Source organism: Emys orbicularis, chromosome 2 (genome assembly GCF_028017835.1).
Source record: "Emys orbicularis isolate rEmyOrb1 chromosome 2, rEmyOrb1.hap1, whole genome shotgun sequence".
Lineage (NCBI taxonomy): Eukaryota > Metazoa > Chordata > Testudines > Emydidae > Emys > Emys orbicularis.
In genome coordinates, this window is record NC_088684.1 from 238643368 (window position 1) to 238787546 (window position 144179).

Consider the following 144179-nt stretch of genomic DNA (forward strand, 5'->3'; position numbering starts at 1 on the left):
TATATTTCATATTATAGCAGTTTCGGATGATGACCCAGCACATGTTCGTTTTAAGAACATTTTCACAGCAGATTTGACAAAATGCAAAGAAGGTACCAATGTGAGATTTCTAAAAATAGCTACAGCTCTCGACCCAAGGTTTAAGAATCTGAAGTGCCGTCCAAAATTTGAAAGGGACGAGGTGTGGAGGATGGTTTAGAAGTTTTTAAAAGAGCAACACTCTGATGCGGAAACCATAGAACCCAAACCACCAAAAAAAGAAAATGAACCTTCTGCTGGTGGCATATGACTCAGATGATGAAAATGAACATGCATCAGTCCACACTGCTTTGGATTGTTATTGAGCAGAACCCTTCATCAGCATGGACGCGTGTCCTCTGGAATGGTGGTTGAAGCATGCAGGGACATGTGAATCTTTAGCGCATCTGTCACGTAAATATCTTGCAACGCCAGCTACAATAGTGCCATGTGAACACCTGTTCTCACTTTCAGGTGACATTGTAAACAAGAAGCAGGCAGCATTATCTCTGACAAATTGTAAAACCAACCTTGTTTGTCTGAGTGATTAGCTGACCAAGAAGTAGGACTGAGTGGACTTGTAGGCTCTAAAATTTTACATTGATTTATTTTCAAATGTAGGTTTTTTGTACATAATTCTACATTTGTAAGTTCAACTTTCATGATAAAGAGATTGCACTACAGTACTTGTATGAGGTGAATTGAAAAATACATTTTTTTTGTTTTTTACAGTGCAAATATTTGTAATCAAAATAAATATAAAGTGAGAACTGTACACGTTGTATTCAGCGTTGTAACTGAAATTAATATATTTGAAAATGTAGTGAACATCCAAAAATATTTAAAATAAATGGTATTCTATTGTTGTTTAACAGAGCGATTAACCACGATTAATTTTATAAATTGCGTGATTAATTCCGATTAATTCCATTTCTGCAGCTTCACGTTGGAGTCCATTTTTGAAGTGAAGCTGCAGAATTGGAATTGATTTGCAAATTGGATACCATCAGATTAGGCCTGAATTAAGACTGGGAGTTGTTGGGTCATTACAAAACCTAAATTTAATTTCCCCAATACTAAATTCTCCCTACTGTTACTCACACCTTCTTGTCAACTGTCTGTAATAGGCCACTCTCTTACCACTTCAAAAGTTATTTTTCCACCCTTGGTATCCTGCTGTTAATTGAAGTATCTCTTTAGACTGACCTCACACTTGGTAAAGCAACCCCCATCCTTTCATGTATTTATACCTGCTCCTGTATTTTTCACTCCATGCATCTGATGAAGTGGGTTCTAGCCCACGAAAGCTTATGCCCAAATAAATCTGTTAGTCTCCAAGGTGCCACAAGGACTCCTTGTTGTTTTTGCTGATACAGACTAACACAGCTACCACCCTGAAACCAGTTCATATTTGTCTTTACTCATACTATATTGAGTAGTAAGGACTTTATTTAAATCTAATCTGATTAAATAGCATATCAAAAACTATGACAATAAGAGATTACGCTGAGCCAAAAACTACCTTAAGATGGAGTTAAGGTTAAGAATTCATAGCAGTAATTTAGGGTAAAATACTTCACAGGGATGTTGTAATTATCCTCAAAACAAGCAATAGAAACTCAAGAAAGTCATAGTTAAAGTTCCATTTTAAAAAAATCAAAACCTGTTAAAAGTGTGGAAATCCTCAGGTAAGGCACTCAAGCAATCTTACTTTGTCCTGTAGCAGGCAATAACCACATCATTATGGCTAAGAAATTGTGGTTTGGTATCTGTGGTCCTATATTAGATTAAACTGATTAGTAAAGATATTAGAGTTTTCTTTATTTTGAACTCATGGGATATGGTGATCCTAAGCTGCTCCTGCAGAGGGAGAATTCTCCCATAGCCAGTTGTGGTTCCTTTATGTCCCCTATGTGCCACTAGCGTGGCGTACAGGAGCTGGGATCAGAATTGGGCTTCATGTTTTTGTTGAGTACTTTATAGGTGCTATGTGTTTGTGGGATGGCTGAGTGGAGAAAGAAAATATGCGACTTTCTAGGCAAAGCTGTATTTTTTTTGGAAGAAGGAATGTCTGTGGGCAAAGAAATGAGACCACACGAGGGGCTCTGATTTTGTGGCCGGAAACGCTTTCTGAAGATTTAGGGTTGAATTCTGCAGCCTTTTATTATGCAATTTCCCATTAAAGCCAAGGGACAAATTCTGGGCTCCTTACATTTCCTCCATCCCCATCATGAAATGATCTAGCTTGGCTATTTAAGTGCAGGGAATAGGACCTTTTCCCAGGAGGGCTGGTCATTAGGGCTTACATACAAGAGGTAGCATTGGTTTAACTAATTGTACAATCCCATCCAACCCCCTGGGTACATACTCAGGCAGCTGCCCTGACCATACTGTTATTTTTAGGAGCTAGCTCAAGCACAGCTAGCATGTGTACATCTACCCGAGCTGGGAATCACCCCTCGCAGCTGCTGTATAGATGTGCTCTGTATGGGTAACTAACATCACGTTGGCACGTGTTCACATGACATCTGTGTGTGATGGTTTACGCGACTGTCCAGACTGAATAGACAACTTGTAATAACAAAGGTTAATTATTTTCTTAAGATCCTATCCATGATTAAAAGAATCCACTGAAAAAATGTAGGAATTTCCTATGATTCATCAAACCGTTTGCTCCCTTCCCACCTGCTCATCACTAGCCAACTTTTGTTTATTTACAAAACTTTTTCAATGTGTATACCTCTGCAAAAGCGATTATGTCTGCTTCACAAGGATGTATCAGACATTTGCTTGTAACAAGCAAGCTCATGAATACATTTATATAGTAGGAACATTTAAAATGATTACTAAAATGTAATTAATTACTATGGATGCAGAAAGATTTTATTAGTGTCAGGTCACACTGCCATGTCATGAAACTGAATGCATGAATGAAAAACAATTGCAAATGTTATTTAAAAGGTGGTGGTGGGAAAATGGAAAACATAACAGTGGAAACCCCCCAAAAGGATTGCCACAAAGGCATGGAAAAAGTTGCTTCAGGTCTCAAAGTATGTGTGAAATAAGAAAGTGGGGGGAAAAAATAGGAATGTGAGTCATAACAGGGAACCCTGTTTATTTCAACTAAAACTACTTTACCAAGTATTAAAAGTAAATCACATTACAGATGTCTCTTCACTTCACTCTTGCATCATAAAAGTGACCCATTAAATTTTTGTTTTCATGCTCACTATTGCCAATGTGATATGCACTTCATTTATAGTAAATAAAACACTAAGCCCATTAATGCTGCATAAAGTGGTAGTGGTTTGATCCAGTTTCCTCTGAAGCAACAAATAAACTAAATTGCCAGGTGTGTTCATATGAATAGCAGATAAGTAGAATTCTCATTTTCATATCTCCTGAGGGGAAGGTTCATAAGAGCAGGCAAGGTGTGGGTAAGAATTGTCAAAGAAGCCGTTTGTTTTAAACAAAAGTTTTACTTAAAATTGTTCAAAGATCAAAATAATGTCCCACCACCACACCCAAGAGAAAAAAGAAAATCTGTATCCCAGGTTCTCTGGTAATTCACTCAGTCATTCTTGTAAAATGTTCTGGGCGCTACTGCTGCTGTAACCTACAAATAACTTTCCCATTTTATATACTCAGTAAAAATAACTCTGCTTTTCAGAGCTCCTGCATCTACTCCTCCAAAAACCAGGGAACTGATTTCTCCTCATCCCAGAAATACTCACCAACAGCATGCCTGTAAAATGTGTGAAACCATTTATTCCCTATTGTGTTTGGGGTCTGAGTCCCATTTTTTTTTTTGGTGCCAAGGTGGACCCCAAAGACTATTTCTAGGGGCTGGTACTCTGACCCCGCAATACCAGACATTCAACACCTGCTCCCCTTTTAACGTACTGCTTCCTCCCATAATTACAGACAGGTACAAAACTTTGTCACCTCACAATTTACCCTCTTTTCCAAATCATTTATGAATATGTTGAACTGCACTGGTACCAGTAGAGATCTTTGGGGGACCCTGCTATTTACCTCTCTCCATTGTGAAAACTGACCATTTTTTCCTAAACTTTGCTTCCTATCTTTGAACTGATCCATGAGAGGACCATCTTTCTTATCCAACGACTGCCTATTTTGCTTAAAACCCTTTGCTGAGGGACCTCGTCAAAGGCTTTCTGAAAGTCCAAGTATGCTATATCCACTGGATCAACCTTATTCACATGTTAGTTGACCCCCTCAAAGAATTCTAATAGATCGGTGAGACGTGATTACATTTTAAAATGCTGTGTTGACTCTTCCCCAACAAATCATGTTCATCTAGGTGTCTGATACTTCTGTTCTTTACTATAATTTCAACTAATTTGCATGGTACTGAAGTTAAGCTTACTGGCCTGTAATTGCTAGGATCATCTCTGGAGCCTTAAAAAAAAAAAAAAAAAAAAAAAAGTCAGCGTTACATTAGCTGTACTGTCACCGAGTACAGAGACTGATTTAAGTGATAGGTTACATACCACAGATAGGAGGTCTGCAACATCATATTTGAGTTCCTTCAGGACTTTTAGGTGAATACCATCTGGCCCTGGTGACTTTTATTAATTTATCAATTTCTTCCTAAACCTCCTCTACTGATACCTCAATGTGGGACAGTTCCTCACATCTGTCACCTAAAAAGAACAGCTCAGGTGTGGGAATCTCCCGCACATCCTCTGCACAGAAGATCGGTGCAAAGAATTCATTTAGTTTCTTTGCAATGACTTGGTCTTCCATGAGTGCTCCTTTAGCATCTCAATCATCCAGTGGCCCCACTGATTGTCTGGCAGGCTTCCGTCTTCTGGAATACTTAAAAAAAATTGCTGTTAGTTTTTGTGTCTTTTGCTAATGGTGCTTCAAATTCTTTTTTGGCCTCCTAGTTACACTTTTATACCTAGTGTCAAGTATCAGGGGGTAGCCGTGTTAGTCTGTATCTACAAAAACAACAAGGAGTCTGGTGGCACCTTAAAGACTAACAGATTTATTTTGGCATAAGCTTTCGTGAGTAAAAACCTCACTTCTTCGGATGCATAGAGTGAAAGTTATAGATGCAGGCATTATATACTGACACATGGAGAGCAGGGAGTTACTTGGCAAGTGGAGAACCAGTGTTGACAGGGCCAATTCAATCAGGGTGGATGTAGTCCACTCCCAATAATAGATGAGGAGGTGTCAATTCCAGGAGAGGAAAAGCTGCTTCTGTAATGAGCCAGCCACTCCCAGTCCCTATTCAAACCCAGATTAATGGTGTTGAATTTGCAAATGAATTTACCTTATACCTTCAAGTCAGTGGCACTGCTATGGGTACCCGCATGGCCCCACAGTATGCCAACATTTTTATGGCTGACTTAGAACGCTTCCTCAGCTCTCGTCCCCTAGTACCCCTCCTCTACTTGCGCTACATTGACGACATCTTCATCATATGGACCCACGGAAAGGAGGCCCTTGAAGAATTCCACCTGGACTTCAACAATTTCCACCCCACCATCAACCTCAGCCTGGACCAGTCCACACAAGAGATCCACTTCCTGGACACTACAGTGCAAATAAGTGATGGCCACATAAACACCACCCTATACCGGAAACCTACTGACCGCTATATGTACCTACATGCCTCCAGCTTCCATCCAAGACACATCACACGATCCATTGTCTACAGCCAAGCCCTAAGATACAACCAAATTTGCTCCAACCCCTCAGACAGAGACAAACACCTACAAGATCTTTATCAAGCTTTCGTAAAACTACAATACCCACCTGGGGAAGTGAGGAAACAGATTGACAGAGCAAGACGGGTACCCAGAAATCACCTACTACAGGACAGGCCCAACAAGGACAATAACAGAACAACACTGGCCATCACATACAGCCCCCAGCTAAAACCTCTCCAGCGCATTATCCACGATCTACAACCTATCCTGGAAAATGATCCCTCACTCTCACAGATCTTGGGAGGCAGGCCAGTCCTCGCTTACAGACAACCCCCCAACCTGAAGCAAATACTCACCAGCAACTACACACCACACCACAGAAACACCAACCCAGGAACCAATCCCTGTAGCAAACCTCGTTGCCTACTCTGTCCCCATATCTACTCTGGCGACACCATCAGAGGACCCAACCACATCAGCCACACCATCAAGGGCTCATTCACCTGCACATCCACTAATGTTATATATGCCATCATGTGCCAGCAATGCCCCTCTGCCATGTACATTGGCCAAACCGGACAGTCCCTCCGCAAAAGAATAAATGGACACAAATCGGACATCAGGAATGGTAACATACATAAGCCAGTAAGTGAACACTTCGATCTCCCTGGTCATTCTATTACAGATTTAAAAATCACTATCATTGAACAAAAAAACTTCAGAAACAGACTTCAAAGAGAAACAGCAGAACTAAAATTCATTTGCAAATTCAACACCATTAATCTGGGCTTGAATAGGGACTGGGAGTGGCTGGCTCATTACAGAAGCAGCTTTTCCTCTCCTGGAATTGACACCTCCTCATCTATTATTGGGAGTGGACTACATCCACCCTGATTGAATTGGCACTGTCAACACTGGTTCTCCACTTGCTAAGTAACTCCCTGCTCTCCATGTGTCAGTATATAATGCCTGCATCTGTAACTTTCACTCTATGCATCCGAAGAAGTGAGGTTTTTACTCACGAAAGCTTATGCCCAAATAAATCTGTTAGTCTTTAAGGTGCCACCAGTCTCTTTGTTGTTACTTTTATACTTGACTTGCCAGATTTTATGCTCCGTTCTATTTTCCTCAGTAGGTGTTGACTTCCATTTTTTAAAAGATGTTTTTTTGTCTCTAACTGCCCCTTTTACTCTGTTGGTTAGCCATGGTGGCATGTTTTTGGTCCTCTTACTGGTTTTTTTTATTATTATTTGGGAGTTGTGATAAAATTCCTCCTCTACCTTGGTGGGTTCTGCACTTTCTGGCAGATTTGTTCGCCTCAGAGGTTTTTGGCAGTCCTCGGTTTGGCTCCTTTTGTTAGTGGCACAAACCTTCTGTTCACATGGCTAACCTCATCACTGGCCAGCATGGGGAAAAGGAGGAGAACAATCCCTCACAGTCTCTGCTGGCCCACCTAATGGGTCGGGGAACAGGCCAGAGACCTTCCCCTCTGGTGAAACCCACAGTCCAGATCAACTCCTCGAATATCAAATAGGGAGTTGGGGGGTTGGGGGGAACCCAGGCCCGCCCTCTACTCCGGGTTCCAGCCCAGGGCCCTGTGGATTGCAGCGGTCTTTAGTGTCTCCTGTAACAGCTGCGTGACAGCTACAACTCCCTGGGCTACTTCCCCATGGCCTCCTCCCAACACCTTCTTTGTCCTCACCAACGGACATTCCTTCTGATGTCGGATAACACTTGTACTTCTCAGTCCTCCAGCAGTACGCCTACTCACTCTCAGCTTCTTGCTTCCAGCTCCTCACACACACTTCACTAACTGGAGTGAGAGCCTTTTTAAACCAGGTGTCCTGATTAGCCTTAATTAATTCTAGCAGCTTCCCGATTGGCTACAGGAGTCCTAATTAGCCTGCCTGCCTTAATTAGTTCTAGAAAGTTCCTGAGTGTTCTGGAATAGTCTCTGTTATCTTACTGAGGGAAAAGGGACCTGCTTAACCTGGAACTAATGTATCTACCTTCGACCACCCTCTTGTAGCCATCTGGCCTGACCCTGTCACAGAGTACACATGTAGTTTGAGTCTCTATTATGATGTTTTAAAGTTTTCATGAAGCTTGCAGGCATTTCATTCTTGTGATTGTTCCTTTTAATTTCCATTTAACTAGCCTCCTCATATTTGTATAGTCCCCTTTTTTAACTTAAATGCTACTGTGGTCGGTTTCTTTGGTATTTCTCCCTCTACGAGGATGTTCAATTTAATTATATTATGGTCGCTATTAATTGAGCAGTTCAGCTATATTCACCTTTTGGACCAGATTCTGTATTCTATTTAGGATTAAACCAAGAATTGCCTCTCCTCTTGTGGGTTCCAGGACTAATTGCTCCAAGAAGCTGTCATTAATGGTGTCTAGACATTTTATTTCTGCATCCCATCCTGAGGTGACATGTACCCAGTCAATATGGGGATAGTTGAAATCCCCCATTATAGTTATTGAGTTTTCTGTTTCTGTAGCCTCTCTAAGCTCCCTAAGCATTTCACAATCACCATCAAGGTCAGGTGCTCGATAGTATATTCCTACTGCTATACTCTTATTCAAGCATGAAATTTCTATCCATAGAGATTCTATGGTAGTTTGATTCATTTAAGATTTTTACTATCATAGAATCATAGAACTGAAAGGGACCTCGAGAGGTCATCTAGTCCAGTCCCCTGCACTCAAGGCAGGACTAAGTATTATCTAAACCATCCCTGACAGGTGTTTATCTTACCTGTTCTTAAAAATCCCCAATGATGGAGATTCCACCACATCCCTAAGCAATTTATTCCAGTGCTTAACCACCATGACAATTAGGAAGTTTTTCCTAATTTCCAACCTAAACCACCCTTGCTGCAATTTAAGCCCATTGCTTCTTGTCCTATCCTCAGAGGTTAAGAAGAACAATTTTTCTCCCTCCTCCTTGTAACAACCTTTTATGTACTTGAAAACTGTTATGTCCCCTCTCAGTCTTCTCTTTTCCAGACTAAACAAACCCAATTTTTTCAATCTTCCCTCATAGGTCATGTTTTCTAGACCTTTAATCATTTTTGTTGCTCTTCTCTGGACTTTCTCCAATTTGTCCACATCCTTCCTGAAATGTGGCGCCCAGAACTGGATACTCCAGTTGAGGCCTAATCAGCATGGAGTAGAGGGGAAGAATTACTTCTCGTGTCTTGCTTACAACACTCCTGCTAATACATCCCAGAATGATATTCGCTTTTTTGGCAACAGTGTTACACTGTTGACCGGGGCGGCTCTATGTATTTTGCTGCCCCAAGCACGGCAGTCAGGCAGCCTTCGGCGGCGTGCCTGCGGGAGATCCGCTGCTAACGCAGATTCGACGGCATGCCTGTGGGAGGTCCACAGGTCCCGCGGCTTCAGCATACCCGCTGCTGAATTGCCGCCAAAGCCGCGGGACCGGCGGACCTCCTGCAGGCAAGCCGCCGAAGGCTCCCTGACTGCCACCCCCACAGTGACCGGCAGGCCGCCTCCCATGGCTTGCCGTCCCAGGCACGCGCTTGCTGCACTGGTGCCTGGAGCCGCCCCTGCTCTTGACTCATATTTAGCTTGTGGTCCACTATGACCCCCAGATCCCTTTCCACAGTACTCCTTCCTAGGAAGTCATTTCCCATTTTGCATGTTTGCAACTGATTGTTTCTTCCTAAATGGAGTACTTTGCATTTGTCCTTATTGAATTTCATTCTATTTATTTCAGACCATTTCTCCAGGTTGTCCAGATCATTTTGAATCCTATCCTCCAAAGCACTTGCAACCCCTCCCAGCTTGGTATCGTCCGCAAACTTTATAAGTCTACTCTCTATGCCATTATCTAAATCATTGATGAAGATATTGAATAGAACTGGACCCAGAACTGTTCCCTGCGGGACCCCACTTCTTATGCTCATCCAGCATGACTATGAACCACTGATAACTACTCTCTGGGAATGGTTTTCCAACCAGTTATGCACCCACCTTGTAGTAGCTCCATCTAGGTTGTATTTCCCTAGTTTGTTTATGAGAAGTTCATGTGAGACAGTATCAAAAGCTTTACTAAAGTCAAGATATACCATGTCTACCACTTCCCCCCATCCACAAGGCTTGTTACCCTGTCAAAGAAAGCTAGGTTTGACACGATTTGTTGGTTGGTTTGACATGATTTGTTCTTGACAAATCCATGCTGACTGTTACTTATCACCATATTGTCGTCTAGACATTTGATTGCTTTATTATTTGCTCCATTATCTTTTGAGGGAGTATCCCTGGCTCACTGTCTCTCTGACCCATTTGTCTATGGTCGATGAAAACCATTCCTCCAGGAAATGGGGAATCCTGCCCCCTAGCTTCAGTTCTGGGCAGATGTCTACAAGATCTTTCTCAAAGTAAATTTTGGGGGAGGAGAAAGGGCTGAGGTCCCTCCAGACTATCCCCTGGGCCTCTATTCCACCGTGTTCCTTTGGGGAATCTGTCATACCTTTGCTGGTACCTCTGTGAGGATGAGGCATGAAAGAAGCATCTCTGTCTGAAGGCTGGTCTATACGCTCTCCAGTGGGCACTTAGTGGGGCAGGGAGAGACTGTTTGGTTTGTGCCACATTGTCAGCCAGCAGCTTCTCCAGCTTTTCTCCAAAAAGGAGGAAGCCTGTAAACTCGGCCAAGCATAGGACCTGCTTAGAGTTAGCGTCCATCTTCTAGGGTCGGAGCCATAGCTGGCAGCTGGCTACATGGCTTGGGTAGAGAAAAGTATTGCATCCATTGAAGCGTTAGGTACAAATGCTGTTGCTAAGGAGACTTTTGTTAAAGTGGAGCCAGAGTCAGGGTGTTCTTTGTCCTTTAGGCTTGGAGCCCTTCCAGCCAGGAAAGGAGCTGCTCTTACAAAGCGGGTAGCTGCCAGGGACACTCAGAGGGTGGCCTCCATCTTTCTATCCTTGGGATCCTTAGGGTAGAACTCCCTTCTGAGGGAATAACCATATCGCTGGCGAGGGATGCTACAGTGGCGCCAACCTAGGGTATTTTGTAGCTGTTTTTCAGCACCATTGCATCTATTATCCATGACGTAAGTTCTAATGTAGATCAAGAACAGGCATTTTTGTGACACAAGGGTAGTTATTTTCGTAGTGTAGACAAGGTCTTTGAGAGAGATAAGATGAGTGAGATAATCGCTCTTATTGGACCATTTTCTGGTGGTGAAAGGGACAAGCTTTCGAGGTTACACAAACGTTACACAGAGATCTTCTTCCTCCTGAAGAAGAGCCCTGTCAAAGCTTGAAAGCTTGTCTCTCTCACCAAGAGAAGTTGGTCCAATAAGAGAGATTTTCTCGTCCCCCTTGCGTCTCTAACGCTATGTCTCCACAGCAACTAGACACCCTCGGCTGGCCCATGCCAGCCAACTCAGGCTTGCAGGACACGGGCTTCGGGGCTGTTTCATTGCTGTGTGGACTGTGCTGAAGCCTGAGCTCTGGGACCTTCCCATCTCACAGGGTCCTAGAGCCCGAGCTCCAGCCCAAGCCCAGAAGTCTACACGGCAATGAAACATCTCCGCAGCCTGAGCCCTGCGATCCTGAGTCGGCTGACATGGGCCAGCTGAGGGTGTCTAGTTGCTGTGTAGACATATCCTAATATCCTGGGACCAACAGGGCTACAACAACACGGCTTACAAGGTCTTTGAGAGCACTTTCACTTCAAACCCTCCAGCAATGTCAGGTGAATAGACCTTAACAATTCTGCAGAGTATTTTCATGGTTCCCCTAATTGGGAAAAGTCATATCCCATTAACATTTAAACAGGCCAGCTCTTGAGTGACAGTAATTTTCCTAACTACTGGTATGTCATAAGACCGAAAAGCTCTCCATTAGTCAGACATATTCACAATTATAAACACATAAGTAAAAAAGTCATTGGTACAATATATGTCTATTACAGCCAGGAATAGACAGATTATTTATCGCCTGTCATGGATTGTGTCACAGAATTTCATAAACTCGCTCAGAATTTAAATTGGACTCATAAAGCTAATCCCTGGAAAATAAAGACACACTGATTTAGCATTTCAGCTGAATTGAATAAACTCTTGTTATATTTTCATTTCCCTAAATTATAGCAAATCTGTTTTTAACAGGGAGAACGTTTCTAAGGATCTGAGGGTTGCAAATGGTGATTCCAATGAAATTCTTTCTTATCCCCATAAGGCCGTCACAAAGTAGCTTCTTTATGGAGTTATACAATCCTCTGCAGTTTTGAGATTGGTGTGAATAGGAGTTTTATAGACTGTAGAGGAGGTGAAACATTTGGGAAGGAAATGATGCTAAATGTTAAACTCAGCTACCACTCTGGAAATTGTTTGGCTGACAACCTGGTGACAGGTAATCCAAAAGTATAGCTATCAGGGGAATGGGGAACTTCAGCACCCATTGGGACTGTCCTAAACTAATGCAAATAAGAATACAAGGACATTTATCTCCTAAACACCAGCAGAATTAGAATCTCCTACTATCAGTTTGTCTAAGTATTTATACTATGCTCCTCACCATGGCTGCAGTTTGAATTAGCATGTATCAGTGTAAATTTGATTCCTGACCCCAAAGAGCTAATCAAATTTGACAGCAATTTATGTTGAATTTACAGGTGAGTTGAATGGTTAATTATGTTATGGCTGCTCTCCAAAATCTTGGCGCACATTTGCTCTCTCAGGACTTCATACTTTAGCAATAACCCAGCATGCTTAGATAAGCACTGACCAGATGTCCCGATTTTATAGGGACAGTCCCGATTTGTGGGTCTTTTTCTTATATAGGCTCCTATTACCCCCCACCCCCTGTCCCACTTTTTCACATTTGCTGTCTGGTCATCCTAGCACTAATATAACATAGATTGTGACATACATGTTTTATGCCCCTCCCCCTTCTTCAAGGGGTTTGAGACGCCATTAGAGTCAGTGAGTAGATGTGGGCTGATGTTTTTTCCAGAATGCTGGTGACAACCAGCATCGTGGGCCAGGCTCATGGCCACACTGGTGCAAACTGGCCACATTGGGCAGGGGAGGAATCCTCTTAAGTAGGGAAACCCTCTGGCCATGCAGCCCAGACAGCCTGCAAACTGGCCAAGATATGATCTAGTGCTGCAGAGCGGCAAAGATGCTGCCCAGTGTAGCAGCTGTGGCCAGGCAGAAGCGGGTGGGGTTAAAATGCCATTTTAGCCTACAGGTCCTCCGGCGTGGCTCCTCTGTCTTGTACCAGGTTGTTGCCTGTTGGTTCCAGAATTTGGCAGCTGCAAAGGTGGCTTAATACCACATTTGCCTCTTCACTGCTGGCCAGTATCTCGACCAGTTTGCAGGCTGTCTGGGCCTGTCTCTCCAGCTGATCTGGACTGGAAAATGCAAGTGGGTCCTTCAGTGGTGGGGTAAGACTGGAGTAAAAATGAGAGCAGGCTGGTGGGGGGTGATTATGGTGCATTGGGAGAAGCTATCAGAGAATATGGCTGATTATGGGACCCCCGAAATGAGTGGGAGTGTTTGGCCATTTGTTAGCAAAGCTTGCAACACAGAGATCTGGTTAGATTTATGCAGTACAGCCCACATACTTGAACAGGCATTTGATTGTGTGGGGTTTCTTTTGGAAATCTGAAGAGGTAAAGAGTTTGTTCTGTTTTCTTGGTCACTGGCTGTTTTATGTCGTCTGGGATTTGCTTTTGTTGTGTTGTGTTTTATTGTGCTGGATTGTAATTATAATGGGAGACTGATATTAGTGTGTTTTATTATGTTTACACTGAAAATAAATAAATATTGGTTCTTTTAAGTAGTGGGGGGTGTAGAATTGTGGAAGACAAAGTAAACCGACCCATGTTACCTTCATCGTATTTGCCATTTTCCTGTTAAATTTCGTCGTTCGTAATACAAGTGAAGAGGCCAGAGGTATACAGTGGGAGTGTAACAGGGTGCTGGCTAGGAGAAACAAGCCAGCCCCCTGTTAGCCCTGTTCCAGAGGAAGAAGGGTATTAGTTGGGCTGGCTGAGGGGCCACACCTTAATTACCAGAGTGGATCCACCTGCAGGCCTGGGTAGCCAGACTGCCCTATAAAGCTGGCTAAGAGACAGGAAGCAGGGGAAGACAGGAAAGGGAGGAGTGTGGGCTCTATATCCCTGCTGGCTGGGAAGTTAGTAGTCTCCCAGAGTGTTGGTCTCTGTAAATACCTGTAAATAATAGGTGGTGGGAATGGACACAAACAATAAAAGGACATGGGTGGCTGCACTTCCGTTGGTCTCTGACTGCATTTGTGGAGGGGCCGGTACTTTATCAGGGAGCAGACCAACACCCAAGCAGAGCTCCTACAGTGGGTGGTGAGTCTTGCGGCGAGTGAGGGCACCCGGGCTCCGGACTGGGGACTATGCAAGATGAGCCCAGCAGATGACCCAGATGCATTCTTGGGGTCATTTGAGTGGGTAGCCACGGGCGCCAGGTGGGAAAGGACAGCTTGGGCCCTCCGGCTTGTGCCATACCTGGTGGGAGAGGCTCAAGCCACCTGTATGGTGCTGGGTGAAGAAAACGTCTGGGATTATGGGACAGTACGGGCCGCTATTCTAGTCTGGGCGGGCCTATCAGCTGAACGCTACCGGCAGAAGCTGTGGGCTGCTCACTGGACGGCAGCCGTGAGGCCCCACGCCTTTACCCAGAGGTTAATGGACTGGGCGATCCATTGGTTACGGCCCGAGACACGAACCACGGCGGAGATTATGGACAGTGTGGTCATGGAACAGTTGTTACAAAGCCTCCCAGAGACAATACGGGTCTGGGTGAGGCGGCACCAGCCGGAGACTGTAGAGGCTGTGGTCAGGTTAACCGAAGAGTATATAGAGGCCAAGGGACCCCGGAGGGAGGACCGGTCCTGGAGGGATAGGGAGCCGGGGAGGAGACTACCCGACCCGTCCTCCGGGGCGGCCCCAGGAAATAGGGGCGAGCCCCGAGGGACACCCGACCGAACGGCCAGGCTTACCTGCTGGCAATGAGGCAAACCGGGACATACAAAATGGGACTGTCCAGAGATGGAGTGCGGGTGGGCCGAGTTTTGTGGGTGGACGCAGATAGCGGGGCAGAAGGGACGGAACCTGACCACTGTCCCTGTGAAAGTGGGAAGAAAACCCCATGCTGGCTTGCTGGATACAGCATCCGGCTGTACGCTTGTACAGCAGGCGTTGATAAAACCGCATTGGCTGGTCCGGGGGTCAAGAATGGCCCTGGGGTGTATACATGGGGACAAAAAGTTTTGCCAGGTGGCCCAGGTACCCGTGGAAGTGAAGGGCCGCTTCAGGTGGAAGCGAGTGGGAGTCCTGGAGCGGTTACTGTATCCAGTGGTGGTGGGCAGGGACTGAGGCTCACTACCAAGAAGGAAGAAAGGGGGTACCGCCAAAAGGGGGGCATGCCGCCCGAGCCAGGGCGCTGTTGGAATTGGGGACGGACCTAGATCCGTCGAGGCAAATGAAACTCCTAGACAACCGAGCCCAGAGCGGGCGGGTCCATGGGAGGCCTGCCTGGGGGAACTCACGGGCTTAGGCCCCTCAGGGGAAGGGCCGGGCCCTGCCAAGGGCCCCGGGGAAACTGCACCTGCGGATGAGGTCCTGAACCCACATGAAGATGTGGGGGCAACTGAGGCAAGGAAGACCCCGCCAGATGAGGGGACAACTTTCTAACTCGTCCCTCAGGTATAGTAGCAGGGGTTGGGGCCCCTGCCGCCGTGTGATTGGTGTGATGATCTGCGGGCAGAGGCAGAATTAGGGGGCCGCCGTTACCTCCGCAGTGTACCTTCTGTGGGAAGAGGATAGAGTGAATGTTGGTGGAGGGGGCTGGGGCTCAACTGGTTCCGGGGGAAACCTTCCCCGCGGCAAGCCCCACCCCAAGTAAAAATAAAAAGCGAAAGGGCCGAAAGGCAGGTGGTCCAAGGGCAGCTGGACCATATACCGCTTAAGGGGGGAGGGGTATAACAGGGTGTTGGCTAGGAGAAACAAGCCAGGCCCCTGTTAGCCCTGTTCCAGAGGAAGAAGGGTATTAGTTGGACTGGCTGAGGGGCCCATGCCCTAATTACCAGAGTGGATCCACCTGCAGGCCTGGGTAGCCAGCCTGCCCTATAAAGCTGGCTAAGAGACAGGAAGCAGGGGGAGACAGGAAAGGGAGGAGGGTGGGCTCTAGATCCCTGCTGGCTGGGAAGTTAGTAGTCTCCCAGAATGTTGTAAATACCTGTAAATAATAGGTGGTGGGAATGGACACAAACAATAAAAGGACACAGGTGCTGCACTTCAGTTGGTCTCTGACTGTTTGGGGAGGGGCCGGGAGCAGGCACTGCTACAGGGAGGTTTTCCAGATTCATTTTTTAAGAAGTGAGGTGCAGCCACAGAGTCATGTCCTTTCTCCACACATAAGATCAGCATCATCACTGAATGCACACTCCAAGCATAGACTAAAATACACTAACTAGCAAGAGCTGGTTGTTCTGGCCCCAGAAACTTCTAATCCCACAATATTTTAAAGAATGATCTGATACTTGACACTTCCAGGCCTTTTAGGTCAAAACAATTTTTCCAGCAATACAGACTTGATTGAATTTGGCTGGCTATTGCCACAGAAGAATGCACTGATGAACAACATTAAGCAACATGCCAAGAATGATGTACGTACAATCATCTTCCTGTATGTCATATGTAATGCTGATACCTTTCTCTAAGATGGCAAAATGATAGGACCACATGTCTAATGGATGTGGCAGCTCATATGTACTGTCGGTTGACCAAAGCAGAGCCCTTTTCTAAACCTTTAATGTCCAATTGTGCATGTCTCCTCAAATGTTTTGCCCAGCTCTATTCAAACAAGTTCAAAATTAACAGATTGGAAGCAGATTGAGCAGTGAAGCATTTTGGCCTCTACTCTACATTATCTGTGTTGATGTGACTATGAGATCCCATTAACTAGCTACAGATGTTCTATTGTTCATATATTACATGGTCTTAAAATAAACTAAGTTTGGCAATCCTCTCTGTGTAATATTTGAATGATTTTCCACATTATTTATTATATGCTTCACCTTTACAGTAAACAGACTTAACAATTGGTTCCAGTGTAAAAACAAAGCCAGACAAACTGATCCCAGTTTGGATAATGGGGAAATACTGTGAGAACAGCCATTGATTTCTCTATGACCAGAAGTGGAAAGTCACTTTCCTGCACACGTCACGGTGGTGCCAGCAGAAACTGACCAGCCCTTCCCAATGTGTCTACAGAGGCTCAATGCTCCATAGTGGGAGTAGCCCTTCCTGATAGCTGCTGAGAAAAGCTGATTGGGGATGAGGATGAATGGGGAAGAGTGATCACATGTATTTTGGCGAGGTTGAGAGCAAAGTTTAAATGTTTTTATATTTTGTTTCCCTCATAGACCTAGAAGGAGGGAAACAAAGGAGCAAAAGACATTATAATTTTTAATTTCGGTCTGTCACAAGTAAGCAGAAGCATCTGAAAGTGTGAAATATTCCAAGCTCCTGTAAGGTGTAAATACTAAACAAAAACCAAAGGTGGTTTTGATTTTGTCCTTGGCAAACCAAAAGGTGAGTTTGCCAGAAGCAAACCCAAAACAGGGCTGCCCGAGTCTGTCTGTCTGTCTCTCTCATGACATATGTTCCTCAACTGTTGTTTTAAGCATGATGGTTGACTATATTAAGGGAAAAAAACTCTGATAATAAAATATTATAACAGAGCTGTGTAAACCACTATGACTATAGAAGGTTCGATCAACATTTCTAAAACTCCATTTAAAAAGCTGAAAAAAATGTTTAAATCTAACTTCATATGGTAACCCCACCCCAGTTTTTTGTTTAATGTCAATCATGTAAATAGTTATTTATCAGCTCCAAAAGGAGCCATCATGGTCACTGGGCCAATAATAATAATTTTTAAGTCTTTTTGAAATAGCCTTAATGATTTCAAAAGAACCAGTAAGTTCCGTTAGGTCAATAATACAGGTTTTAACAATAATTTATAAACAAACAGTTTGTGATCTATTTTGTCAATATATATTTCCATGAAAGGCTTGTAATCATTAATATAAAAGCAGTTTAAAATTAACCAACACGCCCCAAAGGATTTTACCAATAGGATTAAGTAATACTAAAGCTGTGACAAAAGGAAAAAATAAATGTCTCTTCTCTGTTTTTTACTACGTGCCTGTGTTTTGAACCTGCAGACATCTCAGTAATGAGGTGCATCCTTAATATTACTTAGCTGTGGGTTGTGTGTGTATTTATATAAATAGATTAGTTTGTAACATTAATGTTAATGAGAAACTTGTGCATTTACAAGTGCATAGTAATGTCCTTCCTTTGCCAGCAGCTGGCTGTGAGTCCCTTGTTCCACTACTTTTCCATTATGAATCACTGCTATGACATCAGCGTTCTGGACGGTCGTCAAGCGGTGAGCAATAATAATGCAGGTTCGACCCTTCCTGGCATCGTCCAAGGCTTTCTGGACAATCTGCAGACAGATGCAGTGAAAAACTTATTACTTGGAGAATCTTCCCGTTCACCTTTGCCTTTATAGTTCACATTATCACTTCGGTGTTCCTCACTGGGGTTTAGGAGTCAGTACTTCCCATGCATGAAGGAGGCCTCAAACACAGGGGCCTGATATTCCAATCTTTATTTGTGTGAGTAATTCCACTGAAGTCATTGAGACTACTCTCATGAACAAAGGCTAGCAGAATGAGCTCCATAAGGATCTAGTTTGGACCAACATAAAACGTAGATTAACATGCAACACAACTAATTTGCAGAGGTGTAATGAATTGTCTGTGATATTGGCTGCTTACCAAATGTGTGTGTTATATTTGACATTGCATGCTGTCTGTTTCCAACTACATGCCAAATTTAGAGAAACTAACAACCTCTGACCTCCCTGCCATATGCACTTGTCCACGTGTTTGTCAGTCAGACATGCACAATACTTAGATCAGTTTGGAGAAAGCAGACCAGCCAAATATATAGACATGACTAAAACTTGCGTGTTCATTGATAGTACCAGCAATGCCAGACACTTCTTGTTGTCCATAAAAATCCAAAATTCAGGATCCTGACATCTGGCTCACAACTGGATGGCGGTTTGCATGGTGGCATTTTTCACTTCTACTGCACCCCCATCCAAATGAACAGTTTATTCGTCCCTATGGAGTCTCCCCCCTCTCCTGGAGATGGTGGATGCAGTGAGGAAGCTCAGCCAGCTCAGCAGCAGAGGATAGCTTAATTACTCTCTCTTCACTGCACAACATCTCGTGAGAGGTAGGAGGTGTTGCTGAAGCCTTTTTTCCAAGCCAGCTGCTCCTGCATGTCACCTCTTACCCTCTGAACGCAGGTGGATAAAAGGACTAGGAAGCGGACAGAGGCAGGACAACATTAAACTTCTTCATTGTTCCATTCTGTCCTGACAGCCAGCAGTTCTACTGGCAGAGTGGATCCCTCTCGGTCTCTGTAGCAACACCTGTTCACCCAGACAGAGCAGGAAATAGTGCAGAAAGAGACCCACTTTGCTGCTAGTGCTGCTGGCTGAAGGGAAGAGGACGGAGCTGGTGACTTGCCTTACAAGGCCTCCTCTAGTAGATCACAGTGTACTGTTTGAAGACACCTGTCTCAAACTCAAAGCTGCTAATTATCAATGGGATTTTCCAAAGTGCTCAGCATTGGCCTAACTGTGAACCCATTAAAAGTCCCATTGATTTCATAACTGACTTTGAAGGAACTGAGGCAGGCCCAAACTGAGGAGTTCTGAGTTTTGAAAATCCCACTTTGTCTCCAGCCCCAAGTGTTGCTGACTACCATCAACTCCCAATTTAGACACCAGGAGTTGAAGGCACTCTACACCTTGCAAAAGCAGGCCGTAGACAGAGAGTGAGCTAAGGATTGTTCTGTGAAACTTTCAAAATTGTATTGTAGATGGAGCGCCTGTGCTCTTGCAGTGAAGCGTTCAAACCCCGTAATTTTGTGTATATTATAAATGGTAGAATGCATATTACTAACCTTTTCACTTTCCATGTCAAGAGCAGATGTGGCTTCATCCAGAAGCAGAACTGCTGGCTTACGAACTAGAGCACGAGCAATTGCTATTCTTTGTTTCTGACCTCCAGAAAGTTGTGCTCCTTTGTCACCCACTCGGGTATTATACTTCTGTATAAGTAAATATTCATTGTGAAGGAAAGTTAGAAACAGAAAGTTATATTTTTAATAGCAGATAATGTACTATATTAAGCATTTCCACCACGAAAGAAAAAAGAATAATGTAATGGTTTTTAATAAAAAATAAAATTTTATAAGATCTTATTAACTGTTTGAATCAAAACGCATATCTACAGCTACACGTATTGATAACTGCTCTGTAATGAAAATTCATTTCAGCATTAGAAAAAGACTAACTCCTAAGTGGTGCAACCACTGATGTGTCTAGTCAAAGACACCTGTACTTAAACATATAGATCTCAAGAGACTTTTATAATTTCAAGGCCCTAGAGACCCACACTCAGGAGGTGACCGTTTATTTCTTACACATCCAAAACTTTCTTCTAAGTACATTTTCAAAAACTAGGTGGTCATGAAAAAGAAATATTGTTTTTTTCAATTCCATGCAACTCTACAGGAAGCCTGATTTCTCTGGGCTTTTCCAAGGTCTTTCTCCACTTTGAGAACTAAGTCCGTGGCAAACATGAAGGTTAAGAGGTACTTGAAACATTTTACCTTTCAGATAAGACTAAAACTACAGAAAGTTTCAGCCAAAAAAGGAAAAAGAATTGGCAAAGTTTATGAAGAAATGAAAATAAAGGTTTAGAATCGAATGTCTCTTTTATAGTTGTTATATAACATCACTGTGGTAGAGGAAAACAAGAAAACTGGAGCGCAGATTTTGCATTTGAATTAGCTAATTATGACTGCGTATGTGTTAATACATATTGCAAGTTACATTTTTAAACATCAGCTTCCTATTTTCCTCTTTGAGAATTGTAAACACAAAAAAATAAGCTTTTTTAAAAAAACCAAAAAGCATATTGTTCTGCATTAATGGGAATTGCTTAGATAAGTCACAGTGAGTATTTACCCCACACTGAGACTGGAAAGACTTTTTCATTTACCTCTGGGAGATTTTCTATGAAGGTGTGAATATTTGCTGCTTTAGCGGCCTCTTCAACTTCCTCCTGACTGACAACCCTACTGTTGTCTCCGTACTGGATATTTTCAGCAATGCTGCAGTCAAACAAAATAGGCTCCTGTGACACAATACCCAATTTGGACCTTAACCATTGCAAATGCAAAGACTTGGTATCGAACCCGTCTGCAAACTAGAAACAGAAAAAGGGAAAAATCATTCCCTGCAGAATGCAATACTCCTCCTCAGGTGTACAATGTAAATGTGAAACACCAATCTGTAAAAATCCTCTGACCTGTGTTAGAGTTACAGTAAAAGTAAAGTGGTTAGTGAACCACTTCTGATGAAATAATAGATGATCAGATCTTTCATCCAAACTTGAACTGAACCAAAACTCTGAAAATTCAAAAGAAGATCAGATAACCTTTTCTTCTCAGAAGTATTTTTTTGTGCACGTCTGCTCTGCTAGCTTCCGTAATAGATGTGGAATTGCCAATCTATAATGAGATGTGCCCACAGAATTTCCATCTTTACTGATGATGGCAGGTACCAGAGATCTCATGAGAAAGTCTGTTCATGAGCTTCTTAGACCTAGACGGTTGAAGAGCTCCAATAAGAATCCACATCTTTGGGCATTTATTCAAACGTCCTTTGACTCACCATCTCTAGGCTATTCTTCTTGGAGCTCTCATCATCATTAATAGGACTTGCATCAAAAGTCTCATCAAGTGATGAATTAGACCTCAAATTGTGTCATGTTAACATGACTACAGGACTAGTGGCAAGGGTTACATTATGGGAAGTATATTCTAATGTCCCCTCCAATATATCAAGTAAATCAACCAAGAGATGCCTTCCAGTGATCTAAAGCCAGGATGGGGAGTCAGAAGATCCAAAGTTCTACTCCCGGCTCTACCTTAAGGAAGTCCCAAGTCTTCTCTGCAGTACCCGGACCTGTAACAACACTTATCCACCTCAAAAGAGGTGTTGTGCGGATGATATATAATGTTTGTAAAATACTTTGAAGAACAGTTCTATAATCTCTTAGCGTTAACAGCTTCACAAATCTTTTCTTACCACTTGTCCTGCCATAGGGTCATAAAATCTCTCCAGCAGCTGAATGGATGTGCTTTTGCCACAACCACTGCTCCCCACCAAGGCTAGCGTCTGTCCTTTATTAACCTTCACGCTGAGTCCTTGCAAAACTTGAGCTTCTGGTCTTGTAGGGTATATAAAATGGATGTCCCTGAATTCAATGTTGCCATCAAACTGACTCTGGAAATGGTAGAAAATACAAATGTATGACAGAAGACCTGTCTATCTTGTACAGAAGCATCAAACACAACTCATTATGGTCATTTAAATGAAGGCGTGACAAGTCAGTTTATTATTGCTTAAATATGCAGTGCGATTGGATTGGTATCTTCTGTGTACGGGACCTCCTTCTTGAGTGGTTCTTTTCTGCATCTCTCTCTCATTTATATCATTCCTTTTCAGCCTGGTTCACAAGGACTATCATTACTTTAGGTAAGTAAACAACCCTAATACCTCTCTTTTATGTCATCATTGCATATAATCCAGACACTATCATTGTGTGTGGAAAACATAGTTCCTGCCCCTGGGAGTTCACTCTCTAAATAGTGTCATTTAAACACATAGTACGCAGGATGAACATAGTACAAGGCGGACATCAGATCTCAGATTGGGTTAAACATTTTTACTTTGGTGGATTATTCATAGTTTTCAAGGACAACTATGTTTTAAGTGTAGGTTTGAATAAGGAAAGGGTAGCTGATTGTCTCTTTTATGTAGGAAGGGAGCTCTGAGTATAAGAGGTAGCAAGGAAGAAGACATGAAGACAAGGGTGAGTGAAGGAGATGTTAGGAGAGACTGTGGAAGCCTCCTCTGATGCCTGGGGGATGGGACAGCTCTAGGACCACAATACCAGCACTGCGAGTACAATGGGCTCTTACAGCATCTAGAGAACTGGACTTTCAAGGTTTAAACTCTTTGGGCCAAATCTTAGCTTCATTGAAGTCAAAGGCAGCTGCTTCACTGGCATCAGGATTTGGCCCAGAATGGTTTCACTTTCAATTAACATCTTTATCCGCAAGAAGATATTTCCCCTGGAGCATTAATAGTCTGGGCATGTGGAGCTGATTCAGGAAAGTAGTCAAGCACATGTGTGACTTAAAGTTGTGCACATGAGTTACTGGCATGCTTACAGTATGTGCCTGAGTCCTTTTCTGAATCGAGGCCACTATCCAAAAGCTAGAATTCTAAAGCAATTTCAAGTTTCCGAAAGGCTGGTTCAGCTTGTAAAAGCATTTATGAAAAGCACTGAGAGACAATATGAAATGTATTCAGTTAACAAATACAAAGATGAGTTTCTAACTGTCAACACTGGACTTTGAGAGACAAGCTGGGTTCTTTCCATCTCACGTATAATCACCAGGAACAAAAGGTTCTGCAGGCCAAGTTACGTCCTCATTAATACTTGTGCAACCCCTTTGACTTGAATGAGGTTACTCAAATGTTGTATGCAGTGTTCTTATAGCCGTGTCAGTCCCAGGATATTAGAGAGTCAACGTGGGTGAAGTAATATCTTTTATTGGACCAACTTCTGTTGGTGAGAGAGACAAGCTTTTGAGCTTATACAGAACTGAAGAAGAGCTCTGTGTAAGCTTGACAGCTTGTCTCTCTCACCAACAGAATTTGGTTCAATGAAAGATATTAACTCACCTACCTTGACTCTCTGTTACACAGATGTAACCGACTGGAACTTAGCAAACAAGTCTGCTGATAATGCACAAGAAGGAATAGACTCTAACTCACTCTCCCCCACAGCTGCATAGTTTACAGGCCTAAAAAGCAGCGAAAACATACTTGTATTACTAAAGAAAGCAGTTATAACTCTGGGCTTGTCTTCACTACCAGGGGATGGACACTACTGCAATTGATTCAGCGGGTGTCGATAGCGGAGTGCTCTCTGATCGAGTCTGGTACTCCACCGGAACGAGAAGAGTAAGGTAAGTCGATGGGAGAGCATCTCCCGTCAACGCAGCACAATGAAGACACCGCGGTAAGTCGACCTCAGCTACATCAAACTCAATTACATTATTCACATAGCTGGAGTAGCGTAACTTAGGTCGACTTACCCCGGTAGTGTAGACAAGGCCTCAGAATACATCCAACGGACAGAACAGGTGAATGAAATGTCATTCTTCCAGTCATTTTTCAAAACAGAACCGCACTTAAAAGTATTCTATTAATTTCTCAAGCAAAAAGGTATTAAATGGCACTGGGCAAATATAAAATTATTAAGTTATTGCTGTTAAATTTTACCCTACCTATCTGGTCCTGTCTTCTGTGACATTGCAAAAGGCAATTTAATAAGATTAATACAATTAAGGACAATACAGTACCACCAGGTTTGTTAGTTTCAAGGACTTTCTGAATGGCCTTACCAGTTTTGTACCCTCTTCACTATAGCTGTCAATTAAGGGTTTCCGATCCAAAAGCTGAAAGATTCGTTGGGAAGAAACTTTAGCTTTGCCAAAATCTGGTGCCAAAGAAGTGGACTGCCCAACATTTTTAACACCGTATAGAACTGAGAAGGCGGCTCTGAAAACCAAACACAAAACATCTTTCAGTTCATCTAAAGAGAGACTTTTTTATTATTGTTCATAAATTACAAATATTGTTTTCCTTATTTAACACTATCTATAAATCTGAGAACTGTGACATTTTTACAACTTTATGGTTTAGAAAAATTACACACAAAGAATTAGAAACAGAGGTTTACAGCTACAAACATTTTTAGGGGTGACTTAGGCCTGGTCCACACTACGAGTTTAGGTCGACTTTAGCAGCATTAAATCGAATTAAGCCTGGACACGTCCACACGACGAAGCCCTTTTTTCCGACTTAAAGGGCCCTTTAAACCGGTTTCTTTACTCCACCTCCGACAAGGGGATTAGTGCTAAAATCAGCCTTTGCGGGTCGGATTTGGGGTAGTGTGGACGGAATTGGACGTTATTGGCCTCCGGGAGCTATCCCACAGTGCTTCATTGTGACCGCTCTGGACAGCGTTCTCAACTCAGATGCACTGACCAGGTAGACAGGAAAAGCCCCGCGAACTTTTGAATTTCATTTCCTGTTTGCCCAGCGCGGAGAGCACAGGTGACCACGCAGAGCTCATCAGCACAGGTAACCATGATGGAGTCCCAGGATCGCAAAAGAACTCCAGCATGGACCAAACGGGAGGTACGGGATCTGCTCGCCATATGGGGAGACGAATCAGTGCTAGCTGAACTCCGTAGCAGTAAACGAAATGGCAAAATATTAGAAAAAGTCTCAAAGGCCATGAAGGACAGAGGCCATAACAGGGACGCACAGCAGTGCCGCGTGAAAATTAAGGAGCTAAGGCAAGCCTACCACAAAGCCAGAGAGGCAAACGGAAGGTCTGGGGCAGAGCCGCAAACATGCCGCTTCTACGCGGAGCTGCATGCCATTCTAGGGGGTGCAGCCACCACTACCCCAACCGTGTGCTTTGACTCCATCAATGAAGAATCACGCAACAGGGAAGCGGGCTCGGGGTACGCGGAAGACGATGATGATGAAGACAATGAAGATAGCTCACAGCAAGGAAGCGGAGAAACCGGTTTCCCCAACAGCCAGGATATGTTTATCACCCTGGACCTGGAACCAGTAACCCCCGAACTCACCCAAGGCGTGCTCCCAGACCCTGAGGGCACACAAGGGACCTCTGGTGAGTGTACCTTTGTAAATATTCCACATGGTTTAAAAGCAAGCGTGTTTAATGATTAATGATTAATTTGCCCTGGCAATCGCGGCCAGTACAGCTACTGGAAAAGTCTGTTAACGTGTATGGGGATGGAGCGGAAATCCTCCAGGGACATCTCCAGAAAGCTCTACTGCATGTACTCCCAAAGCCTTTGCAAAAGGTTTCTGGGGAGGGCTGCCTTATCCCGTCCACCATGGTAGGACACTTTACCACGCCAGGCCAGTAGCACGTAGTCTGGAATCATTGCATAACAAAGCATGGCAGTGTATGGTCCCGGTGTTTGCTGGCATGCAGACAACATCCATTCCTTATCTCTCTTTATTATCCTCAGGAGAGTGATATCATTCACGGTCACCTGGTTGAAATGGGGTGATTTTATTAAGGGGACATTCAGAGGTGCCCGTTCCTGCTCGGCTGAACAGAAATGTTCCCCGCTGTTAGCCACGCGGTGGGGGGGAGGGGTGAAGTGATCATCCCAGAGAATTGGGTGTGTGTGTGTGGGGGTGGGTAGTTGGGTTTGTGCTGCATGTTAACTCGGAAACCGCAGCCCCTCCTTTTACATTGCAAACCCATTTTAAATGGCCAACCCAATGGGTCCTTGGTATGGGAAATGAGGGCGCTGCTGTTTGAAGGTTAAAAAAGCCAAAAGACTGTGGCTTACCATGGCTGCCTGCAAGCCGAATTCTGTTGCCTGGCACTGCGTGAGTGATCTCTCACACCAAACTGGCAGGCCCCCAATATAAGAGGAAAAATGCGACCTTGTAACGAAAGCACATGTGCTGTGTAATGTGAACAGCAAAATTTAATGTGAAAGAGTGTACCCATTGTTCTCTAAAATGTGTCTTTTTTAACTACCTCTCCCTTCTCCTCCACCAGCTGCAAATGTTTCTCCTTCGCAGAGGCTAGTGAAGATTAGAAGGAGAAAATGGCGGACTCGAGATGATATGTTCTCGGAGCTCCAGATGTCCTCCCACGCTGACAGAGCACAGCAGAATGCATGGAGGCAGTCAATGTCAGAGTGCAAAAAAGCACAATATGAATGAGAGGAGAGGTCGCGGGCTGAAGAGAGCAAGTGGTGGGCTGAAGAGGATAGGTGGCATCAGCTTGCTGACAGAAGGCAAGAGTCGATGCTCCGGCTGCTGGAGCATCAAACTGAAATGCTGCAGCGTAGGGTTGAGCTGCAGGAAAGTCAGCAGGAGCAGAGACTGCCACTACAGCCCCTGTGTAACCAACAGCCCTCCTCCCCAAGTTCCATAGCCTCCTCACCCAGACGCCCAAGAACACGGTGGGGGGGCCTCCGGCCACCCAGCCACTCCACCCCCGATGGCTGGCCTTCAATAAGAGTTAAAGTTTTAAAGTTTTAAACTGCAGTGTATCCTTGTCCTTCCCTCCTCCCCCACCCCACCCAGCGCTTCCCTCCTCCCCCACCCTTCCTGGGCTACCTTGGCAGTTATCCCCGTAGTTGTGTGATGAATTAATAAAGAATGCATGAATGTGAAGTAACAATGACTTTATTGCCTCTGCAAGCGGTGCTCGAAGGGGGGAGGGGAGGGTGGTTAGCTTACAGGGAAGTAGAGTGAACCGGGGGTGGGGGTGGGAGGGTTCATCAAGGAGAAACAAACAGAAGTTTCACACTGTAGCCTGGCCAGTCACAAAACTCGTGTTCAATGCTTCTCTGATGCGCACCGCGCCCTGCTGTACTCTTCTAACCGCCCTGGTGTCTGGCTGCGCGTAATCAGCGGCCAGGCGATTTGCCTCAACCTCCCACCCCACCATAAATTTCTCCCCCTTACTCTCACAGATATTGTGGAGCGCACAGCAAGCAGCAATAACAATTGGAATATTGGCTTCGCTGAGGTCTATTCGAGTCAGTAAACTGCGCCAGCGCACTTTTAAACGTCCAAATGCACATTCCACCACCATTCGGCACTTGCTCAGCCTATAGTTGAACAGGTCCTGACTCCTGTCCAGGCTGCCTGTGTACAGCTTCATGAGCCATGGCATTAAGGGGTAGGCTGGGTCCCCAAGGATCACAATAGGCATTTCAACATCCCCAACGGTTATTTTCTGGTCCGGGAAGAAAGTCCCTTCCTCCAGCTTTTGAAACAGACCAGAGTTCCTGAAGACGCGAACATCATGTACCTTTCCCGGCCATCCCACGTTGATGTTAGTGAAATGTCCCTTGTGATCCACCAGGGCTTGCAGCAGCATTGAAAAGTACCCCTTGCGGTTTATGTACTCGGTGGCTTGGTGCTTCGGTGACAAGATAGGGATATGGGTTCCGTCTATCGCCCCACCACAGTTTGGGAATCCCATTGCAGCAAAGCCATCCACTATGACCTGCATGTTTCCCAGAGTCACTACCCTTGATATCAGCAGGTCTTTAATTGCATTGGCTACTTGGATCACAGCAGCCCCCACAGTAGATTTGCCCACTCCAAATTGATTCCCGACTGACCGGTAGCTGTCTGGCGTTGCAAGCTTCCACAGGGCTATCGCCACTCGCTTCTCAACTGTGAGGGCTGCTCTCATCCTGGTATTCTGGCGCTTCAGGGCAGGGGAAAGCAAGTCACAAAGTTCCATGAAAGTGCCCTTACGCATGCGAAAGTTTCGCAGCCACTGGAAATCATCCCACACCTGCAACACGATGCGGCCAACCAGTCTGTGCTTGTTTCCCAGGCCCAGAATCGGCATTCCACACCATGAACCTGCCCCAGTAACACCATGATTTGCACATTGCTGGGGCCTGTACTTTGTGAGAGGTCTATGTCCATGTCAATTTCCTCATCACTCTCGTCGCCGCGCTGCAATCGCCTCCTCGCCTGGTTTTGCTTTGGCATGTTCTGGCTCTGCATATACTCCAGGACAATGCACGTGGTGTTCATAGTGCTCATAATTGCCGCAGTGATCTGAGGGGGCTCCATGATCCCAGTGCTATGGCGTCTGTGCTGAAAAAAGGCGCGAAACTATTGTCTGACCGAGGGAGGGAGGGGCGAGTGACGACATGGCTTACAGGTACAGGGAATTAAAATCAACAAAGGTGGCTGTGCATCAGGGAGAAACACAAACAACTGTCACACAGAATGGCCCCCCCAAAGATTGAACTCAAAACCCTGGGTTTAGCAGGCCATTGATTTCACGGAGGGAGGGGGAAGCAAATGAATACAGAACAAATCTGGTCCATCTAGTTTTTACATCTTAAGCTGGCAGCAGACGTTGCAGCATGACTGATAGCCATCGGCATCTTCTGGATGCTTGGCAGAAAATGATGTACTACGACTGCTAGCCATCATCGTCAAGACGGTTCAATAGGCCAGGAGACAAAACATGTCTGCCCAGGTGCCTCTGATTGAACTCACTGAGGAATACGACGATGACGGATACCAGTCGTAATACACCATCCACTGCCAAAAGGCAAGGAGCTGCTGCTGTGTAGCAATGCAACCCCACGTCTGCCAGCACCCAGATAGCCGATGACGGCTACCAGTCATACTGCACCGTCTACTGCCAAAAGGCAATTAGCTGCTGCTGTGTAGCAATGCAGTACCACGTCTGCTGGCACCCAGATGACATGGTGATGGTGAGCTGAGCTGAGCTGAGTGGGCTCCATGCTTGCCGTGGTATGTTGTCTGCACAGGTAACCCAGGTAAAAAGGTGTGAATCGATTGTCTGCCGTTGCTCTGATGGAGGGAGAGGGGCCTGACAACATGTACCCAGAACCACCCACGACACTGTTTTTGCATCATCAGGCATTGGGATCTCAACCCAGAATTCCAATGGGCAGCGGAGACTGCGGGAACTGTGGGATAGCTACGCACAGTGCAATGCTCCAGAAGTCGACGCTAGACTCAGTACTGTGGACGCGGTCCGCTGACTTAATGCACTTAGAGCATTTAATGTGGGGACACACACAATTGACTGTATAAAACCGATTTCTATAAAACCGGCTTCTATAAATTCAACCTAATTTCGTAGTGTAGACATACCCTAATGGTATGTAATTTTTCCACGCAGAAGCATTTCACAAAGCCCGTTGTCTGCAATGAAGTGTCAACAGTAAAAGTTTCTCCATAGTAAATAAACTGAGCCAGGCTCTATACATGCCAACACACCTGTTTCAAGCTTCCTCTCCCAGAAATAACCCTTCTGCCTGAATTAAACTCCTGACCAGATTCTAAACTGTTGGACCTCTTGCACTATTGCCTTAGTAACTAGACTTATACACAACTACCATGTGTTGAAATCACTGTCTTTGGACTGATGTGTACTCACATAAATACATTTTCAAAGTTTGTATAACAATTAGCAATGAGCCATGCCCCGAATCTGAAGATTGCTGCATTGAGAAAGTAGTTTGCACATTGGGCTATTCCATAAGTAAGTCCATATAGGGGGGCTTTTGTTAGAGAGTCCCTGATAAAAAAAAAAGATTTATGTTAAAGGAAAAAATTGTCATGAAATGCCAAGAACAGAGACTGGCCGGGAGAAGGTCAGACCTTTGGATTAGGGGTGGCAAACCCTATACCTCACTCACACAAATAATAAATAATAATTAATAAAGCTGCATGCTAGGGGCTCCATGAAGGTGCCTCTGGAGAGAACTTATGGCAAATGAGACCCCTTCATCCCAACCAGCTGTTTGTTGGATAGGACCTTATGATAAAATTCCCTTTAATAGTCATAACATTTTAACACTTGAATGCTGGTTTCCAGAATAAATGTTTATGGATGGCCAAGGATCTGACACAAAGCAAATTGATAATTTCGATAAGTCTCTTATGATCTTTGAATGCTTGAATTTTTGGACAATTTGGATAAATGTAGTGGTCACCATAGAACAGTCAATGTGTACAACACAGCATAACTGAAGCACTGCAGATATTGCCTGTTCTGAGTACAGGAGGGGAAAAAGTAGCAACTCAGACACCCTGTACAGTGGTGACTTTTAAATGGTGACCAATGTTGTTGTGTGGGATGGTAAAACTGGATCACCTTAATTATGTGCAGACCTTGCTGTGACAAAGAAACTGGCAAAATGATTTTTCAACAGAAAACGCAATTTCTGCATATTTGAAAATTTCCATTGGGAAAAAGGTAACAAAATATTTTATTCTGGGTTGGTTTGACCTGAATTGAAATATTTCTGCTTTGCACCCATAGCCATGTGACTCTGATAATGCATTATGCTAGTCAGTCAGAGGGGAGACCACACTGCATCATGGGAGATATACTCCAACCAGGGAGCCTGGCCCATAAGAGAGGCAATGTTCCAAAACAGGGAAATGCAGTTTGATGTTGAACTAGATAGAAACAAAAAGTTTCAGGTCAGTTAAACAAAAGAAAATTAAATATTTCAATTATTTGGGAATATAAAAATATTTTGTTTGGAGAAACAATGCAAAAATGGAATGATTTGCCATTTCTAAATTGAAATTTTTCTAAAAAACTTTTCTTTCCGTGAAAAAAAATTGATATATTTTCACATTTTGTCCCACTTCAGAGCAAAACATAGGTTGAAATATTAGAATTTCCCACAGGATAGAAATTCAGATTTTCACTCATCTCTAGTGCTCATATATTTTTAAAATGTTTTTCAAAATAGTTTCTCTAAAAATCATAATATTGTGATACAATGATCTGAGAGGACTAGAGACAAGTGCTAAAGCTGAGAATCCCATTTCTCCAATGAAATATAGATTTTTTTTTCTCATACTGATGGTTTATAGAATATTGAATCATAAAACTGTCATTGGCAGAGGACTATCATTTTCAATCCCTACTTTTACTTAAAGCATATTTAAGGGGAAAGAAACAAAATGGATGGTAGATCATTTCATTTAAATAAAATGGAGACTAGGAAAATGTCTGACATATTTGGATATTAGAAGTTAGCCCCTGCAGTGGTTAGCTTGTAGAGTGTGAATGAAAAAGCCAAAGGGGGAAAAGAAATGCACCTTATTTCAAGACCTGCAAGTCCTTACTTGTAGTTAAAGTCATAATATATGGTGACGTTATGTAGTAGAAAGTCTTTGCCACTTGACCCATGAAGCTCATTCTGCTGCAGTACTTGTGAAGCAAGTAAATATCCCATATTCATGTTAATAAAAACTTTATACCAGGTCATTACATTCTCTCTCACACACAAATATTACATCACACACAATAGCATCTAAGAACGTATTTTAAAGAAACAGAGTAAATACATTTTACCCTGCCAAAATCTTTTCAAATCATTTATATGTTTAATATTTTCAGTCTGAAAATGAATGTAATATGAATAAATCTTGAGTTGTTTTAAATTAAGAAAATATGTATTCATTGCTTTTAAAAAACAGCATTGTCTGAGAGCAAATCCTACCTGTATGGACCATTCAAACTTGCATTATATCTCTCATAGAATGCATCTTCACTAGTTAATGAAGCCACAGTTCTTATATTTTCAACTGCTTCCATTGAAATCTAAATCGGGAGACAAGACAGCTATGAAGTATTCTCTTATGTTTGAGTCTCCTCCTACCACTACGTAGTTAGCACATCTGTAGCACTTTTCATCTTTCGCTCTCCAAGTGTTTTTCTTTTAAAAAAAGGAGATTAAGTATCATTCACAGGGAAACTGAGGCACAACCATTAAATTATTTTCCTAAGGTCACAGTGGTCTTTCTACTAAGTCAACAAGACTGCTATGTGATTCCTAAGTACTCCTCCCCCACCTGTCCATTTTGTTGCACAGCAGCATTAGCTGGCACTATAGAAGCCATTAAAAGGTAAGAAGTTGCTCCTTGCTCTGAGTACACATATCCCAGGCAGCAGCTCACTGGAGGGCTGCATGCTACCTTGGTTATGCAGCCTGAGCGGCACATTGAGCTGGGTGAGCCCCACACTCCTACTACCCACCCCCAGTGGGGACTCCTGCTCCTGCTTCTGCTAGGCTTCCCCAGCCATGTGCCAGACCCACCCAGTCCACCCCTCCTCCAAAGCAGGCCCTTCCCCCACACACTTTGGCCAGCACTCCCACAGGGGTGACGTGTATCTTCACTTTTCATTTTCTGGATTTCAGATGTTTAAATTTGCATATTCTTTAGCCCCCCTGATCCTGGCTTCATTGAGGGGCAAGGTGAGAGGCTCAGAAACTCCAAGAAGAGCAGGGACCCTAGATCCCAGCTCACATGGAGGAGCAGGGCTCCCCTAGATCCAACCACACACAGAAGGGGAGAATTCAGGGCTGACAGCCCACCCCCAAATCCTCAACTTCCTCTGCCACCCCGCACATTCCCCATCCTCTCCCCTCACACTCTCCCAATCCCCACCCTCCCCCTTATTTGAGCCCCTAACCCTTCTTCCCTCCCCCACCACCCATCCTCATTAATCCCCCTCCTCATGTGCCGGCTTCCTCCTTTCCCCAGGGGTGCTCAAACCCCCGCTCAGCTCCAGGCCCCACCCCCACTCCACCCAGTCCCCCAAAGCCCCACCCCCATCCCGCCTCTTCCCACCCTGCTTATTCCCACCCAGTTCCTCCCCCCTCCCCCGAGCGGACCTCATCCCCACTGCTTTCCCTTTCCCCACAGCATACCGCGGAACAGCAGATTGTGGTGGGCAGGAAGCGCTGGGAGGGAGAGGGAAGGAGTTGATCAGAGGGGCCACCGGTGGGTGGGAGGCACTGGGGGGGAAGGGATGGAGCTGGCTGCCAGTGGGTGCTAAGCATCCACCAATTTTTTTCCACCCACAGAGTCAGCACCTATGCCCCCATCCCTTGCTCTAGACCCCAAACAGCCCCTTCTTCCCACTTACTCTTACACGGCAATCACCCCTTGTAATTAATTTTCTTTTCAAACATAGTTTGAGAGCCTTCTTAATTATTGGCTGTGCTCAGACTCCATTTCTCCAAATTAAAACAAAAGTTTACATTTCATTTTCAGATTTCTGCTCAGGGTGAGCTTACAACTTCAAAGTTGCTAAAATCTGTGAACTTAATTTTTCCCCCCTGGAGGCTGTGGGGAACCCCATACTCAAATGACCCATCTTTGGATCACTCACCCTACCCTATGCTTTCATGACACATAGCAAATTTCAAGACAATCTGTGTAAACACACAGATTTTAGCATACTTAGTAGTCATCCTTTAAACAGGAAGGGCTTCCCCACCTTAGCTAGAGCAGAGCTGGTGCTCAGTTGTAATGCTGTATAAAATTAGAAGGCCAGTGGAGCAGAGGTGCTCCACACATCCATCAGCATCATAATAGTCTCAGAGAGCTGTGAAATGGCCCATTCATTTCAATGAGATGTTCTCAGCTGAAAGTGAACACCCAGCCTGAATTCAGCCAGAATCTAGCTCTGAGTAGGGTGACCAGACAGCAAGTGTGAAAAATCGGGACGGGATGGGGAGTAATAGGCACCTATATAAGACAAAGCCCCGAATATCAGGACAGTCCCTCTAAAATTGAGACACCTGGTCACCTAGCTCTGAGACATATGAACTGCTCCATTCATGCCAGTGGATTTTTCCATTCCCCCTCCCCAAGACTGTAGAGTTTCTGACATGCCCATTCTCAGTTCCTCACCCCTCTCTCAGCAGTGTATTCTTGGGGCATACTCTGAGCATGCCTGTTCTAAGCTTCCCACTCAGTGCACCCGGATTTCCCTGAGCCAAGCTCACATGGGGAGAGGTAGAGAGAGGGGGCCAGACTCCCTTAGAGGGACAAAGCACCCCAGATTCCAATTCATGTGAGGAGGTAGGGAGGGGGGCTTAGATGTCTCCAGAAAGCAATGCCTACTGCAGACCCTGGCTCACATGAGAGGGGGCATGGAAGGCAGATAGATCCCCACGGCTGGGCAAGGTAGCTTCAGAGCCTGGCAAACAGAGGGGGGTCAGGTGCAGGGCTCAGACACCCCCAGAGAGGCAAGCCCCCCCCCATTTCCACCTCACATGCAGGGGGTGGATAGAGAAGCTAAGACTCCCCTAGAGAGCTAGGGGGTCCCCGAGATTCAAGCACACACACAAAAGGGACAGACGGGGAGAATGTGGAGCTGCCCCTATTCCCCCCAGACCCTCTGCAACAAACCCTCATGTCTGCTTCCCAGTATCCATTCCCCAAACCCAACCTCCTCTACCACCCGTTCCCATTTATCTCCCTCCCCATAATCCCCCCTCTTCTCCGTGCAGCCCCAAACCCCTCTCACCCTATTCCCTTAACTCCTCCATCCCCTAAAATGCTCCTCTCTTGCCAGCAAGCATTTGCACGCCTATATTTTAAAACAAAAATACTTTGATGACATTACACCCTCCTCCAAAATAAAAGCCTGATAATAACAGATTTTAGCAACATTCCAGCCAAGCTTTCCCAGGTTTTCAGCAAAGGGGGGCCGTGAACTGTCACTAGCTGGGGGAGTTCAGGAACAAACACTTACTGTGCATCTCTTCAGTCTATCCAGCTGCTTTGACCATATTCTACCTGAAAATCCTTTGGGGTTCGCTTTACATACGTGCTCAGTGTAACTTGTGGAGTGCTTGACCTTTACTCAAGAGCCTAAGTGGATGGCCAAACTCTTTTGCTGATAATGTTCTGAATCTTGCTTCCCCCAAAGGGCTAATGGATGCCATGCATTCTCTGGAGGTCACCCTCAAGTGAGTGAGACCCTTGTGCCAGGATTAGACCCGTGGTCTGATCTCTAGATGTGGGCAAAAAAACATTTCTAGAACGAACCTTTAGAGAAGCTGATTATTTGGTGGGAAATAACATCTTGTAAACCCCTTGGTCAAATGACCCCAAATTTGGATCACTACACGTATCTTGCACCCCCATAAGGTTCACCAATTTATAGTGGTGCACCTCAGGAGACGGCAGGGTAGGGTTAGTGACCCAAACTTGATATCTGTTGAGCCAGACGTTCTGGAGATATAAGCCCTAAAAACAGCCATTTAAAAAAAAAAAAGTTTCTAGGTGGTGGGTGTTTAAAAAAACCCAAAAATTTAGAGCTAGAACTCTAGATCTAGAATTCATAGGTAGATACTAAGGACTGGAAGATGAATCACAGACCACTGGATGGCTGTGAACTCACCCTTCAATTAACACTGCTAAAGATAAGTTAATTACAACACCCACCTAAGACAAAAGGAATTTTGAACTGAGTGGCTGGAGATTGCTACAATGTGAGAGTCATAGGAGGTAATTTCATTTTGGGAGAAATGCAATCAAAGCATTTGGGTGGAAAATTGGATGTGTAAACTTTCTTGGAATGAGGGTTGCCAAACCTCCAGGATTGTCCTGGAGTTTCCCGGAATTAAAGTATCAGAGGAGTAGCCGTGTTAGTCTGTATCCACAAAGCCACCAGACTCCTCGTTGTTTTTCAGGAATTAAAGATTAATCTTTAAAGATTGTGTCATGTGAGGAAACCTCCAGGAATAGGTTCAACCAGAATTGGCAACCCTGCTGGGAGGGTGGATTGGGGTAACTAGGAATAGGTGGTAGGGGAGATAAGCGGTTCAGGTGATGGAGGCACGTGACCCCCCAGCTCTGCCAGTGCACCCCAGCCGTGCACTGCAACCCATGTGCCCCCTTTGCCAATAAACTCAAGCCATCCTGCACCTCAACCTTCCTGCACCCCAACCCCCAGCTTGGTCTTGGCATCCTAACCCCCTGCATCCCACAGCTGTCTTTGCACCCCAACCCCTCATGCACCCCAACTTTCCTGCAGCCCCAGCCCTTCCAGTGTACCCCAACCTTCCTATACCCCACCTCTACCAGTGCACCTGACCCATTGGACCTCCCAGCTCTGTCAGTGCACCCCAACACTACAGGAAACCTACTGGACGCACATTAATTGGAGGGTTCGTGGCCTACCAGAAACCATTACAAGCTCTGACATTGCACTGTTCTTGGAGATGGGGCACATCTATCGGAAAGGGGTCAGAGGATTTTTCTCTCAAACATAAAATTGTCAGTGTTTTGGAACACAAACCCTATCTGTGATTTCTCCTACCAGCCTGCTACAAACCCCACCCTCTAGCCATTCTGAAACACGACCAGGAACACTATGGCACTGGAACACAGCTGTCCTTCACCCCAGGCACTGCATGTGAGTCAGATTAGAGGAGGGAGGAAGTGACAGCAATAGAAAAGTTAGTACACAGGGAGTGAAAACTTCAGGGAGAGGTGTTCCCTGCTTGCAATAGGGAGCCTCTGTATGGTAGTGGGGATGGGGGAATGCAGTGACTGGGTCAGAGGTATGGCAGGGGAGGTGTGCTGAAGCAGGGCTGGTGAGGCACAGCTGATGAATGTGTGTGTCAGGGGGTGCAGCTGGCTCAGTATGCTAATTGTGGAACACTAGATGTACAACTGTCTATATGGCCACTACCTCCTAACACCACCAGAGCTTTTCCTGTTTAAAAAAAAAAAAACAACACAAAAAACTTTGGACATTCCATGGCAAAGAACGCCGTTAAATGCAGAGTTAAGGTTGCTTGTGGGTATGTCGTACCCCTTAGAATGCTGTGTGGAACAAAACTCAAACTACTGAAAACCAGGAGATGCACAAGTAAGGTTGTGCATGCAGGTTACCTCTGCCCTCTTTCCGCAGTGCCCAGTTAACACACATACCTTTGCTCTGCCAACCCCGCAGCTGCTGACATGTACAAGCTCTTCACGTCCTTTTACAGCCTATTCACTGTCACCCACAGGATTCCATCTAACAATATTACAGGACAAGAAAGAAAAAAAAAAAAAAAAGAAAGGCTGCCCACCCCATGTTCCATCTGTTCCATGGAGCTGGCAGTAGTCAATGTGAATTATTTGCATATACTCCAGTTGCAATCAGGATGCTAGATGTACCCACACTAAATGGTGGAGACGGTAGTTGGGCCTGCTTGGTAAGTGTGTTGGTGATGTGAGGACATGTGGATCACTCTGAGGTACGTGAGAGAGCAGAGCAGAGCTTCGGACAGGAGGAACTCTGTGTTTTCCACCCTCCGATGTCCGAACAAAGGGAGGAGCTAGGTATGTACCTTCAGCATCCTGCGTGCATCAGTACAGTGCAGAATCATTAGCAGGGCACAGGGGCTGTATTAGAAAGGGTATTTTCAGTAGCGAGCTGGCATATGAGCAATCTAAGCATTTATTATCTATGCACACTCCAGGCAAAGTGAGTGTGCTCAGTGGCAGATGGAGCTGTACTGAAGAGCGGAGGAAGTAGTTAGCTCTGCTTGGTAGGTGTGTTAGCGAGATCTATGGATGACTTGGAGGTGTCTGACAGAGCTGTGACTGAGATATGAGGAGATCTGTGTGTGTGTGGAAAGGCAGGAGGTGCATGTGTACCTTCAGGATGAAGTATGTCTCAGTTCTATGTGGAATTGTGTAGGTTATGTCAGTAACAGGGCACGGGGCTTTAATTACAAAGGATATTGTCAGCTGTGAGGTGGAATTTGAAAGGATTCTAATGCTTTCAGGATGGCTAAGTGAAAGTCTAGGTTGAGATGGTATCCTGTATGTAACAGTCGCCCTACACTTAAGCTGGGAGGTGCGAGTCCCAGCTCGCATAGATGTACCCATTGTGCATAGCGAGGGTGGCACGAGCAGTGGCTTGAGCTACCCGCATGAGTACAAACCCACCCAGACCCCTTGGGCACATACTACTTGTGAGGCTCGCCCAAGCCACCGTCCTGGCTCCACTGCTCTTTTTAGTGCACTAGCTCAAGCAGAGCTAGCATGGGTATGTCTATGAGACCTGGGAATCACCTCCCAGCTGAGATGTACCATCAGGGCACGGGAGCTGTAAAAGGCTGTAAAGCAGTTCTCACATTGTACATGTATGATATTCTTTCTGGGGAGTTCGCTAAGTGTGACAGTGAAGTGGAACCTTCTGAATCTTTATAGTGCCACGGGCCAGTGAGAGTACATGCACAGTGAGGCATAGCTGAAAGAGGCTAGAGGGAAGCTAGCATGGTCAACCTTCCCCTACCCGTTTTTGTCCTTTCATAGTGTTAGATGGAATCCTGGGGGTGACATTGAATGGACTAGAGAAGAAAGTGAAGAGCTTGAATATTTCAGCAACTGTGGGGTCGGCAGAGTAAAGGTACGTGTGTTAACAGGGAGCACTGGGGAATTACTGAAAGAGGGCAGAGTTAAGGTTGCATCAGCAACCTTAACTGTGCAATTCCTGATGTTCACAAGTTTGAGTTTTGCTCAACTCAAGGTTCTCCAAGGGGACGACATACCACCAAGCAACCTTAACTTTGTGTTAAAATTCAATGGCAAAAAAAATGATGTTAAGGCAATATGAGTAACTGTGGATTTTAAAGCGGTAAGAAAAGTCATCCTCAAACTTAACTAGAGTGGAGCTAACATCCCACTATAATAGAATGTCTCTCTTTATCACTGTTTTATTTAATATATTTTCAGAGTAATTTCTGTAGAAAATCACCACTGACAATGTTGTCCTTAAAACAATATAACATTATACCCATTTAGTTTATATTGGAGATCTTACTCGTCCGGCCTCTTCCAAAGCTTTTTGATCTTTTGATGCCTGACCAGCTACAGAGCTCAGTCGAATAGCACTTGCAGCAATAACGAAAGGAATGCAGGCCAGGATAAGCAAAGTTAATCGCCAGTCATATACAAAAGCAATAATGAGGGCGGTCAGAAGGGTAGAGGCAGTCTTAGTGAACAAGCCAAGTTGGCTTCCAGTAGCCTATTAAAAGCAAAAGAGTCCAAAGTTAATTCCTGACACACAAAACAGAGATCAAATGTATGAAATCATTGTTCACTCAGGATCAAATATTCAGAGGGAGAAGAATCGTAAATGTTGTGCATTTAAAATGGACAATTGTATATGCAAAAACCCATCTGGACAATTACGTATGCAAATACCCCTAGGTGTGGGTGAGGTTCAGGAAGCCTGATGAAAATGTGGCCACATGGGCTCGATTCAACAAAAAATATCAGGGTCCTCCTGTGCCACAACAAGGCACAGAAATCATGAAGAGCCAACAGCCTCTAATTTGGGGCATGTCAGTTATTGGGTGCCCAGCTTAAGGCACCTAGGGCCTGATTTTCATAGGTGCTGTACATCAGCTGGAGATAATGGAAGCTGCAGGTTCCTTTAATTAGGCACTTTGTTTTCAGCAGTGTTAGCAGCAGGAAATGAGCGTTCACACCAAAGAGCTCTTCTCTCCCTGAGGATCTGCACATCCATGTCATCAAGAAATGTAAAAGTGATAATTGGCACAAGGGATCTATGTAAAATGTGACAATACTCATGGCTCAGCTGAGAAAATAGTGGATTTTCCAGCTGGGGACCAAAGTGGAAAATTGCGGGGGGGGGGGGGGGGGGAGGGAAATGATTTGATTAGATCTGAAACAATAAAAAAAATTCTTTGGTCGAATAAAAAATAGTAATTTCAAATTGACCAAAACATTTTGGTTGACTAAAAATTCCTCCCGCCACACATACAATTTTTTTTATATTGATTTGGCCATTTTGCGGTATTTTTCTTCTCTTTTTTATTTGGTCAAATTTGAAAACGAAATGTCATTTCAAAACAAAAGTAGAAATGGCATATGTTTAAATGGTCAAAATGAAACATTTAGACTTAAATCAAATCTCCCTTCCTATCTCTTTTGACTATTAGTCACATTTTACCTGAATTCATTAATAGATTTGGGATCCCTAAAAATACATATTTCAGCAAAAATACCATTCACTGAAAACATGTTGGTCAGCTCTACTCATGCCTGCAGACGAAATGGAAAGTTTTGTGGAAACAATCCATCTTTCAAATATCGCACTGTGGACAAACCAAGAAAACCTTGGGTAGGAAGTATGAGTCTTTCTTTGCTAGCCAGAGGCTTTCCTGCCCTCAAGAGACTTTTGTGTTCAATAAAATTATAAAACCAAACCAATGCCAAGATGAATTATTGCCATGCACTCTATGGGCTTATACATAAAGATCACTTTGAGACTTCAGCTAGCACAACATACTTAGTTACTTAGCAGTAGCCGTGTTGGTTCCAGGCGATTAGAGAGACAAGGTAGGTGAGGTAATATCTTTTATTGGCCCAGCTTCTCTTGGTGAAGAAGACCTAAAGAGCCCTGTGTAAGCTCGAACGCTTGCCTCTCTCACCAACAGAAGTTTGTCCAATACAAGATATTACCTTACCCACCTTGTCTCTCACTCACTGATATTTCTTTGTTCTCCAGAGCAGGGGTTCTCACCCTTTTCCTTTCTGAGGTCCCCCCACCCAACATGCTATAAAAACTTAATTGCCCACAATAACTGGTTTTCTGCATATAAAAGCCAGGGCCAGCATTATGGGGTAGCAAGCAGGGCAATTACTGGGGCTCCATGTCACAGGGCCCCCCACGAAGCTACATTGTTCAGGCTTTGGCTTCATCCCCATGTGGTGCGGCTCAGGGCCTTGGGCTTCAGCCCCATGAGGTGGGGCTTTGGCTTTCTGCCCTTGGCCCCAGCGACTCTAATGCTGGCCCTGCTTTGCGGACCCCCTGAAACCTGCTCGCAGCCGATTGAGAACCACTGCTCCGGAGAATGCAATGTTCTGATGTTCATTTTGATCTATTAAGCTTTTTTATAGTTTGGATCCCATGCACCTGTTTTACCTTGACAGCTGGGATGATGGACCTTATCCTCAAGAATTAAGTTGCAGTTTTTAAAGATTCAAGTAATTGTACGTTTGGTCAAATATTTGATTGATTCCCACCCTGTGCTGGCCAGTAAAGAGGAGATGGGAGGGAGTATGAAATCTAGTGAGTCTGAGGATCTAGTGAGTCTAGTGAATCCGGGAGTCGAGGAAGCATTTTTTTTATTTTGTTAAGACAAGTGAAGTAGAAATTTAATTTTATTTTAAACTATTGAAAAAATAAGGAAACTTATTACTCTTTGCTCATCAGTGAATTTATTTTTAAAAGTATGGCTGATGCGTCAGAATTTTTTTGATGGAGTCGTGGTGGGGAGGAAAGGGGAGATTGGCAAATTCTGCAGAATTTGCCACTGACCTGCAGCATTTTCAGTGGCTCGTATCCTACACCACTCCCCCAAGTCACACAGTCCCTCGTGCTTCTGCCATCACTGATACTCTGTATTAATGACAACTCACTTCACCCCATAAAGCCCACATAAACCGTCTTTCTGTGTATGAAATGCAGTGGACAGAGCTGGGAAGAAGAAATGTACCCATGTCAACATGAGGCCAGGGCATTGGCTGCAATGCAATTCTCCCACACTACAGCCCCTCCAAGCAACTGAAGTGGGGCTTTAGGGCCACTTCATACACTGAAGACTTTGCTCCATCATGCAGTTTAAGTGGAGCAGAAGTGCTTACACTGGCCCTTGGACATGGCTAACTTTTAGAGTTACTAAGGTGTTTACTTAGCCGCTTACAGCAAGGAAATGGAAGGTGTACGAACATCTGCCGAAGCTTTATAATCGTCATAAATTGGGACTAGTGAAACTGTTTCCGAGACGTTGATAGTGTGGTATTTAAATGTGTCAGCCAGTCTCTAGAGTAGATTTACTAACTCGTTTTCCAAAATAACTTCATCATCCCTTGCCAACACTGCAATTCACATTTGTAAGCAAAACATACAAACAAAAACAAACATACCCCTTTGACTTGTGAAGCATCTGTAGCTAGTCTGGTTAACAAAAACCCTATGGCATTTTTAGGATCGTCGTACCACCCAATCTCCTGCAAAGGAATAGATGGTTCAGTTATTTTTGCTTTTGCAAATGAAATGTTCTTATCGTAACTCAGACTTGTCAGGGTCATTAGTACAATGTATGGACATTTAAAGCTTGACTAGCACGTGAGTGTGGGGAAGAGACAGAGCCAACATAAGCACTAAGATACTCACTCTTCTTTTGTGATGAATAACATTTGTCAGATAAACTGAAAACAATCTTGACATAAACTATTCTTACCCTCAGAACATTAAACTGTTAACAATCCAGGTGCTAACAACTTCAAAGATTTTAGAATTTAGAGTCAAGTACGTGTCATGCACCATAATGACAGGTTTCAGCAAAAAGAACAAGGAGTACTTGTGGCACATGTACTCCTCGTTCTTTTTGCACCATAATGAGAGTCCCTTCCACGCCCATACCAACATCTGATAGGCACAGTGCTCCTCTCCTACACGTTTTATATTACACTGACTTCTGTAGAGCTATTCCTGATCGATATGGGTGCATGTGGGAGGAGAATCAGCTTTATTATCCTTAAAGGTAGTGGAAAAGAAGGAGAGGTTTGGGTTTTTTTGTAATTTTCCCTCTCCTCCCCTATCCTCTTAGAATGCTCCTGTGCATATGTAGAACCCTGTGATACCAAGTGCTACCAATGGGTGTGCAGGGTGCCTAATCGTTCACCCACAGAGAATCCTCTGCAAGGAACAAATAGAGGAGTGTCATTCCCAGGGATCCATCAGCAGGGAGTATACAAGGGCAGTCATGTTGCAACAGTATTATTGTAAATCATTCCTGATCCAGCTGGTCATCTTGACAAGAGAAACCACTCTAGAGAGCAAAGATAATGCTTTGAGAACATATACCTGTTATGATATGGTCCGTTTGCTATGGAGTTTGATGCAAACAGACCTAAGCCTATTTATCTAAACATTTATATCATGACCATCAGGGTGAGATAGAGATTTAACTTCTGTTTTGTTAATCTTTGCAAATATACCAATGCATTCAGATACATGCATGTTTTATACACTCTTCAGTATGGTCGATATTGAAAGAGATGGCATCAAAATTAGACAGCTCTCCTAGCAGCACTGAGTTAATCTGTACATGCTTTTGCTTTATTTTGTTTCGCATGTGTGCTCAGAGACTTGCCGCTTGTGCATTGTTAAAGTTTCACTAAAAGGATGGGTTCTCTTGAAGCTGTATTGGAGGGAGGCTCTACACAGGCTGCAGGGAACCAGGAATTTTGATGGTGTTATACAAACATCAGCCCACAAAAGCCATCTGGCTCACTTGGCAGGAGTGCTGCATATTTGCTCTGACCCAGAAACGTGGCCCATACCTGCTGAAGCAATGCTTTGAATGACAAAGATCGCAATCTCTTGGTCAGAACTTCTCCAGAATTTCCAAACATGAATCCCTGAGAAGGCAGAGTGGGAAATAAAACAGTTGAACTGTATGTGCTGGGCTGTACAGTCATATTTAGAACAACCTGCTGTAAATGTGATGGTATTTCAACCATTCAGCCACACATTTTACAGAACCTACACAGTGTTTTGGGATATGGTTTCAGATGTTAGTTTAAAGCTGGTGAAAGGTACCACACACATTCCTGGAAACTGAAGTTTCCTCATACTGCCCCCCCCCCCCCCCACATGCTTCCACAGCCAGCTGCAGAGGTCAGCAGTGGAGTCACCTTCCCTGCTTACTCATTCCTTAGCCTCACTACTCACTCTGCTATCTAACAGTGCCGACTGGGCCGGTGTTTTTTGTAACGTACACACCAATGTAGTGGAACTGGGCTGTGCCCAAACGCATTCCCCCAAGGACACAGAACGGTCAGCAGCACCTTTCAGACATTGCTGCCCTGGGCTGCTTTGTAACTGGCAATCAGGAAGGGTATGGCTCTGTATTCCATACCAGCCACTTGAGTCATTCAGTGGCTTGGCTCTGGAACAATTTTTAAGAAACATAGTGAATTCAAAGTTGCATTATGTCCCCAACATAGCCTCTCAACGAGATCTGAAAATCTTGACCATAATGTATGTGACCAGATACTCAGCTTTGACTTTTTAATGTAGTGAAGTTTACCTGGATTATGTGTGTTACTAAGCTGATCACTGCCAGTACAAGACACATTAGAGAAAGCAATGTGGTGTTTTTGCTCCTTTTTTCAGGATCTGTTTCTTGAAAAGCCTATGTAAGAAAAGCACAAAGTGACCACCAGTTACAATAGCTCAGGAAACACTGTAGAAACTATTGAACTTCACCTTCTCTCAGCTCTTCCCCAGCACCTGAACTCTGCCACCTCTCAGCTTTCTGCTGCTGGCCAGGAGGTCACTCCACCTCTCCCAGCTGACCTGCCTCTCATCAGCTGCTCCTTCTCCAACCCTCCACCAGACCCTCTCCACATTTGCCTGGGAGCTGCAGTTCCACTAAACCCTGCCTCCAGGCTGCCACTTCACCAGCTCTTATCTGCCTTCCACTGAATGTTGTCACTCCGTCAGACCATCCACCTCCCCTCCAGCTGACTACAATACCCCTCTTCTCTTGCCTGAAGATAAAAGATTCGCTCAACATCTTGCTCCAACCATTCCCCCTGGCTGCTGCTCCAACTCCCAGCAGCTTCCAACAATCATATACTGGAATCCAAAGGAAGACTCCATTTCTTTCCTGCAATGATTCAGGAATTAAGGGGTTAATTATTCAGACGGTCCCGTGGACGTCCCTGGTACTTACAACCATGTTGGAATGCAAAGTACCTTGAAGGAGCTTACTGTCTGAAGAGAATGGGTACAATGCAAAGAGTAGGGTCGGGTACAAGGCAGGGAATGTGCACAACAGTGGAGAGTGGTAAACGAAAACTGAGTTTGATAAGGGAACGTGATTTGCTTCACTGGAAAGGTGAAGTCATTCCAAATACGGGGCTGGAAAATAGGCAAGAAATCTCAAGTGGGGAGAGGAGATCAAGGGCTTGATCAAGTTCCTACTAAAGTCAATGGAAAGACTTGTAGAGTTCATTGACGGTGGGAGTAGAAGGAGGCTCTAAGGCATCACTAGAGAGGACTAGCTGGAGGGTCGAGCAGGATTTAAAGTTCTGCATTTGTGCCTGTTTCGTTAGTTTACCATACAGTTCTGAACTTACCCAAATGATTTTTCCATATAGAACAGAAAATGCAGGGTAGATGCCACCAGAGAAGGCAGCAGCAATCACGCCAAAGAATATATGCAGCCACTCAGGTTTGTTCAGAGCCAGAATTCTGGAATAAGGCACAGCCGGGAGATTTTCCTCCTATATAAGAGATAAAATTCAACTGTTCCCTGAAAGTTGTGAAACATGACAATTTCCTCAGCTAGGGGGTAAATCAGTAAACTGTCCTAGCAACTGTTCACAGATAATTCGCCCCAGCCTCCAACATACACACTGAATGAGCAAACATATTGAAGATTTGCCACTCTGTAATTTAAGGTCTTAAAACTGCAATTGCAAGTCAAAAAAATCTGCAGGCATAAATTTAACAAAAGGTTAACTGGGGGGGTGGATGGGATGGGGTATATATAGTTCAGTGAAATATCAAATAGGGTCAGTGACCATGGATTGCAGCTTTAACACATGAATCATTATAACGACCTAAAAGTCTCACTGTTCAGAGCACAAAGAGATCAGTCTAAGGCCTGGTCTACACTAGGCGTTTATGTCGAATTTAGCGCCGTTACATCGAATTAACCCTGCACCCGTCCACACCACGAGGCTATTTAGTTCGACATAGAGGTCTCTTAAATTCGACTTCTGTACTCTTCCCCAACGAGGGGAGTAGCGCTAAATTCGACATGGCCATATCGAATTAGGCTTGGTGTGGATGGAAATCGACGCTAATAGCTCCGGGAGCTATCCCACAGTGCACCACTCTGTTGACGCTCTGGACAGCAGTCCGAGCTCGGATGCTCTGACCAGCCACACAGGAAAAGCCCCGGGAAAATTTGAATTCCTTTTCCTGTCTGGGCAGTTTGAATCTCATTTCCTGTTTGGACATCGTGGCGAGCTCAGCAGCACTGGCAACGATGCAGAGCTCTCCAGCAGAGATGGCCGTGCAATCCCAGAAGAGAAAGAGGGCCCCAGCATGGACTGATCGGGAAGTCTTGGATCTCATCGCTGTGTGGGGCGATGAGTCCGTGCTTTCCGAGCTGCGCTCCAAAAGATGGAACGCAAAGATCTATGAGAAGATCTCTAAAGCCATGGCAGAGAGAGGATACAGCCGGGATGCAACGCAGTGCCGCATGAAAATCAAGGAGCTGAGACAAGGCTACCAGAAGACCAAAGAGGCAAACGGACAATCCGGATCCCAGCCCCACACATCCCATTTCTACGAGGCACTGCATTCCATCCTAGATGCGGCCGCCACCACTACCCCACCACTGACCGTGGACTCTGAGGATGGGATATTGTCCACGGCCGCTTCCTCGGACATGTTAGAGGACGGGGAAGATGAGGAAGGAGATGAGGCGGACGAGGCAGTCGGCAGCGCTTATCAAGCTGATTTCCTCGACAGCCAGGAGCTCTTCATCACCCTTACAGAGATCCCCTACCAACCCTCCCCAGCATTTAACCCGGACACAGATTCAGGGGAAGGATCAAGCAGTAAGTGTTTTAAACATCTAAACATTTATTTTTAACAAAACTGGAATATTAAGAATAATAACAATGTGTTCTTCATGATTTCTTAACCCTGGGCGCTTAAATATTCAGTTCCAACTATTTAAAAAAAATCTAACAGTGTCCGGTTGTGCATGATTCTGCTGCCCAAGCTGCTCCACTCTTTAGTCCCTGCCACTGCAGCTATATTAAAATCCGGTCTATATGTCCGGGGATAGAGCTGAAATCCTCCACGGACATCTCGACGAAGCTCTCCTGGAGGTAATGGGAAAGCCTGTTCATCAGGTTCCTGGGGAGAGCGGCCTTAGTGGGTCCTCCGAAGTAGGAGACGTTCCCGCGCCAGGAGATCCTCAAGTACTCCTGGATCATTGCCTTGCACAGCATGGCGGCATAGGGCCCTGGTCTTTGCAGGCTTTCCCGAAGCATCCTTTCCTTCTCGCTGTCCGAGATCCTCATGAGTGTGATGTCGCTCATGATGACCTGCTTTGAATTAGGTAGGGGACTGTTAGTATTGGGACTGCTTGCAAGTTCCTTTACAGAACTGTAACCGCTGGTTTACAGCCACGCGGTGGAGGCGGGAGAGGGGCAGCATACAGGGATCTTTCCCTGGGACAGCCGCGAGGGGGTGCGACAGGGCCAGAGTTCATGCTTGGCCGATTGCTGGCAGCAGAGACTGGCATTGCTTTCAATGTGAAAGGAGGCCAGTGGTACTACTACAGTTTTAAGCAGCCACAAGTCTACGGCTTACCATGTCTGCCTGCTACAGAAATTCCTGTGTCCTGCCCCGCTTCCCAGATCGGCAGTGCAAGACCCCAGGCACTGAAGGCGAGGTCCGAAAATTCGACCTTGTCCTGAGCGTGCATGTGATAGGTGCGGTGCATGGTCTTGTTCACAGAGAAAGACTATGTTCTCTGTTCACAACTACATTTGTGATTCGGAGGAATTCACTACCTTTTTCTCATTCCCACAGCCACATCTGCGACTGTCTCCCAACCCAGCCTGGCATCACACTCCCAGAGGCTAGCGCACATTAGGCGGAGGAAGAAGAAGACGCGAGAGGACATGTTCTCAGAACTAATGGGCTGCTCCCGAGCCCAGGCAGCACAGCAGAACCATTGGAGGGAGAATTTGTCCCAAATGCACCGGACACACATGGAACGTGAGGAGAGGTGGCGGCAGGAAGACCAACAGGCGACTCAAACGCTGCTTGGACTTCTGAGGGAGCAAACGGACACGCTCCGGCGCCTTGTTGATGTTCTGCAGGAACGGAGGCAGGAGGACAGAGCCCCGCTGCAGTCTATCAGTAACCGCACTCCCCCGCCACCAAGTCCCATACCCCCTCGCCCAAAGTCCAAAGAAGGAGGGGCGGCAGAGTCCATGAAAACTCTCACTCCACCCCTGCAGACTGCTCAAGCACCAGAAGGCTGTCATTCCCCAAAATTTGAAAAGTCCTTTTCTGCCCGCCTCCCCCAAGCCCCCGTCCAAGTTTCACCCCCCAGTTTCATGTGTGGTTGTTAATAAAAAATACGTTTCTGTTCATTACTGTTTCAATCATGTTCTTTTGAGGGAGAGTCTGTCTGAAGGGGGGGGAAGGGGCTTGGTACTTGGACAGGACAGTCACCTTTAGCAGGGTACAGAGGCGGGGGCAGGTCCAGCAGCAGGGCACATACACAGTGCAGTGACTAGTTACCCTGGTCAGTCTGGGAGGTGGTTTTCATGTTCTGTGCGTGGGGGGGGGGGGGGGGTTGCTCTGTGACTTTGTGGCGGGGGAGGGCAGTTACAGATCTTATGCAGCGGTCCTTGTCCTGGATCACAGAGCCACGCAGCAGGGGATCTGTAACCCTCCTCCCCCTGCCATAAAGTCACATAGCCCCCACATACACGCAGTCCCGCTCAGGAGGGCTGGCAGGCTCCGTTGAAACAACCAGTCCGCCACTGCGAATCCTGTCATTCCTGGAGTTTAGAAGGATCATTTGCATCAGTACACTACACCCTCTCCCCACCACAGTCTGCGTCCCAGGTTTAAAACATTCCCGCGAAAACAGTAATAAAGACAACGGTGTTCATTAACAAAATAAAACTGATTTTATTTTTTTGGAAGGGGGTGGAGGGGGTCTGAAACTGGAGAGGATAGTCAACATTAACTGGGTAAAGAAACGGTGGCAGGTTCAGCTTCTCTGTACAGAAACTTAAAAGTCACTGGTTACCCTGCTCACTGTGGAACCTAGCTTTCAAAGCCTCCCGGATGCACAGCGCGTCCCGCTGGGCTCTTCTAATCGCCCGGCTGTCTGGCTGGGCGTAATCAGATGCCAGGCTATTTGCCTCAACCTCCCACCCCGCCATAAAGGTCTCCCCCTTGCTCTCACACAGATTGTGGAGCACACAGCAAGCTGCTATAACAATGGGGATATTGGTTTCGCTGAGATCACAGCGAGCCAGTAAGCTTCTCCATCTCCCCTTGAGACGTCCAAAAGCACACTCCACCACCATTCTGCACTTGCTCAGCCGGTAGTTGAACAGTTCTTTTTCAGTGTCCAGGGCGCCAGTGTAGGGCTTCATGAGCCAGGGCATTAGCGGGTAGGCTGGGTCCCCAAGGATCACTGTAGGCATCTCCACATCCCCAAGAGTTATTTTGTGGTCCGGGAAATAAATACCTTCCTGCAGCCGTCTAAACAGACCAGAGTTCCTGAAGACGCGAGCGTCATGAACCTTGCCCGGCCATCCGACGTTGATGTTTGTAAAACGTCCCCGATGGTCCACCAGTGCTTGCAGCACCATTGAAAAGTATCCCTTTCTGTTAATGTACTGGCTGGCCTGGTGGTCCGGTCCCAGGATAGGGATGTGAGTTCCATCTATAGCCCCACCGCAGTTTGGGAATCCCATCGCGGCTAAGCCATCTATGATGCCCTCCACGTTTCCCAGGGTCACTACCTTTGAGAGCAGTACCTTAACGATTGCGTTGGCTACTTGCATGACAACAACCCCCACGGTAGATTTGCCCACGCCAAAGTGGTTCGCGACAGACCGGTAGCTGTCCGGCGTTGCAAGCTTCCAGAGGGCTATGGCCACTCGCTTCTGGACAGTCAGGGCTGCTCGCATCCGGGTGTCATTGCGCTTCAGGGCAGGGGACAGCAACTCACAAAGTTCAAGGAAAGTCCCCTTCCGCATGCGAAAGTTTCGCAGCCACTGGGATTCATCCCAGACCTGCAGCACTATGCGGTCCCACCAGTCCGTGCTTGTTTCCCGTGCCCAGAATCGCCGTTCCACAACATCCACATGACCCATTGTCACCGTGATGTCCTCAGCGCTGGGTCCCGTGCTTTCTGACAGGCCTGTGCTACTCTCAGACTTCAGGTCCTCACCACGGTGCCGTAGCCTCCTCGCCTGGTTTATCTGCGTCTGCCTGTGGTAAAGGTGGATGATAACCTGCGAGGCGTTGACAACGGCCACAACTGCAGCGATGGTCACAGCGGGATCCATGCTCGCAGTGCTGTGGCGTCCGCGCTGGCACTGACCGGAAAATTGCGCGAACTGATTTCCCGCCGGCGCTTTCAGGGAGGGATGGAGGGCAGTAGTGACGGAAGGATGACGACAATTACCCAAAAGCACCCTCGACCCTTTTTTTTTACCCAGAAGGCATTGGGGGCTCGACCCAGAATTCCAATGGGCAGCGGGGACTGCGGGAACTGTGGGATAGCTGCCCACAGTGCACCGCTTCCAATGTCGACGCTTTCCCCGTTAGTGTGGACTCACAAAGTCGAATTACTGTCCTTAGTGTGGACACACACGTTCAACTTTGCAATATCGATTCTACATTTTCGAATTAAGAGAAATCGAACTACCCTCGTAGTGTAGACATACCCTAGTTCAGCCTCTGCTAAATGCTAGTGGGTTGGCAGTAATACAATTGGGTCTACTTATGTCAGTTAGTCTGTATTTTGTAAAAGACAAAACAGACTATCATTACCAGATGCATGGAAAAGGCATATGAAACAGTGATTTAGGCTTCATCTCCCTTGAAAAATACATGGCAGCTCAGTTCAGCTTCACTGAACTATTCAAAATGTCCATACATTTGTTGAGGAAGTTGTCGAAAATGAAATGAAAACATAGGAACTGGTACAAATTATTAGATGAGGTTTTCAGCCAGTTGCGATGGCCTCGCCTGGTTATCTTTGCCTGTGTTTCAGAGACTGGAAAAGCCTGTCCACACTTCAACCATACAAGCCTGCTGAACTTTGTGACATCAAAAATTGCATGTCTTCCCATCTGATTTCTTCACTTTACTGCAAACAGTATGAATTCTGAAGCCATGTATCTTGCCATCTATTTCCTCTGACAAGGCCCAAATGCAACGGTTATGAATAGATAAAAAGTGTGTTCTGGACTTCTGGGCATTGTAAGAATGCATCCAGTGCTTATTGTTTGCATCGTGTTCTACCAGTAGACTGTACTATAATAAAAAAAGAGCTCCTAGAGCAGGGTTTCTTCACTGGTGGGTTGCGACCCAAAATCGGGTCATCTGAACGTGTTAAAGGATCACAGGGCTGGATGGGCTCAGCTCCCCTCTCTGGCTTTGTGACCAGGTGCACGTGGTCGCAATGCCACTCTCACAAATTTGGCCTGGTTGGCCCCCTCATCAGGGGGGCCAGGCCAAACCTGAGCAGTGCTGCAACTTCTGAGGTTGCAACACCTGGAGTAAGGAGCCAAGCCCAGCTAGCCCTGCGGGACAGGAGCTGGGAGAACAGCTGGTATCCCAATCTCTGGTAAACACTGGCTCCCTGATGTAACCCCCACCTCACAGCTGGGCAACACTCCCTCTTCCATAACCCTTGTCCTGCACTCCATTTTGGACCCCATGATGTAGCCTTCCCCCACAGCCAAGTGATCCTCCCTCTGTCATACCATCTATCCTGGCTCCAAGCCCCCTCACCTCCTTCCCTCAACCTCTCACTGTAACCCTTGTACCCCAAATCCCCCCACTCCTTTACCCTCTTCTCTCCAGGAGCTGCATCACGTCTGTGGTTTTTGGGGAGCTATCAGTTTGCCACCCCTCCCGTAGACCTGTCTGCCTCCATATCCTTCCCCCAGCCCCCAACTGCACCTCCACACCCCTCTGCCCCCATTTCCTTCCCCAGACCTTCCAACTTCTTCCCCATTACATCCCCAGAATCCCAGTCTCTCCATTTTACCTTCAGCCCTTATTCCTCTCCACCCCTTATTCTTCCCCCCCATGGGCTGTGTGTGGGGGAGGGTTGTGTGTTTTTGGAGGGGGTGTCTTGGTTTACCACCCCTCCCCCCAGTTGCTGGTGGGGGGAGTTCCCCAGCTATTTACATCTGGCTAGAACATCTGGAATCTTAGCTCTGAGGCCCACCAAGCCCCTGACGGATCCCTGCAAAGGGGGTGGAGGGAGGAGTATTGAGTCTAGGAGTGTCTCAGGAAGTCTCTGGGTCATAACAGACCATTACAAATAGGGTCTGAGCTGAGAAAGATTGAGAAACAAACAGAAACATCTGGCAAGGTTAGGTACGTTATGGATTCTGAAATTGTATTCACTAATCAAACATTTTATTATAGGAGAAATCCCAGCAAAACTCCCATTGATTTCAATGTCAGCAGGATTTCACCCTAAATTTATATTCTAGCTCTTTGCACTGGCAGATGATTGAAAAATGTTCTGTAGGTCTTCTACAACCAGCCTCATACAAGGATGTGAATAATTATACGTGTGCAGTTCAAACTATATATATTCTGCAATAAAGTCCTTGCTTGGCCCCATGGCCAAGGTCTAATCCAGGGACCACTGAAATTCTTTTAATTGACTTCAATGAGTCCATTGAAGCAGGGCCTAAAACCTGAAGCCCTTACCTGGTTTTTATTCAGTTCTAACTCAGGCAAAATACCTTAACATGAAGGGGAATTTTGTCTGAATAAAAATAGAGTAAGGACCTCAGGAGCTGGCCCAATTGAAACAGAGAGAGAGGTGGTTGGAGAAAAAGGTAAACCTTTTCTATCGTTTTAATTTAGGCTGCATTTCAAAATAGAGTTTTGAACATTTTCTCTGTTTAGTATGTGACCAACACTATTATTAATTTTGATAATTTCCATTTATATAGCACCTTTCATCCCAAAGTGCTTTAAAAACTGGTATACATATCACAAGGATCGTGTCATCCACTGGTAAAATGCCATGTCTGTGTAAGTAGGTATAATTTAATTACTTGAGTAGGAACGTGGCCAGGACAGTGGCCTTAACACCGTGATCTTATGAAGTTTGACAAGAGGTTGAGAACTTGTTTGAACATCTTAATAAAAAGATAACAAGCATAAAGCTCCTTAACACCATATTGTGTATCAGGTTAATTTGGTCTCAAGAGGTCAGACTGATTTATTTAGACCTGTGTTCTCCCTGAAGATTCCCAATTCAAGTATTCACCCAGGTCAATGATGCATATGACAGGATCATAGCAAAGGTGACATGGCTTAAGGCCTTTTAAAAAAAGAAAACAGAATCACCTTTGTTCCTATTCTCACAAGCTATCACTAAACTTTAGGATTAAACTAAATTTTAACACTAACCTCTTTCTCCTTTGTTTTCTTCTTCTTTTCAGACGACTTTTTCTTAGAAGAGGTCTTTCTGCTTTTATGCCTTCTGGATCCCTTAGGAATGCTTCCCATCTCAATGATTCCTGGTTCTTCAAAACCACCAACATCAGTTAGGTTCTCCATCCTGAGATCAACTAGATCCTCTTCCTCATAGTCTTCATCTTCTGACATCCCATTTTGAGTGTTTCCACCATGACCCTAGTGACAAGCAAAGAACAGTGATACACAGTCACAAGACACTTTGCAGCAAGGGGAAGGAACAGTATACTTGGTATGGAAACAAACAAAAACACTGGTTTCGTGGTCACTTTCACATTGTAATTTGTATAGGCCAAGTTCTCTGCCAGGATAAGTTGGTGCAGTTGCAACTTAAACCAGCAGAGAATTTGGCTCTGTATGTCCCCCCCCATGCTATCTATATAGGTCAGTCAAATCTGGGATCTAACAGCTCTATGAGGTCATCCACCTTTTCTGCTCAGTTATGTTTTGACTCATTACTTTGGGTAAATATGAAGCACTGCTACCGGTGAAAAACAACCACTTCCAACTCATAAAGAAGATTGAATGATCAACTTTCACTCAACTAGAAAACATGCAGAAACTGCAAAGCGAAAATGGCCCAGCTGTTTGAGTGCAGAACCTGCATGTGTCAGCAATAGTATCAGTGAGATCATAGGCGCCGACACTGTGGGTGCTCCGTGGCTCAAGCACCCACCAAAAAAAAATAGGGGGTGTTCAGCTCTCCCATGGCTGGATAATGTTTTGTGGGCCCCTGGGCTGTGGCCCCGCCCCTGCTCCGCCCCAAGGCCCCGCCCACCACTCCACCCTAGGGCCCCTCCCTTGATTGGCCTCTTCCTCCCTAAGGCCCCACCCGCACTCTACCCAGAGGTCCCATCCCTGCTCAGCCTCTCCCTCTCCCTCTGCCCCCCTCCCCCCGAGTCCCTGCCCACAGGTCACACAGGAAGGGCACCCACCAGCGAATACAAAAATCAGCACCTGTGAGTGAGATATACAGATAATTTTCTGGAGTAGAGAGATGGCCAGTACATCTGAAGCATTTAGTCAGGAGTGCTCGATCACATCTCATTACCTGCTGCATCACAAGAGAATAGTAGACACCCTTCTGTGTCATGAGTTCATTGTGTGTTCCCTGTTCAACAACAACACCGTTGTGAAATCCAGCAATAATGTCAGCTGTCCGGATTGTGGAGAGCCGGTGAGCTATCACAATGGTGGTACGTCCAGCCCTAGCCTTACCGGGGGAAAAAAACGATAGATTTACTTTAAAATGTGGTGAAAAAAAAAAATCTCTACCTAACAGCACAGCAATAGTGTGGAAAATACAAGCGTAAAAGCCCTTCTGACCCTTTATAGCTGATCATTATTTCCATGCATACTGTCTGATTTAACAGCCAAAGGACACTTCTGATTACAAAATTCACATTTATAATAATGACAGGGAAAAGTGGATTAATTTTATAGGCTACTATGCAAGTACCAATTCCTATAGCTAAGGTTGCCTGACACTTCCAATTGTAAGATGCTTATAACTTTGCCAAGATTTAATTATTTGGGCTGAAACTTTCCATGCTGGTAAATGCCTCGGCTGTCTTTTTTTTTTTTTTTTTTTTTTTAATTTCAGCAAAAATGGTTCAATGGTTTCTCAGAATGAGGTTAGAGAAAAAATAATGTTGTTTTGCACATATTAAAAAAATTCTTATAACTGTTTAATTGAGAAGCTTTATCACCTAAATGCTCGAGAGCAGGGACTTGACATTTGGAGGAGATGGGCATGTCTCACTGGTTATCAGGGATGTGCCTTTTACCATTCCCATGAAAATCTGTCCAAATGTGGCCGAGTTATGAGGCTCTGAAAATCTCAATTTGCATGTGTTCAGTAGAGACTTCTTAGAGCTCAACAGCTAAATTCCCCAAAGAGACAGTCTGAGCTCGCTGCATTGTATGACAGGAGTGCACATGCGCCATCCCCACAGAGAGACTAAGCATGTTCCAGCTCAGGACTGTGGGGCCTGAGCAGGACTTTGCCTGCAATTTCTCCTCCCTATAGTCAGGGGGAGTTGTGGCTCCAGGCACAGGAAACAAGAGTAGGGAGAGTAAAATGAACAGTGATTATGGAAGGAATCAAATTTATGCAGGAAACCCACCTTATTTGTTGCAGAAGTTGTAAGGTGTGTAGTGAATGAGGCAGAGAATTGCAGGAAAAGAAAGGATGGTCTCGTTGTTATGGCAATTGAATACTGCCCTGGAGAACTGGATTCTAGCCCTGTCTCTGCCACAGAGTTACTATGTAGGGTGACCAGACAGCAAGTGTGAAAAATCGGGACAAGGGGTGGGGGCAAATAGGAGTTATATAAGAAAAAGACCCAAAAATCATGACTAGCCCTATAAAATCGGGACATCTGGTCACCCTATTACTATGTGATGCTGGTACTAATTGTGTAGTCCTCATTTTCTGGATGCCTGACTTGAGGCAGTGGGGTCTGATCTGCAGAAGTGCTGAGCATTCACGGCTGCAACTGAAGTCAATGGGAGATGTACTTTTAACATATATAGCGCTGTATAATGCACAATTCTCTGAAATATTGAGTCCTGGGCATCGCAGATCATGCACCCAAAAGTAGTATGAACTTTCAACATTAACATCTCTGTGTCTCAGTTCCCCTTCTGTAATATGGGAGTAATACTACCACCTTACCTGTCGGGGGTGTTGTGAAGATAAATTCATTAGTGTTTATGAAGCACTCAGATACTAGAGTGATGAGAGGTATAAAAAAGCCCATGAGGAAGTTAATAATTTTGCTTTCAGAGCAGGGTTTGAATGGCATGGGGGCATACATTGAATGCTGAGGATAAAAAGAAATATTGACTAGCACTGAATGTTGAATAGCACCATCCTGTGCACTGAATGAAGCAGGGGCCCTGTGGAAGAAATAGTATGTGATTGTAGCAATGGGACTCACCCCTGCAGCGCCTCCTGCTGTCTCTTCTGGCAATTAGCTCATCCAGCCTCTCGAGCACCCTCTGCTGGCCGGTGTCCCGCTGCCGTTTGGCTCCATGTCCCTCCCTGGACTCCAGTGCCCCTTTCATCTCTCTCTCTCTCGGGGTCTCCCCTTCGCGGGGAACCCCCATCCCCTATCCCTACTTCACCTCAGTTGTAGGCTACTGCCAGTCACCAACTAGCCCCCGTGCCCTGGGGCAGACTGCAGTGTAAGCCACTCATCATAGGCAAGGTTGGGTCTGGACCTGCTGCCTCTCTCTGCAACCCAGTGACTCTATGGGGCCTTGGATAACGCCCTGCAGCCTGGGGAGTTGCCAGCTTTGAGCTCCCCAGCCCCTCTGGCCTTTCCCCAGCCCTGCCTCACTCTAGGCACCATGAGCTTCCCAGCAGCCAGGCCCTTCTCTCTCTGAAGGCAGAGAGAGACTGCCTGGGCTCCTCGCTCGCAGCCTCTTATAGGGGTCAGCTGGGCTCTGTTTGGGGCGTGGCTGCAGCTCTGCCTGCTTCCCCCCCCAATCAGCCCAGTGGCTGCTTTCTCCTCCCACAGCCCTTTCTTAGGGCTGTTTTAAGCCCCTCAGGGCAGGAGCGGGTGTCCACCCTGCTACAGTGATCATGTAACCGAAGACTGTCCCCTAATGCAGACACACAAGGGTTTATTAATGCTGACCAAGCAACTTTAATTCGGTCATTCCCTAAATTTTGAGTGCTTGACTTTGGAATCTTAATGGTCTTTTCATGTAGTGTGTGTGTGTAATTCAGTATAAATAATGATATTATCTATGCAGAATATAAGGGCTCAGCACCCAAATACTACCCTCAATTACACCGTGCACTACCGCTGATATTAGGGTTGCCAACTCTGACTGAAGCTATTCCAGGAGATTTTTTTTCCCAACACGACAATGTCATTTTCTTAAAATATCCCATTAAAATCTCCTGGATTGCTTCCAATGGTCACTGGGAGATCGAAGCCGATTCTGGGAGACTCCAAGCCAATCCTGGAGGGTTGCAAACCTAACGGATATCAGTGTGGTCAGATGGGTATAAGTGAAGGCAGAATTTAAGCCCATAGACTTAAAATTTATTGCAGATAAATGCTGGGGGCCATATAGTGCCCTTGAGCCATGCATAGAACTTATGCTAGTCTGTGTTTACTATTACTGAGTACTAATGGGAGGCCGGCTTTTTTATAGAGCTTATTTTTAGGATACACCACTGGTTATATACAAATACACATCAGAAACTTAAAGCAGTGCTGCAGCCCAGTCCTGTAGGCCTCACTCAGGCAAAGCTCCAGATTCTGTCTCCGACTCACCGTGTGTCCACTTGACCTGTCCGTGCCTCAGTTTCCTCATTTGCAAAATGGAGAAAATAATCCCTAAGTCCCAGCAGTGTTATGAAGATTATTAAAACATCTGTTTAGTGATTGGAGAAGACACAGTGCTGGATAAGCACAATGTATTTTTATTATTGCCCTGTAGAAATCCATACAATGCTGGCACCTTGCTTTGATAATGTAGGAGTTAAATTCCTGATGCCACATTCACAGTTTACCACCAGGCAAGCAATTGTGATGTGAGGCAGGATGTGGTGCAGGCCAGCATTAAAGAAGACGACTTCTGTCCACATGCAAATATCCTGGCAATCAGGAATGACGCTAACAGAAACAGAGCCTGTGATTGCTTTAGGGTTACCACCTGTCTGGGTTTTATCCGGACAGTCTGGCTTTTGGCTTCTGTGTCCAGGTGCGATTTAGGGTTTCCAGGTGCCCAGCTTTTGGTGACTTGGCAACCCTATGGCACCTGAACCAAAAGCTCAGTTACCGCAGGGCAGGGAGAGTGCCAGGTCATTAATGCGTACCAGCCTGTGCTCAGCCGGGCCACCTCCTACCTGCAGGCAAGCTCCTTGAGACGGTACAGCGAGCAATGGGGGGCGTGGGGAGAGGAGCGAGTGATGGAGGCAGGGCCTCTGGGAAAGAGGTGGAAGAGGGGGAGGGGCTTCAGGGGTGGCAACCCGAGATTGCTTAATGGAGTTTTGATTAAATATTACAGGGTCATAGCCTGACACCAAAATTTGAGCATGCATCCCTATTGATTTCAATGCCCTCCTTGAAACCAGTGGAGAGCTGTGCTTAAAAACGGATGGCATGCTATAGTCTTTAATGTCAAGCTTGCCATATGGTTGTTGTGCTTCTTAATATTGATTGATTGATAACTCTAGCAATAGGATTCCTACCTTATCAAGAGCTGCTTGCACAATAGATTCACTCTGAGTGTCCAGAGCAGACGTGGCTTCATCCAGCAGCAGAATCCTGGGATTCCTTGCCAGGGCACGGGCAATAGCAATTCGCTGTTTCTGCCCTCCGCTCAACTGAGCTCCCCTTTCCCCCACCATGGTGTTAAATTTCTGAGAAAACAAGAGGAGCATAGAGATTGCAGAAGGGGTCAGTTGAAATCCTTTTACACCCCCACTCCCATCATATTGTTACCATCACAAACAGAAATTCCCTCTTTTAAAAGTTTTATGATGGATACTCCAATAAATGCTTTAAGAATAATTACTTCTAAAAGAACTGTCTTGGCCAATTACATTCAGTGTTTTTGGTAAAAAAAATCTCTCATTGTCCATAGAAATTCTTTATCCACCCTATTAAAAAATGTTGCCACGTAACATACAGTTAGTATTGTAAATTAAGAACATTGTGGGCCAAATTGTCAATTGGAATAAATGACAAAACATTAGTGAAAAACTAGTGAAGCACCGTCTATTTGCACCAGCAGAGAATTTGGGCCACAAAAATTCAGAAGAACCGAGAGAGAGAGAGAGAGACCAAAGAATCCGTCATAGTTATAAGGTGCTCAAAAGTACATGAACTCACATCAGGCAGTCTGGATATAAAATCAAAAGCATTGGCTTCTTTAGCTGCTTTCTCAATTTCATAATCAGTAATACCCTCTCTGCCACAGCAAATGTTCTCAGCTATTGTTGTAGCAAACAAAATAGGCTCTTGGCTTACAAGGCCAATATGTTCTCTTAGCCACTTTATATTAAGTGTCCGAATATCTCGTCCATCTAAGGTAATCTGAGTGGAAAGGCATAAATGAAGAGTTTGAGGAAATGTATTATGTTTAAAATAATTAGTTGTTATAATGGTAAAATAATAATGATATAATAATTGACTTAAGTATTTGTTTAGCAGCTTCTCACATGGAATAAAGCAATAACATTTAAACAAAATGACCAGGAAAAATTAAAAATATATCTTCACGATCACCTCAGATTAGAAGAATGGAAGGAGCAGGATAAACAAAAAGGATATTGTCGGAGCAGTGTTTTATAATTGTATGATTAATTTGAGAATTAATGTATGATTTGATTTCATCCTGCCAGCCACCCTTTTTGAATAGCAGAAAGGAATGACAAACCAGAACAATCCTTATGATTGATTATGGTCACCCTTTTGTTTTAGGATAAATTATAATGTCTACTATGGTTTCCTATATGTATTACAAATTAGGCACTCTAGTTAAATATACATTTCTTTGTTTTAAGGTTTTAGTATGTAAGAGACAGGATCTTGTATTGTATCTATGTTAAGGAGATTAGAGGAATGTTGAGGGCCTAAAGCCCCAATGTGAATTGTTTTAGTTATAAGATTTAGCAAGGCTTGATTTACAATGTATTCTGCTGAATATAAAATACTGCTGTCTCTATACCTTTGAAGGTTTCTGTAAGAGATTGTTTGTGTGAATGAGGAATGCATGCATCAGGAAAAGGTAAGGTGTGAAAGCTATCACAAATGTCCAGATGGTCAAGAAAAAGTGAGAGACTTGGAAAGACCAGGAGACAATCAGTAAACATCCATTGTATCTGATGCTAAACATGTTAACAGCATTGACGACCTCAAAGGTGAGGCAGGCAGCCCCAAAGGTGAGACAACAAATAGGAGATAACGATAGGAAGCCCGACAATAACCATCAAATGATAACAGCAGAAAACCCCAAGATTAACACCACTTAAGGACAGGATGACATTGCAAAATTCATGGACTCAAATGGGAATTTAGAACTATAAAGCTGGGGTGTTTTGTCATGGAACTCTGCAAAGCCTCGGAGCACCGGATCGTGATCGACTGAGCCCAGCTCCACACTCGTGCTCAATCTAACTGGCCATTAGATTGACTCGAGCTACAACTAACTGGTAACTATCAACATAAACTGGCAGGAGTGTGTGTGTGTGTGTGTAAAAAGCATATGCTAACTGTTGTATTTTCAATAAATGCAGTGTATTTGCCTTTTCTCCCTGAAAAGATCCCGTGTGCTTCGTATAGCATAACAATATCCTCAAATATTTAAATCCAAATGTTGACTTCCCTTAATATCAGTAAAGTCCTATCTAGGTTTTTACAATATTCTCATCATCATGGCATACAAGTAATGAAAAATCAGTTTCAGAATTTCGTTGGATGCTACGTATCTTTTGTTCTTTTAAGAATCCAATTTTGTGTAATGTCCTTTTAAAGTATAGGTGTAATCTAGTCAGGAAATTAATCTTCATCCTAGTAGCCAGGAATATCGACAGTTCATGCAAACTAACCTCTCCTTGGACTGGATCATAGAATCTCTGTAGCAGCTGAATAGCAGTACTTTTGCCACAGCCACTGGACCCAACCAGAGCGATGGTCTTCCCCGATTGAACTTTCAGGTTCAGGCCCTTGAGAATCTGGAAATATCATCTTTATATGTTAGTCCAGTAAATATAGAGCTACTTAAATAAATGGTTTGTTTAGAAAAAGATCTATTAAGATGCTTGGCATCATGATCAAGCCAATAATGAGAGGTCTGGTCTAACAGTGTATTGAACTCCCAGGCCTGCTTTCAGTCCTTTGTTCCAACCCTGGTTGGAAAGCACTTTGAAGATGACAAGAAAAAGGTTTTATTACTAATAACAATCTTGCTTTGTTCTCTTCTTATTCTATAAAGACTGTCCTAAGAAAAAACCTTTGGCTCTGAAAACAAAGTGGGTGTTTTAATATCCCCAATGGAATGAAGAGTCAGGGTTTGACAATCTCTAGAATTTACTAGGGAGGGATTAGTTATGGAGTAATGACACTTTTGTTGCTATGTTCACATTTAGGAACATTTTACCTCAGTCCGTTTATCCCATCTTATAAATGTCTAATATTATTAGTGGCCAAAATATTTGTCTCCTATGGGAACTCTTATGTATATTGACATTTAGGCTGATTTATGACTACACTTTTTTTTGCAATAGAAGATCAAAACAACAGTAATATTGTTCTCGTCTCCTTATACTATACCAGAAGAGCTCCAGTTTTCCAGTAAGCTGATAGCAGATAAGCTTTGGTGTTTGCTTGACCAAGCAAGAGCATCATTCTCCACCCCTTTAACATCATTTCTCATCACGACCATCCCATCTCTAACCTCCCTTTTTAGGTAAGGCAGGAAAGGGCATGTCAAGTTAACGCTGACAATAACTAGAATCTTCAGCTCTCTGTGACCCGGTTCATTCCAAATTTAGGTACGAAATGGAGATTGCCTTGATCTTGTATGTTGATCATCTTTGGCTGGTTATTGATGAGAACCAGGTATCCAGGATGATTCTTTTAGCTTTGCCAGCTACCTCTGATACCATTGATAATGAGCCACTGCTGACACAGGGCGAACTCTGGAAGGGATGGATGGAATCATTCTTGAATGGCTCCATCCCATTCCAGCCACAGGCCCAAAGGGTGGCTCATCCGGCCCAGAGTTTCTCTTGTGTAGAGTGATGTGGGATTCTGTCTTGTCACCCTCCTGCTCAAATTTGTATGCAAGACCATTAGGGGAAGACAGTGAGAAAGTACAGACTACACTGTCTTCAGTATTCAGATAACATAGCTCTAGGTCTCTGTTTCATGAGACCCAGCTGGGAGAAGTTGACTGGCTTAGCCAGCAAGTTACAGGGTGGGTTTGATGCAGGCAAGTCAGCTATGACTCACCTCAGAGATGACTGAGTTTATGCTTGTAGGTAGGAGGAACCCATCCGAAGAACTGGCACAGCTAACAGCAGCACACTCAAGTGAGTTTGTAACCTGTTGGATCCACAGCTGCTTTTGCACGCAGGAAGCAGTAATAGCTAATAGCATTTTGTTTGTCTTTTACACTTGGCCAGAAGGTTCTGAACTTTCAATTCTGGTACTGATGTCAATCCAGAAAGAAGTATTGGATTACTGCAAAGTACCATACATGAGACTGTACAACAAGATGACTCCCCTCACAAACTTCAGCTGGTGGAGAGTATGGCAGTCTGTTTCTTAGAGGGCATTATCTGTAGGGAGAATCTTACCTCCATGCTCTGTGATCTGCACTGGCTTCCATTTCATTGTCAGGAGTGATATAGAATAATGGCTTTAACCAATAGACCTTAAAATAGGTTGAGTCCTGGCTATCTCCAAGATTACCTCTCCCCACATGGGATGTCACAGCAGCTGAGATCTTCTGAAGCACTGACACAAACAGCTTTCTGGATTTAACCACATGAGGGCTGGTGGTGAGGCATTCTTGGTGAGAGAGCTTGAAAGAAGAATTTGCTTCTGATTCAATTCACCAGAGGCCAAATTTACTCACCTTCAGGTTATGCTGTAAGTCCCATTTGTTCTCCCTTGCTTTTTCCAGCAGGTGAAAATGAAGAAAAGGTGGATGATGGTGGTGAAGACAGAGCTTTAGTTTTGGAAGGACATTCATCCTGCTTTATTGTTGTATTTTTATAACTAGTATAATAACATTTCACTCTCACATAGTACATTTCATCCATATATCTCAAAGGACTTTAAAGAGGAGGTCAGTATTACTATTCCCATTTTACAGATGGGGAAACTGAGGAAGAGAGAGGTGAAGTGACTTGCCAAGTGTTACTTTGCAGGACAATGGCAGAGCTGGGAATAGAATCCAATGTTCTTTCAACTAGACCATACATCCAGAGTACAGGATGGACATTTTATTTTAATTCATTTTTTTAAAACACATTAAATTGATAAAATATCAGTTTTCTTTTTGGTCACACAGATAATGGCAGCAGCTTTTCACTGCAAAGATTAATTTAATAAGAACACTTACTTTAACATCAGGTCTAGATGGGTAACAGAAATGGATGTTTTTGAATTTAATGTCTCCTTTGAGCTTGTCTGGTCTGTATCCTTCCTTGGCACTGCTATCTAGAAGACGGTGCTGGAGAGAGATTTTGAAAAGGTATTACACATTTTTGTGATTTTACAGTTGTGGCTTTTGATGGATAAGTTGTTTAGGACAGTAAATGAAACACTGCAACACTACATAGCAGTTTAACTGATCAGTGGTTGCTGAATTTCACCCCAGAGGATTCTGCATATCAGTGAAATGCAATCCTTGTGTATACCCTGCAAAGCATTTTGGGATAGGGGACATGGGAAGAACAGGAGTAACTAGAATAATAAAACATCAACTATACTATAAATCATCCATCTCCCAACATTTACAATGGGCCCAAATCCCTTAGCTCCCTCCCAACATCTGCCTAGGCAGAATGTGGGTTGAGAACTAGTTCTTGGAGGAATGATGCAGCCTGTAATTGTGGTGGGCTTAAAATGCACAAGCAAAATAAACAAACTGGGGATTTATTACAAACTCTTTACCCCTAAAAAGATACCATCATCCTGAGGCTCCCTGGTCTGAAGTCCAATGGAAAATTAGCCTGGCGCTAAATAGCCTGACCTGGAATTGCTCCTCCACTTCCCAGGTTGCTGATCTCTGTTGGACTGACACTTTTCAATGACCCAGTAACCACCGGCAGAGTTCAAAACTTCTCTTTGAGTAGGAATGGGAAGATTAAAGGCGACCTCCTCGGCTCTCTCTGCTCCACTCCAAGACCAGCACAACCAAAAATAAAACCAAACCCTTTGTCTCTGAGTTCTGGTTTCCGATTGGTTCTGGTAGTAGCTTCCAGCTTGTTCTATCTCCATCCAGGACTCTGCCCTTATATAAATCGATGGTATGCCCACATTTTGAATACTGTGTACAGATGTGGTCTCCTCATCTCAAAAAAGATATACTGGCATTAGAAAAGTTTCAGAGAAGGGCAACTAAAATGATTAGGGGTTTGGAACAGGTCCCATATGAGGAGAGATTAAAGAGGCTAGGACTTTTCTGCTTGGAAAAGAGGAGACTAAGGGGGCATATGATAGAGGTATATAAAATCATGAGTGATGTGGAGAAAGTAGATAAGGAAAAGTTATTTACTTATTCCCATAATACAAGAACTAGGGGTCACCAAATGAAATTAATAGGCAGCAGGTTTAAAACAAATAAAAGGAAGTTCTTCTTCACTCAGCGCACAGTCAACTTGTGGAACTCCTTACCTGAGGAGGTTGTGAAGGCTAGGACTATAAAAGCGTCTAAAAGAGAACTGGATAAATTCATGGAGGTTAAGTCCATTAATGGCTATTAGCCAGGATGGGTAAGGAATGGTGTTCCTAGACTGTTTGTCAGAGGGTGGAGATGGATGGCAGGAGAGAGATCACTTGATCATTACCTGTTAGGTTCATTCCCTCTGGGGCACCTGGCATTGGCCACTGTCGGTAGACAGGATACTGGGCTAGATGGACGTTTGGTCTGACCCAGTACGGCCGTTCTTATGTTCTTATGTATGTTCTAGGCAATCTGGGAAACAGAGTCCTGAGCCTCTGTAACCATTGTTGCTGTAGTCCGGGGCGAGTCCCCTAAAGACTTGCTTACTGTAATAGGTCAGGAACAACCAACTCCAGAGGTGGTTACACAGAGTTTGATCACCCTTAATTTAGTTTCTCTGGGCAAAATTCCACACTTTGTTATATCCACACAACCTCACTGAAACCAATAGACATTTATGGCCATAACAGAAGACAAAACTCAGCCCTTTGTTCTAACCTAATATGAACGTGAGACTGCAGATATATAACAAACTGCTGTACAAAATTCTAAGAGTTAGTTACTGAAAGTGTGGCATCCCTCTTCCCCAGCAACAGTCTTACCATAGCTTTTAACAGCACTGTTAATCTCCAAATCAAAAGCAGTTGAACTGAAATCATGTCTACTCCATATACTTGTGTTTTAAAGAGCAATGTAATTTCACTTAGCTCTTCACCACTTACTCTAATAAATAAATAAATAAGGGAATGACAAACCTAACAGGAAAGAGGGGTGTCATAACTATAAAGGGAAGGGTAACAGCTCTCCTGTGTACAGTACTAAAATCCCTCCTGGCCAGAGACTCCAAAATCCTTTTACCTGTAAAGGGTTAAGAAGCTCGGGTAACCTGGCTGACACCTGACCCAAAAGACCAATAAGGGGACAAGATACTTTCAAATCTTGGGGGGGGGGAAGGCTTTTGTGTGTGCTCTTTGTTTTAAGGGGTTGTTCGCTCTTGGGACTGAGAGGGACCAGACATCAATCCAGGTTCTCCCCATCTTTCTAAACAAGTCTCTCTTATTTTCAAAATTGTAAGTAAAAGCCAGGCAAGGCGTCTTAGATTTACTTTGTTTTCTCAACTTGTAAATGTACCTTTTACTAGAGTGTTTATCTTTGTTTGCTATACTTTGAACCTAAGACAGAGGGGGGTCCTTTGAGCTCTTTAAGTTTGATTACCCTGTAAAGTTACTTTCCATACTGATTTTACAGAGATTATTTTTACCTTTTTCTTTAATTAAAAGCCTTCTTTTTAAGAACCTGATTGATTTCTCCTTGTTTTAAGATCCAAGGGGGTTTGGATCTGTATTCACCAGGAGTTGGTGAAAGGAAGGAGGGGGGAAGGGTCAATTTCTCCTTGTTTAAGATCCAAGGAGTTTGGATCTGTATTCACCAGGGAATTGGTGAGAGAGTTTCAAAAAGCTTCCCAGGGTAGGGAATGGTGGCAGCGGACCAGAACTAAGCTGGTAGTTAAGCTTAGAAGTCCTCATGCAGGCCCCTACATTTGTACCCTAAAGTTCAAAGTGGGGATACAGCCTTGACAGGGCCCCAATCTGTAAAGTTGAGCTATAGATCTGAATTTCCCCCAAGTTTGCAATAAGCACATTTAGGGCTTTGGTTAAGGCTCGTGTCTTCTTAATATGAATAGAAATGTCGTCTTATTTTTGTTTTCAGTGGTATGAGTCTATGGAGTTCATCCACTTTTTGAATTTTTTGAGAAATAAATCAGAAATTTCAGACTGCTGGAAAAGCAATATTAAGTACCTTACTGATAACCTTGTACACTTCATAGGCAGCACCTCGAGCATTGGCAACACTTTCTAAGTATGGGGAGCCCTGTCCGAGATAGAATGCGCCACGGAGCAGAGAGAATAATACCTACAGGGAACAAAAACAGGAGCTAGCGTACAGTGGTTCCAGACCTGCAGTTTTCTTAGTGCTAAATGTCATGGTAATCCTGGTGGTTCTGTAAGAGCTTTTCCAGAAAAAATATAAAAAAAGAAAATCAAAACTAAAATTTCAGGCTGCATTTTTCCAGCTCCCCCAGTTTTTATTCTTTCGCTGGATTTGACACAGGAAGTGGTGAATGTAGCTATTGTGTGCAGCCACATGCCCTTTAACAGTTGCATTAGCTTTTTTTGTTGCTGCTGCTTTCACTATCTCCCATGAAGAGAATAAATAGTGAAATTAGCCATCTCTCCATCTCTTTGCAATATTAAAAACCTCAGTGTCCTCAAAGAGAGTTAATCCACAGTTTCCTGAGGCCCCAATCCTTCAAAGTGCATATTATGCACTGTGACTACTTCCACTGAAGTCAAGTTCTGATCAGAAGTCAATGGGGCTACTCACAGTGCATAAAGCACGTACCTAAGTCTTTGCAGGATCAGGGCCTTATTCCTTTCCAAAGGAAAAATAATCTAAAAGTATTGGTAAAGTACAAAAATCCCTTGCAGGGATTTAAAAAAAATGAAAGATGGTCACATGGCTGGGACACCGGCAGACCAGATGCCAGCTCATGCCAAAGCCCCAGACTTCACTGAATGCTTACAGATGCATAGCTGGAAGCCAGGCCAATTCACTTGTGTATTAGTATAGATCAAAGTGATTGTTAAATGTATCAGAATGTATTTGCTGTTTAAACTTCATGAAAACTAATGGGATGTTAATGCATTGTTTTAACTAATGCATTGTTTTCACTTATCTGGATCCGGTTATAATGCTGTAGCAAATATTCACATAGTGTATGCCCCTGTCAGTAAATAACCCATTAAATGAGAAAGAAGCCTTGTGGAATGCAAATGAAGAACTTTAACAGAAAAGTATTAATTTCAAAGCAAGTGGTCATTGTGTGTGATGATCGAAGGTCAAAGACTCCAAATGTATTCCTCACTCTCTCTGGGGTAAGTGATTAGACTCTGGGACTGGAAGCAACCTGAATGTGGTGTGATTTTTGGTGTAAATGACCCTTTATCATGAAGTCAAGTTTGTCTGGGTGGCAAGATAGACTAGAGAGTCTGTCTGTGACTCCATGGTAAGACTGGTATAGTGATCCCGGAATTCACATTTGTTACTGGCTTGGTAAAATCTAATTATAGAACACACCACCAGTTTGGGGTGTCTGCCCTGTTTTCTGACAGCCTGCCCTGAGATAGGCATTCATGGTCGTGAACCACTCCAGACAGCATGACAGTGACCAAATGAGATATTTGTTTAGGAACCTTGAGGTCTTAAATATGTAGATTCAACATCTCTGTTGATTTATATTAAACATATTTTAACATTTAGTCTGATGGGTACTTTGTGCCTGAGTAGAAATTATAGATCTTTTTACGCGGTACTTAAACAACAAAGCATTTTCTCTAATTTATAGACCATTTTTAAAAAGTTTGCCTCAGCTAATCAGACTATACTGTGCTGTACTTACAATTAACACACATCCGAGGTCATAATTCTCTTTCTCCTCCACTGTGAGTTTGGTTCCATACCAAAATGCAAGAGCAAAGGCTCCAAATAAAATAAACTCTGTGAAACCCAAAGATGTGTAGGTGGTAATGGATTTTTTGACTCCAACTTTCCTAGCATTCTCTAGGTTAACATCATATCTGAAAACAGATGATAAAATGTTAAATTTGGTATTTACCCAGATGACATTCAGTTCCCGAGCTTCCTTTCATGCTTCTAGGGTTTTCTGCCATAAAAATAAAGTATCTAGATTCTTAGATCGTGTGAATCAACACAGCTTCATTGATTTTCATCAACAGAGGATCTGGCCCGTGGCTGCTCTGAGTGAATTATCAGGCACACAGATAAACATGATATGTTGGGGAACAGTCAACACGGCTTTTGTAAATGGAAATTGTGCCTCACCGATCTATTAAAATTCTTTGAGAGTTTCAGCAAGCATGGGGACAAGGGTGATCCAGTTGATATAGTGCACTTGGCCTTTCAGAAAACCTTTGACAAGGTCCCACACCAAAGGCTCTTAAGCAAAGACATGGGATAAGAGTGATGGGAAACAAAGGGTAGGAATAAATGGTTGGTTTTCACAGCAGGGAGAGATAAATAGCGGGTTCCCCCAAGGATCTGTACAGAGACCTGTGCTGCTCACATATTCATAAATTACATGAAAAAGAGGGTGAACAATGAGGTGGCAAAAATTGCAGATACACAATTATTCAACATAGTTAAGTCCAGAGCTGACTGCAAAGAGCTACAAAGGCATCTCACAAAACTGGGTGACTGGGCAACAAAATGGCAGATGAAATTCCATGTTGATAAATGCAAAGTAATGCACATTGGAAAACAATCCCAACTATACATAAAAAACGACGGGGTCTAATTTAACTGCTACCACTTAAGAAAGATCTTGTAGACAACATGGACAATTCTCCGAAAACATTTGCTCAATGTGCAGCAGCTGTCAAAAAAGCTAACCGAATGTTAGGAACAATTAAGAAAGGGATAGCTAATAAGACAGAAAATATCATCATGCCACTGTGTAAATCCATGGTATGCCCACACCTCATATAATGTGTTCAGTTCTGGTTGCCCCATCTCAAATCAGATGTATTAGAATTAGAAAAGGTACAGAGAAGGGCAACAAAAATTATTAGGGGTTTGGAACAACTTCCAGCTGAGGAGAGATTAAAAAGACTGGACTGTTCATCTTAGAAAAGAGATGACTAAGAGAGGATATGATAGAGGTCTAGAAAATGAATGAAGAGAAAGTTAATAGGAAACTGTTATTTACCCCTTCATGTAACATAATAACCAGGGGTCACCCAATTAAATTAATAGGTAGTAGGTTTAAAACTTACAAAATGAAGTACTTCTTCACATAATGCAGTGACTTCTTTGTTTCGGTCTTCACCGAGAAGTCTGAAGGAATGCCTAACATAGTGAATGCTAATGGGAAGGGGGTAGGTTTAGCAGATAAAATAAAAAAAGAACAAGTTAAAAATCACTTAGAAAAGTTAGATGCCTGCAAGTCACCAGGGCCTGATGAAATGCATCCTAGAATACTCAAGGAGCTAATAGAGGAGGTATCTGAGACTCTAGCTATTATCTTTGGAAAATCATGGGAGACGGGAGAGATTCCAGAAGACTGGAAAAGGGCAAATATAGTGCCCATCTATAAAAAGGGAAATAAAAACAACCCAGGAAACTACAGACCAGTTAGTTTAACTTCTGTGCCAGGGAAGATAATGGAGCAAGTAATTAAGGAAATCATCTGCAAACACTTGGAAGGTGGTAAGGTGATAGGGAACAGCCAGCATGGATTTGTAAAGAACAAATCATGTCAAACCAATCTGATAGCTTTCTTTGATAGGATAACGAGTCTTGTGGATAAGGGAGAAGCTGTGGATGTGGTATACCTAGACTTTAGTAAGGCATTTGATACGGTCTCGCATGATATTCTTATCGACAAACTAGGCAAATACAATTTAGATGGGGCTACTATAAGATGGGTGCATAACTGGCTGGATAACCGTACTCAGAGAGTTGTTATTAATGGTTCCCAATCCTGCTGGAAAGGCATAACGAGTGGGGTTCCGCAGGGGTCTGTTTTGGGACCGGCTCTGTTCAATATCTTCATTAGCGACTTAGATATTGGCATAGAAAGTACGCTTATTAAGTTTGCGGATGATAGCAAACTGGGAGGGATTGCAACTGCTTTGGAGGACAGGGTCATAATTCAAAATGATCTGGACAAATTGGAGAAATGGTCTGAGTTAAACAGGATGAAGTTTAACAAAGACAAATGCAAAGTGCTCCACTTAGGAAGAAAAAATCAGTTTCACACATACAGAATGGGAAGAGACTGTCTAGGAAGGAGTACGGCAGAAAGGGATCTAGGGGTTATAGTGGACCACAAGCTAAATATGAGTCAACAGTGTGATGCTGTTGCCAAAAAAGCAAACATGATTCTGGGATGTATTAACAGGTGTGTTGTGAGCAAGACACGAGAAGTCATTCTTCCGCTCTACTCTGCTCTGGTTAGGCCTCAGCTGGAGTATTGTGTCCAGTTCTGGGCACCGCATTTCAAGAAAGATGTGGAGAAATTGGAAAGGGTCCAGAGAAGAGCAACAAGAATGATTAAAGGTCTTGAGAACATGACCTATGAAGGAAGGCTGAAAGAATTGGGTTTGTTTAGTTTGGAAAAGAGAAGACTGAGAGGGGACATGATAGCACTTTTCAGGTATCTAAAAGGGTGTCATCAGGAGGAGGGAGAAAACTTGTTCACCTTAGCCTCTGAGGATAGAACAAGAAGCAATGGGCTTAAACTGCAGCAAGGGAGGTCTAGGTTGGACATTAGGAAAAAGTTCCTAACTGTCAGGGTGGTTAAACACTGGAATAAATTGCCTAGGGAGGTTGTGGAATCTCCATCTCTGGAGATATTTAAGAGTAGGTTAGATAAATGTCTATCAGGGATGGTCTAGACAGTATTTGGTCCTGCCATGCGGGCAGGGGACTGGACTCGATGACCTCTCGAGGTCCCTTCCAGTCCTAGAATCTATGAATCTATGAATCTATGAATCTATGAACAACTCTTTGCCAGGCCAAAAGTATAACTGGGTTCAAAAAAGAATTAGATAATCTCATGGAGGCTAGGTCCATCAATGACTATTAGCCAAGATGGTCAGGGGTGGAACCCTATGCTGTGGATGTCCCTAAACGTCTGAGTGCCAGAAACTGGGACTGGATGACGGGATGGATCAATCAAAAATTGTCCTGTTCTGTTCATTTACTCTGAAGTATCTGGCACTGGACACTGTCAGAAGACAGGATTCTGGACTAGATGGACCATTGGTCTGACCCAATGTGGCCATTCTTATGTAATATTGGAAAAATTGGCCCGAAATCAACAACATGAAATTCAATAAAGACAAGTGCAAAGTACTACAATTGGGAAGGAAAAATCAAATGCACAAATACAAAATGGAGAATAACTGGCTAGGTAGTAGTACTGCAGATCTGGGAATTCAAGTATATCACAAATTGAATATGAACCAACAACGTGATGTATTTGTGAAAAAAAGATAATATTCTGGAGTGCACTCAGGGGAGTGCCATTTAAGACATGGGAGGCAACTGTTCCACTCTACTTGTCTCTGGTGAGGCCTCTGCCAGAGTAGTGTATCGGTTTAGGAAAGATGTGAACAAACTAGAGAAAGTCTAGAAGAGAGCAACAAAAATGATAAAAAGTTTAGAAAACCTGAGGAAAGGTTAAAAGAACTGGGCATGTTGGTCTTGAAAATTGAAGACTAAGCGGGGACCTGGCTAACAGTCTTCAAATATGCTAAGGAGTGTTACAAAGAGGATGGTGATCGGTTGTTCTCCATATCCACAGAAGACAGGACAAGAAATAATCAGGGTAATCTGCAGCAAGGGAGGTTTAGGTTAGATATTAGGAAAAACTGTCTAAATATTAGGATAGTTAAGTACTGGAATGTGTTACCAAGGAAGGTTGTGGAATTCCCATTATTGGAGGTTTTTAAGAACTGGTTAGACAAACACCTATCAGAGATGGCCTAGGTATACTTGACCCTGCCTCAGTGCAGGGGGCTGGAACTGATGATCTCTCAAGATCCCTTCCAGCCCTATATTTCTAGGATTCTATGAATATCAGCTCTCAAATGTAAGAATTAGTGCTCACTCAATTGTTGAAGAAAAACTGCTTTAGATAAAACCAAACAAGTAAACAGAAGCCAGAATCCCCTTTGACTCCACAACCTGGCAGTAGTTCGCTCTTGCTGAACACTGTTGGAAGCCAGGAACTATTCTCATTAGCTAAATTACCAAGATATATGCCAATAGCAAGCAATCAAATACAAATTAAGCACCATATTATGCTAGTTAACCCCTGTGAGACAAGGACAAAGATTAACAGTTAGTTAATGAAAAAAATCACTCTTTTTCCTTGCCATTCCTTTACAAGCTTATGGTTTCCCATCAATCAATAACAGCTTCTGTTCACTCATTAGCTATCTAATCCCCTTTAGCTTCTCAAGGGCATTACAGAAAGAACCGCTCAACCCAGCCATGTTCTCAGAACGTTTCAGGAGGACGTACATATCATTTTATTGTTCAATGGCATGCTCAGAAGCTTTGTAGGAACCTCTCAACACATATGTACAAAAATGCCCTGACCAAAAGTGGGAAGCCCCAAAATGAATGGCACAGTTTGCGCAGTAGTGAAGGGATACTAAAATGATGTGTAATTAATTTCTTCCACATACACTATATATCATTGGTGCTGTTCAGATTAGATCAAGAAGAGGAATATTTGCAAAGCACTAAGCACACACTTAACGTTAAGCATGTGGGTAGCCCCCTTGAAGTCGATGACATAGGAAAGTGATAGGCAATTTTACCTAAGGTCATGATCCAGTAAAGCATGAGGTTAACTGTAAACACTTTAATCAATTATTTCAGTGGGAGTGTGCATGTGCTTAAAGTATTTGCAGAAGTGCTTTGTTGGACTGGAGTCAATTGAGTGATTGCAAATATTCATGGGTGACAGAAAACATCTCCTTCCATATGCTCATATTTATCTTCATCTGAACTTCTCAGCTGTCTGGGGAATAAACTGATGGATCATCTTTGATTTTTTTAAAATAACCACATCACTTTCCCTAATATTATGTACAATCAATATTGGTTAAAAAAACTCACTTTGCTAATGCCTTCATCTGTCCATTGAAAGGAACAACTGTTCTGATAGCAGTCAAAATTTCTTCCGCCACAGCTCCTGCTCTAGCATAAACAGTCAGCTCTTTTGTAGTGAACGATGCCAGGAACTGGAAAATTCAGAGGGTGGGGGGAGGGGAAAGTATTTTATTGCAATCTATTTAAGTGGTGTAAATTATGTACAGATACAAAGGATGATCAAGCACTTAGGGAAGAGCCTAGAATTTAGGAGACCTGGGTTCAAGTCCCCACTCCAACAGTTTTCCCGGGCAACTTCGGGTAAGTAACTTCTTTCCGTGTTTCACTTCTTCATGTGTAACATGGGAATCCCCTATCTTGCATGGTGTTGTGAGGCTAAATACAATGAAGATTGTGGGGCACTCAAAAACTATAGTAATGGAGGCCATGTAAATAACTTAGCTATCTTAATTATAGGTCACAATCCTGTTTCTTCCTCCACCATTTTCAGTGCTTGGGTGGGGGAAAGAAAACAAAATACAACCTATAAATGGAAACACTTTATCAATTTTTCTGTGCATTACAAGCAATATCTACTAATGTGAGCACAGTTGATGAATGCTGATCATCCTCTTCCCATGTGGTGAGTGGTGGTGACTGGAAGCAGTCCAGGCCTCCATGGCATGCCAATGCCTGCCTGCTGATGCTCAGTGTAGACAGAGCTCTGCAAATTTTGGGGCAGGAGCCAGTGGAGTAGGAGAAGGGCTGCTCTCCATGCTCTCCAAATTTTGGGGTCATGTTGCTTTGGGGTTCACTCCCTCTCACTCTGTTTTTAGAAGTAGAATTCTTATTTGTTTTCCCCCAGCACTTACGATTGATCCAACTGCTGCTGCTGCAGCAAGGAGAGGGATAACTGACAAAATCACCAAAGTCAGTTTCCACCCGTAGACGAATCCTATAACAATCGCTGTCAGAAACGTGGCAAAGAATTGTACAAATATACAGAACTTGTCTCCGATGCCTTCCTGGATGGTGTTAATGTCACTGTTAATTAAAAAAAGAGATTTGTTAACTTTGATGAATGCCTCCTCCTCACAAATTTTTCTGTTTTGCTGGAGAAAAGCTTGTCAGAAGTTTAACTGTTCAAATCATTGGGCAGTAGGAATTTTGGACATGGGTACTGAACAGCTCTTTGTGGGGCTAGGAACTAGCAGATCACAACTCATTTTCTGTGATGTAACCTCTAGATAGACTTCTGCCATTGCTACCCCTGCTCATTCACACGTGTCCCAATTCATTTATGCAATATCCAAAAGGAATAATCCATACAAAAACAAAAATTCACCCCCCAAAACCTTTACAGTACTTTTTCCTCCAAGTTCCCCTATGTATTCTATCTTCTTCAATTTTGTTATTAGATTTTAAGATCTTTGAGGCCAGGAATATCTCCATTTTGCATCCTATACAGTGATAAGCACAGTGTTAGTAAATTATTATTTGGAAAACCATTGTATGTCACACTAATTTTCTCTTGCTAGTTACATATGTGGGAGCTAGGATTGATGAAATTCAAGCCTCTCTCATTCCCTTCAGGATTCACATCTTCCAAAACTGGGCATATCCCTCCCTGCAAAAATAAAATCGGGAGAATCTCTTCATACCCTGATCATACCTTCCTCTGAATCCCTGCACAAGGAACCTGATCCAAAGATTCCTAATGATTTTAATTGGTTTTGGATCAGGTTCAAAATGATAACACAGTGCCTGTAATTATGAGTGCAGTTTCATTTCATACAATGTCAGGGTTTTCACTGTTCATCTACAGTAGTTTGCAAAATAGCTCATAGACACTACAAAGCCAATGTCAGAGGAGTAAGATATTGCATTTCACAGCATAGACCCTCGCAATGGAATGTCACTGAAACTCTGAAAATGAAGTGCAAAATGATAACGAATTCCTCCCTCAGACAGCAGTAATATGTTGAGTCTTAGTTAAAAAGGTTTCCTGGACATTCCCTGTAGCTAATTCTATCAAGGTAAACATCAGACTTCTCTTTGGCTCATGTTCCCGGTGCACAGATAAATAGAGCCTTCTCACTCCGTCAGTCGGGTGTTCAACGTTCCAATCTGGCTGGTATCAAACCAAGCCATCTCCTGGTGAAGTATTGAAAAAAAAAACTTTTGTCGGATTCTTGCTGTCTGTCTTGCAGCTGAGGTCAAAAATGTCCAGACTTGGATCGTGCTCAGTATCACTACAGCAAAGCCAATACCTGCATAGTAGTAGGCAAACCTGTGGTAAAACAGTAAAAGTCCATAAGGTCAATTGCATCTTGCAAGATAAGTTGGACACATCAGGTCACGTTCAACCCTGCTGAAGCCAATGGGATGTAATTGAGGGCCAAATTTGGCTTACAGTCTAATGGACAAAAAATATATAGAAACTACACTGTGCTATTCTTATGAAAATAATTGCAGAGGTTCTTACCTGGTCATTTCAGCTTCTATATCCAAACCTGGAATTGCTGGACAAGTAGAGCTACTATTCATCACAACTGAAAGATTAATTGTAAGAAAGAAAAATATTCAGTTTTATTAGAACAGGCATAAAACAAATCATGGCGGTTTTAGGCCATAATCTTATGGGTGTTTTGTAGGACACTACACTCCCTGTAACAGCTCTGTAGCTTTATAACTTTCATGGTGGCCATCATCCTTCCAGTGGAGGATCAAACAGGGCAAACTTCTGAGTCAGCTCAGAGGGTTACTGTAGAGTGATGTCACGGATTTAGCTCACTACGTCAAAGGGCACTGGTCAGATCATAGCTTCATCTGATCTGACCGTCTGATTCCAACAGTGGCCAATATCTGATTTTTCAGAAGTTGATAACTCCCCCTTCTACCTCACACAAGGCAAAATTCATCCATACAGACACCACAAGTCTGACTTTTATGCACCACTTAGGTTCCACCCAAGCCTCAAAACTGGGCCCAAGTTGGGTCCAAGTGGTGGCTCAGCCTTTTGCTGGCTGTCTGCAAAAAGGTAAATTTCACTAATAATGCACCTAACCAAAGGTGCAAAACTGTTCAGACCAGGGAGAAATGGGAGACCCCTTCCAGGTGTCAGCACATATATTTTAGGGTAAGTTATGATTGCCCTTATCAGAAGCTTAGCTCTTATAAAGGCAAAGTAGTATTAATGGTCCTATTTGGTTGTTTTAAAAATCCAATCACATAACTTGATTTGGTGACCTCCTGGGACAGTGCATTCCATGGATTAACTATACGCTATAGAAAGTAGTAAATTGTTTTACAGTTACCAAATGTACTGCTCTGTAATTTATCAAGTGTCTATATTGCTACTGTACTATACAGCAAGGTAAAAAGGAAGGACTGCTCAGAATTTGGGGAAGGGATAGCTCAGTGGTTAAACCCAGGGTGGTAAATTCACTCCTTGAGGGGACAAGGATCTGGGGCAAAATCAGTACTTGGTCCTGCTAGTGAAGGCAGGGGCTGGACTCGATAACCTTTCAGGGTCCCTTCCAGTTCTATGAGATAGGTATATCTCCATATATTATATTATTTAATTCACTATGCTCTTCATGGCTTTTAACACCACAGCAGCACCCCATCCTGAACCTCTGCCAATCCAGTAAATAAGAGACCCTAACAAATATTTTCAGAAGTTGAACAAACTTTGTTTACCTGAAGACATATTTACTGCTTGGCCAGTCGTCACAAATCTGTTTGTCATCTCTCCAAAGACAACGATTAAAAGTGGCAGCCCTGTTCCATTTGCAACAGCTGCAATCAAACCTATTATCATCAAAATGATATCCAGCCAATCGGCATACCCAAACTACATGAATATAAAGAAAAAGGTATTAATTGAAGGCTGAAAAATTCACATAATTGTGACAATATCCTACTAAGACACATAGAATAGGATTTGTTTTTACATAGCACCATTCATGATTTGGGTATCCCAAAACACATTATGAAGCAATGAATTAGAGAATGTGAAGGCAAACACAACATTTCGGATGCACTTTGAAAAAGCTTACACACAGTTTTAGGCCAGTTTTTATTGAGGGAGTTAGGACATGTTGGCAGAATGGCAGGATGAATCCCCTAATCTGCAGAAAAAAGAATCTATCTTACATTTTTCACAAAGTGATAACATCACCTGTGCAACTCACTGCCTCTCTGTGTGCATTCTACTACATCACACATTTACTCAGTGCATTTAAAATGTAAACAAGAAAAGGTAGTTGACAAACATTTGGCTGCTGCCTACCAATAGAAACGGGTATGTAGCAGTTATCACATTTAAGAAAAACACAGCACTTGTTTCCCTGGATAATTCATGAGACATTATGCATGAATGGTAAAATTATCTCCAGTTGAGAGAGCCAGGGCAAGGCCCTACCTACCGCACATGCTTCACTTCAGTCCTTAACATGGGTGAATTTCACTCCGTCATGGTGCTAGTGCTGAAACATCGTCAAGCACTGGCAGTTAGCTGTGGGGGGAACTTTGCACAACAGGCCATATTTTTAAAGCGGGAAGCCTGAGATCAACACACAAAAATGGCTGTGCCCAATACTAAGTTTTGCACAGACCTCTTTCTTCTCTTTCGAAATGCAGTATTGTGGTTGCACATTAGTCTGTCACCATAACGTACAACAGGCAAAGAAAAGGAACAATGAGAAATATAAATCAAACCAATAAACTATGCACTAACCAATTTCAAAATGCCAACCATCTTTTCCTTTGACTTCTCATTTTTCTTTCTAAAGAGATTAATGCAAAACTAATCAAGGCCCTTTCTTGAAAGGCAGGGCAAGAAATTTAACAGAGTATTAAGATCAAGGAACCCCTACTTTTTCTTGTTCTGTAACTGGTCATTTTGCTCAGGTTTTTCATCATGTTGGAAAGTAGGATTGCCATAGCCATTCCTTGCAGATTCTGTGGAGGGGAAAGTAGGTTTTGCTTTCACAAATAGGAAGGTCTTTTAAGTCAGCTTCTTATGAAGCACATTAAATCCCTTTCTGAATTATCGGAGCACCAAAAGAGTTGATTTTTTTAAAGCAGGAAAACTACATTTTTCTCATGCTCTTGAAACAGCTCAATCACTTTCAATTTTTTCCTCCCCAAAAATCACATCCAAGCTGAGAACAAACAAACTAATTTTAAGGGAAGTCATTAAAGACTAACTTGGGCCTCAGTCTTGCAAAAACTGAGGGTATGCCTAAGTGTATGTCTACACTAGAAGTGCTACAGTGGCACAGCTGCAGCTATGCTCTCTGTAGCATATACACTTACTGCAATGATGGAAGGGATTAGTGAATCCACCTGCTAGGTTGATGGAAGAGTTCTTCTGTCAACCTAATGGTGTCTACACTGGGGCTTAGGTCGGCTTATCTATGTCTCACAAGGGCATGAATTTTTCACACCTTTGAGAAATGTAGCTAGGTGGACCTAACTTTTAGGTGTAGACCAGGCCTTTGTCTTTGCAAGATTGGGGCCTTAGAGTGGAACAGGCATCTTATTATTTGTTGGTATTTCAGTAGTACCTAAAGGCCTCAACCCTACTGTGCTTTTAGAACACCTTTGTAGAGTCTTACAGGACACTATTATGTTTGTTTTGATTATATAACTAATCAAATGCAGTTAACTGGCTCCTGACTCACATAGTGGAGTATTTGCATGCTTAGGCCCCATTGCTGATGCATGTAAATAACTTTAGGCATATGAGAGGCCACACTGAAATTCAATGGGACTACTCGTGTGCATAAATGCTCGCAGGATGGGAGCCTTTAGTTATTGTTAAGCTAGAGTGCCACACCAGGGTCACTTAAGTTGGTAGAAAGGCCACACGGAGCTACGCCCAGCCAGTGCTGTGATTAAGTTACAAGAGAATACATGTATTCAGTGATGACTACGAATATTTTCTGAATGCTGTTTCCTCCACATAGATCCCCAAGAAGGGTCCATACACGCTGGGTAAAGACACCACAGAAGAAAGCTTAATAACCAAAGTAGCATGATTTGTTGAGGACGATGGGAGGGCTGATCAGTTTATCCATAGAAATCCCTCATGGCTACCAGACAAGATTCAAAATGTGGCTTAGTTTCGTGGCAATGGAGTACATCCTTCCAACAACGAGCCTAACATTCAAAAGAAGAAACAACTAACTGAAAAACTTACTAGGATCAAGTGGTTCCTTTTCTGTGTAATTTATGAAATCATCCTTCATTGTGTTATTCTGTTGTATGGTTATTAGACTTGCAGAAGTAAATCACTTTGGGTAAAATCTGCATACACAAGGAAACAGCACAACCTTTCAGAGACAATAGCCATTCAAAGAGTTCACATTAAGATATGTTTATGTTTCTTTATTAATTATTTGTTTCCTTTCAACAACTTTTCCTAGAGAAGAAAAAATATTTATCATTACATACTACTTTTACATCAGGGTAGATTACTTTTCTAAAGAACTATGTTCTTTTTTAAAAATTAGGACAACAATGTGGCCTGCTTCCTGGGGGTACCCAGGGCTGTGGCCACCTGCCCTTAGCATGAGAAAGACTTGTCTGTGCCTGATGGGGGTCAGCTCCCAAACTCTAGTGGCCACAGGCAACACAAACACTCCCCTCTAGGCCTAGGCAGGCCCTGCTGTCTCTTTACAGGTTAGCGATAGGCACATTGCAACCCCTGAGCTCTCCGAGCATCTCCCTGAGTGTGAAGCCCCTGCTCCACTGCAAACTCACAGTATTTACAGATTTGCTCTTTGGAAAGGAACAGTACACCCCAGCTTACCAGTTCCAGATCAGATCACCTCTTTGCTTAACACACGACACTTAGATACGTTTATAGTGAAAACGAGCAAAAGTTTATTTAACAAAGTAGAGATGTAACTCCCCTTTCAGTGCTGGCTTAGTACCTGAATGTAGTGCAAACAGGAGAGGGATACCTCACAGCTTTTGGACAGTTCCAAAGTTTCGGTCACCCTGGGCTCATTTCACTGTGCTGCTGGTAGGTGCCTGCCTCCCCCTCCTGGTATGCTAAAGGATCAAGCTACTTGGTGGTGCTTCCAGTGAGACAAGGGATAACCACACTAATGCTGTGGCTACAGCACTTGAACTCACAAATAATTCAAACTCACACAAGCAAACGCATTAAAAACAATAACTATAAACTTTATGTAAGGACTTGACCAAAGAGAAATAGACAATCAGTGAAAATATTAAATGATTAAAATTATTTGAGATCAATAATGCTTTGTAATTACTAAAGGCTCTGCCGAGAGGCATGCTAGGTCATGTGATCACACACTCTTTCAATGTTCCTAAACAAAAGTGTCTCTTCCCACACCCACTCCAAGTTCTGTCTGTTCCCCATGTCTCAGTTGGTGCATGTGGAGACATGTTGCAGGCCTGTAAGGAGATGCTGATAGAAACACAATTTATTATACTGGGAATTGGCAGTGCAGGTCTTGATGATCCAGGTAGATGAAAATCCTTCCGCAGATGCAATGTGCCTTCATGGTGCAAAATTACAACCCAACTGCCCATATAACTCTAAGGGCTTGGCTACACTTGCGAGTTAGAGCGCATTAAAGCAGCCACGGGTGCTCTAGCTCACTACCTGTCCACACTGGCAAGGCACGTAGAGCGCTCCTGGTACTCCACCTCGGCGAGTGGAATAACGTTTGATGCGCCCCCGCTGGAGCACTGCGGCACCAGTGTGAACGGGGTGTTGCATTACTATGCTCTGATCGGCCTCCGGGAATTTTCCATAATCCCCTTAAGTCAAGTGGCCACTCTTGTCATTGTTTTGGAATCACTGCAGGAATGCGGATATGCCCTTTCAAAGCTCCGTTTCTGACAGCCGGCATGCTTATCTGCTCCGAGACAAAGAAACCATTACTGTGGAATGCTGCGTGCGAGAGAGAGGGGGAGGAAAGGGGGTCTGCTGCTCTCTGAACTTACAAGACAGCATGCTGACATGCTCTCAGCCCCCCAAAAACCCACTCTCTCTCCCCCCACATACATACAACACACTCCCTGTCACACTCCACCCCCCCCCCCAATTTGAAAAGCACGTTTTCAAATTGACCCATAATGGACCGCTCCCAATGCTGCTGCAAATGCCGCAAATGTGGCCACGCCAATGTGCTTGAAGCTGTCAGTGTGGACAGAATGCAGCGCTTTCCCTACTGTGGTCTCCGAAGGCTGGTTTAACTCAAAGCGCTCTACATTTGCAAGTGTAGCCATGACATAATACAGGATACCCCCTCAGGTTCCATTTCTGGCTGAGTGGTCAGGAGGCTGATTCAGGCAAGCAGGTCCTGCCTAGGGATCACTGGAAATGGACTAACCACCCACTCCCTTCTGACAGTGCTGACAGTCGTTAAAGCTTGGAACCCATGGGTTCTAAAATCCCGGATCTGGTGTGGGCTGGCTGCAGGGCAGGCAGGCTGGAAGCAGTAAATGGCAGGAGAGACAGGCTATCTCCTAAGGTTGCTGGCAGGTGGCGACATGAGGATTGTCCCCTCCTGGGGCTTTTCTGCAGGCTGGATTTACAAGTTAGGCCAGTTGCTGGGCCTGGAAGTGCTGTGCTGGCAGACTGCAGGCAGCCCTGCTCTCCCCTCTGCTTCCCAACTGGTCTCTCCCACATGGTGGGAAAAGCTGAGCTATTCATAGACTTCCTCCTGCTTTCCCAGGGCTCCAGGGCTCCCAGGGTGATTTAAAGGGCCAGAAGCTCCCGGCTGTCCACCGCTACTGCCCTGGGCCCTTTAAATCAACGCCCGTGCCCCGCTGTCGGAGCCCTGGGGTAGCGGCAGTGGGGCTCTGGCAGTGATTTAAAGGGCCAGGGGCTGCCGGCCGCAGCGGAGCCCTGGGCCCTTTAAATCACCGACGGAGCCCCGGGGGATCCCAGCTGCTGCCGCTACCCCAGGGCTCGAGGCTCTGGCGGAGATTTAAAGGGCCCGGGGCTCTGTTGCGGTAGCAGTGGCAGTGGCGGCGGATGTAGTGTATTAAAGTGCTCTCCATAGTAGTGTGCTACTTACGGTGTACTGAGCATGCTCAGTACATCTGCTGAAGCCACTGCCCTTCACCCTGCCCTTATTAGCCGTAAGATTCTGCGGTTTGCTTTTGACAGGTTAAAAAGTGGCAAAGGCTCTTTGGAGGAGGGGGGCGGCCAGGGTGTGAGAAGGGGGTGGAAATTTACTGGTCGGGGGGTCAAGCAGCTGGATGCAGCATTAGGAAAGGGGCTAAAGGGAAAATCAGGGCTGGGGGGAGGATCAGGAGTTAAGCTCGGGGTGAGGTGCTGGCAGAGGGTGACAGAGGGCAAAACCCGGCACAGGCAGGGGCACAGGGGTAACAGTTACCCCAGTGGCATTGAGACACCCGTGTTTGCAAAAATGGTCGGGGGAAATGGGCTTTTTTATTTCCTCTCTCACAGACAGCACCTCTCAGCATCGGCTTCCCAGGGCTGGGTTCTTAAAGGCACAGGCATCCCAATGCCTAGTCAATGCAACTCCTCTTTGTCTGATCTAACCTACTGAGGCTATGTCTACACTACAAAGTTCAAAGCGCTGCTGCGGGTGCCAGTGCTCCCGGTAATCTGCTCGATGAGGGGATTAGCTCCGAGCACTGGGAACCGAGCCTGTCCACACTAGCGCTTTAAAGCACTCAAACTTGCTGTGATGTGGGGGGGGGTGATTTTTCACACCCCTGAGCCAGCAAGTTAGAGCACTTTAACTTGCCAGTGTAGTATCAGATTGCATAGAGCAGTGTTTCCCAAACTTGGGACGCCGCTTGTGAAGGTAAAGCCCCTGGAGCAAACCGCAGCCAGTGAGAGCCACGATCGGCCGAACCTGCGGATGGGGCAGGTAAACAAACCGGCTCGGCCCGCCAGGGGTTTTCCCTACACAAGTGGCGTCCCAAGTTTGGTAAACACTGGTATAGAGTCTCCTAGCAGTTGTCTTATCTGTTGCTGGGATTCCCTGAATTCCCTGAATTTTTAAATGTAATTTTTTCTTCTCATTTTAGAGCTGACTGAATTTCTGGTCTAGTGTCAAAAGTTTGTGTTGAGTCAATCCACCAATGGGGATTGCATTTTTGCAACTGTTATTTTGCCTCTCAGTCTAGCCCTTAGTGTTTTTCCGCATGCCACTGTGTACAACTTGATTCTCAAATATTCAATAAAGGCAGTATATTATCTCCTATAACGTCTTTCTCCCTGGAAAAAAATCTATTGTAATTACTGCCATCGTGGGTCACACCAATAGTCCGCCTAATCTAGTATCCTGTCTTGTGACAGTGGCCAATGCCAGGTGCTAATTTGGGAATGATCAGACGAGGCAATGACTCAGTGAACCATCCCATTGTCCGCTCCCAGCATGAGTTATACACCCTCGAGTCAAGAAATTTTAATAAAGAAATGATTTTTTTTATGTGCTTCTTTGTTCTTGAGCCTGTAGGGTGCAGTAAGGCCAGTTCCAATGCCTTGAACCTAAACACCTGAATGAATCTTAGTCTACCCTCAGACAGTTCCTGTTACCTCTCCCAAACATTTAATATACCTAAGGCCATATCTACATTTTAAATGTGGGTTAACTCAACTGATGTCAGCATAGAGTCACTACGTCACTTGTGTGCATGCCTCCTGGACTCCTTGTCTCAGCAGTCAGGGTACTCACCAGAAGCACTTGTATACAGTCAGAGTGAGGTGCACCATGAATAGATATCCCACTGTATTTTGGGAAGCTTTCTTTTGGCAGTGTATGCTGGATACCAGACAGGTGAGACAGGGGTGGTTGTGGCCATGGGATCCAACTTCTTATGATGCATTGTTAACCATCCACTAATTTTATATGTATCCCATACATAAATGTATACATAATGTTTACACCTTTTTTTCTAAACCCACTAAGCTGCCTGGCCCTCCTCACTGTCTGCCATCTCACACAGAATCATGGAACTTGCATGGCTCTGCACTATTGTCATGAGCGTTTGCACCCAAAGGTGCATGCTCCTTTACTGTTTGCAGATCAGCAAACATACATGTGGGATGTGACATTATACTCTACATTCTTTATGAAAATATGCTTATGATATGGATATGACATAGCTAATATATACTTTATGCAAGATGGCTGATGTGGGATATCATTGCAAAACTGAAGACCTATTGACAGTGTTTATCCAACCTGTATGCATGTAACATTTGTATCTGAGGATAGAAATATTTACCATGTCTCTGTATTTCAAATGTGTCTCTGTATTTCAAATGAAGTAAAAATCTTAAGTGAATCAGCATGTTCCATAGAATCTCTATGGATAGTAATTTCATGCTCTAAGAAGAATATAACATGAGGGATCTATTATCAACCACCTGACCAGGACAGTGATAGTGACGATGAAATGCTGAGGGAGATTAGAGAGGCGATCAAAATTAAGAACTCAATAATAATGGGGGATTTCAATTATTCCCATATTGACTGGGAACATGTCACCTCAGGACGAAATGCAGAAACAACATTTCTCGATACTTTAAAGGACTGCTTCTTGGAGCAGGTGGTACAGGAACAAACAAGGGGAGAGGCAATTCTCGATTTAGTCCTGAGTGGAGCGCAGGATATGGTCCAAGACGTAACTATAACAGGACCGCGTGGAAATAGTGACCATAATATCATAACTTTTAACATTCCTGTGGTGGGAAGAACACCACAACAGCCCACCACTGTGGCATTTAATTTCAGAAAGGGGAACTATGCAAAAATGAGGGAGTTAGTTAAACAGAAATTAAAAGGTACAGTGACTAGAGTGAAATCCCTGCAAGCTGCATGGACACTTTTCAAAAGACACCATAACAGAGGCCCAACTGAAATGTATACCCCAAATTAAAAAACACGGTAAAAGAACTAAAAAAGAGCCACCGTGGCTTAACAACCATGTAAAAGAAGCAGTGAGAGATAAAAAAGCAACTTTTAAAAAGTGGAAGTCAATTCTAGTGAGGTAAATAGAAAGGAGCATAAACACTGCCAAATTAAGTGTAAAAATGTAATAAGAAAAGCCAAAAAGAAGTTTGAAGAACAGCTAGCCAAAAACTCAAAAGGTAATAACAAAATGTCTTAAGTACATCAGAAGCAGGAAGACTGCTAAACAACCAATGGGGCCCCTGGACGATTGAGATACAAAAGGAGCACTTAAAGATGATAAAGTAATGGCGGAGAAACTAAATGTATTCTTTGCTTCAGTCTTCACAGCTGAGGATGTTAGGCAGATTCCCAAACCTGAGCCAGCTTTTGTAGGTGACAAATCTGAGGAATTGTCACAGACTGAGGTGTCACTAGAGGTGGTTTTGGAATTAATTGATAAACTTAACAATAACAAGTCACTAGGACCAGATGGCATTGACCCAAGAGTTCTGAAAGAACTCAAATGTGAAATTGCAGAACTACTAACTATGGTTTGTAACCTGTCCTTTAAATCAGCTTCTGTACCCAATGACTGGAAGATAGCTAATGTAACGCCAATATTTAAAAAGAGGTGATCCTGGCAATTACAGACCGGTAAGTCTAACATCAGTACCGGGCAAATTAGTTGAAACAATCGTAAAGAATAAAATTGTCAGACACATAGAAGAACATAAATTGTTGGGAAAAAGTCAACATGGTTTCTGTAAAGGAAAATTGTGTCTTACTAATCTATTAGAGTTCTTTGAAGTGGTCAACAAACATGTGGACAAGGGGGATCCAGTGGACATAGTGTACTTAGATTTCCAGAAAGCCTTTGACAAGGTCCCTCACCAAAGGCTCTTACGTAAATTAAGTTGTCATGGGATAAGAGGGAAGATCCTTTCAAGGATTGAGAACTGGTTAAAAGACAGGGAACAAAGGGTAGGGATAAATGGTAAATTTTCAGAATGGAGAGGGATAACTAGTGGTGTTCCCCAAGGGTCAGTCCTAGGACCAATCCTATTAAATTTATTCATAAATGATCTGGAGAAAGGGGTAAAAAGTGAGGTGGCAAAGTTTGCAGATGATACTAAACTGCTCAAGATAGTTAAGACCAAAGGAAACTGTGAAGAACTTCAAAAAGATCTCACAAAACTAAGTGATTGGGCAACAAAATGGCAAATGAAATTTAATGTGGATAAAAGTAAAGTAATGCACATTGGGAAAAATAATCCCAACTATACATACAATATGATGGGGGCCAATTTAGCTACAACTAATCAGGAAAAAGATCTTGGAGCCATCGTGGATAGTTCTCTGAAGACGGCCATGCGTGTGCAGCGGCAGTCAAAAAAGCAAACAGGATGTTAGGAATCATTAAAAAGGGGATAAAGAATAAGACGGAGAATATCTTATTGCCCTTGTATAAATCCATGGTACGCCACATCTTGAATACTGCGTACAGATGTGGTCTCCTCATCACAAAAAAGATATACTGGCATTAGAAAAGGTTCAGAGAAGGGCAACTGAAATAATTAGGGGTTTGGAATGGATCCCATATGAGGAGAGATTAAAGAGGATAGGACTTTTCAGCTTGGAAAAGAGGAGACTAAGGGGGAGTATGATAGAAGTATATAAAATCATGAGTGATGTGGAGAAAGTGAATAAGGAAAAGTTATTTACTTGTTCCCATAATATAAGAACGAGGGGCCACCAAATGAAATTAATGGGCAGCAGGTTTAAAACAAATAAAAGGAAGTTCTTCTTCACACAGTGCACAGTCAACTTGTGGAACTCCTTGCCTGAGGAGGTTGTGAAGGCTAGGACTATAACAGGGTTTAAAAGAGAACTGGATAAATTCATGGAGGTTAAGTCCATTAATGGCTATTAGCCAGGATGGATAAGGAATGGTGTCCCTAGCCTCTGTTTGTCAGAGGGTGGTGATGGACGTCACGAGAGATATCACTTGATCATTACCTGTTAGGTTCACTCCCTCTGGGGCACCTGGCATTGACCACTGTCGGAAGACAGATTACTGGGCTGGATGGACCTTTGGTCTGACCCAGTATGGCCATTCTTATGTTCTTATGCTCTGTTAGAGGAGGCCAGACAATGTTAGTGGCTTATTGAAGGAATGCACAAACACATAAAGATTACCCCAGGAACTGTGTGCAATAGGAACCTCTGAATGATAGTGCTATACAAAGGCCATCAGATGTAGCTAACTGCTAGGCCTGGTCTACACTAACCCCCAAATTCGAACTAAGGTACGCAACTTCAGCTACGTGAATAACGTAGCTGAAGTCGACATACCTTAGTTCGAACTTACCGCGGTTCAGACGCGGTCCACACGCGGCAGGCAGGCTCCCCGTTGACTCCGCGGTACTCCTCTCGCCGAGCTGGAGTACCGCAGTCGACGGCGAGCGCTTCCGGGATCGATTTATCGCGTCCAGACCAGACGCGATAAATCGAACCCGGAACTTCGATTGCCAGCCGTCGAACTACCGCGATAGTGTAGACCTGGCCCTACAGACAGCAGTCTCACATACCTACGGTGTGAGAAACTGCTATCTGTAGGAATTAGCTTCATCAGATTGCAGTGTTACAGGTCTCCCATGACCTTCTAATAAACAAACGATGGAAATGCAACCTAGATGGAGCTAAAATAAGATGGGTGCAAAACTAGTTGGAAAACAGTTCCGACAGTAGTTATCAGTGATTCACAGGCTGAAAGGGCTGAGTCAGGCTGAAAGGGCATAGCAAATGGATCTCTCTAAGGATCAGTTCTGGATAAGTTTCTATTCAAAATCTGAATCAGTGATTGAGATAATGGCATAGAGAGTACAATTATTAAGTTTGTGAATGATAACAAGCTGCACACATACTAAATGGGAAATGACTTCCTAGGAAGGACGACTGCAGAAAGAGGTCTGGGGGTCACAGTGGACCACAAGCTGGATATCAGTACTGTGGAAAGGGATCTATTCCAAAAAACAGAACATCACTCTGGGATATCCACTCTACTCTGCGCTGATTAGGTCTCAACTGTAGTAAAAATTGGAGAGAGTCCAGAGAAGGGGGAAAAAAATAAGGTCTAGAAAACCTGACCTATGAGGGAAGTAGCATCTTTTTACAAAAGCTGTTTCTTACAATCTAAAAGTATAAATAACTGCTACAGATAGCACATTTCTACACTTAGCAATTTCACATATACTACAGTGCAAGAAACTGCTACCTGTAGGCATCTGCTACATCAGGTATCAGTTTACTACAATAGCAGTTTCTTATAATCCATTACCTATCGGTAACTGCTACCAGTAACACAGTCCTACCCAGAACAGTTTCATACACTACACCTGTCTGGTCCCGGACAGGATCGGACCCGCTTACTTTCACCTCCGCCCCCCGCAGTGGCCACGATCCCTTTGCTTTCAGTCCCAGCGGCCAGGGCTCCCTTGGTGCGTGTCACTCCGAGCTGCCATTGGCCATGAAGCGCGCAGCCCCCAGAGACGCGGCCCCGATCCTGCCGGGGAAGGTGCCCTGCTGCCCGCGTGCGGCGGCCGGGGAGCGCCGCTGAGCCCCCGTGGGAGGAGAGCGAGTAGCGCGGAGGGGCTGGGCGAGGGGTTTGCTCGGACACGCCGCTGGCGCCAGAGCGGCTGGAGCTTCCCCATCGCTCAGCCCTGGGCCGACCCCAGGCGGCCTCCTGCCCGGGGCGGGGTGTGTGACTGTGGAGGCAGCTAGGTAAAGCCTGTCTCGGGGGATGGGAGAGATTCCTCAGCAGGAGACTGTCCCCGTCCCAGCGGTTCTGAGCCTCACCTGCCCGCTGCTCCCTGCGCTGCTCCCAGAGCGGGTGTGACTGCGGAGTGCCCACACCTGCCTTCACTCCCTAACCAAGGCAGAGTCCCCGGGGTGGTGTGTCCCAGACGCTACTCTTCCTAAACCTCAGTGCCCGCTTTACCCTGCCCCTTATAAACAGCAGGCTGCTTCCCGCCGCCCAGTTTTCAGCTACCTTGTTTCCCTTCCTCCACGTACCGAAGGATCAGGTTTCAAGGTAATGCTCTGGGGCCCCCTTTCCACATCTCCTATCAGTGATTCCTTCCCCACAGTTACCCCCGCCCAAAAGAAGAAAACCATTTCTGGTGAAGACATGCCGCTGTGTGGACCAGAAATGGGTAAAAGGACTAAAGCCTCCAATTGTGGTTCTTTCCTGCTTAAATGAGTTTAAATGTCTCCTAAAAAGTTCAGAGAGTTGATTCAGAAAAACACCCCAAAGCTCAGATTCTTCACCACACTTGTAGGGACGTCTATCAGTTACTAAGGGAAAACTTATGCAGACCTTACAGTACCCTGTGGCTCCCCACCCCTTTCCACTGTGCAAAAACAAAATCCCATAATTATCTTCCCCTCCATCTGGGTGCTGATATCATCCTCATCATGCTGGAATCTGAGTGCCCAAGGTTTTTGGAAAGTCAGGGAAACCAGTGGTAGTTTTGCCTGATTAAGGTGTTCAGGCATGGGCACTTGGTGATTATTCCTCTTTTCATTCCCCCCCACAAGGTTCAGGGTAAAATGATATAATTCCCTTTGAAATAAAAGGCAACGTTTCCCATCGCTTTCTTCACCCCCGCCCCCCCACCCCACCATTACCTTTTACTTTCCAGCTGGACTTCAATGTTGCTCAAAACCCTACACCTCAAGTCTGTTTATTTCTAGGGCCCCACGCTCTCATTACCATTACATTATTTTTTTAAGCTAGGCATTGTACAAAACACATTGTGACAGGGACTGACTCTTCCTAAGAGTTTATTAACTCCTTGGCTTCCATAGCTCAGAAGTCTGTGTCTGTAGATTAGCAGGGGGGAAAGGTGAGAAGCACAAATACATGATTGTCCCAAGCCCCAAACTGTGTTATTCCCAATGGAGTCAATGGAATTTTTGTCATTTCAGTGGGAACAGGAACAACTCCTGCATCCGCACTAGGAGCGTTTTGCCGGTGTAATATACTGGGATAGTTTTACTGGCAAAGGCTTTTCAAGAGTAGACCTGGCCATCGGTTTAGCTGTGCTCATGGTTGAACTCAGATACCATAGCAATGAATGCCATATAAGAATATAAGCAGAATTAAATAGGGAAGTCTTGACCAAAAGTTTGAAGCTGCTAAGCACCCACAACTCTTATTTGAAATCTCGAGGAGTTGTTGGGTGCTTGGCACATCAGAAAATCAGGCCATTTTACTATTACAGTAGAACCTTGATTTTATGACCACCAATCTGACGAACAACCAGTTACAGGATCATTTCCTCCTCCTCCCCCCCACCCCCCGACTGGGGGGAGGAAGTAGAAAATCACAGCATGAATGTGATCTGATGAAGAACAAGTTGACATCCCTTCACATTTTGAGGCCTTCTTCAGTGTGTTGGAAAATGTTTTGCTGTGGTTTGAAGGACAAGAAGAAAGTGATGCAGTGCACCATGCTGCAACTCACACTGTACCTACTGTCAGTTCGAGATATTCAATTTTATGAACTTTTCAATGTTATGAACTCCTCAGTCCCCAATTAGTTTGTCAAACAGAGGTTCTGCTCTTTTTGTGTGTAGAAGCCCCAGCCAAGACTGGAGCCACATTGTGCTAAGCATTGTAAATACACGTTATTCAGCATTATCAAAATGCTTTTCCCCCCAAAATAAAATGTTGTCAAGGTTGACACAGTCCCACAGAAAGTTTAGATTTTGATGAAATGGCATTTTATGATGGGAAAATGTTCTATCTGAAAATTTTTGACCAGCTGTTATGTTAATAAGCAACTTTAAAAAGTAAAAACCAGGGAAGCAAAGGGAAAGTGAGAGGAGGAGAAAGGGAAGAGTTGGCAAATAATTCCTGCAGTAACCCAGTGAGATATAAGGGCCCCACTACTTATCACTTGGTAGAAGACCAGGGAAAGTCAAAGCAAATTGCATTATTTTTTTAAACCTCCTTTATAAATAAAAGATGACCACAATTATTTAAAAGGTGAACAGAACTGATAGTAGTGGACTGAAATAAATGCGATGGTAACTAGAAGGGACATAAGCTTATAAATAAAGCTTCAGTATTTAACTGTTGTGGAAGAAAAACTTTATTTTTAGGTTGGAAGCAATAAAATTAGAGACAGCTTTATTTAGGACATGCAATTGTAAGGGAAGAACGTAGCTGACAGAGAGCATTTTTGTTTTAGTTTTTTTAAAGTACAAGCAATATTACACAAGCATTTATATAGTTTAGTGGCATGTATTAATTAAAAACATTTGTAGTTTGTTTATTTTATGTTTTGCTTATTTTTGTATTTTGTATTTTTGTTTTTAAATATTGCTGTTTTAAGGCTGGGTTACATTGATTATTTTGCTGTTTTTATTTTCTTTTGATGTGAGCTTTGCTTTTATAGGTTCTGCGATATTAGGCTAAGACTTAGCTTAATATTTGCTTTGTTTTTTATACTTAAATGGCAATTTAAACCCCCCCCCCATTTTTTTGCTTTTACACTCCCCTTTTGTGCTTTTTTTAGCATAGCTAAACATTTTTAAATTTTTAATTGCATTAAGCTTTGTATTTTTGTTTTTAGCTTAGGAGGATTAGAATTAGCCTTATAAGTTTTAACTGGATATAACAATAATGCATGATTAGTATGAACATGAAAGGCATTTTTGTTATTACATTTATTACAACAACAACAACATATTTTTAGACTAAATAAAAGCAATACACCCATTAATGTTTTTATTGTAATAATATGCTGGGGTTGTTTTACTGCCTTAGTTATATAGCACATTACATTATAATTAGTACATAAAGTAAACACTTTATAGGCTGTATGAAAAACATGTTTTTTTATTTAATATATATTTTGAAGCACATGGATTTGACCCTGCAAGTTAGAAATTTTTTGAACCTTTGGTAGGAGTAAGCGCAAATTTTGAAATTGGTTAGATATTAAAGTGGTTCAATTAAAAGAATTTGATACCTAAGGTTTGATTGTAGGACTTGTTTGCAGGCCAATAAATAATGTGATTTTTTGCGGTTATGGTGAAATTTTTTAGATATTATGGTGAACTATTTAATTTTACATGCATTTTTTTTATGGGCTTGGCAGGATTTGGTATGTGGGAGCCTACGCCTCTCCTATTGGCCCCTATGTTTGGAAGGAGCACTGCGAGTACTTGTACATTTATTTTGAAAATTTTAAGTATGTTTTTATGGCCACAAATTAGATGGCATTTTTGAAGCACTAGTAAGGGCAGTGGGCCACGCTTGCTGCTTGAGATTATTTTGAACGGCCATTAGTTGGTCATTTAGGAAATTTTGAATTTTTGAACATGCTAGATTTTATTGCAATTTTTTTTTGCCTTAGTGATTTTTAATATTATTTTTGTTAACAGCTTTTGGGTTATTAAACTAAGGGCAGAAATAACATGTAATTTACCAACTGTTGCTTGCACTTGGGTTAGCTGTCCTTTAGTAATAAGACCAGTGGCTTTTTTTAGTTGCTTTAATTTTTTATTATGTTGTTGGCCCTTAAGAATATTTCAAATTGCTGTACACTATTTGCACCATTTTATAAGTGTTTAGCTAAGCTTCTTTTTTTTTTTTAAGAGGAGACCTGGGCTTTTTGCTGTGCTAGCCAAATAGCAGCCCCTTTGAGCGATTTAGATACATGAAAGTGATTTGAAAGCTGGATAGGGACAGGGTAAATTTTACAATTTTTAATGTGGCATTAAGTATTGTTATTTGATATTTTAGTATATTTTTGGGGGGATAGCATTATATTATATTTATTGTTTAAATATTTTTAGGTACTTTTGAGAGGCATTAACATTAATAGCATAGGAAGGGGTATTTTGTAATATGATACAGGTTAAATTATTAGTTACTGGGATTATTTTAGTACATGTAAAATTTTTAGTAGCAGAACATGCTCTGAGTATGAGTTTGATTATTTATTAATTGGGTAACCAAAACAATAAGGACTTTTTTTATATACTATACACTTTTTGTTTGGCCATTCTATTAACCCCATTATAAAACTTTAATTTTAAATTTTTGAAGCTTATTTGTAGTGATGTTATATATTTTTATTTGTTTTGATTAGTTTTTTTTATTTAATTGTTTGCTTATATGGGATATTTTGAACTTTAAAAATAATTTTTGTAAACAATATTTAAATAAATTACTAAAGTGTGAAGGCTTTGGCCATTGGGTTTTATTAGATATATGCCATTGATTGTATTTGGATGTATTACAGGGGTAATAGTGTAATGGAGGAGATGGCGGGAGTAGTGGCAACAAGGTGCCTTTGGTATTTGTTATTTAAAATTTAATTAGGGAGGGCAATACATGCAGAAGGTACTTATTTAAAAACACAGGGCGCAGCCTGTAGAATAAACCCCAACATTTAATTAATACCACATTCCTAAGCATGGGTTTTACAAGGTTTTTTTTTGCCAGTGTATAATTTTTTGTATTTTTTTTTTTTAGGGTTAGTTAATAATATTTTTTGGAGTTAGGAATTTTTGGACTTTGACAATTTTAGCGGAGCTAGTATTTTTTTTTTTTTTTTTTAAGCAATTGTGGCTTAGCATTATAAAGGGGAGAGGTCACCAGCATATTACCCTGTAGTGCTTTGGTTTTTGTAGCAAATACTGAATTCAGGTTAGCTTTGTCAGTGGACAAGGGAGAGGTTACTAGCACATTACCTTGTTTTTCTCTTTTGCTGTTTAGGAGGAAAAGAAATACTAGAAGGAGAGACAGGCTGATTAATAGTAGGAGTGGAATTATTTTGAGGCGGAGGGTTTTTTTTTTGCAGTGAGAAACATGGGTCCAGGCAGTTAGTTTTTGGCACTTTACAGCGGTGTCGGTAGTTAGCACGACTTGGTAAGGGCCTTTTTAGCGTGGAGCCAAAGCAGTTTTTTGTTGGTGGACCTTTACATAGATCCAATTTTTTGGTTTCAAGGAGTGGCATGGCTGCTAGGGTTTTTGGGTAGCACTTTTTTTATTTCTGAGAAAAGAAACCTAACACATTTTATTAATGCTTGGCAGTGTTTTGCAGATTTTACAGCTGCTTGGGCATATTTAAGTCCCTTTTTTTTTTTCTTTTTTTTTTTTTTTTGTTAGCCAATTTTTAGCTGTGAGCAGCGCCTTTGAACAGGGCCAGCATTTTATTTTTGGACTAAGCTTGCTAGCTATGTTTTTTTTGTTTTGTTTTGTTTTTTTGTTTGTTTGGTTTTGGGGGGGAAGCTTTTTGTTTGTTTGTTGGGGGGGTTGGCTTTTTTTAATTTATAGGAAATTTCTACTACGATGCATCGGGTTTTTTTCTCTCCCTTTTTTTTTTTTTTTTAACCTGAGGGCGTCATCACAACCCCTTAGTTCGGACTGAACACACTTGTGTTCTTTTTTGAGGGCATTACCACAACCCCTCAACTCAATAGGTCTGACCTAAGCCACACATTGGCTTACCCTGGGGCAACAATGCATTTCCCAGTTCCGCATACGCATATTACTGACCTTACATGGGGCAACCAATTCCCCAACACTGTTCTGCGTCTGATCTTGTTGCATAAACAAAAGTTCGCATGGCGTGAGCCCAAAGGGACAGACGGCCCCACGGTCAGTCCTCCTCCGACACCCCAGCAGAGATTTCAAAAGGTCTCTTGACGCCTGGGGTACGAAGGGGAAGGGTCTGTAGTAGTGGTCACTGCCTCAGCCGAGCGTAGCCATCCCAGTCACACGGCACCAAATATTGTGGAAGAAACAAACTTTACTTTTAGGTTGGAAGCAATAAAATTAGAGACAGCTTTATTTAGGACATGCAATTGCAAGGGAAGAACACAGCTGACAGAGAGCATCTTTGCCTTAGTTTTTTTAAAGTACAAGCAATATTACACAAGCATTTATACATTTTAGTGGCATGGATTAATTTAAAACATTTGCAGTTTGTTTATGTTAAGTTTTGCTTTTTTTAACTTTTGTTTTTAATTATTGCTATTTTAAGGCTGGGTCACACTGACTGTTTTGCTGTTTTTATTTGCTTTTGATGTGAGCCCTGCTTTTACAGGCTCAGCAATATTAGGCTAAGATTTAGCTTAACAGATGCTTTGTTTTTTATACTTAAATGGCAACTTAACCCTTTTTTTTTTTCTTTTACACTGTCATGATCCACAACACTATAGTTTACAATAGGGTCTCTGTAGTATTTTGGGCCATTACTGTAGAATACCGTAGACTGTTTTGTTTATGATTTAAGGAAGGTGTGCGCTTTGGAAGGAAGAATGCCATTTCCCTTTTTAGGTGTTCTATTTTATCAAACCACTCAATTAATTTTAAAAATCATCTTTGGTTAGAGATAGAAAATCTTCAGGCCCAAATGTCAGACTTTGAGGCCAGAAACGACAACCAGATCATCTAGTCTGACCTGCTGTATATCACAGGCCACCAACACCCAGGCATTAAACCCAACAACTGAAATTAGACCAAAGTATTAAATCCCTCAAGAGATTAAACTGTCACAGGCAGAGCATAGGAGGCGCGGAGGTGCACCAGGCATGGCAAGGAATTGAGTTCATAAGATATACCCTGATGATTCTAACACAAGAACTGCACCACATGCTGCAGAGGAAGGCAACCCCCTCCCACCCCCAGCTCACTGCCAATCTGACCTGGGGAAGATGCCTTCCCAACTCCACATATGGTGGTCAGTTAGACCCTGAGCATGTGAGCAAGAGCCAGCTGGCTAAGCACATCAGAAAATTCTCAGTAACACCTGAGAGCAGGGCCCACCTCATCCAGTGTCCCATCTCCAGCCATGACCATCTCTGATGCTTTAGAGGAAGGAGATAAACACCAGAATACAATGGGGGGCGGGAGAGGGGAATCCCTGCAGGTGACCAGCTGAAGCCCTTAAGCATGATATTTTAGGAACATAAAACATGAACCAGAAGGGACGCTCAGGGCTGTGAAGTCAGCACCCCTAACCAACCACATCATACAATCCCACTAATAAATTTGTCCAGCTCTCTCTTAAAATTAAGTTGCTTGTCCCAGCAACTCCTATTGTGAGGCTGGTCCAGAACTTCACTGTATTTGATTGCCCTTCCAAGAGGCAGCTGCTAATGGGAAGGGCCTAATCACTACAGTGCAGCATCAGTCAAGTTGAGTTAACTAGCATCAGCCCTAACTGGTTAGACTGGAGAGTGGTATCTGCTTAAAGGAAATACTGGTTACAGCTGGACTATACCCACTATAGCATTCATAAAAAACAAGCTACACTTTGTTTTCCTGAAGTGATTGAGCTGAAAATACCCCAATGTGTGGCAACTTTCACATTAATATATCTGCATGTGGCAATGGTAAAATAATAGATACCGTTTTCGGCTTACCATCCCCACCCCTGATATAGTAGGCAAATACCAGGAAGATAGAATTCCTTTCTTGGGTGCCTCTCCCAGCAGTACCCAGACCTGGTTGGTGTTGGACAACTGTTACAGAGTTAAGAGTTTGGTGGCTAAATCCTTCCTTCAGTTACAACCATGCAACCCGGGTGGGGTTAGAATTGTGTAACTGAGGGCAGAATTTAGCCCATTGTACCAATTCTAGTTGATAGTGTAAGCTACTACATTTTAAATAGAGACATAATTAGTACTCCATCACCACCACAACCAACAAAAATTCCTTCTGCTCCAATATTTGTTAAAAATCAGGAGCTGGGGTGGAAACTGAGGGCACAACACTCTGCAGTTTCCAAGGTCATCTCCACAATCCCAGTATTCCCCACTGTCACACTCACCTTCCCTAGTTCTAGGGCATTATTGTGAAACATAAAACACAACATTTATTATGACATTTATAGTCTGGAGGTAGCACCTCAAGGCCCCAACACAGCCAATTCTTATTAACTAAACTAAAATTTATTAAAAAACTAAAGAGAGAGTATGGTTAAAAGATCAGTATACATCCAGGCATGAATTCAATTCATTGAGGTGCAGATTCATAGCAGAGATGGTGAGATTTGTAGTTGCAAAGAGTTCTTTCAGAAATAGTTCATAGGTTATAGTCCGATGTCCAAATATCATATTCAGGGTGTACCAGCATAACTGGGATCACGGTCTTGCAACTCAAAATTCTCCCGATGAAGTCCAAGTAGATCTGAAATGACAGAATCAAGACCCAAAGATCTTTTATACAATTTCATATCTTTTGACAAGTTGGAGTTCCTCAGGGAACAAAAGGTAATTAGGATGACTTTGAAGGAGGTCCATCACTGGTACTTAGCTATACGAATTAACATAAGGCCATTTGCTTGTTCCTCCTCCATTCACAGTACATTTCAAAGAGAGATGAATACCAAGATATCCCATGTTTACAATTCATGATAGGATGTTCTTTTGACCTCTGAATTATCAGAATACAGCATAGACTGTTGGTTACATTGTCAACCCTACTCATACATATGTAAACACACAAAAACACAAACATTATCTCCCCACATGTCTTTTGAGGGTTATTTATTTTGCAGGATATTTAACCACTTCTAGCCGTGCATCACAGCACCTATATCCCCACCCCAGAGAAAAAATTGTTCCAATTTTTCACACTTGTTATCTGGTTACACTAGCTTCAAGTCCCTTTCATCCAGGGGGATCCCAGTATAAAATCCAAGCGTGTTTAAGATGTCCTTATGTGCATCATGAATCTCTCAATCATGTCACTGAATCAAATTGCTGCCTTGCCAAAAGTGGCAAGAATGGAATGGATTTCTATTTTCTGTGAGGATGTCCACGGGCATTGACTTTCAGTCAATGTCTAATATTTAATCTAGGTAGGGGAATGGCAGAATAAGAGGCTAAAAATAATAGTACTTGGCATTTACAGAACACCTTTCATCAGAGGCTCTCATACTGTTCAAATACAGGAGTGGTAAATTTAACTCAAACATACCTAAGAAACCAAAAGGAAATGTAAAAATAAATTCACTATCTTGGTAATCTTTATTGGGTACTTACTGGCTGTGTTATTCTCTTTGGAGGACAAATGCCTGGGAGGTCGCCTGGCGTGGGGAATCTGCGGGGCGATGGGAGATGAGAGCACGGGTCTGTGATCAGGGCCAAACAACAAACAAAGTTACAGAGCCCAGCCCCTGGTGAGGGCGGGGCAGCAAAGAGTCTCTGGCTCAGGCCTGCACTCAGGCTATGCAGCAAAACAGTCGAGCCTCCTAACTGTAGCGGAGGGCCAACAAGTGCAGGCTTCTTGCCTAAGAGAGGGGGAGACTGCCACCCACGGATTGGGGTGGCAGAGGGGACGCAGGCCCATCCACTCCCCTGCGTCCCAGCAGGGCCCTAGCAGTGCCAGAGCGGTCTGCCACTGGGTCAGCGGGGATCCTGAGCACACCACAGTGACTCACTTGCTGACAGTGTTGCAGCCAGACAGGGGTCGGCTACCTCTGGGCCACTTCTTAACTCTCCCTCAGGGCGTACCTGGCTCTGTAGAGGGTCGTCCATGTTGTCGGGGAAGAGGGCCTCTGTCAGGGCTTGCAGCTCCTCCATGTTTGGGTCTCTAAATGGCCCTGGCCACTCCTCAGATTCCTCCGGGTCTGTGGCAGCTTCCCAGCTCCGGAGCTTGCAGGAAGCCTCTGGTGCCTCCAGCAGCTGGGCCCCAATTGAGTTTTCCGGCCCGACTTTTGTACTTCCTGTCCCGCCCACTGACTTCTGGCTGGAGGGTTGAGCGTGGCGTGGCTCTGCCCACCAGGGTTCAGTGAGGGGCCCCTCCCCCTCTGGGTTTGTGGGCGGCCAATCCGCCTCACTACAGTCGGTCAGTTGAAAGTGATATGTTTTTGTTTTTGTTTTAGGATATAAATGGTGCAAGACTTCCACTTCAGAAAATTCTTTGTAAATTTAATAACAGCTGTATTTGCACTGCCAAGGATCTCCTGCAGAGACTGAATAATTTTTGAAAAATTAAGAACCTCAGCAAAAAGGAATAGATCTTCAAATTTTAAACAGTGCTTCAGAAGAACTGCAAAATTAAAGCCAGAATTTATCTAGTTCCTTGGAATTAGTAGCAAGCAATACTCCTGCTTCTGAAGAAATGAGATCATCTGAAAGCAAATGGAAGGAGTTATGTGAGGAAGCTGAACACATAGCCAAGGAACCTGAAATTGCCTTTTCCCCTCAGGCAGTAGCAAAAGTTGACCTCAGCACTGCAAACCAGCAAGGCCACAAAGAACAAACAAAATATACTCCAAGCTGGCAGAGCTCTTTGTTTCTGGCACACAGGATCAGTCGTCTGCATATGATGTTCTGAAGAGCAGTCAACAATATATAAAAAACGGTTTCTACTATACTGTGCTGGATGAATTCTTGCTAAGCTTGGCAGATGATTCACCTCTAACTCTAGTTAGCTGTCTGATTTTTTTACATTTTATCCTTCAAAAAGATCCATGAGTTTATAAGGGCGTAAGTAGCTCCTTGGCCCTTGCTCAAAGTTGGGCTCCCCCCCCCACAAAATCTGAAATATCACCCCTACAGCAGATTGCCACTTCAGTAAAGATTGCTTAGAATTGAGTTAATAATGCGGACACTGACACGGTCTGTAAAGCTGTATTCTAGTCTAAAATCCGGAATATTGATAAAATACATGTTCTGAAAAAGAACTAATTTGACAACAGTTAACCACATATGAACAAAAAGACTATACTTCCACTACAGTCAATTCGATTTTTAATCTTTCTGGAATAAAATCACTTTTATTCCAGAATATTACTGCACATCCAAAATGGAGTAACTGTTCCAGAATAAGGTGATTTTTATTCTGGAATGCAGTGTTCACGTAGGGAACTGTTCCGGAATAGCTATTGCAGAACAGCTTATTCCCATCAATTACTCCACGCTGACAAACAAGCCCTAAGGCAAACTGAGTAAGGGTTGCACAACCAGGTGCTTAATGATCATCCTTGAAATAATAACACATGATGCACTTGCACTTCCCTCTGTGGTGTATGTTTCATAGAATATCAATATTTTTATTGTAAATGACGGTGAATGAGACCATTGACTGTGGTATTTAAAAAATAAAATAGAAGTGGGTAGAGACCTTAGAAGTCATTCTTGAAAGTTTGGGTTTTTCTTTGAATGAATCAGCCCCAAAATAATACAGTGTGTTGAAAGTTCCAAATAGAAAGAATAAGAGGAGCATTCACAAAATCTCATTGAAAAATGGCTCAGGACTGTATTATTCTTAGTTATTTTGGATTCTACCTTACACCCAATGAGGGAGGCACAATTGGGACCAAAATACTTATGTCTTTTATTGTTACATATCCAGGTCCATTTCTACTGCAGTGCCCCAGAATTCAACATTCAAAGACATCACAGCTACCAGTACTTCTAAGGTTGCGAAAGAATGGATCCACCTTGCAGGTGCTAAGGTAAGATGAAGGTTTTAAAAAATATATTTTTAAAACCTATTATTTGCATCTGGATATTTTTCTTCATATGTGAAAACATGTTTTAAAAATCTGACACTGGTGTACAGCAGAGAGTAACAGCTCTAAAAGTGTGGTAACAGTCTATTTGCACTCTACAATTTGCAAGGTGAATTGACATTCGGAGAAGTCACTTGGTTTATTCAGTCAATGCTCCCACGCATTCAGAGATTATTAAAAATTCCCAAACCTGTGAAACATTTGTTAATTTTATTGTTTTGTTGGTTTGTTATAAACTTAATTTTAAGAACAAGGAATTTAACTATAAGGGGTCTGAGTCAGCTCCCATTGAAATCTATGTTCAAACTCCGTTGCTGAAAGATTAGTCCTTTAGGCTTGGTCCATAAAGCCACTTATGTCGACCTAACGAGGTTAGTGTCTACACTACAGCCTTACTCCCGCTGATGTAAGTTCCCTACTACACCAACACAATAACTCCACCTCCAGTAGAGGCATAGGGCTTATGTTGTTGTAGTTAGGGCTAGGCAGTGTCTGTGTAGACACTGCTCCTTATGTCAACTGTTGGCTGTCAGTCTTGTCAATTTCATAGTTCCTCTGGAGCCATGAAGTTGACAAGAAAGTCAGCTCCTGGCCCCCCAGCTGGGTGGCAGGTCTCTGCTCCAAGTCAGGCTGCCACCCAGGGTCCCAGCTTGGGCTGCTGCCCAGGCTCCCCACTGGAGCCCTGCTGCCCCATGAGGTCCTGGCTGCTTGTTCCCAGCTGGTAGCATGGTAACCAGACTCTGGGTGTGGATCTCCCTGCCAGAGGTGAGAAGCCCGGGCTCTCAGCCCCCCACAATGGCTCTCTTCAGTTGGTGGAAACACTCCTGGTGAGGACATGCACCTTTGACAGAAGGAAGGTAGTGTGGACATCAGCCAACACAGTAATTACTGCAGTGGCTGTAAGTCAACGTAACATAGGTCTGCTTAAGATTGTAGTGTAGACAGGCCTTTAGTTTCCTGGGTAAAGCTTAACTGATCCTGCTATGACCATTTATTGCTGGAGTCAACAAACAACAGATGTTTTTATGTATTGTGCCTATGATGTCCTGTAATAACTAACCACAAAAGGATATAGGTGGAGAAGAGAGAGCCTTAACTCTGAATTTCCCTGTTTTTTTTTGGTTTGGATCACAGTGTTAAAGGGAATCACCAGTGTTTTTTCTATCAAATCTCATATAGATATTTAAAAAGAAAGCCATAAAAATAAAAAGTAATGTTCAAACTTGTTTTCTGCTTCAACATTAATTTCAATGGGAAAATCCCTCTACTTTGAACATTGTTTTCAGGTAAGTTTCAAAATGTATTTAAAAGTGGTGGGGTTTTTTTTGGTTGGTAAATTATTTTTTCTTTATATTTGAAATGACACTTCCTTTTCATAACGAATGTACAATAACATTTTCAAAAATATTGTAACCAGGTGTAATCCAATATGCAGCATAATCCACAAATGCATTCAATAATAATTAGAACTTATTTTTTTTAACTGCAAAATTTACCCCCAAAATTGCAATATATTTGTTATAAAAGTAGCTTCCTAGCATGAAATATTTAAACCCCTTAATACAGATTTGAATAGAACATGATCTTACAGACAACATGGTGATATAACATTAATATCAACCAGACACGTGGCCATACATTCAACTAAACTAAACTAAACTGAGTCCTCCCTACAGAAACCAGGACTGTTCATGTGAGAGACAAGTCAAATTTGAACAATGTTAATGTTTAATGTAATATGTCTTTAGTATTCTATAAATACATTAGGAGTAAGAGGAACACAAAGGAAAGGTCCACTGTGTAGGTCCACTGCTTAGCAGGGAAGGAGCATTAATAAGAGATGACATCAAGAAGCCTTGAGGAGTTTAATGCCTGTTTTGTTTCAGTCTTCACTAAAAAGGGTAACTGTGATCAGAGGCTTAGCACAATTAATATTAACAACCTGGGGAAGGAACGCAAGCCAGAATAGTGAAAGAACAGGTTAAAGAATATTTAAAGAGGTTAGATGTATTCAAGTCAGCAGGGCCTGATGAAATTCACCCTAGGATATACTTAAGGGACTAATTGAAGCAATCTAGGAACCCTGAGCAATGTCTTCAAGAACTCATGGACGATGGGTGAGTTCCCAGAGGGCTGGAGAGGGCAAACCTAGTACCTATCTCTAAAAGGGGAACAAAGAGGACCTGGAGAATTACAGATCAGTGACCCTAACTTTGATAGCTAGAAAAATACTGCAACAAAGTATTTAACAATCACTTTGTAAGCACCTGGAAGATAATAGGGTGATAAGTAATAGTCTGCATGGATTTGCTAAGAGAACAATCATATCAGGCCAACCTAATTTTCTTTTTTGACAAGATTACTGGCCTACTGAATAGGGATGAAGCAATAAATATAATTTATCTTGATTATAGTAAGGCTTTTGACACTGTCCCATATGACAGTCTCATAAGCAAACTAAGGCCTTGGCTACACTCGCGGATTCACAGCGCTGCCACGGCAGCGCTGTGAAGCGCGAGTGTAGTCGCGCCACCGGCGCTGCGAGAGCTGTCTCGCAGCGCTGCAAGTACTCCACCTCTCCGAGGGGAAGAGCTTGCAGCGCTGCGAGGGAGCGTGCAGCGCTGCAGGCGCTGATTACACTGGTGCTTTACAGCGCTGCACTCGCTGCGCTCAGGGGGGGTGTTTTTTCACACCCCTGAGCGCAGCAAGTGCAGCGCTGTGAATTGCCAGTGTAGCCAAGGCCTAGGGAAATGTGGGCTATATGACATTACTATAAGGCAGGTGCAGAATTGATTGAAAAACCAAACTCAACAAGTAATTATCAATTGTTCACAGTCAAACTGAGAGGATTTATCTGTACTGGGGTCAGTACAATTCAACATTTTAGATAACTACATGGATAATGGAATGGAGAGTATGCTTATAACACTTGTGAATGACACCAAGCTGAGAAGGGTTGCAAGCACTTTGAAGGACAAGATAAGAATTCAAAATGACCTTGACAAATTGGAGAACAGGTCTGAAATCAACAAGATGAAATTCAATAGACAAGTGGAAAGTCACTTATGAAGGAAAAATCAAATACATAACTCCACAATGTAAAGACAGCCATACTACGGAAAAGGATCTGAGAGTTATAGTGGATCACAAATTGAATATGAGTCAACAATGCCTTGCAGTTAGGAAAAAGGCTAACCCCATTCTAGGGTGTATTAGCAAGAGTGTCATATGTAAGACATACTTCCACTCTACGTGGCTTTGGTGAGGCCTCAGCTGGAGTATAGTGTCCAGGCTTGAGTGCTACACTGTACGAAATATGTGCACAAATCGGAAAGAGTTTTATCGCCAGAGGAGGGCAACAAAAATAATAAAAGTTTTAGGAGACCTGACCCTGAGAAAATGTAAAAAAAATAGGTTTATTTACTCTTGAGAAAAGAAGACTGAGGTGGGACCTGGTAACAGTTTTCAGATATGTTAAAGACTGTTATAAAGAGGACGGTGATCAGTTGTTCTCCATGTCCACTGAAGGTAGGACAAGAAGTAACGGGCTTAATCTGCAGCAAGGGAGATTTAGGTTAGATATTAGGACAACCTTTCTAACTATAAGGATAGTTAAATATTGGAATAGGTTACCAAGGGAGGTTGTCGAATCCCTGCCATTGGAGGTTTTTAAGAACAGGTTGGACTAACACCTGTCAGGGATGGTCTAGATCAGGGGTCTCAAACACGCGGCCCGCTGGGCTCTTGCATGTGGCCTGCCAAGCTCCCCACGCTCTCCCCTACCCCTCTGCCTACCCGCGGGATTGCCCTCTATGGTGCTGCGAGCCCCGCGCAGCTCTCTGAAGCAGCTGGCAGCATGCCCCTTCGGGCTGGGGCGGGAGGGGGAAGGAGGCAGAGGGCTCCTGCATTGCCTCTTTCCAGGCACCGCCCCCCGCAGCTCCCATTGGCAAGAAACAGGGAACCGCGGCCAATGGGAGCTTTGAGGGAGGTACCTAGAGCAAGAGCAGTGCACGCACGGAACCCTCAGCCTCCCCCCTCCCCCAGGGGCTGCAGGGATATGGTTCCAGCTGCTTCCTGGAATGGAGCGGCGTGGGGCTGGGGGCCAGGGCAGGCAGGCAGGGAGCCTGCCCTGGCCCTGGTGTGCGCCGCTGCCACCCTGGAGCCGCTCTAGGTAAGCGGCGCCGGGCTGGAGCTCGCACCCTGCACCCCTCCTGCACCCCAACTCCCTGTCCTGAGCCCCCTGCCACATCCCACACCCCAACTCCCTGCCCTGAACCCCCTGCCACATCCCACACCCCTCCTGCACCCGAACCCCCTGCCCTGAGCCCCTTGCCACATCCCACACCCCTCCTGCACCCCAACCCCTGCCCTGAGCCCCCTGCCACATCCCACACCCCTCCTGCACCCCAACCCCCTGCCCTGAGCCCCCTGCTGTATCCCACACCCCTCTTGCACTCCCTGCCGAGCCACCTGCCTCACCCCTCACCCTCTTGCACCCCACCCACCAACACCCTGCCCTCAGACCCCTGCCGCTCCCTGCACACCACCTGCACCTCAACTCCCTGCCCTGAGCCCCCGCTGCACCCTGCACCCTTTCTGCACCCCCTGGGCATAGCGTTGGGGTGGGGACTTCAGGGAAACAGTTGGAATGGGGCAGGGAAGGGGTGGGAAGAGGTGGGGCAGGGACAGAGCCTAATGGAAGGGGTGGAGTAGGGGCGGGGCCAGAGGCAGCGAGGGGGGTGTCAGTGATGCGGCCCTCCGTTCAATGCACTAGTCCTCATGTGGCCCTTGTGGTCATTTGAGTTTGAGACCCCTGGTCTAGGTATACTTGGTCCTGTCTTTGCACAGGAGATCAGCCTAGATGACCTCTCAAGGTCCTTTCCAGCCCTACATTTTATGATCCTATATGACACAAATCCTACAATGGGAAAGTGTAAACAGGAAGTTAAAATGGAACTCTATATGAAACCTTAAGTATGTCATTTACTACTGTATCTGTGTAGCCTCTAGGCTTGAATTTACATCTACTGGAGCTTGCCTCTGAATCTTTAAAGTAATATTGGTCTGCCTTCAAAAAATAATTTGTTAGAGAGATTAAATGGTAAAGAGAGAAATGGTCTGTTTGTGTTTGCTGTGTCCACATTTGCCCATTGGAAGATCTCTGTATGGCTTTCAGGAACTCAGAAGTCAACCAGAATTTATTTTAATTTGAAAGACTAATTATTCCCAAAACAATGCAATGAAGAGAGGGTTAAAATTGTACACTGTATAGAGAGGTATATTTCTACACCTCAGTAAAAATAATGCTATACCCCAGAAGACTCTTTCAACTAGTCTCCATTGATTTCCAATTGAGGACCAATAGCTCCAGGGATTTGGAGATATCAATAGACCTGTTACTCTGTTTCAAATCTCAGGTGACAACTGGAAGCAGCAGTTGGTGATCAGCTGCACAGGCGCCAACTTTCTTTGGCGCCGGTGAGTGCTTGTGCCCCCCCGCCCCCAGCCCCGCCCTCTCCCTAACCCTAATGGACCCCTCCCCAAATCCCCACCCTGGTCCCACCTCTTCCCTGAGTGTGCTGTGTTCCTCCTCCTCCCCCTCCCTCCCAACGCTTGCCGCGCGAAACAGCTGTTTCGCAGCACAAGTGCTGAGAGGGAGGGGGGAGAAGCAGGATGCGGTGGCGCGCTCAGGGGAGGAGGCGGAGGTGAGCTGGTGTGTGGGGGACAGGTCTGGGAGCTGCCGGTGGGTGCAGAGCACCCACCAATTTTTCCCCGTGGGTACTCCAGCCCTGGAGCACCCATGGAGTCAGCGCCTCTGATCGGCTGTGACTACTAGAGACTATGGATGGTTTAGTGACTAGGAACTCTACCTGGAACTTAGAAGACCTGGGTTCAAGTCCCTGCTCTGTTACAGACTTCCTGTGTGATCTTGGGCAAGGCACTTCGCCTCTTTGTGTCGCAGGTCCCCACTTATAAAATGCAGATAATAACACTTCTCTACCTCACAGAGGTTGTGATGCTAAGCACTGCAGTATTTACACACTGATGTAATAACCTTTGAACAAAGTATGTCTTGTGAGATATCATTTGAAAACTAATTAATCCTGATCATTAACATTCTTGAGTGATGTATGTATGCAATGTGTATTAAGAGTTATGAATATATGCTGGAATTATTATTAAAGTGTGTCAGGGGAGTTTACAACAAGACAGCAGAGGGAGGAGATGGCAGGAAACAGAACAATTTGCATTTCAGCAAACACAATTGAGGGAAGAAAGAGCATGTACCTCCATGTTGCCTTCCTCACAACTTGAACAAACTTCACTTTGAGGGGTAACCTTCAGAAGAATCTATTTTAAAGGTTTGCGTGTGTATAAACATAGGCGGTTGAACCTCAAGTAATAAGCAATTGAATCAATGGATTGTAAAAAATATTACTGTATTATAAGAGTGTATAGACCAAGGTCTTTTCTGAAAGCTAATGACACACTAGTGATGATATCATTATGAAATGTGTGTATTACCACTATCTGAGGATATATGGATACTTAATGATGTTATGTTTCAAATTCTGCAGGCAAACAGGGAGGAACAGTTTCTCTCCCATACAGGAGAGGAGGCAACTATTTACCTGTCTCCTGTGTAAATTAAGCATGCTGGAATCAAAACAATGGAAACTCCAGTTACATACAGGGGGCTGGGAAGCCCATAGGAAGCAAAGAACAACGTGAGGTCATCCTGCCTCTTGAAACAAAGTAATTGAACTTTGGAAGATATGAGCATAGACAGAAGGCTTCTTTGGCATCCATCACTAGACGCACAAGGGAACCGAGCTCTTGCAAGCTAAGGAAGATGGGTCCTTCAACCAAGGGTGGGAAGGGGGTGAAGTCTTTGGAACTGAATATAGATGAGAAACCTACTTTAGTAAAGATCTTTCAGCCTAAGAAGACAAGGAAAGCCAGCACTTTGTACTTTTGTGGAAGGTCCTGACTGAAGGAATGTCAGCCATGGCTAGGAAGAAGAATGAGAAACCGTCTTGAACAAAGCCTGTAACTTGCTAGATTAAGGTTTAGACTTTTAGAAGCATGTTTTCACTTTGATTTGCTGGTAACCCTTTCTAACTTTATTCCTTTTAGTTGGCATCACTTAACCTATGTCCTATTGTTAATAAAATTTGTTCTATTTTTATTATAAACCAACTCCATGGTGTGTTAACTGGAGTAAGTACACCCTTCCCTTTAAAGTTACTAGGCTGTGATATGCTTTTGGGTCTTTAGAGGAACAAATGGACCTTTTTATTTCTCTGAACTCTCCAGGAGAGGTCTGGATAATAGAGAACACACTATTTTGGGAAAATTCAGGACCAGGAGTTTGTTGCGGTCATCTTTTTGGTTGTAACCAAGGCTGCTGGGAGTCTGAGTGGGGCTGTGGTGTAGTAGACAGGGTGCTGGGGTCAGAGCTGCTGAGTTAGGGTTGCCTAGCGCACAGAAACTTCAGGGTGTGACCTGCATGCTTGTAGGCTGGTTGTGAGCATCCCAAGATGGGATCTAAGTAGCAAAGCATTGTAGACCCATGGTGACAACATCTCTCTGGTCAGCATAGCACCCCCAGATTCCATCTCAGAGGTGTTGTGAAGATAAATACATTAAAGTTTGTGAAGCAATCAGGTATGTGGTAATGTGGGTCCTGTAAGTATCTTAGACTAGATAGACTATTGTGATTAATAATGTAAAATAACTTGCCTCTACGGCTACCTTCTACTTCCCTGTTTGTCTATTTAGTCATCTGGTGTATATTGTCAGACTGCGCTCTCTGGGGCAGGGCCTCTCTGTGTTATTTGTTAGTACAATGGAGCCCTCATCCCTCTCGGAGGTCCATAGTCTTTACCATATAGAAATAGTAAATAATAACAGGAACCAGTTAAAATTTTTCTAGTAGGTCATTGGACTACAGGAGTCTATACATGGCTCATTTGATGGGGTTAATTTAGCCTCGGCTCTCCAGTTAGGTAGCAATACTTTTTGGATGGGGAAACTGAAGCACAGAGATTAATGGCTTGCCAAGGAAGTCAGTGGCGGAAAATGAAATTGAACGTAGATCTCCTGTTTATCAGTCCTGCAGTCACAAGGCTATCTGTCCTTCCTGCCATTCATATCTGTAAGCATTTGGTATATTATGCCTGGAATAGACAGTGAGAGATTGGGGTGTGAGGCTCCTCCCATTATAAGGTCCTGCCCTGTACATGTTCCTATTAAAGTCAATGGCAATTTGAGGTTTGCAGGGAATGCATATTTGGGATGATAAAGATGCACAGTTTGACCACTGTATAATATAAGCTTTGCTATTAAATCTCACAAGATCTCTGGTTAGTGTTACACTTCCCCAAAATGTTACAGTTAAAATTCAGATGTTGAAACTGTTCATAACACAGGCACAGTGGAACTGAACTGAAAGGAGGCGACACATCATGCTTTCCACCCCATCAAATGCCATGTATAGACTCCAGTAGTTCAATGACCTACTAGACTGAGATGGAGACTATTGGAGATGCTAAGAAAAAGAGAAACTTCCTTATTGTTCTTGGCTTTTGGATTTTGTGAGCATTACACAACATAGCAGTAGTCCCTTCCTCACCTTCACTCAGCTTTTTTTTTTAAATGTCTCCCTAACATTGACTTTATATGACACGCAGCACAGTTTTTCAGTGTCCTTTTGGTGTGTCAGATATACTGTCCTCGGCTTTATCAAAACTACCTTATCTTACCAACCACTTCCAGAAATCAAAAGCACTATCTGAATTTCTCTCAAATGTTGCCTTGAATATTTATAGGTTCATGTTAAATATTTTCAGCAGATAAAAAACCCATCCACTGGGAATGGGTGGGTTGAAGAACCCACCTTTCTTAGCTTGCAAGAGCTCAGTTCCCTTGTGTGTCTAGTGATGGATGCCAAAGATGGTTTCTGTGTATGCTCATATCTTCCAAAGTTCAATGGGAAGGGGGATAGCTCAGTGGTTTGAGCATTGGCCTGCTAAACCCAGGGTTGTGGGCTCAATCCTTGAGGGGGGCCCTTTAGGGATCTAGGGCAAAAATCTGTCTGGGGATTGGTCCTGCTTTGAGCAGGGGGTTGGACTAGATGATCTCCTGAGGTCCCTTCCAACCCAGATATTCTATGAACCTATACCTGGAGGTAACGCAGGAGAACAGAGATTGCATGGGGAAGTGGCTGGCCTCTGTACTCAGAATAAACATCCACAGAACAAAGGTTTGGCTATATGGATAAGAGGACAGCTTTATAATAGTGCAGAGGGTGATATAGCAAACCAGGAGCACAAGATCATTAACACCTGGTGAATAAGGTAGAGGTTGATCCTCATTGCTGAGTAAAGTAACAAAGTTGGAGAATCTATACATTCTATTAGTTCTTTTGTGTGTGGACATATACTAATAGAAAATATAACATGAGCCCTCCTTACACCATCTTGAACTTCTTGTTATTACTTAGTTTACAAATCAGGATATTTCTCTTCCCCACTGGCAGCATCCTAACATTTTTACTAACTGATGTAATATCATCCAAACAATTTCTATAATTTCATGATAAGGGCCAACACCATGTGCTAGGCATTTTAGAAATTTAGCCTGAGAAATTGATCTGGGCAATTTCCAGTGGAGGAATGTGGAAACCTTAAGGGGTGGGGAAACCAAGATTTTTATTTCAAATTTTGGAAAATGGTCTGATTTCTTAAACAAAAACCCTCCAAAATAACCGGAATTCTGGCTTTTCCACCTAATCAAAACCAGAATCTATTTTCTAAGGAAAACATGAACATTTCTGGACATTCAAAATTTATTTCAGATTGTAAAATCAGTTGGCATGGAAATTGGAACATTTCTAACCTCTCAGATTTTCCTGTGAAAATATCTCTTTTGTGGAAAAAAATTAAGTTACTGTCTCACAAAATGACCTAGAACAAAATAATATAAAATTTTACACAAGAACCCTCATATCTTTCTTTAGTATCTAGTTGCTATAAGGACAAGGTTTATTATTTTTAAATCTGCTTAATCAAAGTCTCTCTCTACTCCTCTCCCTGAAGCACTGATGCCCAGAAATGCTGGATCCAGGATACCTCCACTGAACCTTTGTCTCCTACTCTTTTAATTTGCTGTTTCCTATTGTCACTCCAATCTATCTGCCAAAGTTTCCATCTGCTTTGGAAGTACAGCACTTGGAATTTTTTTCCCATTGATGTGATATTTCAGTGAGACTTTTCCAAGTGACATTAAGTTCCTTTCCCAAAATGTCTAAGTGTCTTGTGTCTGTGTTTCTTGTAGTTTCCAGGCTGTACCCTAGCAAAGCTGTCTAACCACTTGACTATCAAAACACCTCCAAAGTGATGAGATTTCTAGACAGTAAGTGCTGCTGGCTAAGTTAAACAAGACCAGAAAGATCAAAGATTGATACATTTAGTTTCCTTCCTTATAAACATTACTTTTGATAAGCACAGAGACTTCATCAGTTCCTTTTCAGACAACACATTTTTCTCTTCACAGGCATCCAAGATTCAATATTTTTTTTAAAAGTATATATTTCGTGGCTAAAAAGAAAATCGACAAGTTTTCTGACTTGAATTCAAGAACTCCACTTCATCCACTGGAGTTACAATCCAATCCAATATCTTATCAATAAATTTAATCCTTAACATAGTGCCACCACACACACCTCAATTCCCCCGGTACATAATAATCATAGAATCACAGGAATGGAAGGGACCTCCAGAGGTCATTTAGTCCAGTCCCCTGCACTCATGACAGGACTAAGTATTATCTAGACCATCCCTGACAGGTGTTTGTCTAACCCTGCTCTTAAAAACCTCCACTGAGGGAGACTCCACAACCTCCCCAGGCAATTTATTCTAGTGCTTCCAACCTAAATTGCCCTTATGCAATTTAAGCCCATTTCTTCTTGTCCTATCCTGAGGTTAAGGAGAACAATTTTCCTCCCTTCTTGTAACAACCTTTTATGTACTTGAAAACTGTTATGTCCCTCCCGCCACCCATTCTTTTCTTCTCCAGATTAAACAAACCCAGTTTTTTCAGTCTTCCCTCATAGGTCATATTTTCTAGACCTTTAATCATTTTTGTTGCTCTTCTCTGGACTTTCTCCAATTTGTCCACATCTTTCCTGAAAAGAATACTTTCCTGGATACAATACTCCAGTTCCTAATCAGCATGGAGTAGAGCGGAAGAGTTACTTCTCGTGTCTTGCTTACAACACTCCTACTAGTACAACCCAGAATTATGTTTGCTTTTTTTGCACCAGTGTTACACTGTTGGCTCCTATTTAGCTTGCAATTCACTATGACCCCCATATCTCTTTCCACAGTACTCCTTCCGAGGCAGTCATTTCCGATTTTGTATGTGTGCAACTAATTGTTCCTTCCTAAGTGCAGTACTTTGCACTTGTCCTTATTGAATTTCATCCTATTTATTTCAGACCATTTCTCCAGTTTGTCCAGATAATTTTGAATTATAATCCTCTCCTCCAAAGCACTTGCAACCCCTCCCACCTTGGTATCATCCGCAAACTTTATAAGTGTACTCTCTATGCCATTATCTAAATCATTGATGAAGCTATTGAACAGAACCGGACTCAGAACTGATCACTGCAGGACCCCACTCGTTATGCCCTTCCAGCTCCACTGTGAACCACTGATAACTACTCTCTGGGAACGATTTTGCAACCAGTTATGCACCCACCTTATAGTAGCTCCATCTAGGTCATGCAAGACAGTATCAAAACACTCAAGTCAAGGTATACCACATCTACCGCTTACCCCCTATCCACAAGACTTGTTACCCTGTCAAAGAAATCTATTTAGTTGGTTTGACACAATTTGTCCTTGACAAATCCATGCTGACTGGTACATATCACTCTTTATCTTCTAGGTGTTTGCAAATTGATTGCTTAATTATTTGCTCTATCATCTTTCTGGGTACTGAAGTTAAGTGGACTGGTCTGTAATTCCCCGGTGTGACGATGCGGTTCTGGCAGAACCCAACTGACAGTGCCAACTCAGGACAAATTGCTCAAACAGGGCAGTTACAGCCCAAGGCTGGGGTTTTTTCCACCTCTAAGGCAAACCAAACCAGCCAGACTAAGAGGACTTCGGTCTCACCTCACTGGCTAACCGCAAGTCTCACAAGCAATCTCCTTAGACGCTCCAGTTTCCCAGTATCACCACCAGTGCCACTCGTTATGGGGACAAATGGTTATGAAAACCAATACCCCAGTAAAAGAAAAAGGTTCTCCTGATCCCAAAGGACCAAGCCCCAGACCCAGGTCAATATACAAATCAGATCTTACCCACAAATCACGCTGTTGCCAATCCTTTAGAATCTAAAATCTAAAGGTTTATTCATAAAAGGAAAAAGATAGAGATGAGAGTTAGAATTGGTTAAATGGAATCAATTACATACAATAATGGCAGAGTTCTTGGTTCAGGCTTGCAGCAGCGATAGAATAAACTGCAGGTTCCAATCAAGTCTCTGGAATACATCCCCCGCTGGGATGGGTCCTCAGTCCTTTGTTCAAAGCTTCAGCTTGTAGCAAAGTTCCTCCAGAGGTGTGAAGCAGGATTGAAGACAAAATGGAGATGAGGCATCAGCCTTATATAGTCTTTTCCAGGTGTAAGAACACCCCTTTGTTCTTACTGTGGAAAATTACAGCAAAATGGAGTCTGGAGTCACATGGGCCAGTCCCTGCATACTTTGCTGAGTCTCAAGGCATATTTGCCTTTTCTCAATGAGTCCATTGTATAGCTGATGGTTCTTAATGGGCCATCAAGCAGGCTAGGCAGAGCTAACACCAGCTTGTCTGGGATGTCACCAAGAAGCATAGCAAAGTTTGCAATACAGACAGTATAGAGCCAATATTCTTAACTTCAACTATAACACTGATACACACATATAGACAGCATAATTATAACCAGTAATCCATAACCTTGTCTTAGACACCCCATTTTACAAGATTTGGGTGCCACTACAGGACCTTGGTTGCAACAATGATCTATATGGTCCCAGATTATATCAATAACGTCACACCCCCACCGCAAAATTGATGCAGGAAGGGATGACACAAACATCACTGACTGCATCCCCAAGAGCTCCCCATCCTTGGGTCTGTCTCACTACAGCTAGCACTGGGTTAGAAGTTATACCAGTGTATAACAGAAATGGTTTATCAAAGTCATGTTCAATAACATGATTGAACCTCTTTACAAACTCAAGGTAAAACTTACGTTAGAACAATAGTGGATTGGATCTGCTCTTGCAGCATGGTTCCTGAATGTCTCATGTGATTTTGCCACGAGCTAAAGAAAACAGCTACTTTATTCATACAAGCTCTGGCAAATATTTGGAACCCAATTAACATCATGTTAATGTAGATATTAAGGTTGTTTACAGTACAGGAATTTTGGCCTTTAGCCATGAAAGCAATATGGTAGTGTGCCTCGGTTTCCCTTTTTATACAGCACATTAGGTCTGGAATGTCTTTTCCCCTGTGAAAAGTTCCAATACTGTTTACAGGCATTAACTGTGAAACACCAGTATAACAAGGCCTTTTAACATAAAGTGTGTTCTCATGTATTCCTTTTAACCTGTTCAATGGATTTTCCAAAAGATTAGGCACATTGTACATTTTTACAGTTTGTGGTAATAGCAACACATTTGTTACAAAAATTACCATTAGCAATAATAACAAATTCATTGCAAGTGTCCATTTACAATCATGTTTGTCATGGCACACCTTTGGCTTAATACCATTGGAGTTTGGGCAATTTAGGGTTAACCTGTGGCTTCCCTTTGCAAAATTTAGTTTTCTCTTTCCTCCTTGTCCTGCAGGATCAAACCCTGATTTCTTTTGCTTAACAGAATTCACTGGCTGATGGGGTGGGCTCTCTGTGCTAACAGCTATTAGCAAGTCCTTCCTCTCCCAGCCAGGCAAGTAATTTGCATTACCACAGACAGGAGCCAGTCCACCAGTTTTCATACCCTTAACTGCTATCATTTCCAAGGCTGGACTCTGTCTTAAAGAGATACCACACAAATCCAAAGAGTCTGAGGGTGAGAGTTTGCTTGATCTCCCCTGCATCCTCAAGCATTTGGCCATAAAACTGTTCTGCTCTGAAACACCAGTAACCAAATCTGTCCTCAGACCCTGAAGCACCGACTGCTCACTTAACGAATTAGCATGGAGACAGTCCTTTCCCAACACCATTGTCTTCCCAACAAGATGGCCACACACAGCCACTTGGTTATAGGGCTGCTTAACTTTCTTAACAGCTCTTACTCCATCTGAGACCTTCTCAAAGCTACCCACACTGGATCTTTCAAAAGGAAAGTCAGGGGATCCATTCACAACAGAAAATTTCTGGCTGTTAGGAACTGAAACTTCCTTGATTAAATCACTCTCACACCCTTCAGTTGCAGTGAACTGCTTGCACAGATTACCATGAGGATTCCTTTCCCCAGGAGCTTTTCTAAGCAGCAAATTACCCCTCACAGAACTTTTGCCCTTACCCTCTTCACCTAGGGCTTGCTCTAAAGGAACACTTTCCTGAGCAACAACAGACTCTGTCTGGGTCTTACTTACATTTAGGATCACCTTTGGCCCATCAGGCAGATTTCTACACAATCCCCTTTCAGGCAAACCCATAGACTCATTAGATGAAAGGTCAGAAGCATTCTCCTTTCCTTTGCCACACACAAGCTTAGGAATTTTGTCCTTTTTGCTACAAGTTGTTAAACTGTCCGTAGGTACCACAACCAAATTACCTTTCTGCTCTCCTTGTGCCCTGGCTAGGGTATCACTCTGATTATACAGAGTTGTTACCCCCTTCTCCAACCACACATGAGCAACAGACAAGATACAAGCACCAGAATTGTCTGGTCTCTGGGATTTTGCTAAGACACTAACTGGATGCAACCTAGTTACAGTGCCATTCTCCCCAGCAGACACAATCTTAGGACCATTCCCTTCCTGGGCTTTAGTTGAATCCAGAACCAAATCTGAGACAACTGAATTACTCTCAACCATCACAGGCTGAAAGGCACTTTCTGTCTGCTCCACAGACAAAAAAGAGTTGGAGACACATTTTCCTTTACTAGACACACAGTTTGGGATTTCATTTCCCTTGTCCCAGCACACCGGGCTGTTCACAGACAACTGCTTGGAGACTGGGGTAGCTTCTTCCATAGGCAAGTCAATACCCCTGACAGACACAGGCACATTTCCTTCACTGTCACTATTCTTCACACAGGAAACAGGTAAGGTATGGGGACACTCATCTTCCACTCTCCTTGCCTTCCCAAACTGCTGACTAGATAAAGCCATCAGCTCACAAGACTGCCTAGGCTCATCCAAAATCTCCTCTCCCTTCGCTTGATCTAATTCCAGATTTACTTTTGAGACATTAGATAGACATTCAGAAACTTCATTCACAGCCAAACAGCTACTTTCCAAAGACAAACTTTTGGAGAAACCCTCCATAGGCACAACCTTAGGATCAATCCTCTCCTGTGCCTGGTTTGTGTTAACTTGACTGACCATAGCTTTAATATCATTTCCAATCATAATATCCTTAGGGAGTGTGTCTTTTACTCCCACAACCATGGTGCCCTCAAATCCCTTCCATTTCAGGTGGATTTTAGCCAAAGGCACCCTGACAAAATACTCAGAAAAGGCTACAACAGTCACATCTTCACCTGGCCAATAATCTTCCTCCCTGACAAGACTTGCTTTAACCAAAGTGATATCTGCTGCGGTGTCCCTCCATGCCATACACCTTACTCCATTCACTTCTGCACTGCTAATAAACTGCATTATTTCCCCCATATTTAGCTTTAATGTGAGTTTTAAGGTCAAATTTTTCAGAGACCACAGAAACAGCATTTGCACACAGGGCACCAATGCTGGGCTCTGTGTAGCTTGCCTGTGAGTTTATAACAACAGGGTTAGCATTTGCCGTGGCATTTGGGGTTGCTGGTTTTGGGCTGCCCTTCAGTGTTGGGCAGTCTGGTCTCATGTGGCCCAGCATACCACAGTGATAGCATGTAACCTGTTCCGTCCTGGGATGTGAGTTCCTACCCTCCGGGCCCCCTTGAACTCCTTTAGAAGAGTCAGGTTTACTTTTAAATCCTTCCCTCCTCTTGAACTGGGGAGAATGGTGATTAGTTTTCCCCGGGGTTTTACACCCTTCTCGAGCCCTGTTTTGGGTATGGGCATCCACAATCTCTGCTGCCCGTAGGACTGACTCAGGGTCCCTATCACACACAGCTGCTCTCACATTGTCAGGCACAATGTTTAAGAACTGTTCCAAAGTTATTAAATCCAGCAGTTTTTCAAAACTCCCATGCGCCTTGGCTCCCACAACCCACTTTTTAACAAAACCCATCAGCTTATGAGCACATTCTACAAAAGTACAATCCTTAGACATTTTAAACTCTCTAAACTTAACTCTGTAAGATTCAGGAGTAACCTTGAACCGCCTTAACACAGAATCCTTAAACCGCTCATAATCTAAGGCTTCTTGTTCCCCCAAGTCATTAAATAGCTCCCTGGCTTTTCCAGTCAGTCTGGTCAGCAGGACAGGCATTCGCTGACCCTCGGGGATCTGGTACAGATTGCAGAGGCGTTCAAAGGTAGATAAAAACTCCTCTATATCCTCAGTATCGTTGTAAATGGGACACATCCTTTCCCAGTTTTTCTCATGGCGGGGGGGAAGTGGAGTACCAGGTGGGGATGACTTTCTCCGCTCTTCCATTACTCGGAGCTGAAGTCTGGCCGTCTCCTGTTCCATCTTGTGAGTCTCCTGTTCCATCCTGCGAGTCTCCTGTTCCATACTGCGAGTCTCCTGTTCAGCAGCGAGCAGCTCTAGATGCCCCTTACGAGCTCTCTCTTCTCTCTCAGCAGCCTCCTTCTCTCTCTCTCTCTAATTCTGCTATTTTTTGCTTCTCCAGCAATCGAAGATCTGCTAGCTTCTGTTCATGCTCAAATTGCAGTTTACTTGTCACCTTTTGCATCCTGATTTTTTCTGCATCTTCTGTAGCCTCAGGTAAGGGCTGTACTCTTGCCTCCTGATCACTGGCTATTAACAGATTTCTCAGTTCTTCCTTTGTAGCTTTCTTTCTAAAGCTTATCCTCTTTTCTGAACACAAATTTTCCAGGGCTTTTTTGCAAAGTCCCTCATATGCTCTTTCCTCAGCCATTGCAGCAGCTCTTTAACCAACAAAACTCTCAATCCCAAAATTCAAATGTGGATAGCGTGGGGTTCTGACCCAAAGCTTAATTGACCTGGTTCTGTGGATCCAAGCACGACTACGCCACTGTGACGATGCGGTTCTGGCGGAACCCAACTGAGAGTGCCAACTCAGGACAAATTGCTCAAACAGGGCAGTTACAGCCCAAGGCTGGGGTTTTTTCCACCTCTAAGGCAAACCAAACCAGCCAGACTAAGAGGACTTCGGTCTCACCTCACTGGCTAACCGCAAGTCTCACAAGCAATCTCCTTAGACGCTCCAGTTTCCCAGTATCACCACCAGTGCCACTCGTTATGGGGACAAATGGTTATGAAAACCAATACCCCAGTAAAAGAAAAAGGTTCTCCTGATCCCAAAGGACCAAGCCCCAGACCCAGGTCAATATACAAATCAGATCTTACCCACAAATCACGCTGTTGCCAATCCTTTAGAATCTAAAATCTAAAGGTTTATTCATAAAAGGAAAAAGATAGAGATGAGAGTTAGAATTGGTTAAATGGAATCAATTACATACAATAATGGCAGAGTTCTTGGTTCAGGCTTGCAGCAGCGATAGAATAAACTGCAGGTTCCAATCAAGTCTCTGGAATACATCCCCCGCTGGGATGGGTCCTCAGTCCTTTGTTCAAAGCTTCAGCTTGTAGCAAAGTTCCTCCAGAGGTGTGAAGCAGGATTGAAGACAAAATGGAGATGAGGCATCAGCCTTATATAGTCTTTTCCAGGTGTAAGAACACCCCTTTGTTCTTACTGTGGAAAATTACAGCAAAATGGAGTCTGGAGTCACATGGGCCAGTCCCTGCATACTTTGCTGAGTCTCAAGGCATATTTGCCTTTTCTCAATGAGTCCATTGTATAGCTGATGGTTCTTAATGGGCCATCAAGCAGGCTAGGCAGAGCTAACACCAGCTTGTCTGGGATGTCACCAAGAAGCATAGCAAAGTTTGCAATACAGACAGTATAGAGCCAATATTCATAACTTCAACTATAACACTGATACACACATATAGACAGCATAATTATAACCAGTAATCCATAACCTTGTCTTAGACACCCCATTTTACAAGATTTGGGTGCCACTACAGGACCTTGGTTGCAACAATGATCTATATGGTCCCAGATTATATCAATAACGTCACACCCGGGCTGTCCTTATTTCTTTTTTTATAGATTGCACTATATTTGCCCTTTTCCAATCCTCTAGAATCTCTCCCGTCTTCCATGACTTTTCAAAGATAATTGCGAATGTCTCTGATATCGCCTCAGTCAGCTCTTTGAGTATTCTAGGGTGTATTTCATCAGGGCCTTGTGACTTGAAGACATCTAACTTGTCTCAGTAATTTTTAATTTGTTCTCTCCCTATTTTAGCCTCTGATCCTACCTCATTTTCACTGGCATTCACTATTTTAGATGTCCCGTCGTTACTAACCTTTTTGGTGAAAACCGAAACAAAAAGAGTCATTTAGCACTACTGCCACTTCCACATTTTTTGTTACTGTTTTCCCCTCCTCATTGAGTAATGGGCCTATCCTGTCCTTGCTCTTCCTCTTGCTTCTAATATGTAATAATGTATAATAATATTTCCTTTTCAATTTTGGGTGACTCAGGAATGTGAAAATAATTAACTATTGGCCTTCTACCCCATGCAATCAATTTTAGATTCCTACAGCATGGATTAATGAAGGGCCAATTCTCAACAAGGTATTGCCCATGTTAGGTCCATTATTATTGGTAGGGGACATTCATGGAGCAAAGGGAGCTATACAGCTGATATACTCATTGCTTAAGTGCTGTCATCTGAATTTAGCAGTCAGCATTTTGTGACTATGCTTCAACTTTCCCCTCCCCCATAGGCGCCAACGTTTCCCAGCACTGGTGGGTGCTCGGCCCCCCTCCTTGCCCCCGGCCCCACCCCGACTCCACCCCTGCCCTGCCTCCTCCCGTCCCTGCCCCACCCCCATTCCAACCCCTTCCCCAAAGTTCCCACCCTAACTCTGCCCCCTCCCTGCCCCTATTGGACCCCTTCCCCAAATCCCTGTCCTGGCCCCGCCTCTTCCCTGAGCGCGCTGTATTCCTCCTCCTCCCGCTTCCCTCTCAGTGCTTGACGCCACAAACCAGCTGTTTTGCAGTGGCAAGCGCTGAGAGCTATGGGGAGAAGCGGGGAAGGCACGCTCAGGGGAGGAGGCGGAGGCAAAGGTGGAGGTGAGCTGGGGCGGATGGGTGGGGCGGGGATCTGCCAGTGGGTGCAGAGCACTCACCAATTTTTCCCTTTGGGTGCTCCAGACACAGAGCACCGATGGAATCGGCACCTATGGATGGAGTATGTGATGAGAAGAGACATTATGATTGACTTATTAATGTGAGAGAGTTTTCTCAGTTATCCTCTTACCATAAAAGAAAACCAAAGTAAACTCCATCTTTAAAATGTATGCAGATTTTGCAAAACCTTTGGATTCAACTCCTTTTGTACTCAGTGGTAATTCCTTATGCAGAAGATTTGCAGGATAGGGTCTATAAAGGGGTATTTCTTATTTGTTTTATCATGTAGAGAATCTTTAAATACTGACAGCATGTACCATTTGGGGCTTTTGAAGACACACAATGAGTCTGCTTGATGTTAAACACAAGGGCTTCAAGGAAACCTTACTGCATCACTGAGTACTGCAGTGTTATACTAACCAAAAAATGGGAGCTTCTGGGATGTTAAAAGAACATGCTGAATGAACACTAGCCCTGTTCATGAACACAACTGGAAAAAATAGAAAAATGCAGGCAGAGAGAGAATCATGTTCCCAACTGATTTTAGATAAAGAACAGGCCCCACTTCAGACCTACCATCAAAGCAGCCACACGGGGCCGTCCTTAGGCATACACCAAATACGCAGCTGCGTAGGGCACCTGAATATTTGGGGCACCACTGGGTCTTAGTGTCCACCCTTCCAGCTTTCCTATCCCTATTCTGACCCTTCCTGCAAACTCCCACAGCTGGCTGCTGCAGCCTGGTGACTCTTACTCCATAGGGGATCTAGTAAGTTAAAAGTGAAAAAGCCTCCAGCCTGCCAGACCTATTAGCACAACATTGAAACTGCTTAAGAGCCATTCAAGGGGGTAATGAAGCCATTTAACAGGCATTTGCCAACCCCCAGGTATATACTGTCAGTTTCTGAATTTACTAACAAAAACAGTTGTGCATTACTGTAATATTTACTCAGAACATGTTAGTCTACAGGACCTTAGTTTAAAATTTGCTTTCAAAATATTTCATTAGTGAGTTGGTGAAGATTATAAAATCACATCTCTAAAAAATCCTTGCATAGATTTTTAGATGCACAATCATCTTTAGCCTTAAATGTTTGGATCTTCAGACATAGTTTTTTAAATAAATCCTTCAAAAGACCACCCTTATCTAAAATACACATTTTCATTTTAATTACTATAGTAAAAAAAAAAAAAAAAAAACCTTGCTTCCAAAGTCCTCTCTGTCCATCCCTTTTTCCCTTCACTTGAAGAGAGCCCTTAAAGGGACAACACCCCTTTCCTTCCAGATCGCTGGACAAAGAGTTTCCCTTTCCTTCCTCTGACTATATGATGAACTAGTTTTAAGAGAACCCTCCAGCAAAATCAGTATCTTAGTAAGATATAAAATCCTTTGTTATGGCTAAAATCTTTGGAAACTTATTTTTTAAAGTTGGTGAAATTTCATAAACATGTCTATTGTTAGGGAGATCACACAAAGTAAATTAGTGTTCCCTTTTTCTAAAAGCAATGAACATTCTTATGAACACACTAAACCTCTGTGACTGATTAATTTAAAATAATGTCTTTATGGAGTTGAATATATAATAATCTGGAATGATTACTTTATGAAGGCTTAAGAGTACATTTAAAATATAAAATCAGTTTAGAAATACTGATTAAGAAAATGTAAAGCAGAGAAGAGCTCCATCATGTATTCCATAATATTGAATGTTGTATTCAGGAAGACAGCTGACTCACCCTGACTACAAAGTTTTTGCAAATAAATGTCTGACAAATTTCAGAGCATATCAAAAAACCTGTGACTGACATTTTTTATTCCCAAATTTAGTGCTTTTAATTAGGTACCTTCTGCATGTCCATTCTGCGTGAGGGAGAGGGTACGGGGGGGTCTCTGCGGGGAACTGTGACTCCCCGCCACCCTGAGGTGGGCTGGGCGTCTCGCTATCCTTTGATGCCTCGTTCACCCCCGCACCGGGCTATGAGCCTGGGCTGACGTCAGGCATAAGGGCACTGGTTTAAGAATACTGCGTAGGTCTCCATAAATCCTAAGGACAGCCCTGCATCCACCACACATCAAAATGAGAGGGAAGAAATCTCAGCTCTTGTCTACATGACACCACAGTCTGGTCTATGGGAGTGTAAATTGTAGAGAACTCTAAAGTGTTCCCCTTTTTGTGACAGATTTATGTTACCAGTCTGAGTTGTCAAGTGATTAGGCTGAAGCTGCAGGATTGTTAGGGGAGGAGATGAAGGAACACACCAAGTGACTAATTTTAAAGCTTTATTAATTAAATAACAGCTGGGTTTTTCCCAGGTCACTCAAAGGAAGGAAGAAAGCATTAGTGCCCAAGCCCTCACCCGCTTTCATACTCGCACACACACAACCAAAGGCTGGCCAAGCCCGAGTGTAACATAAGAAGAAGAGGGGGAAGGGTGGATGAGAGTTCTGATCTGTGCACAGGCCATCCAGGGTCCGCTGTTGATCTCTGACTTGCTTCAGCTCTCGCACTAAGCCCTGGGTTTTTCCAGGGGCGTTTTCATCCAGGGATCCTCGTCTCCCATGCTTTCTGTACCAGTCCAAACCGGACTTCTGTGACTCCCTTAGGTTCCCCAAAACACACTGGCTTCAGCGATGCAAGACTGTTGTTTTTTAACTCACTGGCCTTTGCAATCTTTCTTGTTTTACAGGTCTGTTTTGTTCAGTTCTCCTTTCCCACAGGTTTTTGGGTGTTTGGCAGCAGGGAGCTTGTTTGTGTGCATTGGCCTTGAGCGGCAATTTCACTCCTTATCTTCGAGCCTAGCTGAATCAACGAGTTAACCCGTTCCTTACTCCCTTCCTCCCGCTTCGGCCTCTCGGAACCTGCAAAGGCATCTTTCACTCCACACTCACACCTCCAAACCTTCCCAAAATCCTTTCCAATGCATGTAAAAGCATTAGCAATATACAGTGCTAGTGCTTACCCAGGGGACCCCCTGGGGGGCAGTTTTATTGTGACATTCCCCCCTTGATCCCGAATCAACGTTCTGTTTTGAGGGGTCACCACTTAGGTTTCCACCCTCCTTTCGAAACCATGGCCAGTGTTACCGTTGGCCTCTTACACAAGCAGCAATATAACCCAAACAAAATTAGGGCAGCAACAATTACATACACAAGCCAGTAATGGCTTCTGGCTTTATTAGTAACATAGCATAACACATTCCCTTCTTGACATAGATGCCCCATCCGAATGGCAGTGGCAAAGGCGGCTTTCTCCACATTGAAGATGTGCTGCAACTCTGTAAAGGAGGAGGCATTTATCTGGAATACGGTGAATTGCTCCCGGATGTGCATCAATGGGACAAAAACATTGGGCGTAATCCATGAAAAATTAAACACAATATAGTTAGAAATATTAACCTTACTTGGCATAATTGTGGGCCAATGCACGGAAAAATGTTGCACCTGAGAGTTTAACAGCAAATCAAGGGGCACCCTGGGGTAGGTGGTCCTTCAGACACACGCAGCGGTATTGGTAAACATATGTGCCTTAGTGGGGGCGTATCCCGATGCCTCCCCTTTTCAGCAGATGTGTTGACTCACCTCATAAAAGCGGCCTAGCATTGCTTTTTTTTTTTATTATTATAAACACACACCACACACACACACACACACACACACACACACACACATTATTTGAGGGGGCTTTATAGGCCATAGCTGCCAGGTGTTGCCCAGGTAATACACGGTGCCACACTTCCAGGATGACGCGCTGCAATTGCCCCCTTGCCATGGACAATAGACCTTTTATACCATGGCCAATTTTGGATAATGGTAAAATTAACAAAGGAGGACAAAAACATCGGAAACCCAAGGAATTTTATAAAAATATGCCACCATATATACATTGTATTACAATGAAGGATTTTGAAGGCTTGAAGCAGCAGGAGCAGTTTTACCACTTTTTTTGCGGTGTTCCTGGGCTTTTGCTATTACTGCCTGTTCTGTTAACAAAGCAAAGGAAAGAAAAAGGAAAATGTAAATGCACCTATTGGGGAAAATGAGACACAAACTTTTTAAGCCATTAGTTGTCCCATTACAGCCCACCCTGGCTTCCGTTATGGATGTTGTTTGCCCGGTTTAGGAGGTTACAACAATGATATTGTATTTAGGGATTAATACTTGCTATTGCCCACCAAAGGGCCTTTTATTTCGCTTCAGACCACCACATGAGGAACAGGGTCTGCCCCTTGGGGGTCCATGGGTGGTCCGGGGCCACCCACCAGGTATTTTGCTGTGGCCCTGCTGTGTTTATTTGGACTATGCATTGTGTTTATGGCTCCTCCCCTCCAGCCTTATGCCACACTGTGGCTTTGGCCCCATCACTTGCTTGAACCAGGGAGAGGCTTTGGAGGTACTTTCCCTCCTCATAATTATAATTATCCAGATAATCCCATGAGCAGATGGAGACCAGGATAGTCCAGGCAGATGGCAGGTCCACAACCGAGGCCCACGACGCCATGACCGGAAACCTAGGGAGAAGCATGTGTTTTGAGCTGATTGGCATGCGCCCATTTTAGTTTACCTGGTAGCTGAAGTTTGTACACTACTGGGGAGATGCGATTTACAATGGGGCACGGACCCACCCTCTTAGTGTTCAGAGTGTGGGCTGCCTTTTTTAGCTTTTGCAACATTACTTTGTTTTTAATTTGCCATTTTTAGATGTTTTTAATGACGATTTTTTTACACTTGGCCTTTTTTAATTTAAAGCGGCCTTTACGGCTTTGAGGGTTTTACATAGCATTTTTTTGGTTGTGGCAAACAGTAAATGTGATTATTGGTAAACACAGTATTTACATTACATTTACATTTGTTTACTAGTGGGTTGCTAACACTAACCTTTTTTTAGGAATTAACACAGACACATTGCCCATTATACAGTTTATATAAAATATTATATTCTTTAATTTATTTTATATACAGGATTTTAGTAAAATGTTTTTACTACAGGGCTTTGGAGCAACAGGCAAGGACAAGCACACCCACTTTTGAGGAGTTTACTTGGTACAACCTCTGGTGTTCAATAGCTTCCCTCCCTCCCCAGCCCACTGGCTCGAGGTCTGGGGTAGCCAGAAGGATTTGATGTGCCATATAAGGAGTGGGCTAACTTAATATTTTTGCTTTTAGAGTTGGTTGGTTATGCGTTTTTAAATAACATTTTTTTAATTAAAAGGTTAGGCCTTACTCTGCTAGAAACACACTGCATTTATTTGTATTGATAAGTATTAGACAGTGATTTTTTTTTTTTTTTGCTTTAGCAAGTATATTAAAACCTTAGTATTACACAAAATGTTTTGGGTTTGAAGGTGGACAAAGCACGTATTTCCATTTTAGTACATTTTATAGCTATAGCAGTATGTTTTTTTTATTTCTATTTGTTTTTGTATTAGGCTGTTTCGTAGCTGGGACAGAGCTTAATTTATTTTTAATTACCTTTAGGTATACAGTATTTATAATTTTTGCTTTAAAACCAATTTCCCCTAATATGGTGTTTACTACCTGAGGATGTTTTTTTGGAGTATTTTTTTTTTTAAATACACAATAGTGCTAGCAACAAGACAAACACCACAAGACAAAACATAGAACACAACACAATTTTTATTGTGACCGTAGATTTATGGTATTTGGGGTTGCTTTATAGCGGGTATTAGCTTTTTTTGAAAGACAAAAATAACATGTTTTTACCCCTTGGAGGGTGGCAGATTATTGCTTAAAGTATATATATTTTTATAAATACCCTTCCTGATTGCAGGCAAAACAGAGGAATTACCCCCATATTTTTTTGTGTTTGTTTTATAGGCAGGCCAGTTTATAATGGTTTTTACGTTTCTTAGTTAGGTAATTTGCATTAACCCAGATGCTTTTTGGCTTGCTTTTGGATTCAAAACCATTAGCATCTTAGAGACTTTGTTTTAAAAGGGATACAATTAAAAGTAATCAAAACTCTGGTAAAAGTTAACTTTTGCTTTTAAAACCTACACAAATTTGAAAAAGGAAACAACCTATTGTGGCTTTATTTGGAGCGCGAATAGGATTTTAATTATGTAGCATGGTATGTTTGCAATTTTTTTTACCCCTTCTACAATATACACTGCACATGTTCTGGGGAAAATGCACATTTTTTCACACTGTTTTGTTTTTATATACCTGTATAGATTACATTTTTTTATATATTTGGGGCAATTAAGTTTTAATAGAACCCCCCTTATATTTTTTTTAGCAAATCTGACTAAATTGTTTATAGTTAAATTATTTTAGTTGGATAGTTTTTTTGCCTGGATTATTTACAGACTTTTTTTTTTTTTTTTTTTTTTTAAAGGGCTCATTTTTCTTCAGAATGGCTGCAAAGAAAACAAGAATTTTTTTTATAACACTTTTAAAAAAATATTTTAAAAAAAGTTTCACTGCTTTTTTTTTTGCCTTTGCAGAGTTCACTTATTACTTTTTTTTATAATTACTTGCTTATTTTTTAAAATGATACCTTACCTAACTTAGAAGTTACCATTTTAAGTACTATTTTAGGGATTTGAATTTTCCCATGTCTGCACTTACTCCTTTCCTTACTCCTGCCACTGTGCCCTCAGGGCTTCCAACCTGTTTTTAATTTTTTGTTGTTGTTGTTGCCTGCCTGCTTGTTTGGGGCCAATTTTGTGTTGTTGTTGTTGAACCATCCCTTTTCATGAGCACAGGCTTGGGTTGCTGCCTGGTTAGTAATTTGCTCTTTTAGTTGCTTAATTTTTACTAGCTGCCGGGTACACACTTCTGCCCTTTTCCCCAACTTTTTTTTTATTTTTGACAACATTTGGTACCACATGTAAACTGCAGTTTACATCAATCCCATAGCTTCCCCTAAGTTTTTACCCTTCCGTCTCTCATACTTGGCATACAGGTTTAACTAATTTTGCCAAGTATGCACGCTTTTTTTGAAGCTTTGCCACGGATCCCCAGGGATTGTATCCCCCTTGGTGAGGTTCTTACCCCCCCCCTTTGAAAGAGGCAACAGAGTCATGTCGCTTCTTGTCACCCCTTCCATGGCATGGGCATCAAGTCCACCAGCCTCCCGTGACACCAGCGGGCCAGGCAGCGGGACTCCCGTGTTTGAGCTCCCTAATGCCCATCCGTCCTGCCTTGAACCCATTGTTGAGGCCATCACTCATGACTGCAGGACTTTCGAGTCTGCAGTTGTACCCTTCTGTTTCCTGAACATGTTGTCACAATTTGTTAGTACAACTTTTAAGGGTTTTTTTAGTTACTTGAGATTTTACGCTGCCCATGCCGGCTCCGGGGCTTACAATGTTAACCCAGCCTGCGCCAGAGGGAGAAACGCTAAGCCTTCCCCTGTATTACTCAGCCTACCACCACCGAGGGTCCCTACACCAAATATAAAACCCTTCATGGGCAGAGCGAGAAACCCTAAGTTCTTCTTTTATGCTTAGTTATGCTACAGCTGAGGGTGTATGCACCAAGGATTTTTTTTTTTTTGCTTGGAGCGGGGATTTTTATGTTTTTTTTTAATTGCCCCACCCTATTACAACTGGGGGTATACCCACCTGCAACTATGTCCCCCACCGTCCAGAGTGGACCAGGATGAAGAGAGGAATGCTAAACCACTTTGTTTTTTAGCCATGCAACGACTGAGGGAGGGCATACCTTTAATTATAAAATCCTTAACATGAAATACCAACAGTGCCGGGCAGAGCAAACATGAAATACCAAGGGCAGAACAGTTGGTGCGCTCAATATTTCATTGTATGAAAACAGACCTCCAATCCACTTTCTAAAGCATAAGAAAGTAATATTGTTGTCAGAGAAGGGATGCCTGTTGAAAACTTTTACTGTCTCTTTATCATACAGCAAACCAACAAAAGGTTATGTCTTGTATAGCGTATGAAAGGTTATTTACTATAAGATTACACATGTTTTTAATGCTCTGTAGTTTGTTTGCTTAACCCTTCCTATTTTCTGTCAAACTATATGCTAGCAACACAGGAGGAGGAAAATCATCAATCAGTTTTAGAAATACTTATATAAAATTCCTGAAGTAGATCGAGCATGACATTATGGATGAGTTATGTCAGGTCAGTTGTGAATGATGTAAACACTTTCTAGGACTACCTTAATGTAAATTTGTTTGTCTAGTAGCATTGCCTCCCTCCCTGGTTATCGTAATGAGAAACGAGGAGTGCATTAGGTACAGTAATTGAGACTGAAATATTTCTAGATAAACAAACACTAAAAAGAACTTGGGGAGCTGGATTTTTTTCCCCCATTTTTTTCTAATCACTTTAACTTAATTGGAACTGGAAAGGGACTTTTAGCTGCATCCACCGTATTATTTTTTATTAAACATAATACTGAAGACATCCTAAACTACTCCCTTGTTTCAAAAAGCTGACTTATAAATCCTGACTATTAGCTAATGGACTGTTAGACCTAAGTGACTAACATGGAAAACAATGAGAAATGGAACTACAATACTAAAAAGGACAAAAAATGATGTTACTGTGACATCAAACGGTGAGCAAAAATGAAGTAACATCAGATAGGCACAGCTCTAGCGAGGAAATGCAAATGAAATATTCCAACGAAGAGTAAGTGTCATCTTCAATTAGTCATGCTGTAGAGGAGCAGACTCACCCCTGCAACACCTCCTGCTGGTGACTTCTGGGAATTAAATCAATCCAGCCTCCAGAGCACCCTCTGTAGGCCAGTGGTCCACCTGTCCTCTGGCCCCCATGTCCCTCCCAGACCCCAGTGCCCTTGTATCTGGGGTGCTGCCCCCTGGCAGTACACCCCTCAGTACTAGGGTCTCCCCTCCCTGGGGAACCCACACCCACTATCCCTACCTTGCCTCAGAATAAGGCCACTGCCAGTCACCAACTAGCCCCCGCCCCCTGGGGCTGACTGCAGTATAGGCCACTCATCACAGGCAAGGAGAGTTTGGACCTGCTGCCTTGACCTAGCCCTGGGCTGCCCTCTGCAACCCCCAGTACCCCTTGGCCTTCTACTAGGCCACAGCCTGGGGCTTTCCAGGCTGGAGCCCCCCAGCCCTGCTCCACTCAGGTACTCTGTCTCAAGCTTGCTGCAACCAGACCCTTCTCTTTCTGAAGGAAGATAGAGACTGCTGAGCTCCTGGCTCCCAGCCTCTTTATACAGGCCAGCTGAAGCCTGATTGGGGCGTGGCCCAGCTGCTGCCACTTCCCCCAATCAGCCAGGGTTTTTAGAGCTGCAGCCCTCTGCCAGGGGTGTGTTAAGCCCTTCCTGGCAGGAGTGGGTTAGCCATCCTGCTACACATGCCCTTACCATCAGCTTTTAAAGTTCTGTGAATAAGGGTCTCTATTCATAAAAATAACAGGAGTACTTGTGGCACCTTAGAGACTAACAAATTTATTAGAGCATAAGCTTTCGTGGGCTACAACCCACTTCTTCGGATGCAACTTGTTTTCGTTGTAGCCCACGAAAGCTTATGCTCTAATAAATTTGTTAGTCTCTAAGGTGCCACAAGTACTCCTGTTATTTTTGCGGATACAGACTAACACGGCTGCTACTCTGAAACCGGTCTCTATTCATGTGCACAGTCATTACTTGTGCCTAAGGAGACACAGCTACGGTAGGCATCGTACCATTGGCATTCACCACACAGACTGTTTAAGCAATTCATTTCCAAAAGCAATTGGTTTCATAGTGTCAAGTATCAGATGGTTAGTCTGGATCTGTAAAAAGTGACAAAGGTGCCACAGGACTCTTTGTCCTTGGTTTCATAGTGTTTTGCAAACACTATGCTGCATCACAGTCAGAGCCAGGAAACAATAGAGACAACACTACTGACAACATGACACTACAGACAGAACACTATAGACAACGTTTTACGTGGCACTTTATCTAGACATTCTGGTGTGGCAGGCCAAAAGATAAATCATTTCAGCCAGGTAAAAGATAATTCTCCTGAAGGGTCAGACTCAACTGTTCTGCCTTCCGCTGTGTGTGGAGGGTGGGGGCAGGTGCAGTTTTGTAGCAAATACACATAAAATACCATAAAGCAGAGGTCTCAATATGCTTTACTGGGTTAGATCCGTGTAAACTGGACTGATACAAGAGTGAATCAAGCTCTCTAACTGATAGGAATTTTCTTGCATTTACATCTCTGAGAGTTTTGCCTGCAAGGACATCTGACTCTAGAAAGGCAAAAAAAGAAGGAGAAACTTCATTGGGTGAGACCTGTAGACTCAATACATTACATAAAGCCAATGAGATATGCTAGAGAGGTGTGTACAGACCTCACTGATAATCTGCCTCCAATGATTGCCATTGTTCTTCAACTCCAGCCTGTAGTTGCTTTGAAAGGCTTTTGGCTACAGCCAGTTAGAAAAGCGGGACAGCAACATTGCTTTCCTTTCACTCATATGCAGAACTACTGAGCCATTGTCACAATCTAAGGTACATACAATGTACCATTACATCTGATCACTCATAGTCTCTAATGGGGAGAGTATGAGACTGCCTACAATGGCATGTAGCCGATTTGCAACTGCTAGAAGTAAATATCTCCAACTGCTAGTGATGGGACACTAGATGGGGAAAGCTCTGAATTACTACAGAGAATTCTTTCCCAGCTGTCTGGCTGCTGGGTCTTGCCCACATGCTCAGGGTCTAACTGATGGCCATATTTGGGGTCAGGAAGGAATTTCCCCCTGAATCAGATTGGCAGAGACCCTACTTCTTTTGCCTTCCTCTGCAGCCTGGGGCACGGGTCACTTGCAGGTTTAAACTAGTGCAAATGGTGAATTCTTTGTAACTCAAAAGTCTTTAAATTATGATTTCAGTAACTGAGCAGAGGTTCGGGGTCTATTACAGGAATGGGTGGGTGAGGTTCTGTGGCCTGTAGTGTGCGGGAGGTCATACTAGATGATCATGATGTGTCCTTCTAGCCTTAAAGTCTATGAGTCTAATTCATTTATCCTCACAATGCACCTGTGAGGTGGGGAAGTGCTGTCATCTATATTTTACAGAGTGGGAACAGCAGCACAGGGAGAACAAGTGACTTGGCCAAGGTGAGACAGGAAGTTTCTGGTGGAGCAGAGAATTGAATCCCTGTCTGTAGAGGTCCAGGCTAATGCCCTAACTGCTTGACCATACTTCCTACCAGGGAACAGAGCATACTTCCTGTACCATGTCTCACTGAATACATAATTCTTAATAAACATATCAGTTTAGAGAATCTGTGAGATCTCTGATGTCATTGCTGACTCACACGATGTGGTGTTCCGTCCTTCTTTCATACCCTGGGTCCCTATAAAACTTGCCTCTGATTTTCACCTAAATCACTCCATCAACCTACCTAATCTTTTCCCCAAGCCCCATTCAATACCTGGGGCAGCCAGGCTGCAATGGTTAGAAACTAAGCTTAGTAAGCCTTGCCATCTCATAAATCACACAGAGCCATTGTTGCTCATGGGGATGATGTTAGAAGGCCACCCAGACACTGTCCAAGGTAGCAGTGAACATGTCCTGATGCTGAGTATTCTCTGGTTGTCCCAGCCTTGCCCCATCTCTGCAACCAGAGGATAGCTGGGTTCCTGCTCACCCAGGTGCTCACTAAACTACATGGGGAGATTTTCAAAAAAATAGGAAATGTAGGAGCTGAAGTTCCACTGGGACTTGGTAAAATTTTCAAACACATCTAAGCAATGCAGGAGCCAAAGTCCCACACAGTTACTCCTGGTTAAAAAAGACTGTGAAGGAGATATTCAAAAGCACCTGGGTTTCCAAATCCTTTAGCTGCTTTTGAAAATCTATCTCATGGAATTTACTGAGCAGGAGTGTTAACTGGAAAAATATTATGTTAGGCAGAAAGTCGTAAGTCATAGCATCAGCAATCCAGTTGCCTTCATTTAAAGCTCACTCTGAAAACATACCTTCTTTTGGGACCCAATTCAACTCCCATCAAAACCAATGGAAAGATGCCCAGACTTAAAGGGGAATTAAATCGGGGGCCTTAATTAACTGTTAACTAAATCCATAGGATTCAATGTGTGTTAATAGAACAATATATTTTATTTTAAAATCTAAACCATTATTTCTCTAAGATAAAGCATGCTTCACATAATACTAAATACAGTTTCTCATACTTTGCTCATTTGATTTGGGTTGATTCTAGACAACGTGAGATGAATGAGATTGTGATGACTTCACTACCATCCCTTTTTCAAACACAGGCATTTTATTTTAATTTTAATTTTAGGCAATGTCTCTTTCTTTCCCAGTCAGCACAGTTGGAGCACCCGGGGCCTTTGAAGGGTGAACTGAAAAGGTTTTGTAAATGAACAATGATTGCCATTGTTCTTCAACTCCAGCCTGTAGTTGCTTTGAATTTAATTTTAAATGAACAATGAATGAATGATCCCCCAATACGTGAGTCAATTATAACAAATACTGAGTATTGTCTTTAAAAGCCACCTTTGAATTCAAACACCAAGATGTGCATGTAACTAAATGGAGTACCCGTGTGATCTTACTTTTGTAATCCTCATCTTTCCTTGCCCCTTCACCTTCTACTGTTTGTTATCCTATACATAGTGTCTTTTCTTATATTTTATGCTCCTCAGAGAAGGGATGCCTGTTGGAAAAAGACAGTTACCTTTTCCGTAACTGGTGTTCTTCGAGATGTGTTGCTCATGTCTATTCCACAGCAGGTGTGCATGCTCGCCACGTGCACCTGTGGCGGAAGTTTTTCCCCTAGCAGTATCCATAGTGGGGGATTGCCCCCCCAACCTCTGGAGTGGCACCTGCCTGGCGCGGTATAAGGGGAGCTGCGTGCTCCCCACCACCCTCAGTTCCTTCTTGCCAGACAACTGTGGCAGCGGGGAAGGGGGGCGGGATGTGGAATAGACATGAGCAACACATCTCGAAGAACACCAGTTACGGAAACAGTAACTGTCTTTTCTTCTTCGAGTGATTGCTCATGTGTATTCCACTGTAGATGATTCCAAGCTGTATCTGCTGGAGGTGGGTAGGAGTTCACAAGTTCTTGGGATGGAGTACCGCCCTGCTGAACCCAGCATCATCCCTGGTTTGGGAAACTATCGCATAGTGCGAGGTGAACGTGTGAATCGCAGACCACGTGGCGGCCCTACAGATGTCCTGAATGGGGAGGTGGGCCACAAAGGCAGTCAACAAGGCCTGCACCCTCATCGAGTGTGCCTTAACAATAGGCGGCTGGGAAACACCCGCCAGCTCATAACAGGAGTGAAGTGATCCAGTTGGACAGTCACTGAGTGGAAATCGGCTGGCCTGTTGCACATTCAGCCGAGGCGACAAACAGCTGTGAGGACTTTCTGAACGGCTTGGTTCGCTCTAGGTAGAAAGCCAGAGCCTGCCTCATATCGGGCGTGTGTAGGCGGCGTTCCTTATTAGTCACGTGAGGTTTGGGGCAAAGGACTGGTAGAAAAACGTCCTGACCCATGTGCTAGGCAGAGACCACCTTCGGGAGGAACGCAGGGTGTGGGCGGAGCTGGACCTTGTCCTTATGAAACACAGTATACAGTGGCTCGGAGGTCAGGGCCCTGAGCTCCGAGACCCGTCTGGCCGACGTGATAGCAACCAAGAAGGCCACCTTCCATAAGAGGTGAGACCAGGAGAACATGGACAGCGGCTCAAACAGCCGAGCCAGCACCAGATTCAGGTCCCACTGTGGGACCAGGGGCTTAAAATATGGGTAAAGCCAGTCCAACCCCTTAAGGAACCGGCCGGTCATAGCATGGGAGAACACCGTGTGTTCTTGCACCGGGGGATGGAAAGCCAATATGGCTGCCAGATGCACCCTGACCGACGAGGGTGCCAGGCTCTGGGCCCTCAGGCGGAGGAGGTAATCAAGGATAAGTTGGATCGGGGCGGCCGTTGGGGATACACCTTGGTCAGTCGCCCACCTAGCAAAACGAGACCACTTCGCCATGTAGGATCGGCGAGTGGAGAGCCATCGACTCTCAAGAAGGACGTGCTGAACCGGAGCTGAACATGTCCTCTCCTCACCACCTAGCCACTGAGCAGCCATGCCGTGAGGTGAGGAGCTGCCAGGTTGGGGTGGAGGAGACGGCCCTGGTCCCGCAAGAGCAGATCCAGGCAGAGCGGCAATGGCCATGGTGGAGCCACTGCCAGGCCCAAGAGGGTCCCGTACCAATGCTGCCTGGGCCACGCCGGGGCAATGAGGAGGACCTTGGCCTTGTCCGTCTTTATTTTCTCTAGGACCCTGCTGATCAGCGGGAATGGAGGGAAGGCGTATAGGAGGTGGCCTGACACGGGCAGGATAAAGGCATCGGAGATAGCGCACTTCCCCAGGCCCCCCCTGGAGCAGAACCAGGGGCATCGTCGGTTCTGTCGGGGTCGCGAATAGGTCCACCTGGGGAGTTCCCCACCTCTGGAAAAGCTGGAGGGCCACTTCCGGGTGTAGGGACCACTCGTGCTGAGAGGAAAAGTCCCTGCTCAAGTGATCCGCCCTCACATTCTGGGCGCCCGATAGGTGAAAGGCTTTTAGGTGGATGTCGTGGGCTATACAGAAGTCCCACAGGCTGAGGGCTTTGTGGAAGAGGGCGGAGGATCAGGCCCCACCTTGCGTGTTGATATAGAACATCGAGGCCGTGTTGTCCATGAGAACCTTGACTACCTTGCCCTTCAGGTGTGAGCGGAAGGCCGTACACGCCAGCCGCACCGCCCTGAGACCCTTGACGTTTATGTGAAGGGTCAGATCTTGCAGAGACCACAGGCCTTGGGTCTGAAAATTCCCCACATGGGCTCCCCAGCCCAGGTCCGATGCATCGGACACCAGCTCCACGGATGGGGCTCTGTCCCTGAATGGGACCCCTCGGAGCATGTTGCTTGGTGTGGACCACCACCGTAGGGAGGTAGCCACCGAGTTTGGCACGGTGAGGACCTTGTCCAACCTGTCTGTGGCTTGGGAGAACTGTGAGGCCAGCCAGAGTTGTAGGGGCCTCATTCTGAGCCTGGCGTGGCAGACCACATACGTGCACGCCAACATGTGACCTAGCAGCTGCAGGCAGGACCTGGCTGTCGTCACCGGGAACCTTACGATCAAGTCGATGAGCCTTTCAGGGTCTCGAACCTGTCTGGGGGGACAGAGGCCCTGGCCAACGTTGCGTCCAGGAGCGTCCCGATAAACTCTATGCATTGGACGGGGACTAACGTCGACTTGGTGTTGTTTACCAACAGGCCCAGGACAGTGCATGTGGACAGGAGGAGAGCCACATGATCCCTCACCTGCGACTGGGAGGTGCCCTTGACCAGCCAGTCGTCCAGATAGGGGAATATCTGGACCCCCCGGCGCCTGAGGTAGGCCGCTACTACCAACATGCACTTTGGAAAGACCCTGGGGGCAGTGGACAGACCAAATGGGAGGACGGTGAATTGGTAGTGATTCTGTCCCACCACAAAACGGAGGAAGCGCCTGTGCCCCTCGAATATGTGGATGTGGAAGTACATGTCCTGTAGATCAAGGGCTGCGTACCAATCCCCGGGATCCGGGGAGGGGATGATGGAGGCCAGGAAAACCATGCGAAACTTGAGTTTTACCAAGTACTGGTTCAGACCTTGCAGGTCCAGTATGGGTCTGAGCCCCCCTTTGGCCTTCGGGATAAGGAAATACCGGGAGTAATACCCCTTCCCCAGGAACATCTTGGGCACCGCCTCTATCGCTCCTAGTTCCAGGAGCCTCCCGACCTCCTGCTCGAGCAGAGCCTCATGCAATGGGTCCCCCAAGAGGGATGGGGGTGGGGGGTGATTGGGCGGGTAGGAGGTAAACTGGAGGGTGTAAGCTCGGGAGATGGTGTTGAGGACCCAATGGTCCGAGGTGAGCCATGACCACTCCGGGGAGGAACGCACACAATCGATTGGAAAAGGGGAGCTTTATTGGGGGTGGATTCCTGCTGAAAACTGGTGGGGTACCCCCGAGCGTTCCGTCAAAACCGCCTTTTACCCGCCTGCTTGCCCTTAGAGGACCCAGGCTGGGGGGCAGGCCGGTATTGTCTTTGCGGGCATTTCTTATAGTCCTGTTGCTTCTTGTGGGCAGCCTCATATTTCGGGAGGGCAGCCTGGGCGGGAGCCTGCTGTGGCTTAAACTTGGGTTTTGCCAGAGCAGCGACATAGAGGCCATGGGTCTGGAGGGTCATGCGAGAGTCTTTCATGCCGTTCAGCCTTGTGTCCGTTTCCTCCGCAAACTACGCCTTCCCGTCAAAACGGAGATCTTACATCGACGATTGTGCTTTGCTGGATAGCCCAGAGCAGAAGCCAGGACGCCCGTCTCATGGACAGCGCCGAGGCCATGGACCGTGCGGCCGTGTCCCCTGCATCCAAAGCGGCCTGCAGAGACGCCCTTGCAGTGGCTGCCCCTTCCTCCACGAGTGCCTTAAACTCCTTTCTATCGCGCTCCTGGAGGGAGTCCTCAAACTCGGGGAGGGATCCCCAGAGGTTAAACTCGTAGCAACCCAGGAGAGCCTGATGGTTTGCTACTTTCAGCTGGAAGCTTGATGACAAATAAATTTTTCTCCCTAAAGCATCCAGCCTCTGAGAGTCTTTGTTCTGTGGGGTCGGGGCTGGCTGCCTCTGTTGCTCCCTGTGGTTGACCGACTCAACCACGAAGGAGTTGGGCTCCGGGTGGGTATACAGATACTCATGCGCCTTAGTGGGTACGAAGTACTTGCGCGCTGCCTTTTTAGAGATGGGAACCAACGAGGCTGGTGCTTGCCACAGGGCATTTGAAATTTTCGCTACCCCTTCATGGAGCATCAAGGTCACCTTGCCCGGTGCCGAGGGGAACAGCACATTGAACAGGGAGCCTGAGGGCTCTTCCATTTCCTCAGCCTGGAGATGGAGGCTCGCTGCCACCCTTTTTAGCAAGTCCTGATGGGCCCAGTAGTCCTCCTGCGGGACAGAGGGGGGCGGGCCACAATCAGCTCCTCAGAACAAGGCGAGGAGGCCAGTGTGGTGCTTTGGGTGTCGGCCGGCACCGGAGGGTCCACCACCTGGTCGGACTCCGGGCATGGCACCAAGGAAGCGGGGCCCATCGACCCTTTTCTTGGCAGCCTAGGGATGGAGGCCGATGTTACTTTCGACGCCCCGGCCACCGAGCAAGCCCCCACCGGGGGCTGCACTGGAGTCCACGGTACCCACTGGTACCACTGGTCCAGCCATGACACACGGTGCCATTGCACTTGCTGAGGCACCGGCGGGGCCTGCCAATCAGGCTGGCTAGCCTGGCCTGTAGACGGGCGACTGTGAGCGGAGGACGGGCTGGCGTACGACATGCTGCTGCCTCCGGACCAGGAGTGGCGGGGGTGACCTCGAGGTAGGAGAACGGGACTGACGGTAGTGGGTGCTCCACAAGGGATCTCAACGGGTGGACCCACGACAGCAAGGAGCCAGCGATTGATGTCCGGCACTACGGTGCCTTGGCGGAGACTTTGAGCAGGATTCCAAGTGGGAATGGCATCGATGGTCATGCCACGACCGACTGTGGTACCGCCTTTGAGACGAGGACCATTGGTGACGTCCACCGTGGTCCTGTCTGTGCTCGCTCCATGAAGACGAGCGGTGCCAGGAGTCCCGATCGGATGGCACCCATCCAGACAGTCTGGCCGGCGTCGAGGGCGATCCACAAGGACTGAGCCCTGAACGGTCCCTGGGCAGCAAGCGGTGTCAGGAATGTTCCCTCAACCGAGACCGGTACCGGGTCGGTGGTGACTGCGGTGATCCCAGTGGTGGCTTGCCTCTGGAGCGTGGGGCCGACATCGGTGGCGCTCCCGGCACCGGCATGGACATGACGGCCTTAGCCACCTGGAGGGCTTCGGGCATAGATGGCATCCAGACATCTGGATAGGCCTGCTCCGAAGGGGCCGGGCTACGCGCTCTGCGTGAGTCGGAGGCCTAGGGCCCGATGGGGACCGAGGACTACCCGACATGGGTCTAGTCTCTGTTCCAGACTTCCCTCAGAGCCGTTGCAAAGAGGGAGTCTTTCTGGTCCGCTTGGCATGCCCCGTGGAAGGGGAGCAGTGCTGACCAGTCGAAGGTACCGGAGGGTCTCCGTGCACGGACACCGTGGTGCCGGGTACCGGATCGGAGTGGCGTGCAGGGTCGGGTCCAGCGCTGACTTCATCAGGATGGCCCGCAGTCTAATGTCCCTTTCTTTTTTAATCCGGGGCTTGAACGACTTGCAAATCTTACACCTTTCGCTGATATGGATTTCTCCCAAACAGCGCAGACAGTCTGTGTGCGGGTCACTCCTTGGCATAGAACGTCTAGAGGAGCCGCACGACTTAAATCCCGAGGCACGGGGCATGCCCCGGCCAGGGCTCACTAACTAACTAAACTTCACTGAAAGCTAAACTGACTACAGGTACTACTGAACTAACAGTTCTGGGGACAAGCTGTAGCAAGGCTGAAGATGAGCAGTTCCGACGCACCTTCACTGGTGGCAAGAAGGAACTGAGGGTGGGGGGAGCGTGCAGCTCCCCTTAAACCGCGCCAGGCAGGTGCCACTCCAGGGGTTGCAGGGGGCGCTCTCCCACTACAGGTACTGCTAGGGGAAAAACTTCCGGACCCAGTGCACGTGGTGAGCACGCACACCTACTGTGGAATACACATGAGCAATCACTCAAAGAAGAACTTTTATTGTCTCTGTATCATACCAGCAAACCAACAAAAGTATAGCGTATGAAAGGTTATTTACTTTCTGAAGTTTGTTTGCCTAGCCTTTCCTCTTTTCTGTCAAACTATATGCTATCAACACAGGAGGAGGAGAATCATCAATCAGTTTTAGAAATACTGATATAAAACTTCCTGAAGTAGGTCATAGAGCATGAGATTATGGCTGAGTTATGTCAGGTCAGTTGTGAATAATGTAAACACTTTCCATGACTACCCTTAATGTAAATTGGTTTGTCTAGTAGCGTTGCCTCCCTCCCTGGTTATCATAATGAGAAATGAGGAGTGCATTAGGTACAGTAATTGAGACTGAAATATTTCTAGATAGACAAAAACTAAAAAGAACTTGGGGAAAAAATCCAGTTCCCAATTTTTTTTCTAATCACTTTAACTTAATTGGAACTGGAAAGGGACTTTTAGCTGCATCCACCATATTGTTTTTTATTAAACATAATACTGAAGACTTGCTAAACTACCCCCTTGTTTCAAAAAGCTGACTTATAAATCCTGACTATTAGCTAATGGACTGTTAGACCTAAGCGACTAACTTGGAAAACATAATGAGGAATGGAACAACAAAGGAGGAAAAATGATGTTACTGTGCCCTCGAATGGTGAGCAAAAATGAAGTAACATCAGATAGGCACAGCTCCAGCAAAGAGTAAGTGTGCTGTCATCTTCAAATAGTCATGCCCTAACCATCAGCTTTTAAAGTTCTGTGAATAAGGGTCTCTATTCATGTGCACAGTCATTACTTGTGCCTAATGAGACACAGCTACGGTAGGCATCGTACCATTGGCATTCACCACACAGACTCTTAGAGCAATTCATTTCCAAGAGCAATTGGTTTCATACTGTTTTGCAAACACTATGCTGCATTACAGTCAGAGCCAGGAAACAATAGAGACAACACTACTGACAACATGACACTACAGACAGAACTCTATAGACAACGTTTTACATGGCACTTTATCTAGACACTCTGGTGTGGCAGGCCAAAAGATAAATCATTTCAGCCAGGTAAAAGATAATTCTCCTGAAGGGTCAGACTCAACTGTTCTGCCTTCCGCTGTGTGTGGGGGGTGGGAGTGAAGGGGCAGAGGATATCTCCACATGGTGCAGTTTTGTAGCAAATACACATAAAATACCATGGAGCAGAGGTCTCAATATGCTTTACTGGGTTAGACCCGTGTAAACTGGACTAATAAAAGAGTGAATCAAGCTCTCTAACTGATAGGAATTTTCTTGCATTTACATCTCTGAGAGTTTTGCCTGCAAGGACAGCTGGCTCTAGAAAGGCAAAAAAAGGAGAAACTTCATTGGGTGAGACCTGTAGACTCAGTACATTACATAAAGCCAATGAGATATGCTAGAGAGGTGTGTACAGACCTCACTGAAAATCTGCCTCCAATGAATGCTATTGTTCTTCAACTCCAGCCTGTAGTTGCTTTGAAAGGCTTTTGGCTACAGCCAGTTAGAAAAGCGGGACAGCAACATTGCTTTCCTTTCACTCATACGCAGAACTACTGAGCCATTGTCACAATCTAAGGTACATACAATGTACCTGTCAAGGCTGTATCCCTACTTTGAACTTTAGGGTACAAATGTAGGGGCCTGCATGAAAACTGCTAAGCTTATCTACCAGCTTAGCTCTGGTCCCGCTGCCACCATCTTAAGAATTCCCTCCCTGGGAAGCCTTGAGAAACCTTTCACCAATTCCCTGGTGAATACAGATCCAAACTGCTTGGATCTTAAACAAGGAGAAATTGACCCTTCCCCCCTCCTTCCTTTCACCAACTCCTGGTGAATACAGATCCAAACCCCCTTTGGATCTTAAAACAAGGAGAAATCAATCAGGTTTTAAAAAAGAAGGCTTTTAATTAAAGCAAAAGTTAAAAATCATCTCTGCAAAATCAGTATGGAAAATAACTTTACAGGGTAATTAAACTTAAAGAGCTCAGAGGAATCCCCTCTGTCTTAGGTTCAAAGTATAGCAAACAAGATAAGCACTCTGGTAAAAGGTACATTTACAAGTTGAGAAAACAAAGTAAATCTAAGACGCCTTGCCTGGCTTTTACTTACAATTTTGAAATAAGAGAGACTTGTTTAGAAAGATGGGGAGAACCTGGATTGATGTCTGGTCCCTCTCAGTCCCAAGAGCGAACCACCCCTTAAACAAAGGACACACACAAAAGCCTTTCCCCCCCCAAGATTTGAAAGTATCTTGTCCCCTTATTGGTCCTCTGGGTCAGGTGTCAGCCAGGTTACCCGAGCTTCTTAACCCTTTACAGGTAAAAGGATTTTAGAGTCTCTGACCAGGAGGGACTTTAGTACTGTACACAGTATGGCTGTCACCCTTCCCTTTATAGTTATGACACGCCCCCCAAATCACAGATAGTGTTGGACGTTCGGTTCCACACTGGCTGTGATTTCTTCCTGGAGTTCTAGGAGAAAACAGAGTTAACAAGACACATGTACCTTTAGACATACTACTGATTATATAAAAACTAACAATATGTTTCATTACAAGAACAATTGTTAACCAGTTAACTCTGGGAAACTTTCCCGGGAGAGTGCATCAGCCACTTTGTTAGAAGCTCCCGAAATGTGTTGTATTTCAAAATCAAAATCTTGGAGAGATAAACTCCACGGAAGAAGTTTTTTGTTATTCCCCTTGGCGGTATGAAGCCACTGTAGCGCAGCATGGTCTGTTTGTAGTTGGAAGCGCCGTCCCCAAACATATGGGCGTAGCTTTTCCAGCGCGTACACAATGGCGTAGCATTCCTTTTCGCTGATTGACCAGTGGCTTTCCCTCTCAGACAGTTTCTTGCTGAGAAACACGACAGGATGGAATTCTTGATCTGGTCCTTCCTGCATTAAAACTGCTCCCACGCCTCGCTCGGAAGCATCTGTGGTTACTAGGAACGGTTTGTCAAAGTCTGGGGCCCTTAGCACAGGGTCAGACATGAGTGTTGCCTTAAGCTGGTTAAAGGCCTTTTGACACTTATCAGTCCACTGAACTGCATTTGGCTGTTTCTTTTCTGGTTAGGTCTGTCAGCGGGGCGGCGATTTGGCTGTAGTGTGGTACAAATCGCCTATAATATCCGGCCAAGCCTAAGAAGGATTGGACCTGTTTCTTTGACTTTGGAACCGGCCACTTTTGGATAGCATCCACTTTGGCCTGTAGGGGATTTATAGTTCCTTGACCCACCTGGTGCCCCAGGTACGTCACTCTGTTTTGGCCTATTTGACACTTTTTAGCCTTAACAGTTAGTCCTGCCTGCCGGATGCGCTCGAAGACTTGTTTCAGGTGCTCCAGGTGTTCTGTCCATGAATCAGAAAAAATGGCCACATCATCGAGGTAGGCAACTGCAGATTCTCCCAATCCTGCTAGGAGACCATCTACAAGTCTTTGGAAGGTGGCGGGTGCATTTCGCAACCCGAAAGGAAGTACATTGAATTCATACACCCCTGCCTGGGTGACGAAGGCTGACCTTTCCTTAGCGGGTTCATCTAGTGGTACTTGCCAGTACCCTTTGGTTAAGTCTAAAGTAGAGATGAATTGGGCATGTCCCAATTTTTCCAATAGCTCATCTGTGCGTGGCATTGGATAGTTGTCAGGACGAGTTACAGCATTTAGCTTACGGTAGTCCACGCAAAAGCGTATTTCCCCATCTGGTTTGGGAACTAGAACCACTGGAGATGCCCATGCACTGGTAGAGGGGCGGATTATACCCATCTGTAGCATGTCCTGGATCTCCCTTTGTATAGCCGCTTGGGCATGAGGTGACTCCCGGTAGGGTGGGGTTCTAATTGGGTGAGCATTACCTGTGTCAATGGAGTGGTATGCCCGTTCGGTCCGCCCTGGAATTGCTGAGAAAATCGGTGCAAAGCTTGTGCACAGCTCCTTTATCTGCTGTCGCTGCAGACGTCCCAGGGTCGTGGAGAGGTTCACCCCTTCCACGCCACCATTCCTTTTTCCTTCATAGTAGACACCTGCAGGCCACTCCGCGTCATCAGTTTCCTGGGCTGTAAACTGGCAAACGTTTAATTCTCTAGAATAAAAGGGCTTAAGAGAATTAACATGGTATACCTTAGGCTTTATGTTGGAGGTGGGGGAGGCTATGAGATAGTTAACAGCTCCTAGGCGCTCCTGGACCGTGAATGGTCCTTCCCACGACGCTTCCATTTTATGGGCCTGGAGCGCCTTTAAGACCATGACTTGGTCTCCTACTTTGAAGGACCGTTCTCTGGAATGTTTATCATACCAGGCCTTTTGCTCTTCCTGAGCATCCTTTAGGTTTTCTTTAGCAAGGGCTAAAGAGTGTCGGAGGGTGTTTTGTAGGTTGCTTACAAAGTCTAGAATGTTAGTTCCTGGAGAAGGCGTAAACCCCTCCCATTGCTGCTTCACCAACTGTAATGGCCCCTTAACCTCGCGGCCATACACAAGTTCAAATGGTGAAAACCCTAAACTGGGATGTGGTACAGCCCTGTAGGCAAAAAGCAACTGCTGCAACACTAGGTCCCAATCATTGGAGTGTTCATTTACGAATTTACGTATCATGGCCCCCAAAGTTCCATTAAACCTCTCCA

General features: G+C 44.1%; 1 protein-coding gene across 1 annotated transcript; it reads right to left on the reverse strand.

Moving 5' to 3' along the window:
* Positions 1-18034: 18034 nt before the first annotated feature.
* Positions 18035-99324, reverse strand: LOC135873823 (ATP-dependent translocase ABCB1-like). Its single transcript, XM_065398437.1, has 26 exons — positions 99256-99324; positions 77493-77646; positions 76276-76342; positions 75889-76080; positions 74663-74834; positions 73818-73942; positions 68566-68743; positions 66906-67019; positions 63780-63890; positions 61258-61383; positions 59540-59743; positions 58897-59067; positions 54743-54897; positions 50363-50414; positions 45530-45676; positions 44476-44580; positions 43727-43804; positions 42305-42388; positions 39171-39374; positions 32050-32150; positions 29964-30104; positions 24352-24508; positions 21962-22159; positions 20871-21077; positions 19768-19914; positions 18035-18232 (listed from the first exon to the last, which is right to left on the reverse strand). Exons 1-26 carry the CDS (start codon positions 99322-99324, stop codon positions 18035-18037), a joined length of 3657 nt encoding a protein of 1218 aa, XP_065254509.1.
* Between the last annotated feature and the right edge of the window lie 44855 nt (positions 99325-144179).

Coding starts and splice junctions, on each gene's coding strand:
- LOC135873823 (XM_065398437.1), bottom strand. CDS start 99,324: ATGGAGGAGCTGCAAGCCCTGACAGAGGCCCTCTTCCCCGACAACATG. Junction 76,081..76,275: donor ATAGAAGCTGAAATGACCAG/GTAAGAACCTCT, acceptor GTTTTACCACAG/GTTTGCCTACTACTATGCAG. Junction 68,744..73,817: donor CAGATGAAGGCATTAGCAAA/GTGAGTTTTTTT, acceptor ATCTGTTTTCAG/ATATGATGTTAACCTAGAGA.